General features: G+C 51.0%; 1 protein-coding gene, 1 long non-coding RNA gene and 1 pseudogene across 9 annotated transcripts; all 3 read right to left on the bottom strand.

Moving 5' to 3' along the window:
* Window positions 1–18,040: 18,040 nt before the first annotated feature.
* Window positions 18,041–18,935, bottom strand: LOC134759359 (olfactory receptor 7E24-like; annotated as a pseudogene).
* A 14-nt stretch (window positions 18,936–18,949) lies between these two features.
* On the bottom strand, window positions 18,950–25,122 carry LOC100459525 (uncharacterized). Its single transcript, XR_010140637.1, has 5 exons — window positions 24,863–25,122; window positions 23,931–24,275; window positions 21,667–21,743; window positions 20,901–20,948; window positions 18,950–19,216 (listed from the first exon to the last, which is right to left on the bottom strand). It is a non-coding gene; the product is annotated as an uncharacterized LOC100459525 (long non-coding RNA).
* Window positions 25,123–36,360: 11,238 nt separating this feature from the next.
* On the bottom strand, window positions 36,361–102,376 carry OCM (oncomodulin). Of its 8 annotated transcripts, XM_063725620.1 has the most exons (8): window positions 96,294–98,559; window positions 95,341–95,413; window positions 79,784–79,893; window positions 79,004–79,098; window positions 65,425–65,496; window positions 40,092–40,189; window positions 38,725–38,834; window positions 36,672–37,459 (listed from the first exon to the last, which is right to left on the bottom strand). In XM_063725620.1, exons 4-8 carry the CDS (start codon window positions 79,037–79,039, stop codon window positions 37,386–37,388), a joined length of 390 nt encoding a protein of 129 aa, XP_063581690.1. In that variant the 5' UTR covers window positions 79,040–79,098; window positions 79,784–79,893; window positions 95,341–95,413; window positions 96,294–98,559; the 3' UTR covers window positions 36,672–37,385. The 8 variants fall into 8 exon arrangements, with proteins under 8 accessions (XP_002817719.1, XP_054401610.1, XP_063581690.1 ...); XM_002817673.4 differs by lacking the exons at window positions 36,672–37,459; window positions 79,784–79,893; window positions 95,341–95,413; window positions 96,294–98,559 and adding exons at window positions 36,361–36,658; window positions 41,745–41,812; window positions 70,165–70,308 and having other exon boundaries at window positions 40,092–40,224; XM_063725621.1 differs by lacking the exons at window positions 95,341–95,413; window positions 96,294–98,559 and adding an exon at window positions 86,261–86,304.
* Between the last annotated feature and the right edge of the window lie 7,489 nt (window positions 102,377–109,865).

The following is a 109,865-nucleotide window of genomic DNA, read 5'->3' as shown; positions in this document are numbered from 1 at the left end:
CTGCGAGGGGGCTCCTGGGAGCCAGGGGGGGACTAGGGGGCTGGCTCCCACTCCCCGCCTCGCGGGGGGTGCCTCACCCCCCTGCGAGGGGGCTCCTGGGAGCCAGGGGGGGACTAGGGGGCTGGCTCCCACTCCCCGCCTCGCGGGGGGTGCCTCACCCCCCTGCGAGGGGGCTCCTGGGAGCCAGGGGGGGACTAGGGGGCTGGCTCCCACTCCCCGCCTCGCGGGGGGTGCCTCACCCCCCTGCGAGGGGGCTCCTGGGAGCCAGGGGGGGACTAGGGGGCTGGCTCCCACTCCCCGCCTCGCGGGGGGTGCCTCACCCCCCTGCGAGGGGGCTCCTGGGAGCCAGGGGGGGACTAGGGGGCTGGCTCCCACTCCCCGCCTCGCGGGGGGTGCCTCACCCCCCTGCGAGGGGGCTCCTGGGAGCCAGGGGGGGACTAGGGGGCTGGCTCCCACTCCCCGCCTCGCGGGGGGTGCCTCACCCCCCTGCGAGGGGGCTCCTGGGAGCCAGGGGGGACTAGGGGGCTGGCTCCCACTCCCCGCCTCGCGGGGGGTGCCTCACCCCCCTGCGAGGGGGCTCCTGGGAGCCAGGGGGGGACTAGGGGGCTGGCTCCCACTCCCCGCCTCGCGGGGGGTGCCTCACCCCCCTGCGAGGGGGCTCCTGGGAGCCAGGGGGGGACTAGGGGGCTGGCTCCCACTCCCCGCCTCGCGGGGGGTGCCTCACCCCCCTGCGAGGGGGCTCCTGGGAGCCAGGGGGGGACTAGGGGGCTGGCTCCCACTCCCCGCCTCGCGGGGGGTGCCTCACCCCCCTGCGAGGGGGCTCCTGGGAGCCAGGGGGGGACTAGGGGGCTGGCTCCCACTCCCCGCCTCGCGGGGGGTGCCTCACCCCCCTGCGAGGGGGCTCCTGGGAGCCAGGGGGGGACTAGGGGGCTGGCTCCCACTCCCCGCCTCGCGGGGGGTGCCTCACCCCCCTGCGAGGGGGCTCCTGGGAGCCAGGGGGGGACTAGGGGGCTGGCTCCCACTCCCCGCCTCGCGGGGGGTGCCTCACCCCCCTGCGAGGGGGCTCCTGGGAGCCAGGGGGGGACTAGGGGGCTGGCTCCCACTCCCCGCCTCGCGGGGGGTGCCTCACCCCCCTGCGAGGGGGCTCCTGGGAGCCAGGGGGGGACTAGGGGGCTGGCTCCCACTCCCCGCCTCGCGGGGGGTGCCTCACCCCCCTGCGAGGGGGCTCCTGGGAGCCAGGGGGGGACTAGGGGGCTGGCTCCCACTCCCCGCCTCGCGGGGGGTGCCTCACCCCCCTGCGAGGGGGCTCCTGGGAGCCAGGGGGGGACTAGGGGGCTGGCTCCCACTCCCCGCCTCGCGGGGGGTGCCTCACCCCCCTGCGAGGGGGCTCCTGGGAGCCAGGGGGGGACTAGGGGGCTGGCTCCCACTCCCCGCCTCGCGGGGGGTGCCTCACCCCCCTGCGAGGGGGCTCCTGGGAGCCAGGGGGGGACTAGGGGGCTGGCTCCCACTCCCCGCCTCGCGGGGGGTGCCTCACCCCCCTGCGAGGGGGCTCCTGGGAGCCAGGGGGGGACTAGGGGGCTGGCTCCCACTCCCCGCCTCGCGGGGGGTGCCTCACCCCCCTGCGAGGGGGCTCCTGGGAGCCAGGGGGGGACTAGGGGGCTGGCTCCCACTCCCCGCCTCGCGGGGGGTGCCTCACCCCCCTGCGAGGGGGCTCCTGGGAGCCAGGGGGGGACTAGGGGGCTGGCTCCCACTCCCCGCCTCGCGGGGGGTGCCTCACCCCCCTGCGAGGGGGCTCCTGGGAGCCAGGGGGGGACTAGGGGGCTGGCTCCCACTCCCCGCCTCGCGGGGGGTGCCTCACCCCCCTGCGAGGGGGCTCCTGGGAGCCAGGGGGGGACTAGGGGGCTGGCTCCCACTCCCCGCCTCGCGGGGGGTGCCTCACCCCCCTGCGAGGGGGCTCCTGGGAGCCAGGGGGGGACTAGGGGGCTGGCTCCCACTCCCCGCCTCGCGGGGGGTGCCTCACCCCCCTGCGAGGGGGCTCCTGGGAGCCAGGGGGGACTAGGGGGCTGGCTCCCACTCCCCGCCCTCGCGGGGGGTGCCTCACCCCCCTGCGAGGGGGCTCCTGGGAGCCAGGGGGGGACTAGGGGGCTGGCTCCCACTCCCCGCCTCGCGGGGGGTGCCTCACCCCCCTGCGAGGGGGCTCCTGGGAGCCAGGGGGGGACTAGGGGGCTGGCTCCCACTCCCCGCCTCGCGGGGGGTGCCTCACCCCCCTGCGAGGGGGCTCCTGGGAGCCAGGGGGGGACTAGGGGGCTGGCTCCCACTCCCCGCCTCGCGGGGGGTGCCTCACCCCCCTGCGAGGGGGCTCCTGGGAGCCAGGGGGGGACTAGGGGGCTGGCTCCCACTCCCCGCCTCGCGGGGGGTGCCTCACCCCCCTGCGAGGGGGCTCCTGGGAGCCAGGGGGGGACTAGGGGGCTGGCTCCCACTCCCCGCCTCGCGGGGGGTGCCTCACCCCCCTGCGAGGGGGCTCCTGGGAGCCAGGGGGGGACTAGGGGGCTGGCTCCCACTCCCCGCCTCGCGGGGGGTGCCTCACCCCCCTGCGAGGGGGCTCCTGGGAGCCAGGGGGGGACTAGGGGGCTGGCTCCCACTCCCCGCCTCGCGGGGGGTGCCTCACCCCCCTGCGAGGGGGCTCCTGGGAGCCAGGGGGGGACTAGGGGGCTGGCTCCCACTCCCCGCCTCGCGGGGGGTGCCTCACCCCCCTGCGAGGGGGCTCCTGGGAGCCAGGGGGGGACTAGGGGGCTGGCTCCCACTCCCCGCCTCGCGGGGGGTGCCTCACCCCCCTGCGAGGGGGCTCCTGGGAGCCAGGGGGGGACTAGGGGGCTGGCTCCCACTCCCCGCCTCGCGGGGGGTGCCTCACCCCCCTGCGAGGGGGCTCCTGGGAGCCAGGGGGGGACTAGGGGGCTGGCTCCCACTCCCCGCCTCGCGGGGGGTGCCTCACCCCCCTGCGAGGGGGCTCCTGGGAGCCAGGGGGGGACTAGGGGGCTGGCTCCCACTCCCCGCCTCGCGGGGGGTGCCTCACCCCCCTGCGAGGGGGCTCCTGGGAGCCAGGGGGGGACTAGGGGGCTGGCTCCCACTCCCCGCCTCGCGGGGGGTGCCTCACCCCCCTGCGAGGGGGCTCCTGGGAGCCAGGGGGCTGGCTCCCACTCCCCGCCTCGGCGGGGGGTGCCTCACCCCCTGCGAGGGGGCTCCTGGGAGCCAGGGGGGACTAGGGGGCTGGCCCCACTCCGCCCTCGCGGGGGTGCCTCACCCCCCTGCGAGGGGGCTCCTGGGAGCCAGGGGGGACTAGGGGGCTGGCCCCACCCCCGCCCCTCGCGGGGGGTGCCTCACCCCCTGCGAGGGGGCCCCTGGGAGCCAGGGGGGACTAGGGGGCTGGCTCCCACCTCGCCCCCGCGGGGGTGCCTCACCCCCCTGCGAGGGGGCTCCTGGGAGCCAGGGGGGACTAGGGGGCTGGCCCCACCCCGCCCTCGCGGGGGTGCCTCACCCCCTGCGAGGGGGCTCCTGGGAGCCAGGGGGACTAGGGGGCTGGCTCCCACTCCCCGCCTCGCGGGGGTGCCTCACCCCCCTGCGAGGGGGCTCCTGGGAGCCAGGGGGGACTAGGGGCTGGCCCCACCCCGCCCCTCGCGGGGGGTGCCCCCCCCCTGCGAGGGGGCTCCTGGGAGCCAGGGGGACTAGGGGGCTGGCCCCACTCCCCGCCCTCGCGGGGGTGCCCCCCCCCCCTGCGAGGGGGCTCCCTGGGAGCCAGGGGGACTAGGGGCCTGGCCCCCACCCCCGCCTCGCGGGGGTGCCTCACCCCCTGCGAGGGGCTCCTGGGAGCCAGGGGGGACTAGGGGCTGGCCCCACCCCCGCTCGCGGGGGTGCCTCACCCCCTGCGAGGGGGCTCCTGGGAGCCAGGGGACTAGGCTGGCCCCCCCCCCGCCTCGCGGGGGGTGCCTCACCCCCTGCGAGGGGGCTCCTGGGAGCCAGGGGGGACTAGGGGGCTGGGCCCACACCCCCGCCTCGCGGGGGTGCCCCACCCCCTGCGAGGGGGCTCCTGGGAGCCAGGGGGGACTAGGGGGCTGGCCCCACCCCGCCCGCGGGGGGTGCCCCACCCCCTGCGAGGGGGCTCCTGGGAGCCAGGGGGGACTAGGGGGCTGGCTCCCACTCCCCGCCTCGCGGGGGGTGCCTCACCCCCTGCGAGGGGCTCGGGAGCCAGGGGGGACTAGCTGGCTCCCACTCCCCGCCCGGGGGGTGCCTCACCCCCTGCGAGGGGGCTCCGGGAGCCAGGGGGGACTAGGGGGCTGGCCCCACCCTCCGCCCCCGCGGGGGTGCCCCCCACCCCCTGCGAGGGGGCTCCTGGGAGCCAGGGGGGACTAGGGGGCTGGCTCCCACTCCCCGCCCCCGCGGGGGGTGCCTCACCCCCTGCGAGGGGGCTCCTGGGAGCCAGGGGGGACTAGGGGGCTGGCCCCACTCCCCGCCTCGCGGGGGGTGCCTCACCCCCTGCGAGGGGCTCCTGGGAGCCAGGGGGGACTAGGGGGCTGGCCCCCACCCCCGCCCCCGCGGGGGGGGTGCCTCCCCCTGCGAGGGGCTCCTGGGAGCCAGGGGACTAGGGGGCTGGCCCCACCCCCGCCCGCGGGGGTGCCCCACCCCCTGCGAGGGGCTCCTGGGAGCCAGGGGGGACTAGGGGCTGGCCCCCACCCCCGCCCCTCGCGGGGGGTGCCTCACCCCCTGCGAGGGGGCCCTGGGAGCCAGGGGACTAGGGCTGGCCCCACCCCCGCCCCCGCGGGGTGCCTCACCCCTGCGAGGGGCTCCTGGGAGCCAGGGGGGATTAGGGGCTGGCCCCACTCCCCGCCTCGCGGGGGTGCCCCCACCCCCTGCAGGGGGCTCCTGGGAGCCAGGGGGGACTAGGGGCTGCCCCACTCCCCGCCCCGCGGGGGGTGCCTCACCCCCTGCGAGGGGGCTCCTGGGAGCCAGGGGGGACTAGGGGCTGGCTCCCACTCCCCGCCCCGCGGGGGTGCCCTCACCCCCTGCGAGGGGGCTCCTGGGAGCCAGGGGACTAGGGGCTGGCTCCCACTCCCCGCTCGGCGGGGGTGCCTCACCCCTGCGAGGGGGCTCCTGGGAGCCAGGGGGACTAGGGGGCTGGCTCCCACTCCCCGCCCTCGCGGGGGTGCCTCACCCCCTGCGAGGGCTCCTGGGAGCCAGGGGGGACTAGGGGGCTGGCCCCACCCCCCCCCCTCGCGGGGGGTGCCTCACCCCCTGCGAGGGGGCTCCTGGGAGCCAGGGGGGACTAGGGGGCTGGCCCCACCGCCCCGCGGGGGGTGCCTCACCCCCTGCGAGGGGCTCCTGGGAGCCAGGGGGACTAGGGCTGGTCACCCCCGCCCCTCGCGGGGGGTGCCCCCCACCCCCTGCGAGGGGGCTCCTGGGAGCCAGGGGGACTAGGGGCTGGCCCCCACCCCGCCTCGCGGGGTGCCTCACCCCTGCGAGGGGGCCCTGGGAGCCAGGGGGGACTAGGGGGCTGGCTCCTCCCCGCCCTCGCGGGGGGTGCCTCACCCCCTGCGAGGGGCTCCTGGGAGCCAGGGGACTAGGGGCTGGCCCCACCCCCGCCCCTCGCGGGGGGTGCCTCACCCCCTGCGAGGGGCTCCTGGGAGCCAGGGGGGACTAGGGGGCTGGCTCCCCCCCGCCCGCGGGGGTGCCCTCACCCCCTGCGAGGGGGCTCCTGGGAGCCAGGGGGGACCAGGGCTGGCTCCCACCCCCGCCCCTCGCGGGGGTGCCTCACCCCCTGCGAGGGGGCTCCTGGGAGCCAGGGGGGCTGGCCCCACCCCGCCCGCGGGGGGTGCCTCACCCCCTGCGAGGGGGCTCCCTGGGAGCCAGGGGGGACTAGGGGGCTGGCCCCCACTCCCCGCCCCGCGGGGGTGCCTCACCCCCTGCGAGGGGGCTCCTGGGAGCCAGGGGACTAGGGGCTGGCTCCCACCCCGCCTCGCGGGGTGCCTCACCCCCTGCGAGGGGCTCCTGGGAGCCAGGGGACTAGCTGGCCCCCACCCCGCTCGCGGGTGCCTCACCCCCTGCGAGGGGGCTCCTGGGAGCCAGGGGGGACAGGCTGGCCCCACCCCCGCCCCGGCGGGGGGTGCCTCACCCCCCTGCGAGGGGCTCCTGGGAGCCAGGGGGGACTAGGGGGCTGGCCTCCTCCCCGCCCTCGCGGGGTGCCCCACCCCTGCGAGGGGGCCTGGGAGCCAGGGGGGACTAGGGGGCTGGCCCCACCCCCCGCCGCGGGGGTGCCTCACCCCCTGCGAGGGGGCTGGGAGCCAGGGGGGACTAGGGGCCGGCCCCCACCCCCGCCCCTCGGGGGTGCCCTCACCCCCTGCGAGGGGGCCCCTGGGAGCCAGGGGGGACTAGGGGGCTGGCCCCACCCCGCCTCGCGGGGGGTGCCCCCACCCCCTGCGAGGGGGCTCCTGGGAGCCAGGGGGACTAGGGGGCTGGCTCCCACCCCCCCGCCTCGCGGGGGTGCCCCTCACCCCCTGCGAGGGGGCTCCTGGGAGCCAGGGGGACTAGGGGGCGGGCCCCCACCCCGCCTCGCGGGGGTGCCTCACCCCCCGCGAGGGGCTCCTGGGAGCCAGGGGACTAGGGGGCTGGCCCCACCCCCCGCCCCCGCGGGGTGCCCCCCACCCCCTGCGAGGGGGCCCTGGGAGCCAGGGGGGACTAGGGGCTGGCCCCACTCCCCGCCCTCGCGGGGGTGCCTCACCCCCTGCGAGGGGGCTCCTGGGAGCCAGGGGGACTAGGCTGGCTCCCACCCCCGCCCCCGCGGGGTGCCTCACCCCCCTGCGAGGGGGCTCCTGGGAGCCAGGGGGACTAGGGGGCGGCCCCACCCCGCCCCTCGGGGGGTGCCTCACCCCCTGCGAGGGGGCTCCTGGGAGCCAGGGGGACTAGGGGGCCGGCTCCCCACTCCCCGCCTCGCGGGGGTGCCTCACCCCCTGCGAGGGGGCTCCTGGGAGCCAGGGGGGACTAGGGGGCTGGCTCACCCCCGCCCTCGCGGGTGCCTCACCCCCTGCGAGGGGGCTCCTGGGAGCCAGGGGGGACTAGGGGCTGGCTCCCACCCCGCCCTCGCGGGTGCCTCACCCCCTGCGAGGGGGCTCCTGGGAGCCAGGGGGACTAGGGGGCTGGCTCCCACCCCGCCCCTCGCGGGGGTGCCTCACCCCCTGCAGGGGCTCCTGGGAGCCAGGGGGGACTAGGGGCTGGCCCACCCCCGCCTCGCGGGGTGCCTCACCCCCTGCGAGGGGGCTCCTGGGAGCCAGGGGGACTAGGGGCTGGCTCCCACTCCCCGCCCTCGCGGGGGGTGCCTCACCCCCTGCGAGGGGGCTCCTGGGAGCCAGGGGGGACTAGGGCTGGCTCCCACCCCCGCGCCTCGCGGGGGGTGCCCCACCCCCTGCGAGGGGGCCTGGGAGCCAGGGGGGACTAGGGGCTGGCCCCACCCCCCCTCGCGGGGGTGCCTCACCCCCTGCGAGGGGGCTCCTGGGAGCCAGGGGGACTAGGGGCTGGCCTCCCACGCCCTCGCGGGGGTGCCTCACCCCCTGCGAGGGGGCTCCTGGGAGCCAGGGGGACCAGGGGGCTGGCTCCCACCCCGCCTCGCGGGGGTGCCTCACCCCCCTGCGAGGGGCTCCTGGGAGCCAGGGGGACTAGGGGGCTGGCCTCCCTCCCCGCCCCTCGCGGGGGGTGCCTCCCCCCCCTGCGAGGGGGCTCCTGGGAGCCAGGGGGACTAGGGCCGGGCTCCCACCCCCGCTCGCGGGGGGTGCCCCCACCCCCTGCGAGGGGCTCCTGGGAGCCAGGGGGACTAGGGGCTGGCCCCCACCCCGCCCTCGCGGGGGGTGCCCACCCCCTGCGAGGGGGCTCCTGGGAGCCAGGGGGGACTAGGGGCCGGGCTCCCACCCCGCCCCCGGGGGTGCCCCACCCCCTGCGAGGGGGCTCCTGGGAGCCAGGGGGGACTAGGGGCTGGCCCCCACCCCGCCTCGCGGGGGTGCCTCACCCCCTGCGAGGGGGCCCTGGGAGCCAGGGGGGACTAGGCTGGCCCCACTCCCCGCCCCCGCGGGTGCCCCACCCCCTGCGAGGGGCTCCGGGAGCCAGGGGGGACTAGGGGCTGGCCCCCACTCCCCGCCGCGCGGGGTGCCTCACCCCCTGCGAGGGGGCTCCTGGGAGCCAGGGGGGACTAGGGCTGGCCCCACCTCCGCCCGCGGGGTGCCTCACCCCCTGCGAGGGGGCTCCCGGGAGCCAGGGGGGACTAGGGGGCTGGCTCCCACCCCGCCTCGCGGGGGGTGCCCACCCCCTGCGAGGGGGCTCCTGGGAGCCAGGGGGGACTAGGGGCTGGCCCCCACTCCCCGCCCCCGCGGGGGGTGCCTCACCCCCTGCGAGGGGGCTCCTGGGAGCCAGGGGACTAGGGGCTCCCACCCCGCCCCTCGCGGGGTGCCCCCCCCCTGCGAGGGGGCTCCTGGGAGCCAGGGGGGACTAGGGGGCTGGCTCCCACCCCGCCCTCGCGGGGGTGCCTCACCCCCTGCGAGGGGGCTCCTGGGAGCCAGGGGGGACTAGGGGCTGGCTCCCACTCCCCGCCTCGCGGTGCCTCACCCCCTGCGAGGGGGCTCCCTGGGAGCCAGGGGGGACTAGGCTGGCCCCACCCCCGCCCCTCGCGGGGTGCCTCACCCCCCTGCGAGGGGGCTCCTGGGAGCCAGGGGGGACTAGGGGGCCGGCCCCACTCCCCGCCCCTCGCGGGGGGTGCCTCACCCCCTGCGAGGGGGCTCCTGGGAGCCAGGGGGGACTAGGGGGCCGGCCCCCACCCCCGCCTCGCGGGGTGCCTCACCCCCTGCGAGGGGGCTCCCTGGGAGCCAGGGGACTAGGGGGCTGGCCCCACTCCCCGCCCCCGCGGGGGGTGCCTCCACCCCCTGCGAGGGGGCTCCTGGGAGCCAGGGGGGACAGGGGGCTGGCTCCCACTCCCCGCCTCGCGGGGTGCCCTCACCCCCTGCGAGGGGGCTCCTGGGAGCCAGGGGGACTAGGGGCTGGCTCCCACCCCGCCTCGCGGGGGTGCCCCCCACCCCCTGCGAGGGGCTCCCTGGGAGCCAGGGGGGACTAGGGGGCTGGCTCCCACTCCCCGCCCCCGCGGGGGGTGCCCCCCACCCCCTGCGAGGGGGCTCCTGGGAGCCAGGGGGGACTAGGGGCTGGCTCCCACCCCCGCCTCGCGGGGGTGCCTCACCCCCTGCGAGGGGGCTCCTGGGAGCCAGGGGGGACTAGGGGGCTGGCTCCCACCCGGCCGCGCGGGGTGCCCCACCCCCTGCGAGGGGGCTCCTGGGAGCCAGGGGGGACTAGGGGCTGGCCCCACCCCGCCTCGCGGGGTGCCTCACCCCTGCGAGGGGGCTCCTGGGAGCCAGGGGGGACCAGGGGCTGGCTCCCACTCCCCGCCCCTCGCGGGGTGCCCCCCACCCCCTGCGAGGGGGCTCCTGGGAGCCAGGGGGACTAGGGGGCTGGCTCCCACCCCCGCCCCTCGCGGGGGTGCCTCACCCCCTGCGAGGGGGCTCCTGGGAGCCAGGGGGGACTAGGGGCTGGCTCCCACCCCGCCCCCGCGGGGGTGCCTCACCCCCCTGCGAGGGGGCTCCTGGGAGCCAGGGGGGACTAGGGCTGGCCCCACTCCCCGCCCTCGCGGGGGTGCCTCACCCCCTGCGAGGGGGCTCCTGGGAGCCAGGGGGGACTAGGGGTTGGCTCCCACTCCCCGCTCGCGGCGGGGTGCCCCCACCCCCTGCGAGGGGGCTCCTGGGAGCCAGGGGGGACTAGGGCTGGGCCCCACCCCGCCCTCGCGGGTGCCTCACCCCTGCGAGGGGCTCCTGGGAGCCAGGGGGGACCAGGGGCTGGCTCCCACTCCCCGCGCGGGGGTGCCTCACCCCCTGCGAGGGGGCTCCTGGGAGCCAGGGGGACTAGGGGCTGGGCCCCACCCCCGCCGCGGGTGCCTCACCCCCTAGGGCTCCTGGGAGCCAGGGGGACTAGGGGGCTGGCCCCACCCTCGCCTCGCGGGGGTGCCTCACCCTGCGAGGGGGCTCCTGGGAGCCAGGGGGGACTAGCGGCTCCCCACTCGCCTCGCGGGGTGCCTCACCCCCTGCGAGGGGGCTCCTGGGAGCCAGGGGGACTAGGGGGCTGGCTCACCCCGCCCCCGCGGGGGGTGCCCCCCCCCTGCGAGGGGGCTCCTGGGAGCCAGGGGGGACTAGGCTGGCCCCCACTCCCCGCCTCGCGGGGGGTGCCTCACCCCCTGCGAGGGGGCTCCTGGGAGCCAGGGGGGACTAGGGGCTGGCCCCACCCCGCCTCCGGGGGTGCCTCACCCCCCTGCGAGGGGGCTCCTGGGAGCCAGGGGGGACCAGGGGCTGGCTCCCACGCCTCGCGGGGGGTGCCTCACCCCCTGCGAGGGGGCCCTGGGAGCCAGGGGGGACTAGGGCTGGCCCACTCCCCGCCCTCGCGGGGGGTGCCTCACCCCCTGCGAGGGCTCCTGGGAGCCAGGGGGGACTAGGGGGCTGGCCCCCACCCCCGCCGCGGGGGTGCCCCCACCCCCTGCGAGGGGGCTCCTGGGAGCCAGGGGACTAGGGGGCGGCCCCCACTCCCCGCCCTCGCGGGGGGTGCCTCACCCCCTGCGAGGGGGCTCCTGGGAGCCAGGGGGGACTAGGGGGCTGGCCCCCACTCCCCGCCTCGGGGGTGCCTCACCCCCTGCGAGGGGCTCCTGGGAGCCAGGGGGACTAGGGCTGGCCCCACTCCCCCCCTCGCGGGGGTGCCCCCACCCCCTGCGAGGGGGCTCCTGGGAGCCAGGGGGGACTAGGGGGCTGGGCCCCACCCCGCCGCGGGGGTGCCCCCCCCCCCTGCGAGGGGGCTCCTGGGAGCCAGGGGGGACTAGGCCGGCCCCACCCCCGCCCGGGTGCCCCACCCCCGAGGGGGCTCCTGGGAGCCAGGGGGGACTAGGGCCGGCCCTCACCCGCCTGCGGGGGGGCCCCCTGGGGGGCTCCCAGGGGGGGACTATGGGCCCCACCCCCGCCTCGCGGGGGGTGCCCACCCCCTGCGAGGGGCTCCTGGGAGCCAGGGGGACTAGGGGCTGGCCCCCACCCCGCCCCGGGGTGCCTCACCCCCTGCGAGGGGGCTCCGGGAGCCAGGGGGGACTAGGGGCCGGGCCCCACCCTCGCGGGGTGCCCTCACCCCCTGCGAGGGGGCTCCTGGGAGCCGGGGACTAGGGCCGGGCCCCACCCCCGCCCTCGCGGGGGTGCCTCACCCCCTGCGAGGGGGCTCCTGGGAGCCAGGGGACTAGGGGCTGGCCCCACCGCCCGCGGGTGCCTCACCCCCCGAGGGGGCTCTGGGAGCCAGGGGGGACTAGGGGCTGGCTCCCACCGCTCGCGGGGGTGCCCCACCCCCTGCGAGGGGGCTCCTGGGAGCCAGGGGGACTAGGGGGCTGGCCTCACCCCGCCCCGCGGGGCGCCCTCACCCCCTGCGAGGGGGCTCCTGGGAGCCAGGGGGGACTAGGGGGCTGGCCCCACTCCCCGCCCTCGCGGGTGCCTCACCCCCTGCGAGGGGGCTCCTGGGAGCCAGGGGGGACTAGGGGCTGGCCCCACCCCGCCCCTCGGGGGGTGCCTCACCCCCTGCGAGGGGGCTCCTGGGAGCCAGGGGGGACCAGGGGGCTGGCCCCCACCCCGCCCCCGCGGGGGTGCCCACCCCCGAGGGGGCTCCTGGGAGCCGGGGACTAGCGGCCCCACCCCGCCCGCGGGGGTGCCTCACCCCCTGCGAGGGGGCTCCTGGGAGCCAGGGGGGACTAGGGGGCTGGCCCCCACCCCCGCCCTCGCGGGTGCCTCACCCCCTGCGAGGGGCTCCTGGGAGCCAGGGGGACTAGGGGGCTGGCCCCCACCCGCCTCGCGGGGGTGCCTCACCCCTGCGAGGGGCTCCTGGGAGCCTGGGGGACTAGGGGGCCGGCCCCACCCCCGCCCGCGGGGGGTGCCCCACCCCCCTGCGAGGGGGCTCCTGGGAGCCTGGGGGGACTAGGGGGCTGGCTCCCACTCCCCGCCCTCGCGGGGGGTGCCTCCCACCCCCTGCGAGGGGGCTCCTGGGAGCCTGGGGGGGACTAGGGCTGGCTCCCACCCCGCCCTCGCGGGGGTGCCTCACCCCCCTGCGAGGGGGCTCCCTGGGAGCCTGGGGGGACTAGGGGGCTGGCTCCCACTCCCCGCCCTCGCGGGGGGTGCCTCACCCCCCTGCGAGGGGGCTCCTGGGAGCCTGGGGGGGACTAGGGGGCTGGCTCCCACTCCCCGCCTCGCGGGGGGTGCCCCACCCCCTGCGAGGGGGCTCCCTGGGAGCCTGGGGGGGACTAGGGGGCTGGCTCCCACTCCCCGCCTCGCGGGGGGTGCCTCACCCCCTGCGAGGGGGCTCCTGGGAGCCTGGGGGGGACTAGGGGGCTGGCTCCCACTCCCCGCCTCCGCGGGGGGTGCCCCCACCCCCTGCGAGGGGGCTCCTGGGAGCCTGGGGGGACTAGGGGGCTGGCTCCCACTCCCCGCCTCGCGGGGGGTGCCTCACCCCCCTGCGAGGGGGCTCCTGGGAGCCTGGGGGGGACTAGGGGGCTGGCTCCCACTCCCCGCCTCGCGGGGGGTGCCTCACCCCCCTGCGAGGGGGCTCCTGGGAGCCTGGGGGGGACTAGGGGGCTGGCTCCCACTCCCCGCCTCGCGGGGGGTGCCTCACCCCCCTGCGAGGGGGCTCCTGGGAGCCTGGGGGACTAGGGGGCTGGCTCCCACCCCGCCTCGCGGGGGGTGCCTCACCCCCTGCGAGGGGGCTCCTGGGAGCCTGGGGGGGACTAGGGGGCTGGCTCCCACTCCCCGCCTCGCGGGGGGTGCCTCACCCCCCTGCGAGGGGGCTCCTGGGAGCCTGGGGGGGACTAGGGGGCTGGCTCCCACTCCCCGCCTCGCGGGGGGTGCCTCACCCCCCTGCGAGGGGGCTCCTGGGAGCCTGGGGGGGACTAGGGGGCTGGCTCCCACTCCCCGCCTCGCGGGGGGTGCCTCACCCCCCTGCGAGGGGGCTCCTGGGAGCCCGGGGGGGACTAGGGGGCTGGCTCCCACTCCCCGCCTCGCGGGGGGTGCCTCACCCCCCTGCGAGGGGGCTCCTGGGAGCCTGGGGGGGACTAGGGGGCTGGCTCCCACTCCCCGCCTCGCGGGGGGTGCCTCACCCCCCTGCGAGGGGGCTCCTGGGAGCCTGGGGGGGACTAGGGGGCTGGCTCCCACTCCCCGCCTCGCGGGGGGTGCCTCACCCCCCTGCGAGGGGGCTCCTGGGAGCCTGGGGGGGACTAGGGGGCTGGCTCCCACTCCCCGCCTCGCGGGGGGTGCCTCACCCCCCTGCGAGGGGGCTCCTGGGAGCCTGGGGGGGACTAGGGGGCTGGCTCCCACTCCCCGCCTCGCGGGGGGTGCCTCACCCCCCTGCGAGGGGGCTCCTGGGAGCCTGGGGGGGACTAGGGGGCTGGCTCCCACTCCCCGCCTCGCGGGGGGTGCCTCACCCCCCTGCGAGGGGGCTCCTGGGAGCCTGGGGGGGACTAGGGGGCTGGCTCCCACTCCCCGCCTCGCGGGGGGTGCCTCACCCCCCTGCGAGGGGGCTCCTGGGAGCCTGGGGGGGACTAGGGGGCTGGCTCCCACTCCCCGCCTCGCGGGGGGTGCCTCACCCCCCTGCGAGGGGGCTCCTGGGAGCCTGGGGGGGACTAGGGGGCTGGCTCCCACTCCCCGCCTCGCGGGGGGTGCCTCACCCCCCTGCGAGGGGGCTCCTGGGAGCCTGGGGGGGACTAGGGGGCTGGCTCCCACTCCCCGCCTCGCGGGGGGTGCCTCACCCCCCTGCGAGGGGGCTCCTGGGAGCCTGGGGGGGACTAGGGGGCTGGCTCCCACTCCCCGCCTCGCGGGGGGTGCCTCACCCCCCTGCGAGGGGGCTCCTGGGAGCCTGGGGGGGACTAGGGGGCTGGCTCCCACTCCCCGCCTCGCGGGGGGTGCCTCACCCCCCTGCGAGGGGGCTCCTGGGAGCCTGGGGGGGACTAGGGGGCTGGCTCCCACTCCCCGCCTCGCGGGGGGTGCCTCACCCCCCTGCGAGGGGGCTCCTGGGAGCCTGGGGGGGACTAGGGGGCTGGCTCCCACTCCCCGCCTCGCGGGGGGTGCCTCACCCCCCTGCGAGGGGGCTCCTGGGAGCCTGGGGGGGACTAGGGGGCTGGCTCCCACTCCCCAATCGGGGTGTTATTGCTCCACGCTTCGCAGGGTGTTCCCTCGCCCCCCTACGATGTGAATCGTAGTATCCGGGGGGGGAGATCGTTGATATTACTCCTCTCATCGCCGGCGTGTATTAATCCATTACTCTTAAACGGTGTTCTCTTCTGCCACTCGTTTGACCCCCTGGCACATTATTTTCCGTATTGTGGAAGATGCCACTATTAAAGTCACTGTTGGTATACACCTTGCGATGTTCCTAATATTGTAGAGGAATGTTAATCCTGATGTCACAGGACTCTATACACTCTTGTTTTATTCCCAATATCCTAGCGGGCCTAAAGAAGAATGTCAAAATGTGTGTACACCTTGGGTTGTTTTTGTTAGTCTCCTAATGAGAAGTTACTTCTATTGTCACATGAGGTATGTTCCCTTTGATATGATTCGTAATATGCTAGTGGGATCTCACTCCTTGTGTCACACGGTTTCTCCACCTTGTCAATTTCCTCGTATTATCCTTAGAAGATGTCACTCCTCATATCACAGGGAATGTACACTCTGTGATAATATCGTCATATTCCAGGGAAGTGTTGATTTTAATGTCACAGAGGGTGTACACCTTGTCAAATTTTTCGTTATAGTTTTGTGGGATGTTATTGCTAATGTCACACAGGGTGTACCCACAGTGGTGTTACGTTTAATATTCTCTAGAAATATTACTCGTAAGTCACAGGTCCTGTGCACCCTTTTATATTCTTCGTAATATTCTAGGAAAACGTGACTACTAATGTCACAGGGCGTGTAGACCCTGTCATAAAATTCGTAATATCCTTGCGGGAAGTCACTACTAATTTCACAATGAGTGTACACCCTTTGATATTACTCGTATTGTCCTTAGGAGATGTTACTCCTCATGTCCCCGTGCAGTTAGACTCTCTGATATTCTTCATTATATCCTCGGGGGATGTTACTTCTAATGTCACATGGGGTGTATACCGTGTGCGTCAACTGCCTTTGATATTATTCCTAATATACTAGGGGGCTGTGACTTTGAATGTCACAAAGAGTGTACAAAATGTCACAGGTTGTGTATGCCTTATTATTCCCGATATCCAGAAGGATGTTACTCCTAAGGTCACAGGGGGTGCACAAACTTCGATAATATTTGTAGTCCTATAGGGAGATATCACTGTAAATCTCAGTGGGTGTACACTATGTGTAGACTCGCTGTGATATTATTTGTAGTATCTCAGAGATATTACAGTTATAGCTTTTTGTGTTATATTAGAGTTATATCTAAGACAGTTCAAATAATACCACAGTGGGTGTACCTCACGTGGGTACACTCTGTGATATTATTTGTAATATCCATGGTAAACATTACATCTAATATCACAGAGAGTGTTCTCCCTTTGATATTTCTCATACTCTCATAGGGAGATACTGCTTTTAATGTCGCAGTGGGGGTACACCCTGCGTGTACGTTCTGTGATGTACCTTACATCACAGGGAGATCTCTCTCCGAATATCACAGTGTGTGTACACCTTGTGATATTCTTCATAATATCCTAGAAGGATGTTACTCCTAACAAGACAGAGGGTGTACACCCAGTGATATTCTTCCTACTATCCTAGGGAGATGTTACTCCTAATGTCACACGGGGTGTACGCCCTTGATATTAGTCCTAATATTCTAGGGGGATGTTACTTTTAAAGTCACAGGGGGCGTTTGTAATATCCTAAGGTTGTTCGTAATATCCTAAGAAGATGTTAATGTCACATGGGTTGTACACCCTGTGATATTACTCGGAATATCTTATGGGGATGCTACTCCTAACGTCACAGGCTGTGTACACCCTGTGATATTATTCGGAATATCCACAGAGATGTTACTTTTCATGTCACAGATAGGGTTCACCCTTTGATATTTTTGATCATATCTTAGGGAGATATGACTTCAAATATCACACTGGGTGTACACCCACTGTGATGTTATTCGCAGTACCCTAGGGAGATATCTTTTAATATCACCGTACACGTACATACTATTTGTGTATGCCTACTGGGATATTATTCCCAATATCCTAAAAATAAATAGGACTCCTAATATCACAGTTGGTGTACACACTCTGATATGATTCCTAATCTTCCAGTGGGATGTTACTCTTCAGGTCCCAGGGGGTTAATACCTTGGGACAGTATTCCTCATATTCCAGAGCAGTGATACTCCTAAAGTCACAGGGTGTGTACCCTCTGTGATATTATTCCTCCTATTCAAGGGGACGTTACTCCTAATGTCACAGGGGTGTGTATCCTCTTTGATATTATTCCTCCTATTCAAGGGGACATTACTCCCAATGTCACAGGGATGTACACCCTGTGATATTATTCATAGTATACCACAGGGATGTTAGTACTGTCACAATGCGTGTACACCTCGGGATATTATTCGTAATATCCTAATGTCACAGGAGGTGTGTCCCCTGTGATATCATTCCTAATATCCTAGACGGATATTGCTCCTAACATCACAGGGTGTATACACCTTGTCATATCATTCATAATGTCCTAAAACTACATTATTCCTCTTCTCACAGGGGGTGTTCACCCTGTGATATTATTCGTAATAGTTTTGTGGGCTGTTACTCCTGATGTCACACGGGGTGTACAGAGTCACACAGTGATACGACCTGTAATATTCTATAGAAATGTTACTCGTAAATCACAGGGGCTGCACCTCCTGTGATATTATTCGTCATATTCTAGGGGAATGTCACTACTGTTGTCACAGGGGGTGTACACCTTGTGATATTACTCATCATATCCTAGCGGGATGTTACTACCTATGTCACAATGCGTGTACACCCTGTGATATGATTTACAATATCCTAAAGAGATGTTACTACTAAGGTCACAATGCATCTACACCCTCTGATATTATTCGTTCTATCCTCGGGGGATGTTACTCCTGTCACACGGGGTGTACTCCCTGTGATATTCTTCATAATATCCTAGGGGGATGTTACTTTTAATGTCACCGGGGGTGTAGATCATGCATGTTCAACGACTTTGATACTATTCCTAATATCCTAGGGGCATGTCCCGCCTAATGTCACATGGGATGTTCACCATGTGTGTACACCTGCTGTGATATTATTCGTAATATCCTAGGGGAATGTTACTCCTGATGGCACAGGCAGTGTACACCATGTGTGTACACTGTGCCATTACTTGTAATATCCTAGGAGGATGTTTCTTTTAATGTCACAGAAGGTGTACAAAATGTCACACAAGGTGTTCACCTTGTGACATTATCTGTAATAGCCTGGAAGGATGTTACTCCTAATAGGTCACAGGGGTGCATACACTTTGATATTATTTGTAATCTCATAGAGAGATATGACTTCAAATATCACAGTGGATGTACACACGTAGTATATACCCTGTGATATGATTCATAACACCCTAGGGAGATACAACTCCTGATATCACAGTGCGCGTACCCCATGTGTGTACACCCTTGATATTAGTCGTAATATCCAGGGTAAAGATTACTCGTAACATTACACAGTGTGCACACCCTGTGATATTTTTCATATTATAGGGAGATATTCCTTCTAAGATCACAGTGGGTGTACCCCATGTGTGTATATCCCGTGACAGTATTTTTTGTATCCTAGGGAGGTATTACTCCTAATATCACAGTGGGTGTTCACCCTGGGATATCATTCTTATTTGAACTTGCTGCCTTTTTTAAACCCACACTACAAAAGAATAGAACAGATAAGATATTGAGATTAGACTGTCCTGCCGTACGGCCGCCGCAGGACACCTTTAATATCCGTTTCTCAGGCTGTAGATGAAAGGGTTCAGCATGGCGGTGACCACCGTGTACGTCACTGAGGCCACTGCACCCTTTCTGGGGGAAGATGACACATCTGAACTGAGGTACCCTCCAACGCCTGTTCCATAAGCTCAGCAAACAACTGACAGGTGAGACCCACAGGTGGAGAGGGCTTTATACTTCCCACCTGACGACGAAACCCCAGAATTGAGGAAACAATTTTAGAGTAAGAGAAAAGGGTCCCCGAGATGGGAAGAAAAGCAAACATGGCGGCAGGGAAATACATGATGATGCTATTGGTGAAGGCATCACAACATGCAAGATGGGGGAGTTGAGAAGGATCACAGAAGAAATTCGGAATTTCCACATCCTTGAAGCAGGTCATTAGCAAGGCAATCAAGTGGTGCACCTGGGAGTCTAAAAGACTGAGAAGAAAAAAAAAGACAACAAAACTAGGAAGCCACAGAAACACGGGTTCATGATGGCTGAATGATATAGAGGGTGACAGATGGCTACAAACCGGTCATAGGCCATCACACTCAGGAGCATGTCTCTCTTCCGTGCCTCCAAAAATGGCAAAGAGACATCTGAGTCAGGCAGCCTGCAGAGATGACTCTGCTGTGAGATTGGATGTCCACAATCATCTTCGGGGCCGTGGTGGAGGTGAAACCGATGTCAGGCAAGGACAGGTTGGAGAGAAAGAAGTACATGGGGGTGTGGAGGTGGGAGTCAGCGCTGATGGCCAGGATGATGAGCAGGTTCCCCAGCACTGTGACCAGGCACGTGAACAGAAACAGCCCAGTGAGGACCAGCTGCAGTTCGGGATCCCCTGAGAGTTCTAGGAGGAGGAATAGAGAGACATCTGTTAGATTCTGTGGGTCTGCATAGTTTGGACATCTTTTGCCTAGAAAAGGGGGTTGAAAAATCACAAACAAGTAAACCAACACCCGGCATTGTGTCTGCATTTTGAATAGAAGCAATTCACAAGTCATGTTTTCAGATTTCAGAGCAATCCACACTCAGCAATATTTTGCAGTTCTGACAGACTTCATTGTCCTCTAATGCTTTCATCTTTGATTTCTGTGTTATTCATTTCTTCCTGTACACACCTGCCTTAGAGATACTAGATTCAAGAATTTCCAAGAACAAGATCATCATACATAACAAATTCATAACTGCTAGAAAATACAGCCTATCTTTTCCGAAGAAAACTATGTAATAATACCATTCTCTTCACTTGAAGAAAAAGGTTATCCTAATTAAAGGAAATTAAGAACTCAAATATTTTATTCTACTAGATGGATACAAATTCCCTTGATTTAGAACATTTATAAACACTGTATAACAGCTGAGACCATGTCATCTGGAAATGAAAGTTGATAGTGATTTCATCGTTATGTTTTCTGACTTTTCTCCTTCAAGAGAGTAATTGCTTCCTCAAATCGGTGGGTCTGGTTTTAAAATTCATGTAAGCTATTACTCCTGTCCTTAGCTTAGGTGGACTTAGAGTTTTCATCAGAAAGATTGGCCGGACGCAGTGGCTCACACCTGTAATCCCAGCACTTTGGGAGGCCGAGGAGGGCGGATCACGGGGTCAGGAGATGAAGACCATCCTGGCCAACATGGTGAAACCCCGCCTCTACTAAAAATACAAAAACTTCACCTGGTATGGTGGTGCGTGCCTGTAGTCCCAGCTGCTCAGGAGGCTGAGGCAGGAGAATGGCTTGAACCTGGGAGGCAGAGACTATGGTGGGCCGAGATCACACCACTGCACTCCAGCCTGGGGAACAGGAGCAAAACTGTCTCAAAAAACAAAAAACAAGAGGGATCAAGTAAGTCAAAGTCACACCTATGACAGCCAATTTTTGTGAACCAAGGAAGTGTCAATTCAAGAATTAACATAGATTTTTACTTTTGCTCTCTCCTCTATGCCAGGCAAGATATAGGCTCTGGGGAATTATTAATTCAGCTTATTAAATCTCCCAGTTCTTTTCAATACAGAGAATATTTACATGAGAAAAGTTAAAAATATAAGTTACAAAAAATACCGTTAAGTGATGCTGTCTCATTTATGAAACCACCTAATTGCTCTAGGTATCTTTCAAAAATTTCAATTTACCCTGAAGTTTCCATTTACATACACAATATCACCCACATTTTTGTTATTTTTCAGTTTTCTCTCAATGAATGGAATCACCAAAATTTTTATTTTATTTTTTTGAGATGGAATCTCACTCTGTCACCCAGGGTAGAGTGCAGTGGCACAATCACAGTTCACTGCAACCTCCACCTCCAAGGCTCAAGCGATCCTCCCACCTCAGCCTCCCAGGTAGCTGGCACTACAGGCATGCACCATGATACCTGGCTTTTATAAAAATTTTTTGTAGAGATGGGGTCTTGCTATATTGCACAGACTGGTCCTGAACTCCTGGGCTCAAGCAATCCTCCCACCTTAGCCTCCCAGAATGCTGAAATTACAGGTGTGATCCACTGTGCCCTGCCTCACTATAATTTTTAAATCATAAAATTATCTGAATTCTGTACGTTCCTTGAGCACATGGACACTTTTTCATCAATGGGGACACATTCCTACTATAAGGCTGAGAAAAGAGAAGGGAGTTCAATACTTACTGAATAAATGTAGGCATAAACCTCACTACCTGTTTCAAAGGCCTCATTATTTTCTTCTCTAAGACAAATACAGAGTCACTTTGCAGTCATTTACAGATTTCTCTTTAAACAACCATGGAGCCTAGAAACAGGGGTAACTGGTTGGACTCTCAGTTCAAAAAGAATGCCATGCTTACCTTGTACATGCTGTAGCACTGCTGTGGCAGCGAACTATAAACCTTGTCCTGCAAACACGAAAACACAGCACACATCTGAATTCAAGGGAAAAACAATGTCTATTGGACAGATGGCAAAGGTACACTGACTCTTGGCCAAACACTATAATGTTTATAAACTTGGTCCCACCATAGTTGTGTGCTGAAAAAAGTGTTTACTTTTTTTTTTTTTTTTTTTTTTTGAGAGGGGAGTCTTGCTCTGTTGTCCAGGCTGGAGTGCAGTGGTGGAATCTTGGCTCACTGCAACATTTGCTTCCCTGGTTCAAGAGATTCTCCTGCATCAGCCTCCCGAGTAGCTGGGATGACAGGTGTGCGCCACCATCCCTGGCCAGTTGTTATAGTTTTAGTAGAGACAGGGTTCCGCCATATTGGCCAGGCTGGTCTTGAACCCCTGACCTCAAGTGATCTGCCCACCTCAGCATCCCAAAGTACTAGGATTACAGGTATGAGCCACTGTTCCCAGCCAGAAGTGTTTAAATTCCAATTTGTGAATCAGTAAGCCTTAGTATGGGAGGGCTTTCAATATAGATGAAGAGTAGAAGCTATTAGTGAGATAGGGTGCATATACATTTTTATAAGATTGTGCTAATGTAAATGATAAACATAAACCTTCGCTATATACCCCGAGAAACTTCCACAAAAGCCACCTAGTTTAAATCTGACCAAGGCATTCAACATACTCATCAATACATTTTAAAAACTAAATAAACAAACAATGACACATTACCAACAACTCCTCCTCTTGATATTCAATAACTGGTTTCCATCTTTACTCTGTTTTTCAATTATAGGATTCCGAACAACCTACAACGTTTGATAAACTCAAATTATACAATGAATTCATTAGACCATGTTTTTTATTTTGCCTTAGTTTAAAAACTTTGAACATGTTACAGCACCAGAAACACAGCTTCTTAAAGCAGCCCCAAGAACGAATAAAGCAAATAGGAAGAACTTGATTTTAAAATTGCAACCAATTTTATTTTAATTTTACTTGGATGCAACAGCCAGAGAACTTTCCTAAATTCTGAATAGTAAAGATCACCCATAACTTCACCATACAATTTCAGAAAGATACACTGTGTATGTAAATACCATGACCGTCCAGAAATTTCCTTCTGGTTCATTAAAGAACTGTCTGTTCTTCTGTGTATGTAAAGATTTTGCAGGTTTTGATGGGCTAAAGGTCCTACGAAGGTTAAAAAAATATCTTTGGGACAATTCTCCAGTAGAAGTTTTAAGAATTCACTGAACTCTAAAAGGCACACTTAGAGGTATTACCTTGTAAACTGTACATATAGCTTCACACAATCCGACATTTCTAATCTTTTTTTTTTTTTTTTTGGAGACGGAGTCTCACTCTGTTGCCCAGGCTGGAGTACAGTGGTGCGATCTCTGCTCACTGCAACCTCCGCGTCCCGGGTTCACGCCATTCTCCTGCCTCAGCCTCCCGAGTAGCTGGGACTACAGGCACCCACCACCACGCCCGGCTACTTTGTTTGTATTTTTAATAGAGACCGGATTTTACTGTGTTAGCCAGGATGGTCTCGATCTCCTGACCTCGTGATCCGCCCACCTCAGCCTCCCAAAGTGCTGGGATTACAGGCTTAAGCCACCGCGCCCGGCCTCTTCTTCTTTTCTACCTCATTTGGATGATAAAATAAAATCTTATTTTCCTCCTGAAACATGAGGAAACAGAAGCACATCATGAATAGAAACATTTCATCTTAGCTATCGAAAACGCTAAGTTCAGTGTCGACCTCTTGTGGCGCACATGCTAATGACAAAACAAAAGAAAAATCGGTTTTAGAAAAACAGGAATTGTAATCCTGGCACTTTGAGAGGCCGAGAAGGGAGGATCACCTGAGCTCAGGAGTTCAAGACCAGCCTGGGCAACACCGTGAGACCTCGTCTCTATTTAAAAGAAGAAGAAGAACAGGAATTATCTCATCATTGTGCAAATACTGCCCACCAGTCAGAAAGGCAACTTCGATAGTCAATAAGTCACATCTGAAGTAGCACCAAGTAATTTTTATGAAAACTCAAGTCTCCAGATTTCTTTCCTAGTGCTAATTTGTAATACACTAATGCTTGTAAGAAATAAAGGTGTGCACATCTGCAGACACATAGCTCCCTGAAAATTAAATCCAGCGAGTTCCCAGGCATTTGAACTGGCAAGGTTTTTTTCTTTTTCTGGAGATGGGGGGTCTCTGTCGCCCAGGCTGTAGTGCAGCGGCCCAATTACAGCTCACCTGCAACCTCAATCACAAGCGATCCTCTGGCCTCAGCCTCCTGAGTAGATGGAAATACAGGTGCGTGCCACCACGCCTGGCTCATTTTTCGATTTTTTTTTTTTTTTTTTTTGGTAGAGTTGGGTGTCTTGCTATGTTGCCCAGGCTGGTCTGGAACTCCTGGCCCCAAGTAATCCTCCCATCTCCGCCTCCTAAAGTGCTGGGATTACAGGCGCGAGTCAGGGCGCCCAGCCTGGACAGTCTTTAAAAGAACTCTGACTTGCTGATAACGAAACACAGCTCCAGACATCCTTTGAGAAAGTCGCCGTCCCCACCTCAGAAAAACAACACACACACACCCTTCCCGGAATTAATTTATTTCCTCATTTGGGTGAAAACTTTTACAGGGTCCTCCAGGCTTGCATCATTTGAAGGCTAGCGTCTGCCACTCTGCTTCCACGCTTCTAGTTGGGGACTACCCACTTAACAAAGGCAAGTTCAATTTTAATTTCCCAGAACTGACACAAAGCAAAGCGCAAAGAGCCTGAACCTGGGGTGTGGAGTGATATAGACGCGACGGGGCTTTATTCCATAGACAGGCATCGACCCATGACCTGAAGCGGTCCCCGCCGCAGCCCCCGGCCCGGGCTCGCACCTGGCACAACGCAGGCTAGGTCAGTGCCGCTCGAGGTGGGCAGAACCACAGGGCCGCCTCCCCGGGGGGCACCGACACCGCCCGCCCGCCGCCCCCTCCGCATACCTCTCCTTCCCGCGGCCCGAAGCGCGGGCTCTAGATGAAGAAACTCAGCAGCGCCCGCGGGAACTTCTTTTCCTGGGCCGCCCAGGGCCCGCTCCCGGCCCCGGCCGCCGCTGCAGCCATCCCGGCCCGGTCCCCACCTCGGGAGCCTCCCACGACCTACCCAGAGACAACAGCCACCTGCTACAACACCGCCCTTCCGCCTCCGTCGCCACCGCCCCGGAAGCGCTCGCCGTCGACCAGGAAGAAGAACCCGCCTCACAGCGTCCTCTTCTGGCACCCCCGGGTGACCTTGTTGTCTGTTTCCTGGCCGAGTTTGTTTTGCTGGCTCGCGGAGTTCTCTCCTAGCTACAGTCGAGAGTTGCGCGTTTCAGGAAAAACTGAGCGGGGCACTGTTTTGTTTTTGTTTGTTTTTTTTTGATAGGGTCTCAATTTGTCATCCAGGCTGGAGTGTAGCGGCGGGATCTCAGCTCACTGCAGCCTCAACCTCTGGGACTCAAGCGATCCCCCTGCCTCAGCCTCCCAAGTAGCTAGGATTACAGGCGCGCGCCAAGGCCAGTTTTATTTTTTGTAGAGATTGGGTCTGTGTTGCCCAGGCTGCTCTCGAACTCCTGGCTTCACATGGTCTCCCACTTCGACCTCCCTAAGTGCTCCGATTACAGGCGTGAGACACCACCGCCCAACCTGTTTTTTTGGTGATATTGTTTTTAATTTAGAGACAGGATCTCGCTTTGTTACCCAGGTTGGAGTGCAGTGGTGCCATCATAGCTCACTGCAGCCTCAAATCCCGGGCTCAAGGGATCTTCCCACCTCAGCCTTAGGAGTAGCTGAGACCACAGGCATGCACCACCATGCCCAGATAATTAAAAAATAGATAGATAGATAGATAGATAGATAGATAGACAGATAGATAGATAGGAGAGACAGGGTCTCACTTTGTTACCGTCTGGTCTCGAACTCTTGTCATCAAGGGATCCTTCTGCCTCTGTTACTGGATGGAAGGTCTTGACCGTGGATTGCCCAGGTTCTTGGCGTGTTGAACAAAGAATTGAACAAAATGCACAAAGTAACAAAAGATCAAAGCAATGAAAACAAACAAAAGAAAAAACCGGAATAAGGAAGAGACGGATTTATTGAAGCGAAAGTACAATTCACACAGCAGGAGCGGGATAGAGCAAACGGCTCAATAGCCCCCATTACGATTTTCATTAAGCTGGAAGAATTAGGTAACGCCCCTAGGTGCCCTTAGAGGCCTCTGATTGGTTACACCCTCTGAAGGATTGGCCTGTGACCAATCAGAGGCTGAAGTGGAGACGCGCACCCCACCCCCCCCACCCCCGCCGTCAATCAGAGGCTGTCACCCTCCCCTCCCCCCGCGCCCCCTGCCGTCAATCAGCCTCTGACTGACAAAATGAACACGAGGTCTCTATGCTGCCTAATCTTGCCTAGAAGTGGCTGCACCTGCTGTTCTTTTGTTTATGCCTTAACCCTTGGTTCCCCTCATTCCCTATTCTGCCTCACCTGGCCTCCCTAAGTGCTGGGATTACGGATTTGAGCCACCCACACCTGGCCCATTGTTTTGTTTTTAGTTTATTTAAAAAGTATTTTATTCTAAGACAGCACTTTGCTCTGTTGCCCAGACCAGAGTGCAGTGGCCAGATCATACCTCACTGCAGCCTGGAACTCCTGGGCTCAAGTGATCCTCCCACCTCAGCCTCGCGAATAGCTGGGACCACAGGTGCATGCCACCATGGCTGGCTAATTTTTAAATTTTTCATAGAGCTGGGGTCTCACTAAGTTAACCCAGGCTGGTCTCGAACTCCTGGGCTCAAGTGATCCACTTGCCTTGGGCTCTCCAATTGCTGGGATTATAGGCATAAGCCCCTGTGCCATGGCAGTTTTTTTTGTAGAAGGAACTGTAAAGACACAAAGGAAGCCTCATTTAGAAAGAAACAAGGCTGGGCACGGTGGCTCATGCCTGTAGTCCCAGCACTTTGGGAGGCCAAGGTGGGTGAATCACTTGAGGCCCGGAGTTCGAGACCAGAGTTGGAGACCAGCGCCGTCTCTACTAAAATACAAAAAACTAGCCAGGTGTGGTGGCACATGCCTGTGGTTCCAGCTACTTGGGAGGCTTGAGGCAGGAGAATTACTTGAACCCAGTAGGTGGAGGTTGCAGTGAGCCAAGATTGCACCACTACACTCCAGCCTGGGCAACAGAGCAAGACCCTGTCTCGAAAAAAAAAAAAGAAAGAAAGAAAGAAAGAAAGAAAGAAAAGAAACACATTTCTGTTTGGCCCATGAACATCATCTACAGAGTCCTTGTTTGAGAGACCTCAAGTGACCATTGGATCACCCACACCTACAAAGCTTGCCCCTTCCCCCCGTTCCTTCAGCACAGGTCTGGAGGCAGATGGGGCACTGTGTGTGCCACGGGAGCAATATCAGAGGTGGCAGACTCCCCAGAGTGGCTGTTCCTGGACCTTGTCGCCTGGGATTCCCTTGCCTTTGAGTTGTGTGGGTTGTGGCATAGTTGGGATGGCTCATTACAGTTATTTCTTATTTGTATTCACGCCTTGGCAGCATATGGTTTGATCAAACTCAAGAAGACTTTGGTTTAGATTGCTTCATCTGTCACATATTAAGTTTGGAAGCAGAACCACTTCCCTTATCCAGCCTGGCAGAATAGACCACATTTAGGGAAGTGATGAGTTGGAATGTGGACTTGAGACAGATCTGGGTACATATCCACTTTTGCCATTCACCGACTGCACCAATCTCCTTGCATCAAAGAAGAGATAGAGACTCGCTTGTCTCTATCTTTTATTTGGAAAACAGCTAATAGTAAATTCCTGAAGTGAGAATTTCACTTGAAGAATTAAATGGGGGGACTATGAATGTGCATCAAGTGCCAGCACCTAATCATTATTTCATAAACGATTGCTACTGTTCCTTGCTATTGACTTTCCCAATTAGCTTGCTCTAGTGCATGAAATTATTCCATGAGAAATACATGTTTTGGCTGGGTGTGGTGGTTCATGCCTGTAATCCCAGCATTTTGGGAGGCCGAGGCTAGCAGATCACTTGAGGTCAGGAGTTTGAGGCCCAACATGGTGAAACACGTCTCCACTAAAAAATAAAAATAAAAAAATAGCCGTGCGTGGTGGTAGGTGCCTGTAGTCCCAGCTACTCAGGAGGCCGAGGCAGGATAATTGCTTGAACCAGGGAGGTGGAGGTTGCAGTGAGCTGAGATTGCACCACTGCACTCCCACAGGGGGACAGAGTGAGACTCTGCCTCAAAAAATAAATAAATAAATAAAAATAAAGTAAAAGGTGCTATATAAGTGAGTGAGATTAATATTTTATAGTATGAGTCACAGCTTCTCCCAGGATACCTCTGTGTCCTTGTACATGTTTGCCTCTCCCTTCCTCCCACATACAATTCATTGCAGGAGGCATCGAAAGAGGGAGATGACAAAAAGCAAAATGAAACATCCAGAGATCAAAGAAAAGAACATGCTTTTACGGTTTCAAAGTTAAGGATGCAAGAATGCTTAGACATCAATGCATCTGCCTCTCCAAACACAGTCCTTGGGTGTGCACGGGTACGAGGCAGGAGTGGTAGTGATGACAGACACCCACATAGGTTTGGAGGCCTCAGAGGAGAGGGTGTGTGTGTCTTTCTCCCTGGGGAAGCTGGGGGAGGTGGTGAGCTTTGCAGAGTTCCCCTCTGGGTCCACCATGGTTCAGTAACAGTAGAGTAACCACGTAACAGGAGTATCTGGACGAGAAATCCTTATTGGTTCAGGAAGAAGCTGAATGATTTACTTGTGCACAGAAGGAATTCAGAGAAAGCCAGTGCTGAGAAGCCTCAAGGTCAAGACCAGGAGGAGGTAGCAGTGGCCCCTCAAGACCACCAGAGTAGAGAGGATTGAGGATGACTCTGTGTTCACTATTCGGACTGAGAATACTCCAGTCCCATGTGGGGCCTTGACTCTCTCCCCCAGCCTATGGTAAGAAGGGAGACGAGGCTGCTTAATTACCTGACATAATTAAGATTCTGACTCCCAGCACAATGGGAATTCAAATCAAGTTCAGTTACAGAAATAGAAGTTAGATGTTTTGCACAAAGATCTTTTGTAGAAAGTCACAGTTCTGGCCAGGCACAGTGGCTCACGTCTGTAATCCCAGCCTTTTTGAGGCCAAGGCGGGCACATCACTTGAGGTCAGGAGATTGAGACCAGCCTGGCAACATGGTGAAACCCCGTCTCTACTAAAAATACAAAACTTATCTGGGCGTGGTGGCACGCACCTGTAGTCCAAGCTACTCAGGAGGCTGAGGTGGGAGGATCACCTGAGCCTGGGGAGGTCAAGGCTGCAGTGAGCCATGATCGCTCCCCTGTATGCCAGCCTGGACAACAGAGCAAGACCCTGTCTCAAAAACAAGATAATTTAAGGTGAATAGATTTATATTCATTGTAGAGCCCCTAGGAAAACAATGTCAAAATCTATCCCCACCCCCGCCAAAAAAAGGTGACTTTTTGAAACCCGTGAAAACATATGCAAATGAAGAGTCTTTCCAGTGAATAAATTAACAGGCCAGGTGGAAACCATCCTGGTGATTCCAATTTCATCTGTCTTCTTAAGTGTTTGCAAAGTAACCGCATACCTTCACATGAGCAGAAGAGACAGAAGATAGGTTTTTGCTTGCAATTGGATTCCAGAGTGCTCATTATATAAAATTAAACTGTAGTCCTGGCACAGAATTAACTACGTAGCTTGTAAACCTGTACAAATAGACAAGTATTTCCTATCTTCACTGTTTTGCTATGTTTTGCTTATGAGCTAGAAAGAACTACTTTGTAAATACTGCTACTAAGTCTTTACTAAGTACTACTACTTAGTAATAGCTACTTACAAAATACTAAAGCATTTACTGAGTATCAGTACTTAGCAAATGACTACATACAGAATACTAAAACATTTACTGAATAGCCGTACTTAGCAAATGACTACTTACAAAATATGCAAGTATTTACTGTGTAGCAGTACTTAGCAAATGACTACCTACAGAATACTAAAACATTTACTGAATAGCCGTACTTAGCAAACGACTACTTACAAAATATGAAAGTATTTACTGTGTAGCAGTACTTAGCAAATGACTACTTACAAAATACTAATGTATTTACTGAGTTGCAGTACTTAGCAAATAACTATTACAAAATACTAATTAATTAGATTTTGTGCAATGATATAGTAGTGCTAAATATTAAAATACTTAGTATTTACAAATTACTAAAGTATTTACTAATTAGTGGTACTTACAAGATAGTATTTACAAAATCTTATAAATACTTCATAATGTACAGATGCTGAAGCAAAATACTAGATAATGTTTGAAGTATTTTAATAAATCTTATTAGTCTCAACAACTAAACATTCACAAAGCTGGTTTTTAAATTTTTGTTTTTTTATGCTAATCTCTGTATTGTTCCAATTTTAGTATACGTGCTGCCAAAGCAAACACACAAAGCTGGTTTTAAGATCATGTTCTGGCCAGGCGCGGTGGCTCACGCCTGTAATCCCAGCACTTTGGGAGGCCGAGGTGGGTGGATCACCTGAGGTCAGGGGTTCAAGACCAGTCTGGCCAACATGGTGAAAACCCCGTCTCTACTAAAAATACAAAAATTACCCAGGTATGGTGGCAGGCACCTGTAATCCTAGCTATTTGGAAGGCTGAGGCAGCAGAATTGCCAACCCGGGAGGCGGAGGTTGCAGTGAGCCGAGATCGTGCCACCACGCTCCAGCCTGGTGACAGAGTGAGACTCTGTCTCAATAAATAAATACATAAATAAATCATGTTCTACCAAAATATGAACTACTCTCCCAAACTATAAGCCAAAATTACAATTAAGTAAAAATAGCCAAAATGAAAGCCCACACTTCCAGTCCTGTTTTATAAGCAATTAGGGAAAATAACAGGATGCCTGGTTTTTCAACTCTGTAACCTACATTGCAATCTATACCTTCATTTCTTTCTTTCTTTCTTTTTTTTTTGAAATAGGGTCTTGGTCTATCATCCAGACTGGAGTGCAGTGTTGTAATCACAGCTCACTGCAGCCTCCAATTCCGTGGGTCAAGGCATCCTCCCGAATAGCTGGGACAATAGCCACACCACCACACCCAGCTAACTTTTAAATTTTGAGACGGGATCTTGCTATGTTGCCCCAGCTAGTCTCAAACTCCTGGGCTCAAGTGATCTTTGAAACTTGGCCTTCTGAAGTGTTGGGATTACAGGTGTGAGGCACCGCACCTGGCCATAGACTTTCATTTAAAAGTCAATATATGGCCGGGCATGGTGGCTCATACCTGTAATCCCAGCACTTTGGGAGGCCAAGGTGGGCAGATCACCTGAGGTCGGGAGTTCGAGACCAGCCTAACCAACATGGTGAAACCCTGTCTCTACTAAAAATACAAAATTAGCCAGGCGTAGTGGCGCATGCCTGTAATCCCAGCTACTCGGGAGGCTGAGGCAGGAGAATCGCTTGAACTGGGGAGGCGGCGGTTGCGGTGAGCCGAGATTGCACCATTGCACTCTGGCCTGGGCAACAAGAGCAAAACTCTGTCTCAACAATAACAAAGTCAACATACATCATTTTGGTGCTGAGAACAAGCTCTCTTGAGGTAGACCTGTGGTCATCTACAAATTAGGTAAAAATTGAGAAGGCAAGCGTGAAGATAAAGTTGGTTATATGTTTGTCAATCCCTTTTCTGGATTGTTGTAATTTTCTCTAGAGTTTTGATTTCATTTTGGGTATGTTATATTTAATATTTTCCTTCAGTACATGAAAATATATACAAATGAGTCAAACAATGAATAGAAATTTGGGGAACAGAATAGCATGCCAAGCTTTCATTAATTTGAGTGTGGGACACACTCTAGGCATGAAAGATTTTTTTGAAATCAGAATTTATTACTACTTTGGGCCAGGTGCGGTGGCTCATGCCTGTAATCCCAGCACTTTGGGAGGCTGAGGCGGGTGGATCACCTGAGGTTGGGAGTTTGAGACCAGCCCGGCCAACATGGTGAAACCCCATCTCAAGTAACAATACAAAAATTACCTGGGCATGGTGGTGGGCATTTATAATCCCAGCTACTTGGGAAACTGAGGTGGGAAGATCACTTGAACCCGGGAGGTAGAGGTTGCAGTGAGCCAAGATCACACCACTGCACTCCAGCCTGGGGGCAACAGAGTGAGACTTTGCCTCAAAAAAAAAAAAAAAAAAAAGAATTTATTACTACTTCAGTTTAGTGATAATAATTGGGCAAACTCTGCATCTCTTTTCATTTTATTTATTTTATTTTATTAATTTATTTTTGAGACAGGGTCTCGCTCTGTCACCCAGATTGGAGTGTAGTGGCATGATCATGGCTCACTGTGGCCCCAAATTCCAGGCTCAAGGGATCCTCCCACCTCAGCCTCCTGAGTAGCTGAGACCACAGGTGCATGCTACCACACCCAGCTGATTTTTAAGTTTTTTTGTAGAGACACGGTCTCCCTATGTTGTCCAGACTGGTCTTTTTAAAATTTTGATTTTAATTTTTTTTTTTCATTTTCTCTATTTACCATGCTGCACTTTATTTTATTTCTTTTTATTTATTTATTTATTATTTTTTTAGATGGAATCTCTCTCTCTCACCCAGGCTGGAGTGCAGTGTTGTGATCTCGGCTCGCTGCAACCACCACCTCCTGGGTTCAAGTGATTCTCCTGCCTCAGCCTCCCAAGTAACTGGAATTACAGGAGTCTGCCACCACGCCTGGCTAATTTTTGTACTTTCAGTAGAGATGGGGTTTCACCATGTTGGCCACGGTGGTCTCGAGCTCCTGACCTCAGGTGATCTGCTCGCCTCGGCCTCCCAAAGTGCTGGGATTGCAGGCGTGAGCCCCCGCACCTGGCCCAGCTGCATGTTTATAAAGGCTCCAGTCTTCTCTCACTGTTCTGTAATCCTCCCAGCTGGCGATAACTAGTATTAAAATTTTACTGCATCTCCTTTCATTCTTTTTATTGTGAGATACATGTTGAATAGGAAATTTGTATGAAATTTATGTAATGACTAAACTCAGGTAACTTAGAAAAATTATTTTCAAATTATACTTCCCATCAAAGACTTGGAAACGCTATTTTTTTTTTTTTTTTTTTTTTACAAAATGTAAACTTAGAAAAATAACAACTAAATCAAAAAGTGCTAATTAATGAATATGCTCAAATGTGCAAAGAGGCCAGCCATGGTGGTTCATGCCTGTGATCCCTGCACTTTGGGAGGCTCATGTGGGAGGATCACTTGAGGCTAGGAGTTCCAGACCACCCCTGGCAACATAACAAGACCCTGTCTCTACAAAACATACAAAAATTAGCTGGGTGCAGTGGTGACCACCTTTAGTCCCAGCTACTTGAGAGGCTAAGGCAGGAGAATCACTTGAGCTCAGGAGTTGGAGGCTGCAGTGAGCTGTGATTGCATCACCACACTCCAGCCTGGGCAACATAGCAAGACCCCATCTCTAAAAAAATTTTTTTCTAATCCCCAGAGAGTTTTACTTGTATGCACAGGTGGAATAAATCCCCCCCAACCCCACCAGAGCATACCCAGAATCCAAATAACATAATTAAACTTCGGTATGAGTAAAGACAAGATTATTAGGTTTCATGCAAGTGTACCACCTGGCACTTCTTGGGTGGTAAATAGAGCTAGTGCTTCATTATTGCTGCTTATTGTCTGTTGACAGAGACTCTGAAATGATGTCCCTAAGATCGGGTTGGAAGAATGAAAAAGTAGTGTACTGTTATTTGAAATGGACAAAAATAATTGTCCATTTGAATTGTAGTTTTCAAACAGTAGAATGAACATAATTTATGAATAACCAACTAAAATTCTACCTATAGAAAATCCAGCCAGGTGCAGTGTTCGTGCCTGTAATCCCAGCACTTTGGGAGGCCAAGGCGGGTGGATCACTTGAGGCCAGGAGTTTGAGACCAACCTGGCCAAGATGGCAAAACCCCGTGTCTACAAAAAATACAAAAATTATGGGCATGGTGGTGCACACCTGTAATCTCGGCTCTCAGGAAGCTGAGGCAAAAGATTCCTTGAACCTGGGAGGTGGAGGTTGCATGAGCTGAGATTGCGCCACTGCACTCTAGTCTGGGCAACAGAGCGAGACTCTGACTCAAAAAAAGAAAAAAAAAAAAAAGAATAAAATTTCTGGCTATTTATCCCTTTGTATACATCTAAGCATTTTCCCTAAGACAGTCAGACCTAATAGTCTTGACCTAATCCAATCCTAATAGTCTTGTCTTTACTCACACCAGTTTTTAATTGTGTTGTTTGGATTTGGGGAATGCTCTTGGGATGTTTAATTCCACCTATAAATATGAGTAAACCTCTTTGGGGATGAATTTATTTTTGTAGAGAAGGGGTCTTGCTATGTAATACTTAATGACACAATGTCCTCTGGTGGCTCCATATAACCCCTTTAGTCATTTTTCCTATTCAGGTGCCCTCCTGATTGACAGAAAAGAAATAAGAGAAATTAGGCTGGGCATATGGCTCATGCCTGTAATCCCAGCACTTTCAGAGGCCGAGGTGGGAGGAGTGCTTGAGGCCAGGAGTTCAAGACCATCCTGGCCAACATAGTGAGACCCCCCCCCACCATCTCTATTAAAAAAAAAAAGAGAGAGAGAGAGAGAGAAATCCATGCTCTTAACCTAGATTAGGGTGAGGTTGTCTTGGCAGCTCCAGTGGGTAATGGAGTTCTTGGCCCATGAAAAACTCACAACTGTGATTTAAAAAGCGTTATCATCCACGTTGTTTCTTTGAGGTGTCTATGGTGGTCAGAAGCCCCATGGAATGACAGAATCACCTGTTTAGAACTGTTGATGAGAATCCTTAGCTGGGGACAGTCAGTGGAGTGAAAAGAAAATAGCAGATCAGAATACCAGTGTATGGTGTGGCGGTGAAGGCAAAATGTGGATTGTTTTAAGAATCAAGGCTCAGCCAGGTGTGGTGGCTCACACCTGTAATCCCAGCACTTTGGGAGGCCTAGGTGGGCAGATCACCTGAGGCCAGGAGTTCGAGATCCAGCCTGGCCACCATGGTGAAACCCCGTCTCTACTGAAAATACAAAACTTAGCTAGGTGTGGTGGTGCATACCTGTAATCCTAGCTACTCAGGAGTCTGAGGCAGCAGAATTGCTTGAACCTGGGAGGCAGAGGTTGCAGCGAGCTGCTGCACTCCAGCCTGGGTGACAGAATGAGACTCCGTCTCAAAAAACAAAAACAAAAAAAGTCACTATGCTGAGAGTGATACTGTTGAAAAAAAAAAAAAGTTTGTGCCTGTCCCCCTAAGTCATCTTTAGGCCCCCTACTAGTATGCGCCCCATACTTTGAGGAACTGTGTTTAACATGACCCTCCAGAAAACAGAGGCTCAAAAGCCACTAAGCTGGGTAGTGTGCCAGAAGCAATCTGGAAGAGCCCCAACGCCTCTTGTGAGCTGGAGGGTTTAGTAAAAAGTGTGAGCTTTTACACAAGCTCTCCAGAAAATGCCTCAATTGTTCCCAGGAGTCCTCAACTCACAGGGTTAGCCCCAAAGAAGAGCTTTAATGTGCCACCTGGAAATCAGCCTGGTGAGAATTTCCTGGCTTAAGACTGCCCAGCCCTAATGACAGCCCTGTAACAGAACCCCGGAGGCTAATAGCCTCAAACCGAAGGCAAGTCTAGGTGTACTGGGTTCAGGTGAATTGCCTTAGAGCCAGGAAACCAGTGGCTGAGAAAGAGAAGGGGTAGTTGTCAGAGGATTGGGTGAGAGCAGGTGAGCCTGTCTGAGAGCTTGTTTCTCTCTCTCTCTTTTTTTTTTTTTTTTTTGAGAGCTTGTTTCTCAAAGAAGAAGATGGCCGGGTATAGTTGCTAAGATTGGGTTGGAATCCTTTGGGAGGCCTAGGCGGGTGGATCACCTGAGATCAGGAGTTCGAGACCAGGCTGGCCAACATGGTGAAACCCTGTCTTTAAAAATACAAAATTAGCTGCACGTGATGGCGGGCACCTGCAATCCCAGCTACTCAGGAGGCTGAGGCAAGAGAATCACTTGAACCCAGAAGGCAGAGGTTGCAGTGAGCTGAGATCAGGCCACTGCACTCCAGCCTGGGTGACAGAGTGAGACTGTCTCCAGAAAAAGAAGAAGAAAAAGGACTTGAAAATGGATCTGTGGTGGCTCACACCTGCAATCCCAGCACTTCGGGAGGCTGAAGAGGGAGGATGGCTTGAGACCAGCAGTTCCAAACCAGCCTGGGCAATAGAGCGAGACCCTCCCCCACCATCTCTAATAAATAAACAATAAAAAGTAAGGCCTGGTGCAGTGGCTCACGCCTGTTATCCCAACACTTTAGGAGGCTGAGGTGGGAGGATCGCTTGTGCCCAGGAGTTCAGATCAGCCTAAACAACATAGGGAAACCTCACCTCCACCAAAAATACAAAAGTTAGCCGGGTGTGGTGGTACATGCCTATAGTCCCAGCTACTCAGGAAGCTGAGGAGGGAGGATGGTTTGAGTCCAGGAGGCAGAGGTTGCAGTGAGCTGAGATCGTGCCACTGCACTCCAGCCTGGGCGACAGAGCCAGAGCTTGTCTCAAAATAAATAAATAATAAAGAGGAAATGGGTCCGTTTGTACTAACCTGGAATCGCAGGTCTCTCCTGAGCTTTACAGACCGCTACAGACACATATTCTGTTTTGTCTTGTACCTTTTGCTTTTAATTAAATGCAAAGTGGCTTTCTAACACATGGCAGAAAACACACCGGTAAGAGTGATTGGTTGGGCGCAGTGGCTCACGCCTGTAATCCCAGCACTTTGGGAGGCCAAGGTGGGCGGATCACTTGAGGTCAGGGGTTTGAGACCAGCCTGGCCAACATGGTGAAACCCCATCTCTACTAAAAATACAAAATTAGCTGGGCGTGGTGGTGTGCACCTGTAATCCCAGCTACTTGGGAGGCTGAGGTGGGACAATAGCTTGAACTCGGAAGGCAGAGGTTGCAGTGAGCCAAGACTGAGCCACTGCACTCCAGCCTGGGTGACAGAGTGAGACTCTGTCTCAAAAAAAAAAAAAAAAAAAAAAAGAGTGATTTTATGCTGGCTAAAATCCCTTCCTATTAATTTCAGTGTCAGAAGATTTGCTGAGAAAATCCTAGCTTGACAATGGCATTTATTTGTGACTTTAAAGAAACAACCAAAAACACCCTCCAAAACCTGATTTCCTTGTTGGCTCGAGCATAACACCAGTGTGGCCCGCTCCAAGCTTGATGGGACCAGAAATCCTACAAAAAGCCCTTGGTCCCAGCTTGCTTGAGTGTCGTGCTGAGGAAAAAACACGCCCACACATGAGCAGATGATGAGAAGCCTGTCTTTATTGGGTGATTTTTAGAGGCATTGCGTGTTGGGGGAAGGGGGGCTTACAGAAGTTGTCAGGGCATATTCCCACCACCAAGAAAGTCATGAGTGACTCTCTCGTGACCTCGCTAAAACAATGAGCAAACTGCAGAAGGTTTTCAGGGAAAATTTACAAATTAGATAGGGGTAGGATGTGGGGTTCCCCATTCCCAGGGCTTTGGAATCCTTCCAGGTGATTATCCCTTTCTCTTTTCTCCAGAGACTCGGGCTTTTAAGAATGCACCATTTCCTGGAATTCTAGAACAGAAGAGGTGAGAACAGGGTCAGTGGAGGTGGCTTGGTTCTTTACAGACATGCCGTGGCCAATGAGAATCCCAAAGCAGGAAGGAAGTGAAGAAAATTGTCAGATGATGGGCATGGCCCCCTTGGAGGGCACAAAAGAAAGAAAAATCTGCCAGGCACAGTGGTTCACACCTGTAATCCCAGCACTTTGGGAGGCCGAGGCGGGTGGATCATGAGGTCATGAGATCGAAACCATCCTGGCCAAAATGGTGAAACCCCTGTCTGTACCAAAACTACAAAACTTAGCTGGGCGTGGTGGTGTGCACCTGTAGTCCCAGCTACTTGGGAGGCTGAGGCAGGAGAATCACTTAAACCTGGGAGGCGGAGGTTGCAGTGAGCCGAAATCACGCCATTGCACTCCAGCCTGGGCGAGAGAGCCAGACTCCATCTCAAAAAAAGAAAAAGAAAGAAAGAAAAACCCGGGTATCAATGACTATATCTCGAGGGAGTCCACAGGGTTCCATTTCTCTGAATAATCTTATTTAACAAACATCTTCAGCTTTGCAATAGAGGAATTAGAACTTTGAATTAGAACTTGTCAAGCCCATCATTTCTCCCTGACAATGCATGAATTCAGTGTAATTACCTGTGACCATCTGTGAACATTTAACTTTTTGTCTGGTCAATTTCAGACAGGAAGGGGAGGTTTTCTTTCTCTATTCCGTAGCTGGGTATTGCATTTTTAGGATATATTTGATAGGGTGGGACTTTGAACTGACTTTCCTCCATTGAACCAAACTCCAAAAGTTTCTGTTACTAAAAGAAGGATAATAGTAATAATAACAAGGTATGGATGTTACAGATTGATATAAAAAACTGGGGACTTGCTTTATATTTATTGGTAAGCTTTATTTATTTGGAAATCTTTCGTGGTTATGTTTATCTTCTTTTTTTCTTTTGAGATACAGTTTCACTCTTGTTGCCCAGGCTGGAGTGCAATGGTGCCATCTTGGCTCACTGCAACCTCTGCCTCCCAGGGTCAAGCGATTCTCCTGCCTCAGCTTCCCGAGTAGCTGGGATTACAGGTGCCCACCACCATGCCCAGCTAATTTTTTATATTTTCAATAGAGATGGGGTTTCACCATGTTGGTCAGTCTAGTCTTGAACTCCTGACTCCAGGGGATCTGCCCACCTTGGCCTCCGAAAGTGCTGGGATTATAGGCCTGAGCCACCACGCCCAGCCAGTGGTTATGTTTAAATAAGGCAATCCCCCCTTACCTAGTCTGTTTTTATGAGCTATCTATCTGCATTAACTCCCATGTAGTAAGCGATAGTGGTATAACTTTGAACAGGTGTTTTTTTTTTTTTTAATAAGCATCTAATGTAGCAGTTTTAAATTTCAAATTAGCACCACCAGAAGGACCACCACACGTTCTGCTGAGTTGGCAGGCACAAAGTAGCTAAAAAGCACGCTAGCAACATGACAAAATCAAGTGAAAGTAGTCCTTCAGCTGTGCTAGTGTATTCTAAAGCTCAAACCTAGGATTCTGCCTACGGAAGACTCAATAAATGAGGCTGGCTTATTTGTTCTCTGTTTAATATTATCCCCTTGGCAGGCTAATGTCCAATAAAATATATTTGTCTAAACCCTTGAAGACAAAGAGGCCTTCCTACGCATGCCAATGGACCCTGGTCTGAGGATGTAAATCTTTCCCTTATTCTGAGGGGTTCAAACCCCACTGGTGGAAATTCCTTGTGCTATATGCAGGTGCATTACAGTATCTTGCAAATAATTGGCTAGGTGGCTAGCTAGTCCCCTAGTCAGGTGAAGGATATTTTGCAGCTCATAGACAATGACCAGTGTGACCAGCTTCTATAGTACCTACCGAGCATTATGCCAGGGTTTTTGCACACATCATTTGCATCCTTACTTTAGTCCCATTTTACAGATGAGAAGACTGAGGCTCGGTAAGTTTAAGAAAGGGAGATTTTAAGTCACATTGGTTTGATCTCACAGCCTAAGCCCTTACGGATGCTCCCTGAGCTAGAGTGTTTTATGCTACGTACACGTGTGGACATACCCTCTGCTCCAATTTTTCCATCTCCATCATTATCCGCCGCAGCCATCAGGGACTTGGTTTCTGACTCGGTCAGTTCTCTGGCACCACTCTCAAACTTCTGGAGGAAAAACCTACAGGATAATAAAGATCCATAGGGATTTTCTGAAAGATCATGCATCTCTGTGTTTATACTTTTGTTTTTCCTTTAAGCAAATCATCTGTTTCCAGCACCTGCAATAATTAGCCAAGGTCTTAGCAAGCAGAGGTTTCCTTAAGCTGTAGAAACCAATGGTGGGAACTTCATTTTTAAGGTTTTGTTTATTTGTTTATTTTTGAGACAGGGTCTTGCTCTGTCACCCAGGCTGGAATGCAGTGATACCAACATGGCTCACTGCAGCCTCAACTTCCTGGGCTCAATCAATCCTCCTGCCTCAACCTCCCCAGTAGCTGGGACTACAGGTGCACCCCAACATGCCCCACTAACATTTGCATTTTTTTTTTTTGTAGAGACAAGGTTTTGTCATGTTGCCCAGACTGGTCTTGAACTCCTGGGCTCGCTCAAGCAATCCACCCACTTCAGCCTCCCAAAGAGCTGGGATTGTAGGTGTGAGCCACAGTGCCTGGCCCATTTTTAAGTTTTTAGTGTTTTCAATTTTTATTTATTTATTTATTTATTTGAGACAGAGTCTCTCTCTCTCACCCAGGCTGGAATGCAGCTGCACAATCTGGGCGCACTGCAACCTCTGCCTCCTGATTTCAAGCAATTCTTGTGCTTCAGTCTTCTGAGTAGCTGGAATTACAGGCGTGAGCCACCACGCTTAGCCAAGTTTTTATTTTTTAAAGTCCATTTGCCAAAGGAAATCCCTTACACAAAAGAATCTTTGCAGCTGGGCGCGGTGGCTCACACCTGTAATCCCAGCACTTTTGGAGGCCAAGGCAGGAGGATCACTTGAAGCCAGGAGTTTGAGACCAGCCTGGGCAACATGGTGAAACCCCATCTCTACTCAAAATATGAAAATTAGCTGGATGTGGTGGCATGCACCTGTAATCCCAGCAACTTGGGAGACTGAGGCATGAGAATCACTTGAACTTGGAAGGCGGAGGCTGCAGGGAGCTGAGATCACCTCACTGCACTCCAGCCTGGGTGACAGAGTGAGACCCGGTCTCAAAAAAAAAAAATTTTTGCACCTGCAGTCTTCACTGCCCACGTTGAGGGCTTTGCATGGGTAGATGTGTCAACTGACTCATGTCCTTTGTTTTAATGATGCTTGGCCGAATGACCAACACCAAAGCTGGCCATTGAAGAAATACTGAGCAACCTGGCCCGCACTGCACCCCAGGCCCACCCAGCAGTGCCAGGTACCAGACAGACTCAGGACAAAGCTTACTTAAGCTCTTCTTCATCCAGGTACCCGCTCTGGTCATTGTCTATGAACCGGAAAACATCCTTCACCTGACTGGCTGACATCTTGGAGAGGCCTGACGTCTGGAAGAATTTTTGGGGTTCAAAAGTGTCTGGGTCTGAAGAACAGAGAATGGGTTATTCTGACACTCATTGGATCACATTCTATGTTGGGGCCAAGGTACTGAAAACACAGATGATTAAAAACACTTCAACAATATCCCTGAGCTGAGGGGATGCTCAACTGGTCCGAGATTTTGGGACAGCCAAGACTTGATGGCTCTGTGATGGCATCCCATGTCCCCTCTGCCCCGGTCTTCCCTCCTCCACTTGGTTTTGTCCATTTTCCTTTTCCCTCCCCCTCCCCCTGGCCCACTTTACAGGCTGTGTAGCCGAGCCCCCAACATCCCTGGTCTAATTGGTAGGGGGACATGCAATCACTGGATTTCAACAGGCTAAATGGCCTTTGGCGATTTCTTTCTTTTTCTTTTTTTTGAGACAGAGTCTCACTCTGTCGCCAGGCTGGAGTGCAGTGTGTGATCTTGGCTCACTGCAACCTCTGCCTCCCGGGTTCAACTGATTATCCTGCCTCAGCCTCCCGAGTAGCTGGTATTACAGGCATGCACCCCCATGCCCAGCTCATTTTTGTATTTTTAATAGAGACAGGGTTTTGCCATGCTGGCCAGGTTGGTCTTGAACTCCTGACCTCAAGTGATGCACCGGCCTCGGCCTCCCAAAATGCCGGGATTACAGGCGTGAGCACCACACCTGGCCCTTCAGTGATTTCTTGCTTTCATGTTTAGTAGGTTTCTTTTGTCTTACAGAAGTGTAATCATGTGCTCAGATCCCAGATCTCTATAATTTTAGTTATCTAATAAATAGTAGTTTTCTTCTCTGATTCCATGAATTTTCCAGCCAAGCTCTTATTTATTTATTTATGTATTAATTTATTTAGAGACAGAGTCTCACTGTGTCATCCAGGCTGGAGTGCAGTGTAGCAATCATAGCTCACACCACAGCCTCAACCTCCTGGGCTTGAGTGATCCTCCTACCTCAGTCTCCCGAGTAGCTAGGACCACAGGCACATGCCACCATGCCCCGCTATTTTTTATTTTTATTGTTGTGTTGTAGAGATGGAGTCTTGCTATGTTGCCCAGGCTGGTCTCAAACTCCTGGGCTCAAACAGGCCTCTCACCTTGGCCTCCAAAAAGTGTTGGGATTACAGATGTGATCCACCATGCCTGGTCTACATTTTTTTTTTTTTTTTTTTTGTAGACAGAGTCTTGCTCTGTTGCCCAGGCTGGAGTGCAGTGGTGTGATCTCAGCTCACTGCAACCTCTGCCTCCCAGGTTCAAGCAATTCTCTGCCTCAGCCTCCCGAGTAGCTGGGATTACAGGCGCCCACCACCATGCCCGACTAATTTTTTTGTATTTTTAGTAGAGATGGGGTTTCACCATCTTGGCCAGGCTGGTCTCGAACTCCTGACCTCGTGATCCACCCGCCTCGGCCTCCCAAAGTGCTGGGATTACAGGTGTGAGCCACTGCGTCTGGCCGCCTGTCCTACATTTTGATTTTGTGTTGCCTCGCTGGAGGTGCAAAGCTGTGAGGAAATCCCATCCCCGCCCCACGTCCCCTCTACCTCGGCATTCCTGGAGCGCTGCTGCAATGTCGTCAGCACTGAGCACGTCCGTGATGCTCATTTTCTACCTACTCACACAGAATAAACAAGAGGCGATAAGCCACAAACAGGAATGCACACATCCAGGGGAAACACATCTTCCCAGGCCCACTGAAACTGTATGTGTGTCTAGATTTTTTTTTTTTTAATTAAGATGGAGTCTCACTCTGTTGCCCAGGCTGGAGTGCAATGGCGTGATCTTGGCTCACCGCAATCCCCACCTCCTGGGCTCAAGTGATTCTCCTGCCTCAGCCTTCCGAGTAGCTGGGATTACAGGTGCACACTACCACACCTGGCTAATTTTTGTGTTTTTAATAGAGACGGGGTTTTGCCATGTTGGCCAGGCTGGTCTCGAGCTCCTGACCTCAGGTGAGCTGCCTGCCTTGGCCTCACAAAGTGCTGGGATGACAGACGCAAGCCACTGAGCCAGGCCTCTCTAGAATTTTTAAAATGTGATAAGCATGGTTTTGTATTAAGTGACGGGACAGAATATCCAAATTAAAACCAGATACTGAAAAGACCCCAGCCCTTTTTGTCTCAGAGCCTTCTTTTGAATATATGCCAAAAATGAAAAAAAAATGACCCAAAGAAGGATTCAATTGTTTTCTTACAAAAATTATACTGACATAATCAGTCATTTGCATAGGCAGCCATAAACCATGTTAGAAATGCACTGGCATTTTCCTACAGCAGCTCGAGAGATGCAATGTTGCAAATTCCATGTGGGAAAGGATACAGTTTGGGCTGCTTGCAGACATTCTGTGGAAGAAGGCATGCTACCTGTCCTGAAAGGTGGGAAGCAGATGGATGAAAAGCCCATCTCCCAGAGATGAAAATCCTTCCAGGTGTCAGAGCCACGGCAAAAGAGGAGTCTAAGCACCTGAGCCTAATGTGAATGCATGCAGTGAAGAAGAGTCTGGGGTCTGATGGGTCCACCAGTTACTCACCGTTTTAGGTTTCCCCCCAGGAAGAATCAGGAAAAAGAGTTGAAGGAGCAAAACAACAGATGTGCTTTTGCTACCTTACTGACCTACCTTATATAGGCTAGAAAAAGTGATAGTTACAACCTCTTAGATTTCCTTTTCAAGGATCAAGTGGATGTAGCTCAAATGTCTTGTCTTACTCATGAAACCTCTTTTTTTTTTCTATTTATATCTCAAGGGAATGTGGGTGGGAATAGCCAATTGTTAAAAAAAAAAAAAAAAAAAAAAAAAAAAAACCTCAACAAACCTTAACTAAGGTTTCAATTCTGCAAACGAACCCTGTTGGCAAAGTGTGGAGAAGGTTCTAGATGCCTGGTAAGGTGGAGATGGTGGCCTGAACTAAGAAAAACACATACAGGGTGCTCTGTAAGCTGAAAAGGCTCCCCAGATGTTAGCAGGTACCGCTGGAGGCAGGCCTGTTTTCAGCTTTGGGAACTATGGGTGTGTAAGGCTGACCTCAATCTGGAGTTGACAGACTCAAAGCCATTGTCACCAAGTGCACACACAGGACTCGTCCGGCACAGGAGACAGGGCTAAGTGACGTGATTTGCCTACAAAACTCTTGACTTTGACATTTGCCAGCTATACTGTAAATTGTACACACTCAAAGGGCAAAAAGGAGGAAATCAAACCAGCATTCCCAACCCCCAAAACTAACATGTTCAGAAACAAATATTCTGAGGCTGAGGCCAGGACTAGACAACTCAAGGTTTTGTTTCTGTTGTGACAGGGTCTTGCTCTGTTGCCCCGGCTGGAGTGCAGTGGCACCATCTCAGCTCACTGTAGCCTTGACCTCCCAGGCTCAAGTGATCCTCCCACTTCAGTCTCCCGAGTAGCTGGTACTACAGGCACACACCACCATGCCTGGCTAATTTTTTAAATATACATAGTTTTTGGAGAGACAGGGTTTTGCCATGTTGCCTAGGCTGGTCTCAAACTCCTGGGCTCAAGTAATTCTCCCACCTCAGCCTCCCAAAGTGCTGGGATTACAGGAGTGAACCACCACGCCCAGCCTTTTTTTTTTTTTTTTTTTTTTTTTAATTTTCAGCAAACATTTATTGAGCCTTTATATGGTCAGCACTGTGTTTCTTTTTAATTATTGTGGTAAAACCACATTCCATAAAATATATAATCTTAACCATTTTTTTGGTTTGTTTTTTTGTTTTTTTTTGTTGTTGTTTTTTGAGATGGAGTCTCAATTCTGTCGCCCAGGCTGGAGATCAGTGACACCATCTTGGCTCACTGCAAGCTCCACCACCTGGGTTCACACCATTCTCTTGCCTCAGCCTCCTGAGTAGCTGGGACTCCAGGCACCTGCCACCATGCCTGGCTAATTTTTTGTATTTTTTAGTACAGACAGGGTTTCACCGTGTTAGCCAGGATGGTCTCGATCTCCTGACCTCATGATCCGCCCACCTCGGCCTCGCAAAGTGCTGGGATTACAGGCGTGAGCCACCCTGCCTGGCCAATCTTAACCATTTTTAAGTGTATGTATAGTACAATAGTGTTAACTCTTGGCGCATTATTGAACGAGAGACCTCTATAATTTATTCAGCTGGAAAAACGGAAACTCTGTATCCATTGAGCTGCCACAACTGCCCTGTTCCCCAACTTACTCCCGAGTAAGATAACACATTCAGTGAACATGTTTTCTGAATCAATGAGGCGCTTAAGATGATAACTTGAATTCCATTATGTGCAATCTGAGCATCAAATATTGATTCAGGCCGGGCGCTGTGGCTTACGCCTGTAATCCCAGCACTTTGGGAGGCTGAGGTGGGCAGATCACCTTAGGTCAGGAGTTCGAGACCAGTCTGGCCAACACGGTGAAATGCTGTCTCTACTAAAAATACAAAAAAATTATCCGGGCATGGTGGTGGGTGTCTGTAATCCCAGCTACTTGGGAGGCTGGGGCAGGAGAATCGCTTGAACCCAGGACGTGGAGGTTGCAGTGAGCCGAGATTGTGCCACTACATTCCAGCCTGGGTGACAGAGCGAGACTCCGTCTCAAAAAATATATATATATATGTATATATATATATATATTCACACAGAGATATTGTATATTTGTGTGTGTATATTGTATATTGTGTATATTGTATCACACAGAGATATTGTATAATTCCACTAATATGAGGTACCTAGAATATTCAAATTGACAGAGACAGACAGAATGGTGGTTAGCAGGGCTGGGGGGAGGGTTAATGGGAGTGAGAGTTTAATGGGGACAGAGTTTCAGATTGGGAAGATGAGAAAGTTCTGGAGATGGATGGTGGTGATGGTTGCACAATGTGAATGTATTTAATGCCACTGAACTTCAAAAGGGTTAAGATGGGTCAGGTGCGGTGGCGCACGTCTGCAATCCCAGTGCTTTGGAAGGCTGAGGCGGGAGAATTGCTTGAAGCCAGGAGTTTGAGACCAGCCTGGGTTACAAAGAACTACCCCTCTCTACAAAAAATTTTAAAAATTAGCCAGACATGGTTGCGTGCACCTATGGTTCCAGCTACTTGGGAGGCTGAGGTGGGAGGATCACTTAAGCCCAGGAGTTTGAGGCTGCAGTGAGCTGTGATCACACCACTGCACTCCAGCCTGGTTAACAGAGTGAGACCCTGTCTCTCCAAGAAAAAAAAAAGAAAATGATTAAGATGGTAAATTTCATATTATGTATTTTATGTTGCATATCATGTTATGCATCTGACATATGTTGCATATGCATAATGATATGTTGTTTATATTTACATATTTATGTAATGTAATGCTTATGTATATCATGTATATGTATATATTACCAATTTTTAAACGTTGAATCAGTCGTCTTCATTATTTTGGCCATCAACTCCTAATTGCTCCCAGGAAAGAATAGGAGGAAGATGTGGAAGTAGATCGTTTTTTTTTTTTGAGACAAAGTCTCGCTCTGTCACCCAGGCTGGAATGTAGTGGTGCGATCTCGGCTCACTGCAACCTCCACCTCCCAGGTTCAAGAGATTCTTCTGCCTCAGCCTCCCGAGTAGCTGGGATTACAAGTGCCCGCCACCATGCCCAGCTAATTTTTTTTTATTATTTTTAGTAGAGACCGGGTTCCACTGTGTTGGCCAGGCTGGCCTCCAACTCCTGACCTCAAGTAATCCGCCCCCCTCAGCCTCCCAAAGTGCTGTGATTACAGGTGTGAGCCGCTGCGCCCAGCCTGGCTGCCACTGTGGGGACAAAACTCTTGAATGTATGGGAGACCCTCCTTCCATCATGTATGATGGGCTAGTTAAGAGCACCGTGGACCCACTTCCATGTTCTCTCAACAGACATCACTTCCTAAACATCTCTCAACTTCATCTTCTCTTCACGGACTACCGTCACTACCCCAGCCCAAGCCACCAGCATCTCTTTTGGGAATGGAAACAACTATGGTGGCCTCTTAACCTTTCTCCACTCGGGGTCACCTCCAACCTAGCCAGGTGGGTTTTGAAAAAACCCAAGCATGGCTGGACTGGGTGGCTCATGCCTGTAATCCCAACATTCTGGGAGGCCGAGGCAGGAGCATTGCTTGAGCCCAGAAGTTTGAGACCAGCCTGGGTCACGTAGCAAGACCCCATCTCTACAAAAAATGAAAATAACTAAATAATTATCCAAGCTCCTGGGCTTGAGCGGTCCTCCTGCCTCAATCTCCTGAGTAGCTGGGACTACAGGCATGTGCCACCACCCCAGGCTAATTTTTAAATTAAATTAAATTAAAAAAAATTTTTTTTGAGACAGAGTTTTGCTCTTGTTGCCCAGTCTGGAGTGCAATGGCAAGATCTAGGCTCACTGCGACCTCTACCTCCCAGATTCAAGCGATTCTACTGCTTCATCCTCCCAAGTAGCTGGGATTACAGGTGTGCGCCACCACGTCCTGCAAATTTTTTGTAGTTTTAGTAGAGACAGGGTTTTACCATGTTGGCCAAGCTGGTCTTGAACTCCTGACCTCAAGTGGTTCACCCGCCTCAGCCTCCCAAAATACTGGAATTACAGGTATGAGCCACTGCGCCGGGGCTTAATTTTTTAATTTAAGTTTTGTAGATTCAGGGTCTGGCTCTGTCATGCAGGCTGGAGTGCAATGATGTGATTGTGATTCACTGCAGCCTTGACCTCCTGGGCTCAAGCCATCCTCCCTTCTTGGCCTCCCAAAGTGCTGGTATTACAGGTGTGAGCCACCGCGCCCAGCCCCATCGTCCATTTTTATCTTCGGTCTTTCATTGGCACATTCCTTGTCACAGTGTAACTATTCAATGAACACATTTGTGCATTGAATGAACTGGCTCTCTGAATCTGAGTTTCTGCATCCAACTGTCTCCATGTGGTGACGTGGGGGATGGGGTGGGATCCAGAGTTACCGGAGTGTTTATTTATAAATGAGATACTTCTCTAAGAGTGGATTTCCTTTCGCACTCAGGGACTGAGCAATAATTGGTTAAATAAGTTTACACATGGGGGTTTGGGACAAGCTCCTTCGTAAGAGGAAGTGACTGCTGTTTACAAAGACCATAAAGTGTCTTAGGGCTGCGTGAAAAGGACAGCTTGTGTGTTTCCCAATGGAATGAATGAATAACAAGAATGGGGGATCCCCAGGAGCACACAGCCCCCATCTACAAGAGCTGACCTCTCCTGGGTTTACAGTTTTGATTACCCATGGGGCAGGGCAAAATGCATCCCTTGTGACCTACGATGGGTGTGGAAATGGCACAAGTCCCCTAATTACCGCTGGCCCCGTAATCTGTGGGCTCCAGTACACAGTGAAAATGCAAGTCCTGCTGGGCGCAGTGGCTAGTGTCTGTAGTTCCGGCTACTCGGGAGGCTGAGGCAGGAGGATTGCTTGAGCCTGGGAGCTCTGGGCTGCAGTGCGCTCTGCCGATTGGGTGTCTCCACTAAGTTTGACATCAATATGGTGACCACCTGGGTGCAGGGGACCATCAGGTTGCCTAAGGAGGGGTGAACCAGCCCAGGTTGGAAACGGAGCAAGTCAAAACTCCTGTGCTGATCAGTAGTGGGATTTTGCCTGTGAATAGCCACTGCACTCCAGCTGGGCAACATAGTAAGACCCCATCCCTAAAAAAAAAAAAAAAAAAGAAAAAGAAAGAAAGAAAAAAGGAAATGCAAGTCCTCTTGTTCAAAGAATTTCGATATGGGGGCCTCAGCGGATTAAATCAAGTGTGCAGGCTTTCTAAGTGCAGGACCCTGAAGACTATAGGTCTCACACCCTTGAAGCCTGCCCTGCTCACAAGAGGTTTGTACAACATTGCCCAGTTCACCAATATGATGTCGTGTCATTTAACCATGGCAACAACTCTGTGAAATATTATTATCCCCATGACGAAAAAGGGAGAGATATCCCAGGTCAGGCAGGGTGCAGTGGCTCAAGCCTATAATCTCAGCACTTTGGGAGGTTTGCCTGAAGCCAGGAGTTTAAGGCCAGCCTAGGCAACAGAGTGAGACCCCTATCTCTTTAATTTTTTTTTTTTTGAGACAAGGTCTCACTCTGTCACCCAGGCTTGAGTGCAGTGGTTCAATCATGGCTCACTGCAGCCTCTGCCTCCTGGGCTCAAGTGATCCTCCTACCTCAGCCTCCCAAGTAGCTGTGACTATAGGCACACGCCACCACACCCAGCTAATTTATTTTATTTTTTGTAGAGATGGGGGGGTCTCACTATGTTGCCCAGGCTGGTCTCAAATGCCTGGGCTCAAGCCATCCTCCCGCTTTGGCCTCCCAAACTGCTGGGATTACAGGTGTGAGCCACTGCGCCCGGCTTTCTGGGCATTTTAATTTGTGGATCACCATGCCTGTTATCCCAGCTACTGGAGAGGAGGCTGAGGTGGGAGAATCGCTCAAACCCAGAAGGTGGAGTTTGCGGTGAGCTGAGATTGTGCCATTGCACTCCAGCCTGGGCAACAAGAGCGAAATTCGGTCTTTAAAAAAAAAAAGATACTCACCAATTAGCGTGATATTGACAAGAATTTCATGTGGTAGTTGTGATAGTTAATTTTATATGTCAATTTGAGTGGGCCATGGGGTCCCCAGATTAAACACTGGCTAAGACTGCCTACTTACGTTAACATGTGTTAAGCCTCTGTGCTGATATATCAAGCACTTCTGTACCCAGCAAAGCAGCAAACATTTTCCACAGGATACCTCACTGCTCAGAACTTTAAGGCAGGTATTGATGCCTCCATTTTACAGATGAAGATAAACTAAATTTCAGAGATTAGATGGCCAGAATGTACCAGCCCTCAGATGCGTGCTGAAATCTCTGGTTCCCTGCTTTTCCTACACGGCCTGGACTAATGACTTATTTTGTAAGACACAGAGCACAGAACCCCAGTGAGAAGAAATTATTATTAATAAGGGCTTGTTCTGGCCCCAGACAATGGACAGGCTGCTATGAGAATGCATAAAGAATTCTGCAAAGGCTGAGGGCAGTGGCTCATGCCTGTAATCCTGGCACTTTGGGAGGCTGAGGCAGGGAGGCTCGCTTGAGCCCAGGGGTTCGAGACCAGCTTGGGCAACATAGTGGGACTCTGTCTCTACAAAAAATTTAAAAATTAGCCAGGCGGGGTGGTACGAGCCTGTGGTCCCAGCTATTCAGGAGCCTGAGGTGGGACGATGGATGGCTTGAGCCCGGGAGATCAAGGCTGCAGTGAGCCGTGATCATGCCACTGCACCCCAGCCTGGGTGACAGAGCGAGACCCTGTCTCCAAAAATAAAATATAAAATAAAATAAAATAAAATAAAAAAGGATTCTGCAAATGTCAGCCTACTCCTCTGCCCAAAATATATAATAACAAAGAAAACAAAGCAAAGATGTCACAGCTATGGTTTTGTTGCTATGAGAATACTCTCGTCAAGGCTGGAGGATGGCGCAAACGTGCTGTACTTATCCGCTTGTCAGTCTCACTTGCAATTGACACACGTGGCGCGTGGGCCTCTGTGCTCTGGTTCCAGGTCAGCCAATGTCAGGGGCGGGAGCGAGGGTACGAATGCGTCGAGAAGGAAGGATGGACCCGGCAAGTTGAGTGCTTCCGAGAGGTTAGGATGAGGCCGCCAGGGCGAGCACATGCGGATGATGGGTGGGGCGGTGAGTTGCTGCTGGGTAGTGCGGAAGAAGCTGTTCTGGGGTAATGCAGGTGGGAGGGGACTGGAGAAGGGTGCAGGTGGGAATGACATCATAGGGGAGGATACAGTGCTGCAGGAAATATATTTTTAAATTTTTAAAGTTTCTTTCTTTCTTAGATGGAATCTATGTTGCCCAGGCTGGAGTGCAGTGGTGCCATCTCGGCTCGCTGCAACCTCCACCTCCCGGGTTCAAGTGATTCTTCTGTCTCCCCCTCCTGAGTAGCTGGGACTACAGGTGCACATCACCATGCCCAGGTAATTTTTGTATTTTCAGTAGAGACAGGGTTTCACCATGTTGGTCAGGCTGGTTTCGAACTCCTGACCTCAAGTGATCCACCTGCCTCGGCTTCCCAAAGTGCTGGGATTACAGCCATGAGCCACCATGCCCAGCCAGAGCTGCAGGAAGTATTTTAAGACTCCAGCTGCCAATGGCTTTGGGGAAGGGGTAGGTTCACAGGTGGGTCTAGGAGGGCCTGTTCCCTCGTGGGGAACATTCATGCTTCCTGAGTTCCTTTCTTTTCTCTTTTCTTCCTGCAGCTTTCTGTCAGTACCGTATTCAGAATGCCAATGGTATGAAGTCAGCCCAGCTATTTAGAACTTTGGACTCAGTTGTTTTTGTTTTGTTTTGTTTGTTTGTTTTTGAGACAGAGTCTCACTCTGTTGCCCAGGCTGCAATACAATGGCGTGATCTCGTCTCACTGCAACCTCTGCCTCCCGGGTACAAGCAATTCTCCAGTCTCAGCCTCCCAAGTTGCTGGGATTACAGGTGCACACCACTATGCCTGGCTAATTTTTGTATTTTTAGTAGAGACAGGGTTTCACCGTGCTAGCCAGGCTGGTTTCGAACTCCTGACCTCAGGTGATCCACCTGACTTGGCCTCCCAAAGTGCTGGGATTATAGAAGTCAGCCACTGTGCCCGGCCTGGACTCAGTAGCTCTTGGCATGAGTATTGGTCTAACTGTCTGGGTAGCCCAGAACCCTTATGGGTGTCAGACTTCACATTCCCAGTGCCTTCTGACCCTCAAAGGAAGACAGAAGCTACATCATTTCTTATCCAAATGCTGCAGGAGAGGACAATTCCTTAAAATTATCTGAGAGACTATTGGCTATGTCTTTTTTCCCCCTCACTCTAAGACACTTGCTCTAAATTACTCAGTGAAATTGATGGCAAAAGCCCTTTAGTTCATTAACGAATAGACCTTTGGCTGGCTGTGTCTTCATGAGCTTACTAGAGCATAGTTGGGGGAAGAAAAGGCTGAAATAAAGATGGGAGTGGCCGGGCGTGGTGGCTCACACCTGTAATCCCAGCACTTTGGGAGGCCGAGGTGGGAGACCATTTGAGGCCAGGAGTTCAAGACCAGCCTGAGCAACATAGTGAGACCCCATCTCTACAAAAATTAAAAAGTTCGCCTGGGTGTGGTGGTGCATGCCTGTGACTCCAGCTACTCAAGAGGTTGAGGGAGGAGGATTGCTTGAGCCCAGGTGGTTGAGGTTGTAGTGAGCTGTGATCTTGCCACTACATTCCAGCCTGAGTAGGCCCTGTCTCCAAAAAAACAAAACAAAACCACAACAATAACAAAACAAGGTGAAGCGAGAGATGAAAAATACACTGGATGGGATTAGCAAATTAGACGCTGAGGAAAAAAAGAGTAATGAGTTTGAAAACATAGCAATGGAAAAGAGGCTGGGTGCAGTGGCTCACTCCTGTAATCCCAGGACTTGGGGAGGCTGAGGCGGGTGGATCACTTGAGCTCAGGAGTTTGAGACCAGCCTGGACAACATAGTGGAACCCCATCTCTACAAAAAAATTTTTAAAAGTAGCCAGGTGTGGTGGTCCCAGCTACCAGGGAGGATCATCTGGGCCCAGGAGGTCAAGGCTGCAGTGAGCCAAGATTGTGCCACTGCACTCCAGCCTGGGCAACATAGCAAGACTCTGTCTTAATAAAAACCCCCTAAAACAGAACCAAGCCCCTCCCAAACACCCCCACATCGCAATAGAAAAGATACAAGCTGAAACACAGAGAGAAACAATTCTGGAAGAAATAAAACCAGACATCAGTGAGCTATTGGACAACTTCAAGTGGCCTAATATACATGTAATTGGAGTCTCAGAGCAAAGGAGAAAGAGGAGGGAACAGAAAAATATTTGAAGAAATAATGGCAGAAAATTTTCCACATTGGATAAAAGTAGGCTCAAGAAGCTCAATAAACCTCCAGAAAAAATAAGAGGAGGAAAAAGGAGGAGAAGGAGGAAGAGCCAACACATATAAAGGGCGTGTTATTATAAAATTGTTTAAAACCAGTGATAAAGAGAAGATGAAGTTCATAAAGGCAGCCAGAAAAAAGAGACACAATATGTTCAGAGGAACAAAGATAAGATTGAAATCAGACTTCTCTCCTATTTTTTTTGAGATGGGGTCTTGCTATGTTGCCCAGGCTTGTCTTGAACTCTTGAGCCCTGAGTAGCTGGGATTACAGGTGCACACCACTGTGCCCAGTGACATCAGACTTCTGATCAGAAACAATACAGGCCAGAAGGCAGAGGAGAAATTTTTTTAAAGAACTGCAAGAAAAACGAACAAACAAACAATTGTGGATGGACACAAAGATTTTGTTTCTCTTCGCAATTGGAAATCACCTCAATGTCCAATGTGTGGGGATTTGTTAATTGATGGGTCATAAAAAATAAAAGGATAGTCTACAAGTGTATTTAATGATATGGAAAAATATCCACCACATATTGTAAAGTGAAACAAGTACTATGCTAAATGTATTTTGTAAATTGGAAAATATATATTTATAGACACAGGATGGCGGTTATAGGGACTGGACCTTACACAATTGTGGGAGCGGGTTACATGGTAACCAGTGCCAACCTCCACCCTCTACAGATATGTCTTCTTGCTCACAATAAACTGGAACTAGGCAGGGAGGGGAATTTTAGGAAATGCAGTCCCCATTTTGCTAAATTGACACAATACAAATCCACCATGTATCAGTAAAAGGCTACAGAGAAATTCACCCAAATGGTTTTAGCAGTTATTACTGGGAGTTGAGTGAGTTTAAATTCTCAGTACACAGGTCACGTGTGAGAGGAACAAACACCACATTTGGTTTTTTAATATAATAAGTCAACCTAATTTACACTCCAATCCCTCCCATCCTATCAAGGAGGTAGGAAATTCACCTTCCTTCCTTCCCTCCCTCCCTCTCTTCCTTCCTTCCTTCTCTCCTTCCTTTTCTTCCCTCCCTCCCTCCCTTCCTTCTTCCCTCCCTCCCTTCCTTCTTCCCTCCCTCCCTTCCTTCTTCCCTCCCTCCCTTCCTTCTTCCCTCCCTCCCTTCCTTCTTCCCTCCCTCCCTTCCTTCTTCCCTTCCTTCCTTCCTCCCTCCCTTTCTTCCTCCTTCCTTCCTTCCTCCCTCCCTCCCCCCCTCCTTCCTTCTGTCCTTCATCTCACTCTGTTGCCCAGGCTGGAGTGCAGTGGCACAATCATAGCTCACTGTCACCTTGAACTCCTGGGCTCAAGGCTCCTTCTCACCTCACCCTCTCAAGTACCTGGGACTACAGGCACACACCACCACACCCAGCTAATTAAATTTTTTTTTGTAGAGATGGGGGTCTTGCTATGTTGCCCAGGCTGGTGTTCAGCTCCTAGCCTCAAATAATCCTCCTTCTACAGCCTCCCCAAACACTAGGATTGCAGGCACGAGCCACTGCACCTGGCAGAAAAATACTGGACTTTTGTACAAATACCTATGCTATTCACGAATAGCCTTTAAACTGCCCTGAAATTATGGGACTGAAATGATTAAAATCTTTATCCAAATGAAGACAACTCTATTATTATCAAGAGTGTGGCATATTTGACCTACATCTAGATGTGTATATGCATTTTCTTTTCCAGAAATGAATAAAAGAACAAAAGATTTCAGTATTGTTGTTACCTATGTATTAAACACATAGTTAAACTCACTGTCTCTAAATGCACAGGGTATGTGTTGCCCAAGCCCAGAACAGTTCTCTGGGACTTCTAGGTCGCAGCTGAGCATGTTTTATTTCCTGAATTTAGTGTTCTCCCATCACTAGAGGTGATTCATGTTTATTAATTAGGTTGGTGCAAAAGTTATTGTGGTTTTTGCATTATTGCAACTATAATATAATTTTGCAATTATAACTTTTGCACCAGCCTAATAAAAAAACACCTTGGCTGACAAGCTATGGGAATGGTATGGCCACCACAAATGACCTTCACGGTGTTCTACAAAGCAGTGGCTTCCAGTTCAGAAGGGGTTTGCTGCCCTCTGTCTAATGAGTTGGGGTTCTCTTTTCTCCTCCACGTTCTAGGGTTTTGATGCCTCTTAGCATCACCATCTCTCATTTGGGGAGCAATTATGAATCGTTAGTAAAAGCTCAACCTTTTTAAGAAGCAAAACCAGCAAGAAAATTCAGCATGTCCCGGTTTTCTAGACGGCATCCTCAAAGACCACACCCAGGCGCTTAATAATTTAGCCTTTTGGGCAAAGTTCTCATTAGAATAGATCAAAAACATGAATAATGCAGGCATTTGCAAATCACACTACTCGTCGGCCCTGACACTGGCCAGGAAACACCTGAAGCAGTTGCAGAGGGGCTCAGGGTGACTAGATCGGGTGACTGGGTCATGATGACACCAAATTTGGTTAATGGGAATCCCAGGTCATATCCAATGGTATCAAACTACAGCCGCTGCCCGCTGTCTTCTGCAGGTCTTTTAAGTCAAATGTCTCATGCCAGTCAAAATTCCTGCCAGGAAATCAGACTCTATTTCCCTAGTTCTTTTTTTTTTTCTTTTTTTTTTTTTGAGAGGGAGTTTCGCTCTTGTTGCCCAGGCCAGAATGCAATGGCACGATGTCGGCTCACTGCAACCTACACCTCCCAGGTTCAAGTGATTCTCCTACCTCAGCCTCTCAAGTAGCTGGGATTACAGGTATGCGCTACCACGCCCAGCTAATTTTGTATTTTTAGTAGAGACGGGGTTTCTCCATGTTGGTCAGGCATGAGCCACCATGCCCAGCCTATTTCCCTAGTTCATTTTTCCTTTTTTTTTTTTTTTTTTTTTGAGACAAGTTCTCCCCCTGTCACCCAGGCTGGAGTGCAGTGGTGCGATCACAGCTCACTGAAGCCTCAACCTCCTGGGCTCAAATGATCCCTCCACCCTAGCATCCCTGCCAGCAGCTGGGACCACAGGCACGCACCACCATGCCTGGCTAATGCTTTATTTTTTGTAGAGACGGGATCTCATCATGTTGCCCAGGCTTGTCTCTAACTCATGGGCTCAAGCGACCCTCCTGCCTCGGCCTCCCAAAGTGCCTGGATTTCAGGCATGAGCCACAGCACCTGGCCCCCTCTTTTCCCCCTTGTTCTCCAGGTCATTCTTGCATTCCTGATCTCCTTCTCAAACCCCAACATGTCTTCATCCTCAGCAGATGACCTTGCCTTCTCCTTAACTGAGAAAATAGTAATGACTGGAGGAGAGTGTCCCCAGGTTCCCTAGACATCGGCCTTCTCCCAGCCTCTGCATCCACTCACTCTGCCTTCCTGCCTTAGCTATAAAATGAACCACCAGGCTGGGTGCGGTGGCTCACGCCTGTAATTCCAGCACTTTGGGAGGCCGAGGCAGGCGGATCATGAGGTCAGGAGTTTGAGACCAGCCTGGCCAACATGGTGAAACCCCGCCTCTACTAAAAATACAAAAAATTAGCTGGGTGTGGTGGTGAGCACCTGTAATCCCAGCTACTCGGAAGGCTGATGCAGGAGAATCGCTTGAACCCAAGAGGTTGCAGTGAGCTGAGATCATGCCATTGCACTCCAGCCTGGGTGACAGTGCGAGACCCCGTCTCGAGAAAAAAAAAAAAAAAATGAACCATCCACATCCTATCTAAAGCCAGCCTCTCCACCATCTAAACTGGATTCCATTCCTGCCACCCTCTCAAGCACATCACTCCACATACTCCCCCTTCCCTCTCCTGTGCCATCAGTTTCTCTCTCCCTAATAGATCTTTCCCATTAACATAATATTAACCGAAAAAGGGACTGAGGCATGAGTCCCCATTGACTGAGGTTGATGCAGCAGTTTGAGGACACGCCCGGGAGGAACATCAGCCACAGTAGCATCTGTGACCTGTGAGTTTCCAAAGAGGGTTTGGGAACTTCACTATTTAAAGGGGAAAGAGCAAGCAGGAGGGATAAAGGAAGGGAGGGTAGGCAGAGAGGCAAGTGGTCCCATTCTCTCAAGGCTCTGATTAGCGATCAATAAATCTACATTTTACATGTCAATGAGGCATTCGTCTCCAGCTCAGGAAATCTACATTTTACATAAGGTAAAGTAAACGTGAAAAAAGGAGTAAAAAGTCAATGATGCATTCATCTTGAGCTCAGTAAATCTACATTTTACATAAGATAAACGTGAAGAGTAGAGGAGTCCATGATGCATTCATCTTGGGCTCGGTAAATCTACATTTTACATAGGATAAATATGTGAAGAGTAGAGGAGTCCATGGTGCATTCATCTGAAGCCCAGAAAATCTATATTTTACATAAGATAAAGTAAAGGTGAAAAGGAGTAGAGTCCATGATGCGTTCATCTCAAACCCAGTGAATCTACATTTTACATAAGATTAACATGTGAAAAGGAGTAGAGTCCATGATGCATTCATCTTGAGCTCGGTAAATCTACATTTTACATAGGATAAACATGGGAAAAGAGGAGTCCATGATGCATTCATCTTGAGCTCAGTAAATCTACATTTTACACAAAATAAACTTGAAAGGAAGGAGTAAAGAGTCTGTGATGCATTCATCTCAAACCCAGTGAATCTACATTTTACATAAGATTAACGTGTGAAAAAGAGTAAAGAGTACATGATGCATTCATCTTGAGCTCGGTAAATCTACATTTTACATAAGATAAAGTAAACATGTGCAAAGAGGTAGTAGGGGAAAGGGGCCATGCTGCATTTATCTCAGGGTAGGTGGAAGGATGATTTATGGTCTTGTCCTTGTCCTATCCACGTGAAAATAAGCTGGTAATCGACATTGTCAGGGTGAGATTTAACACAACTTGCTTTTAGGGCTAGGTTATAGAGGGAGATGTATCCTGAAAGAATTAGGGGCTCACTTTGTGAGCAACTTGTGAGGGAGCCATCTGGGGAGATATGCAACTTTCTATCATGGTGGGTACCTGGCTTATGCATGAGGCTAGAACATGGGGTTATGAAAATATAGCTCTCTGTGGCCAGGTGCAGTGGCTCACACCTATAATCCCAGCACTTTGGGAGGCTGAGGTGGGTGGATCATGAGGTCAGGAGATCGAGACCATCCTGGCTAACATGGTGAAACCCCATCTCTACTAAAAATACAAAAAATTAGCCGGGCGTGGTGGCGGGTGCCTGCAGTCCCAGCTACTCGGGGGGCTGAGGCAGGAGAATGGCATGAACCCGGGAGGCAGAGCTTGCAGTGAGCTGAGATTGTGCCACTGCACTCCAGCCTGGGCGACAGAGCATGACTCCGTCTCAAAAACAACAACAAAAAAAAAAGAAAGAAAGAAAGAAAGAAAATATTGCTCTCCATTTGGGAACAAAAGGGAAGGCAGTATTGCATGACTCAGTTTCCAAGCTTGACTTTCTCTTTGGCATAGTGAGTCTGGGGTCCTGAGACTTTATCTTCTTTCACAATACAAACATGCTGGTGTATGGATCCTATCTTTAAAATGAACTTTCAATATGGATGGCAAACGACCACATGAAAAGATGCTTAACATTATTCATCATTAGAGAATGCAGATTAAAGCCACCGTGAGGGCCCAGTGGCACACGCCTGTAGTTCCACCCACTCAGGAGGCTGAGGCAGGAGGATCACTTGAGCTCAGGAGTTTGAGGCTGTAGTGTGCAATGTTCCTGCCTGTGAATAGCCACTGTACTCTAGCCTGGGCAACATAGCAAGACCCTGTCTCTAAAAATTTTTTTTTAATTAAAAAAACAGGCCGAGTATGGTGGCTGATGCTTGCAATTTCAATGCTTTGGGAGGCCAAGGCGGGAGGATCACTTGAGCCCAGGGGTTTGAGACCAGCCTGGGCAACATAGCGAGACCCTGTCTCTAACAAAAACAACAAATTATAAATAAATAAATAAATAAAACCACAATGAGATGCCAATACACATTAATGAAAATGTCCAAAATGAGGAGGGCTGACCCATGCCAAGCACTGGTGAGGGAGGAACTGGAACCCTCCTTCCCTGCTAAACTCACTTTCCTCTGAATAAGAAATGCATTACCCAAGTACTGAGCAACTCTCTTGGCTCTCCTTCCACTCTTCAACATGTTTTCCTTCCTGAATGTAAATTTCTTTTGGAAAACACAGTGGAAGTGTCTATCACATGACCCAGCTGGTTCTGTTCCAACTTCCTCCCCAAGAACTGGGATTCTTTTTTTTTTTTAAGACAGAGTTTCGTTCTTGTTGCCCAGGCTGGAGTGCAATGGTGCGATCTCAGCTCACCACAACCTCCGCCTCCTGGGTTCAAGCCATTCTCCTGCCTCAGCCTCCCGAGTAGCTGGGATTACAGGCACGCGGCACCAAGCCCAGCTAATCTTGTATTTTCAGTAGAGACGGGGTTTTACCCTGTTGGTCAGGCTGGTCTCGAACTCCTGACCTCAGGTGATCCGCCCACCTCGGCCTCCCAAAGTGCTGGGATTACAGGTGTGAGCCACCGCGCTCGGCCAGAACTGGGATTCTTAAAGCACACCTCCCTCCCATCCTGCTAAAAACCAGCAACAACTATAACCACCACCGCCTGTGGCACCCACATTTGGTATCAGTTTTAGTGAGCCACCTCCAGGCTACCACATTTGAGGACTTCTTGCCAAGAAGTTGTCCAGCAGTTTTCACCCAAAACCTGTTCTTGCTGCTTTTGCTCTCTGGCCAACTCTGTGGTCACTAAATCAATGTTTCAGTTTTTGAGCAGGAACAACAACAACAACAAATACACACACACACACACACACACACACACACACACACACATATATATATAGAGAGAGAGAGCCCCAAACTGCTTAGGCACGTGTGAAATGCTATAGCAGAAAAGAAATAAAATGCTATAGGATGCTGATTTTTTCATGAACAAGAAATGTGAGCGGCTCCGTCTCAACTTACGGATGAGCTGGAGGCAACATTTAATGAAGACTTAAGTGAGTTAATTAAGGAGAAATTGCAACTAAACCCCACATAATGAAAGAGCCGGCATCTCTCGCTCCAGGGTCCTGAATTTTTATCTGTCTGCACTTGTCCATGATGTGGGTTCTCTTTGTGTGGGGGTCTCCTTGTATTGGGCAGACATCCCCATGAGATTCAGAACCCAGGAAAAACCATCCCATAAAAAAACACTGGCCGGGCCCGGTGGCTCACGCCTGTAATCCCAGCACTTTGAGAGACCAAGGCAGGTGGATCACTAAGGTCAGGAGTTCAAGACCAGCCTGGCCAACATGGTAAAACCCCGTATCTAGTAAAAATACAAAAATTATAGGCAGGCACCTGTAATCCCAGCTACTCGCGAGGCTGAGGCAGGAGAATTGCTTGAACTTGGGAGATGGAGGTTGCAGTGAGCTGAGATCACGCCGTTGCACTCCAGCCTGGACAAGAATGAAACTGTCTCAAACAAAACAAAACAAAACAAAAAAACAAAACAAACAACAAAAAAAAACAAAAAGAAAACCATCAAGGAAGAGATGTTGTTGCCCAAAAGCTTCAATGAGCCGGGCGCGGTGGCTCACGCCTGTAATCCCAGCACTTTGGGAGGCCGAGGTGGGCAGATCACGAGGTCAGGAGATTGAGAACATCCTGGCTAACAAGGTGAAACCCTGTCTCTACTAAAAATACAAACAACAACAAAAAAAAATTAGCCGGTGTGGTGGCGAGCTCTTGTAGTCCCAGCTGCTGGGGAGGCTGAGGCAGGAGAATGGCGTGAACCCAGGAGGCAGAGCTTGCAGTGAGCCGAGATCATGCCACTGCTCTCCAGCCTGGGTGACAGAGCAAGACTCTGTCTCAAAAAAAGAAAAGCTTCAATGACCCAGGACAGATGTCAGAGTTGAATTCAGAGGATTGTTCCAAACCCTCAAGAACTCTCATGTTGGCCAGGTGCAGTGGCTCACGATTGGAATCCCAGCACTTTGGGAGGCTGAGGCAGGAGGATTGCTGCAGGCCAGGAGTTTGAGACCAGCCTGAGCAGCAGAGGAGACCCCACGTCTACAAAAATGTAAAAAGTTAGCTAGGCATGGTAGCGCATGCCTGCAGTTTCAGCTACTTGGGAGGCCGAGGTGGGAGGATTGCTTGAGCCCAGGAATTCATGACTGCAGTGAGATAAAATTGTGCCACTGCACTCCAGCCTGGGTGACAGAGCGAGAACCTGTCTCTAAAAAATAATAATTTAAAAAACCCTCATGTTCTTATCTAGATATGACCTCGAATGGATAGAAAGAAGCTCAGGAGACAGGAGATCCCATTCTATCTTGGGCTTTTCTAGCTGTCTGCCCTTGGGAAATTAACTTAATCTCTCAGAACATCAGTTTTCTTATTTTTATTTTATTTATTTTTTGAGAGACAGAGAGTCTCTCTCTCTGCCCCAGGCTGAAGTGCAGTGGTGCAATCTTGGCTCACTGCAACCTCCACCTTCTGGGTTCAAGCAATTCTCATGCCTCAGACACCCGAGTAGGTGGGATTACAGGTGCATACCACCATGCCCAGCTAATTTTTGTATTTTTAGTAGTGATGGGGTTACACCATCACTACATTTCACCTGGCCATCGTTGGCCAGGCTGGTCTTGAACTGCTGACCTCAAGTGATCCACCCACCTTGGCCTCTCCAAGTGCTGGGATTACAGATGTGCGCCACCATGCCCAGCCTGATGAGAGCAAATTCTTTTTACCAACCCTCCAATCGACCACTTCCCGGTGCTGGGGCTCTGACACCTTGCTCACCTCGAGTGATCCACCTGCCTCAGACTCAGGAAGTGCTGAGATTACAGGTGTGAGCCACCATGCCTAGCGAGTTTTCTTTTTTTTCTCTTTTGAGATGTAGTTTCGCTATTGTTGCCCAGGCTGGAGTGCAGTGGTGCAATCTCAGCTCACTGCAACCTCCGCCCCCCGGGTTCAAGCGATTCTCCTACCTCAGCCTCCTGAGTAGCTGGGATTACAGGCATGTACCACCCCGTCCAGCTAATTTTTGTATTCTTAGTAGAGACAGGGTTTCACCATGTTGGTCAGGCTGGTCTCAAACTCCTGACCTGGTGATTCGCCCACCTCAGCCTCCCAAAGTGCTGGGATTAGAGGTGTGAGCCATCATACTTACCCTTAACATGCTCATATTTTCATTTACCTTCTTGAACATATCAAATAGTTGTAGTAGCTGTTTTAATCTCTTTATTAATTCTATCTTTGTCATTTCATTGGTTTTCCTCCTCTTCCTGGGGTATAATCCTTGCTTCCTGGCATATATGGTGATTGTTATTTTTTAGAGACAGGATCTTCCTGTGTTGCCCAGGCTGGAGCGCAGTGGTGCCACCATAGCTCACTGCAGCCTCAACCTCCTGGGCTTCAGCGATCCTCCCACCTCAGCCTCTCAACTGGCTGGGCTTACAGGTGTGCACCACCACACCTGGCTAATTTTTTAGTTTTACTTTTGTAGAGATGAGGTCTCGCTATGTTGCCCAGTCTGGTCTTGAATTCCCGGCCTCAAGCAATTCTCCTGCCTCAGCCTCACAAAGTGCTGGGATTATAAGTGTGAGCCAACATTTCCTGCCATGCCTGGTAATTTTTTACTGGACACCAGGTATTGTGAATTTTACCTGGCTGGGTGCTGAATATTCTTGTTTAAAAAATATATTCTTGAGACATGGTTAAGTGACTTGGAAATAGCGTAATCTTTTTTTTTTTTTTTTTTTGAGAGGGAGTCTCAATCTGTCACCCAGGCTGGACTGCAGTGACACAATCTCGACTCACTGCAACCTCTGTCTCCTGGGTTCAAGCAATGCACCCACCTCAGCCTCCCAAGTAGCTGGGACTACAGGTGCACACAACCACACCCGGATAATTTTTCTATTTTTAGTAGAGACGGGGGTTTCACCATGTTGGCCAGGCTGGTCTTGAACTCCTGACCTCAGGTGATCCACCCACCTCGCCCTCCCAAAGTGCTGGGATTCCAGGCGTGAGCCTCCGTGCCCAGATGCGTGGTCCTTTTGAGACTTGCAGAACTAGAGCAACCCTTAGTCTAGGGCCAATTCTGCTGCACCACGAAGGCAATGCCGCTCTGAACACTCGACTCAATGCCCCATGTATTATGAGGTTTTTCACTTTGCCTGCTGGGAACATGAACGGTTCCCAGCTTTTTGTGGACTTTGGAATTATTCTGCCTGTTTCTATTGTGTGATTCCTTCCCCTGGTCTTGCTCGGGTAATTTCCTCCATGCGTGAGCTGATCCCACTCAGCTTCAGAGTCAAGAGGTTTCCTTTGCAAAGCTGCAGAGTTTTTTGTTGTTTTTTTTTTTTCCATATCTCTTCCGTGGGATTCCATCCTGCAAATTCCAGCTGCTTTGGCCTGCTCAAACTTTTTTTTTTTTTTTTTAAGATGGAGTCTCGCTTTATGGCCCAGGCTGGAGGGCAGTGGCACGATCTTGGCTCACTGCAACCTCCACCTTCCAGGTTCAAGTGATTCTCGTGCTTCAGCTGCCCGAGTAGCTGGGATCACAAGCATGCACCATCACGCCCAGCTAAATTTTTTGTATTTTTAGTAGAGACAGGGTTTCACCATGTTGGCCAGGCTGGTCTCGAACTCCTGACCTCAGGTGATCCACCCACCTCGGCCTCCCAAAGTGCTGGGATTACAGGTGTGACCCACCACACCTGGCCAGGCCTGCTCATACTTTCAGCTCTGTCTCCTGCACTCAGGGAGACCGCTGGGCTCTGACCGGCTGCCCTCCTCCCACGGCAGCTGGAAACACTTTGCCTCATTGGTTTCTCCCCTAACAGAGATCACGGTCTTTAGTGCCGCCTATTGACCGGTGTCTAAAAACTGCCTTTGCGTATGTATTGTATGGTTTTGTAGGTATTTAAGGCAAGAGGGTTAATCCATCTTGGCCTTAAGTTGGGGAAGTCTCCACAATTTTTACAACATTTTGGGAGGCTGAGGGGGGAAGACTGCTTGAGGCCAGGAGTTCAAGACCAGCTTGGGCAACACAGCAAGACCCCCATCTCTACAAGAAAATAAAAATACTGAAAGTAGCCGAGCATGACAATGTGCGCCTATAGTCTCAGCTACTCCGGAGGCTGAGGTGGGAGGATTGCTTGAGCCCAGGAGATCAAGGCTGCAGTGAGCCATGTTCGCACCGCTGCACTCCAGCCTGGGTGACAGAGTGAGACCTTGTCTCAAGAAAAAAATAAAACATTTTAAGTTCCTGGAAGGGTGAGTTAAAGGCTATATAAAGAATTAAAGCTTTTTTAAAATCACATTCCCAAATTATTGGTCAAAAGAGAGCAGTTGGCCAGGTGTGGTAGCTCATACCTGTTATCCCAGCACTTTGGGAGGCTGAAGCGGGCAGATCACCTGAAGTCAGGAGTTTGAGACCAGCCTGGCCGACGTGGCAAAACCCCATCTCTACTAAAAATACAAAAATTAGCCAGGCTTTGTGGTGAGCACCTGTAATCCCAGCGACTCGGGAGGCTGAAGCAGGAGAATCACGTGAACTGGGGAGGCAGAGGTTGCAGTGAGCCGAGATGGTGCCTCTGCACTCCAGCCTGGGTGACAGAGCAAGACTCCATCTCAAAAAAAAAAAAAATAATAATAATTAAAGCTTTTAGTGGCTCACACCTATAATCCCAGTACTTTGGGAGGCTGAGGTGGGCAGATGGCTTGAGCTCAGTTCAAGACCAGCCTGGGCAATGTGGTAAAACCCCATCTCTACAAAAATTATAAAAATTAGCCAGCCATGCTGGCTCACACCTGTAGTCCCAGCTACTCAGCAGGCCGAGGTGGGAGGATCGCTTGAGCCTGGAAGGTTGAGGCTGCATTGAGCCCTGATTTTGCCACTGTATTCCAGCCTATACAACAGAGCAAGACCCTTCTCAAAAACGAAAACAAGCTGCTGTTTCCTGTGTTTTTACAGTTGTAGGAATTTAAGGCAAGAAGGGTTATCCATCTCGGCCATGAGAAGGGGAGATCTCCACAATTTCTGTAAATATTTTAAGTTCCTGGAAGGGGAATTGTGGGTTAGAGCCTATATAAAGTATTAGGGTTTTTGATAATAAGAAAATATGGGCTAAGCATCGTGGCTGTAATCCCAGCACTTTGGGAGGCCAAGGTGGGTGCATCACTTGAGGTCAGGAGTTCGAGACCAGCCTGGCCAACGTGGTGAAACCCCATCTCTACTAAAAATACAAAAAAAATTAGCCAGGCATGGTGGCGGGTGCCTGTAATCCCAGCTACTCAGGAGACTGAGGCAGGAGAATCGCTTGAACCCAGGAGGAGGAGGTTACAATGAGCCGAGATCATGCCATTGCACTCCAGCCTGGACAGCAAGAGCAAAACTCCATCTCAAAAAAAAAAAAAAGTGCATATATGTGTGCACACAACAGAATACAGAATATTTATTTCCAGAGGAACCCTGACTTCTCCAGGCTCCTCGGTCTGTCCTTTGTGGGCATGAATTACGCAGCTGCCTATAGATGTCACCAAAGGAAGGCAAGTCAGAGGGAATAAAAATCCCAGAGTGAGAACTGCAGCACCGCAGCAGAGGCCAGAGCATGAGTGGAAAGGCCCCGTGTCAAACACAGAAGAGGGTTTTGTTTTAAATCACGACATCTAATGGTTCACACCTGCAATCCCAGCATTTTGGGAGTCTGAGGTGGGAAGATGGCTTGAGCCCAGGTGTTAGAGACCAGCCGAGGCAACATAGCGAGACCCTGTCTCTACCAAAAATAAAAAACAAAAAAAAATAGTTGGGCGTGGTGGCATGCATCTGTGGTTCAGCTACTCGGGAGGCTGAGGCAGGAGGATCGCTTGATCCCAGGAGTTTGAGGCTGCAGTGAGCTGTGATCACACCACTGCACTCCAGCCTGGGTAACAGAGTGAGACCTTGTCTCAAGTAAAACATAAAATAACATAAATAAAATTAAATTAAAATAAAATTAAAATAAATAAAATGAAATAACAAAATAATATCAGTCCACAGAACCCAAATCTTCATCCAAGATAGAGTGACAGCCTTACTAAAACAAATATGATCATCAGCAACCAAATTAAACATGGTCCAAGGGAAGAGTGAATGAGGAAAGATTTGGTTATGCTCAGGCATTTGAACCAGTTTAACCGAGGTCAAATTTTTTCAGATTTTTCTTTTCAAAAGCTGGTTCTGGAGCGGAGTTCAGGAGTATGTTCTTCATAAAGAGGCTCTTTGTGGGTCAGCCCTGGTGTGTGGGATTTCATTAATCTCACCAACCTCATTATCCAACATGCTGAATATGCAGCATCGATCAACGAATGAGATCCTCGGTCTCATGAAGTCAGCTTTCTGGGGAAGGAGAAAAGAAACACAAATAAACAAGGAAATAAACGCCCGAGGTGGAAACAAGATGGCGTGAGGGTCAGGTTCCTTGAACTCACGTTCTTTTTTTCTTTTTTCTTTTCTTTTTCTGACACGGAATTTCACTCTGTCGCCCAGGCTGGAGTGCAATGGCATGACGTCGGCTCACTGCAACCTCCGCCCCCCAGGTTCAAGTGATTCTCCTGCCTCAGCTTCCTGGGATTACAGGCACCTGCCACCATGCCTGGCTAATTTTTGTATTTTTACTAGAGATGGAGTTTTACCATGTTGGCCAGGCTGGCCTCAAACTCCTGACCTCAAGTGACCCAACCGCCTTGGCCTCCCCAAGTGCTGAGATTACAGGCGTGAGCCACCACACTCAGCCGAGCTCACGTTCTTGAGTCACCCTTTGTCCTTTATAGAGAAGCAGTTTGGAGATTTCGTCCTATGTGTCTGAGGCCAGGTGCTATGGCTCATGCTTGTAATCCCAGTAATCCCAGCACTTTGGGAGGCTGAGACGGGAGCATTGCTTGAGCCCAAGAGTTCGAGACCAGCCTGGACAACATAGTGAGGCTCTATCTCTTCAAAAAATAAAAAATTAGCCAGGTGTGGTGGTGCATGCCTGTGATCCCAGCTACTCAGGAGGCTGAGGCAGGAGGATCACTTGAGCCCAGGAGGTCGAGGCTGCAGTGAGCCATGATTGCATCACTGCACTCAGCCTGGGCAACAGAGCAAGACATTGTCTCAAAAAAAAAAAGTGTGTGAATCTCTTTTTGGCAAAGCAATCTGACATGTTTCTTGTTTCAGAGACTCAGCTTATTTTCAACCTAAAAGCCAACTAACTCTCACAGGGGAATACTGTACGTCGTGATTACTGCAGTGTGTGTTTGTGTGTTAAAGACTGCTTTGTCATGCAGACTACAGCTCCAGCCTCACCTCACTGTAATTTACTGTGGATATTTTGCATTATGTAGGCAGCACCTTGTACCTGACAGAAGAGTTGTAGGGGGAGGGGGGCATCCAGTCCCAACTCAGGTGTGCTATAAATGGGCTGACCTCAGATGAACCTTGTTATATTGCTGAGCCCAGGTTTTCTCAACTATAACCATAATAATAAGACTTTGCCTCTAAGTTTAACATGGGGAATAATGACCGTATGAAAATATAGACTCAGCCTGGGCAACATCGTGTGACACCTGTCTCTGCCACAAATTTAAAAATTAGCCAGGCGCAGTAGCTCGCGCCTGTAATCCCACTGCTTTGGGAGGTAGAGGCAGGAGGAATGCTTGAGGCAAGGGGTTTAAGACCAGCCTGGGTAACATAGCGAGACCCCATCGCTACGAAAAAGTTAAAAAATTAGTGAGGCATGATAGCGTGCGCCCGTAGTCCCAGCTACTTGGGAGGCTAAGGCAGGAGGATAGCTGGAGCCCCGGAAGTTCAAGGCTGCAGTGAGCTATAATCGCACCACTGCACTCCAGCCTGGGTGACAGAGCAAGACTGTTGCCTCTGCCGGTGTCGAGACACCCTTGTAGTCTGCTGTCTACTCCATGTAGGATATAGTTACATTGATAATCTTCATTGTTTTACAGATGGGGAAACTGAGGCTTGAATGAGTTACCCAAAGTTAGCAAATGGTAGAGCTGAGACTTGAAGCAAGCTGACTCTAGCATGTTTATCTTAACTCCCTGGAGACAAGGAGCTCAGAACCCAGTGGCCTGGCTGCCTGCAGGAGCGAGGAATGGGAAAAAAAGTTATAACCTGGCTCACTGTCTCCAGTGGCAAGAAAGAGACAGAAATGGATATTTCAAGATGTTGTTGTTATTATTATTATTGAGGCAGCGTCTCACTCTGTCTCCCAGGCTGGAGTGCCGTGGCGCAATCTTGGCTCACCACAACCTCCACTTCCCAGGCTCAATCGATCCTCCCACCTCAGCCTCCCAAGTTGCTGGGACTGCAGGCACGTGCCACCACATCCGGCTAATTTTTTTGTAGAGACAGGGTTTCACCATGTTGCCCAGGCTGGTCTCGAACTCCTGAGCTCAAGTGATCTGCCTGTCGGCCTCCCAGAGTGCTGGGATTACAGGCATGAACCACCGCGCCCAGCCAAGACATTATTCCTTTGTAAAGTGAACACAGTTGCTCTTAGCACATGGTTCTCAATTGGGGGTGTGTGTGTGTGTGTGTGTGTGTGTGTGTGTGTGTGTGTGTGTGTGTGTGTGTGTGTGTGTGTGTGAAGTTCTCTCTGGAAAAGTTTTCTCTGGGAGAAAATTCTAGATTTCACTGTTTTACATTTCAAAGTTGCCAGTTTGTTAAAAAATCAGGCTGAGAAGGAACACGTTAGGACAAAAATGTGAAAGACTGTCATTAAAGCAAGAAGACCAAGGATGGAATTTTACAGACTTTGCAGAGAATTCTTGGATCAACCCATGGACGTGGTGGCTGATTTTAACAGGAGCTGCAAAGAGTCTAATCCCTTTCATCACAAATGCATCTGGGGCCAGAGCCCGATTTCCTGCTGCCCTTGGGGGACTTTTTAACCATTTTTTTCTCCAAGCTTAGAGTATACATCAAATCCCAGGTCCACACGGACCCCCACTCTGGGCTGGAAGGGCCTGACCTCTCCCAGGAGAGTGGGGGTGGAAGAGAAGCTGGGAAATACAAGGTCATTTGATGGATGTGACACTGGGCACAGGTTGACCATCAAGCCAGGGAGGAGGCCTTTATGCCCAAAAGCCCCTGAGCCTGTTCCAGGGATGGGGTGAACCACTCCTGTACCCACCCAGGCTTGCCTAGGTGTCTTGTGTGCCAAGGAAGCTTCAGGGAAGAGAGAGAGAGGACAGAGAGAGGTTGGATGTCTAAGAGTTGTTCAGTAAAGTGAACAAAAAGCAAATGTTCCAGTCTGGGAAAGTAAAATCACATGAAAGAGGAAAGCGGATTGTCACAGGTCAAGGCCCGGGCTAGGGAAGGGAAAAACTACACGCTCAAAATCCTGGTCAATGCGTGTCCACCTTAATCGGAGAGAAGCACCTTCCTCCACCATGGGGCCAGGGCAGGGCCAGAGCCCCAACTGGGAGTGGATCCTACACTTGCTTTTTTTTTTTTTTTTAATTGTGGTAAAATATGCATAACATAAAATTTGCCATTTTCGCTATTTTTGAGGGTACAGTTCAGTGGCATTTATTACATCAAAAATATTGTGCAACCCGGCTGGGCATGGTGGCTCACGCCTGTAACACCAGCACTTTGGGAGGCCAAGGCGGGCAGGAGGTCAGGAGTTCAAGATCAGCCTGGCCAACGTGGCAAAACCCTGTCTCTACTAAAAATACAAAAATTAGCTGGACATGGTGGTGTGCACCTATAATCCCAGCTACTCAGGAGGCTGAAGCAGGAGAATTTCTTGAACCCGGGAGGCGGAGGTTGCAGTGAGCTGAGATTGCACCACTGCACTCCACTTTGGGCGACAGAGCGAGACTCCATCGCAAAAAAACAAAAAAACAAAAAAAAAAGAGAAAAACAAAATATTGTGCAACCATCACCAGCATACACCTCCAGCACTTTTCCATCTTCCCAAACTGAAACTGTCCCCATTAACCCTCACTCTCCATCCCCCTTACCCCCAGGCTCTGATAACCAACATTTTACTTTTTTTCTGTCTCTTATCAGTTTGACTATTCTAGGTACCTTATATAAGTGGAATCATGCTGTTTGCTTTTTTTTTAAACGGAGTTTGCTCTTGTTGCCCAAGCCAGAGTGCAGTGGTGCAATCTCGGCTCACTGCGACCTCTGCCTCCCAGGTTCAAGCGACTCTCCTGCCTCAGCCTCCCGAGTAGCTGGGACTACAGGCGCCTGCTACCACGCCCAGCTTTTTGTATTTGTAGTAGAGATGGGGTTTCACATGCTGGGCAGGCTAGTCTCGAACTCTTGACCTCAGGTGATTCACCCTCCTCAGCCTCCCAGAGTGCTGGGATTACAGCCACTGCACCCAGCCTGATTGTTCAGTTTCTCAACTGGAACATGAGTAGGGTAAGTTCAAATTCTAACTTAGATGAGATGCAGGCCAGTGCATATGGACTCCTCCAGGTAAACTCTTGCCCTACCCAGAGCCCAAGGAGAGACAGACAAGCTTTCTGTCTCCAGTCTGCTGTCTCCCTGGATGTATAGCCTGTGGAAAGTTCTGCACTTCTGAGTTATTTCAGGGCCAGTTCTGTCTTGCGCAGCCCCCAAGTTCTTGTTTCTTACCCTTCTATACCATTTAACATTCAAGCTTCCAAGTAAACAAAAACCCATAGAACAGCTACACCATCAACTCACAGACTTTATTTCTATTTTTCAGTACCTCCTACATAGCTGGCACCTGGAAACTTATTTTTCTGAGAGCTGAATTATGTATCTAAAAGGATATCAGCAGTTGTGGTCCGTCATGTCCAGTTGTTTTCAGTGGAAGGGTTTTCACTTCATTTTTATTGAGACAGGGTCTCACTCTGTCGCTCAGGCTGGTGTGCAGTGGCATGAACATGGCTCATTGCAGCCTCAAACTCCTGGGCTCAAGGGATTCTCCCACCTCAGCCTCCCAAGTACCTGCTCCTACAGGCACATGCCACCACGCCTAGCTTATATATATATATATATATATATTTGGTACAGACAGGGTCTCACCATGTTGCCCAGGCTGGTCTTGAACTCCTGGGCTCAAGTGACCTGTCCACCTTGACTTTCCCAAGTGCTGAGATCACAGGCATGAGCCACTGCCCCGGTGATTTTCACTTTAGACAGTCCACCGTATTGCCAGAAAATGGAGTCCTAATATAGAAATATAACTTGTTTTGAGACAGAGTCTTGCTCTGTCGTCCAGGCTGGAATGCAGTGGCACGATCTCAGTTCACTGCAACCTCTGCCTCCCGGGCTCAAGCAATTCTCTTGCCTGAGCCTCCCAAGTAGCTGGGATTACTGGGATTACAGGCATGCACCAGCACACTCAGCTAATTTTTGTATTTTTCATAGTGATGGGGTTTCACCATGTTGGCCAGGCTGGTCTCAAACTCCTGACCTAAGGTGATCCGCCCACCTCAGCCTCCCAAAGTGTTGGGTTTACAGGTGTGAGTGACCGAGCCCAGCCAGAAATATAAACTAGTTGATTGTGAGTTATCAGATGTCATGAAATTGTTAGCTTCCAGGTTCAGGGGCTCTGTAATACGTGATGACAAACAGAAGAAATGGTATGTGGTGCTGCAGTGGGCCTCGCTGGTTTAATAATATTCATCTTATTCCAGTTCTATATCACAAATACAGAAGGGTATAATTTAGCACAGAAAGTCTCCATAGATCTTCTATATATTATGGTATGTATGTCTACAGATTCACAATCATGTTCTTTTCACCAGTGCAACTCAAAAATAAAAATCACCTGCCTGTAGCACACTCGGAATACACCCCTGCGTCCCTCTGGGATGTTCTCATGCTTTTTAGATCTGTTTGTTGTAATGATTTCATTTCTTCCCATAGCCTGGGCAACAAGAGTGAAACTCCATCTCAAAAGAAAAAAACACTTCATTTCCACAGTTGTCTTTGTAATTAAGTACATCCTGGCTGAAGTGGCTCACGCCTGTAATCCCAGCACTTTGGGAGGCCGAGGTGGGCAGATCATGAGATCAGGAGTTCGAGACCAGCCTGACCAACATGGTGAAACCCCATCTCTACTAAAAACACAAAAAATTGGCCAGGCACGCTGGCGGGCACCTGTAATCCCACCTACTCGGGAGGCTGAGGCAGGAGAATCGCATGAACCTGGGAGGCGGAGGTTGCAGTGAGTCGAGATTGCGCCACTGCACTCCAGCCTGGGTGACAGAACAAGGACTCTGTCTCAAAAAAAAAAAAAAAAGTATATCTATGAAAATAGATCACTCTAGCATACCATTACCCTTCCATCGTTAGTTTTAACAGACCATGCTTTTTTGTTGTTTTTGAGACTGCGTCTCACTCTGTCACCCAGGCTGCAGTGCAGTGGTGCGATCTCCGCCTCCTGGGTTCAAGCGATTCTCCTGCCTCAGCCTCCCGAGTAGCTGGAATTAAAGGCGCCTGCCTATTTTCTACTTTTAGTAGAGTCGAGCTTTCACCGTGTTGGCCAGGCTGGTCTTGAACTCCTGACCTCAGGTGATCCACCCGCCTCGGCGTCCCAAAGCGGTGGGATTACAGGCGTGAGCCACCGCGCCCAGCTGACCATGCCTTCCTTAAGCCACGAAAGTGGCCGAATTTCATCCCGATACGGGACCTCTGTCTAGGGTGGCGTGGTAGTTTTGGTTGAGGGCTGTTTCCCTGGCGATGTCCCTCCTCGAGGTTCGGCGACCTCGTGATGTGACTTTGTGATGATCCTACGGTCTCTTCACCCGTGCAGCTTCTCCCTCGTGTGGACCCGGTGGTGGCGGATGAGGTTCGCCTTCTGGGTGAAGGTCTTCCCACAGTCGGAGATCTCCTACGGTTTCTTCCCCACGTGAGTCCGCCTGTGCGTCAGGAGGCAGCAGTTCTGGGAGAAGTTTTCCCGCACTCCGCGCATCTGTAGGGCTTCTCCCTCGTGTGAGTCCTCTGATGCAGGATGAGGTGTGACTTCTGGAAAAAGGCCTTTCTGCAGTCGCTGCAGCCGTGCGGCTTCTACCCGGTGTGGATCCTGGAGTGGATGATGAGGCAGGATTTCCGGGAGAAGGACCACCCGCATTCCCTGCAGCCGTGCGGCTTCTCCCCCATGTGGATCCTGGAGTGGATGATGAGGCAGGATTTCCGGGAGAAGGACCACCCGCACTCCCTGCAGCCGTAGGGCTTCTCCCCCGTGTGGATCCTGGAGTGGATGATGAGGCAGGATTTCCGGGAGAAGGACCACCCGCACTCCCTGCAGCCGTAGGGCTTCTCCCCCGTGTGGGAGCGAAGGTGCTCGATGAGGCGCGACTTGTGGGAGAAGGTTTTCTCACACTCCCAACACTTGTAAGGCTTCGCTCCGCCGTGAACTGTGCCCAGGACATAGAGGCGTGTCTTCCGCAAGATCGTTTTACCGCTTCTGCTGTCTCTAGCGGGTTTCTCCTTTGTGTGAGTTCCCTGTTTGTCCGGGCAAGCCTTCTCCCTGAAACTCCCCCGTTCACTGCACGCAGAGGATTTCTCCCCCGCGTGGACCCCGTGATGTACCGAGGTCCGATCTGCAAGACAAGGCTTTCCCACACTTCGTGCATTCGTGGGGTTTCTCACTACTGGCTCCCTGAGCTGCAGGAAATCCCTCGTCACAGCTTAGAGCACTTCTACACTGGTGACGTCCGCGCGGATTTGCTCCTGAAGGTGGAGTTTCAAGTTTCCAATAGAGGAACAAGTTTCCATGGCAGTCGCACTCAAATCTCCTCCTCGCCAGGTAAGCGTTAGGAGTGAAGTCCAGGTTACACATCAAACTCTTTCTGCACAAGTCACATGTGTGGACCTGCTGTTTTGATGGAACCAGGTTTGGGCTCTGATGGAGACTTTTTCCTAGTTCATTACATTCATGAAGCTCATTTCGGGTCCAGTCTTTCTTGTCTAGGACCGTATTGCTCAAACGTTGGTCTTGGTGTTGCTGTTGGCTATCGGGCTGGGTGACAACTTGCCAAACTTCTTCTAGAAAAAATAACAAACTTGTGGGGTTTGTTTTTTGTTTTGTTTTGTTTTTTTTAAGACGGAGTCTCACACTGTTGCCCAAGCTGGAGTGTACTGGTGTGATCTTGGCTCACTCCAACTTCTGCCTCCCAGGTTCAAGTGATTCTCCTGCCTCAGCTTCCTGAGTAGCTGGGATTACAGGTGCCAGCCACCGTGCCCAGCTAATTTTTGTATTTTTAGTAGAGACAAGGTTTCACCATGTTGGCCAGGCTGGTCTTGAACTCCTGACCTCAGGTGATCTGCTGGCCTCGGCCTCCGAAAGTGCAGGGATTACAGGCGTAAGCCACTGCGCCTAGCCATAAATTTGTTAATCTTGGAGTACCGTATCACAAAACTATTGCGGAAAAGCTCGAAGAGAGGATTCATTTTGTGGTTTTAAGCCTAATTGCCTGTAATCCCAGCTACTCAGGAGGCTGAGGTGGGAAGGTCGCTTGAGCCTGGGAGGTTGAAGCTGTACTGAGCCATGATCACACCACTGCACTCCAGCCTGGGTGATGGAGTGAAACTCTGTCCCAAAAAGTAGTAAAACCAAGTGCCCGGTCCCTTTCTTGAGGCCTAGGTTACACAGACGCCTTCACTATCCACCCTTCCTATGTTCTCCTGGACCTATGCTCCCTTTCATTCTGTATACCAACTGGATTTTCTCAAAGCATGAGGTCCTTTTTGTTGTTGAGATGGAGTCTCACTCTTTCACCAGGCTGGAGTGCAGTGGCACAATCTCGGCTCACTGCAACCTCAGCCTCCTGGGTTCAAGCAATTCTCCTGCCTCAGCCTCTCGAGTAGCTGGGATTACAGGCACCCACCACCATGCCCGGCTAATTTTTTGTATTTTTAGTAGAGACAGGGTTTCACCATGTTGGTCAGGCTGGTCTCGAACTCCTGGCCTCAGGTGATCCGCCTGCCTCGACATTCCGAAGTGCTGGGATTACAGGTGTGAGCCACTGCACCCAGCCATGAGGTCTTTATTGTTAAAGGAATTATCTTAGAGCTAGCGGCATTTTCTGCAGTGACTTTATTCTCACATGGACCTATGGATCTTTATGATGTCCAACAGAAGAATACTAGAGTACACACAAGCCATCCTGGCCTCAGATTCCCTGCTGTCTCCTGATGCCTGTATTACCACTTTGTTGTTTTTGTTTTGGTGACAGGGTCTCTGTCACCTAGGCTGGAGCATGGTAGTGCAATCATGGCTCACTGCGGCCTCAAATTCCCCGGCTCCAGTGATCCTCCCACCTCAGCCTCCCAAGTAGCTGGGACTACAGGTGCATGCCACCATGTCCAGCTAGTTTTTAAAATTGTTTTTGTAGATATGGGGGTCTCACTATGTTGCCCAGGCTTGTCTTGAGGTTCTGGCCTCAGGCGATCCTCCTGCCTTGGCCTCCCAATCAGCTGGGATTATAAAAATTAGCCAGACATGGTGGCTCATGCCTAGTTTCTTTTTTTGTAGAGATGGAGTTTTGCTATGTTGCCCAGGCTAGTCCCGAACTCCTGGCCTCAAGCAATTCTTTTGCCTCAGCCTCTCCAAATGCTAAGATTACAGGCATGAGCCACCACACCTGGTGTATCTTTATTTACATTTTAAACCAAAGACGCTACCTGCTGCCTCACCTCTGAGGCTCATGTCCGACTCAAGGGTGTCAGTCCTCTGTTTAGAAGTTCCTGGCTGGGCGTGGTGTCTCACGCCTGTAATCCCAGCACTTCTGGGAGGCCGAGGCAGGCGGATCACCTGAGGTCGGGAGTTTGAGACCAGCCTGACCAACATGGAGAAACCCTGTCTCTACTAAAAGTACAAAATTAGCTAAGCGTGGTGGCACATGCCTATAATTCCAGCTACTTGGGAGGCTGAGACAGGAGAATCACTTGAACCCAGGAGGCAGAGGTTGCAGTGAGCCAAGATCATGCCATTGTGTACTCCAGCCTGGGCAACAAGAGCGAAACTCTGTCTCAAAATAATAAAAGGAAAAAAGAAAAAAAAAAAAAAAGTTCCTGGCTGGGTGCAGTGGCTCACACCTGTAATCCCAGCACCTTGGGAGGCCAAGGTGGGCAGATCACCCGGGGTCAGGAGTCTGAGACCAGCCTGGTCAACATGGTGAAACCCTGACTCTACTAAAAATAGAAAAATTAGCCAGGCACAATGGCGCGTGCCTGTAATCCCAGCTACTTGGGACACTAAGGCAGGAGGACTGTTTGATCCTAAGAGGCAGAGGTTGCAGTGAGCCAAGACTGTGCCACTGCACTCCAGCCTGGGCGACAGAGAAAGGCTCGCTCTCAAAAAAAAAAAAAAAAAAAAAAGTTCCTGGCCAGGTGCAGTGACTCACACCTGTAATCCCAGCACTTTGGGAGGCCAAGGCAGGTGGATCACCTGAGGTCAGGAGTTCAAGACCAGCCTGACCAACATGGAGAAACCCCATCTCTACTAAAAATACAAAAAATTAGCCAGGCGTGGTGGCACATGCCTGTAATCCCAGCTACTAGGGAGGCTGAGGCAGGAGAATCGCTTGAACCTGCAAGGCAGAGGTTGCGGTGAGCCGAGATCGTGCCATTGCACTCCAGCCTGGGCAACAACAGTGAAACTCTGTCTCAAAAAAAAAAGAAAAAAGTTCCTGAGCTGAACTGCTGAATTTCTGAGAGGTAAAGACCACCTGTTCATCTCCCCCGTCAGATTTCTAGGGTGAGATCCAGCCAGGGGTATTTTTAAAGTTCCCCACGTGATTTTGGTGTGAATCATCAATTAATTAGCAGCGTCCTGAACAAATGCATGACAAAGAATCCTTGTCCTGATCCAAAGAGGCATTCAAGGAGTGTCCCCGCCCCAGGCTTCTCAAAGCAACACAGACAAATGAAATAACAGCTCTTCTCCCCATGGGGTTATACTGAGTACAGCCCATTTGGCAGAATGGAGCCATATTACATGGTTTGGAAAGAAGAATTTAAAAGTCATATAAAAGGTAATATACTAGGCTGGATAGTAGAGTAACCAGATGCATGAAGTAGACAAAATTGACATTAACCTCTAAGATCGGCCAGGCACAGTGACTCACACTTGTAATCCCAGCACTTTAAGAGGCCGGGATGGGAGGATCGCTTGAGCCCAGGAGTTCAACACACTCCTGGGCAACATCGTGAGACATCTCTACAAAAAAACCTTGAAGATGAGCCAAGTTGCTTTATTTATTTATTTTTTTAAGAGACAGGGTCTCGCCCAGGCTGGAGTGCAGTGGTGTGATCATAGCTCACTGCAACCTCAACCTCCTGGACTCAAGCGATCCTCCAGCCTCAGTCTCCCAAAGTGCTGGGACTACAGGTGACAGCTGCCATGCCTGGAGGATTTAATTACTTCTGATTCCATTACTGGTGCGAGCTGATCTTCGATTTTTGTTTTTTTGAGATGGGGTCAAGCTCTGTTGCCCAGGCTGGAGGAACCACAGCTCACTGTAGCCTCAACCTCCTGGGCTCAAGTGATCCTCTCCCCTCAGCACCCTGGTTAGATGAGACTACAGGCACGTGCCACCACACCCGGCTAATTTTCATATTTTTAGTAGAAGTGGGGTTTCACCCTGTTGGCTAGACTGGTCTCAAACTCCTAAACCTCATGTGATCTGCCTGCCTCAGCCTCTCAAAGTGCTGGGATTACAGGCATGAGTCACCATGCCTGGCCCCTGAATGAGCATTTAATAGAAAAGATGGTGCCAGCTCCAAATAACCCAGCTCCTTTGTTTTCTACAGCAGAAACTTGGTGATCAGCATGAATCAATGCCACACAAAGGTGAGCTGGGAGGGAGACAGCAGTGATTTAAAGTCATCAAGTTGGCCAGGTGCAGTGGCTCACGCCTGTAATCCCAGCACTTTAGGAGGCTGAGGTGGGCAGATCAAGAGGTCAGGAGATCGAGACCATCCTGGCCAACATAGTGAAATTACATCTCTACTAAAAATACAAAAATTAGCCAGGTGTGGTGGTGCGCGCCTGTAGTCCCAGCTACTCAGGAGGCGGAGGTTGCAGTGAGCCGAGATCACGCCACTACACTCCAGTGTGGGCGACACTGGATTATTTATTCAACAATAAATAAATAAAGTCATTAAGTACACTAAAGGACAGGAATGGCTTTCACCAGTTTGTGGGTGTGAAGAAGAGGAAGGGAACTAAATTATACGTGTAGAAAATATGTTTTTGAGGCATTTCACAGTGAAAGAAAATGATGAAAAGAAGAACAAATGGCACAAAATAACAGCTACTTTAACATAGGGCAGATCAATGAATCTCTGGACACAGGAGAAAGCCTGTTTTATAACCACAGGGAAAATACTGAAGATTCTACAGGAAGACTTAGCAATCGAGGTTTTAGTGGGGACAGCAGAGCAGAATCAAAGGACAAATGAAAATAGACGGTCAGGCAAATGGCTCATGCCTGTAGTCCCAGCTACTTGGGAGGCTAAGGCAGGAGGATCGCTTGAGCCCAGGAGTTCGAGACCATCCTGGACAACATAGGGAGACCCCATCTCTACAAAAATGAAAAAAAAATGAGCTCAGTGTGATGGCATGTGCCTGAAGTAGCAGCTACTCAGGAGGCTGAAGTAAGAGGATTGCTTGAGCCCAGGAGTTGGAGGCTGCAGTGAGCTATGATCACTCCATTGCACTCCAGTCTGGGTGAAAAAGCAAGACCCTCTCTCAAAACAAGAAAAAAGAGGGCCAAGCGTGGTGGCTTACGCCTGTAATCCCAGCACCTTGGGAGGCAGAGGTGGGAGGGTAATCTGAGGTCAGAGGTTCAAGACCAGCCTGGCCAGCCAACATAGCAAAACCCCATCTCTACTAAAAAAAAAAAAAAAAAAAAAAATTTAGCCAAGCATGGTGGTGGTATGTGCTTGTAATCCCAGCTACTCAGGAGGCTAAAGCAGGAGAATCGCTTGAACCTGGGAGGCGGAGGTTGCAGTGAGCCAAGATCGTACCACTGTACTCCAGCCTGGGCAACAGCCAGACTGTCAAGAAAAAAAATAGACTATGCCTTTCTCTAAAATCCAGGGACAGGAAAGGAATCGTGTAGTGATGTGTGCAGGTGGCAGGATCACTGAGGCATCTCAAGGTTTAAGGCCAAATGTCCACAGCTGCTTGCAAAGATCCCAGGCTTTTTTTTTTTTTTTTTTTGAGATGAGTCTCGCTCTGTCACCAGGCTGGAGCACAGTGGTGCAATCTCGGCTCACTGCAACCTCTGCTTCCCGGGTTCAAGCGATTCTCCTGCCTCAGCCTCCCAAGTAGCTGGAACTACAGGTGCGTGCCACCACACTCGGCTAATTTTTAGTAGAGACGGGGTTTCACTGTGTTAGCCAGGATGGTCTTGATCTCCTGACCTCATGATCCGCCCACCTTGGCCTCCCAAAGTGCTGGGATTACAGGCATGAGCAACCGCACCCAGCCAAGATCCCAAGCTTTTAAGAACGGTTGCCTGAAACAAGAGGACATCCGGCCAGGCACCATGGCTCATGCCTGTAATCCCAGCACTTTGGGAGGCCAAGGCGGGTGGATCACCTGAGGTCAGGAGTTTGAAACCAGCCTGACCAACATGGTGAATGAAACCCGATCTCCACCAAAAATACAAAATTAGCCAGGCATGGTGGCAGGCGCCTGTAATCCCTGCTACTCAGGAGGCTGAGGCAGGAGAATGGCTTGAACCTGGGAGGCAGAGGTTGCAGTGAGCTGAGATTGCGCCACTGCACTCCAGCCTGGGCGACTAAGACTCCATCTCAAAAAACAAAACAAGAGAACATCCATGGGTTCTGCTTTGCAGACTTCCAGGAGCCTCATCCCCCGGCCCCCTGCAGGCCACCCGCTCACCTGGAAGCTCCACATCCTTATCTCTTCCTCCTCCATCCACGGCTCCTTCCCCTGCTCCAAACTGGAGATCACAGCTGGTTTGCTGACTTGTCACCCTGTCCGGGAGAAACAGTTAAAGGATTTGTGTTGAGCCAGCTGGGCCTTCCAAGCAAGCAGACAGTTCAGCCTGCAAAACCAAAGGTGGACGTCTCAGCCACAGAGAGCTGTTTCTCTTGGCAGGTAACTTCACAAGGACTCCAAGTGGGATTGAGACTATTTGACCACTGAAACCCAAGGCCAAGCACTTTTATTTTTGACACAGGGTCTTGCTCTGTTGCCCAGGCTGGAGTGCAATGGCACAAGCACAGCTCACTGCAGCCTCAACCTCCTGCACTCAAGTGATCCTCCTGTCTCAGCCTCCCAAGTACTTGGGACTACAGGCATGCATAACCACCCTCAATTAATTTTTAAATTTTTTTGTAGAGATGGGATTTTGCTATGTTACCCAGGCTAGTCTTGAACTCGGGTCTCAAGTGATCCTTCCATTTGAGACTCACAAGTAGCTGGGACTGCAGGCACATGCCACCATACCTGGCTAATTTTTTATTTTTAATTTGTATAGATCGGGTCTTGCACCTGTGGCTCAAGCAATCCTCCCACCTCAGCCTCCTGAAGTGCTGGGATCACAGGCATGAGCCACCATGCCCAGCCTAGCACTTTTAGTGTGTGAGCAGTTTCCCAGTTTTATACAACTAAGAAAGAGTTCATGTAACCCGAGGACCACAGGGAAGTCTTCCTTACCCACAGAGAGCAGGTGGCTGTACTTCTCCAGCATCACATCCTGGTACACGGTCCTCTGCTCCAGGTCCAGCTGCTGCCACTCTTTCCGGGTGAAGCCCACAGCCACGTCCCTGGAACAGCACATGGCTGATTGACGTGGAGTGGTTGGCACTGGGTACCATGGCAAAGGTGTAGAGATTGATCTTACCCGCTTCCAAGGTCAGCTTTCCCCATGTTAGGTTATACAGGAAGCTGAGCACGCCCCTAACTTTGTACTACACTTTGTGGAAGAGAAAAAAAAAATCATTAGAAAAAAAATCTCGGCCGGGTGCAGTGGCTCATGCCTGTAATCCCAGCACTTTGGGAGGCTGAGACGGGTGGATCGCTTGAGGTTAGGAGTTTGAGACCAGCCTGGCCAACATGGTGAAACCCCGTCTCTATAAAAAATATATTAGCTGGGCATGCTGGTGGGTGCCTATAATCCCAGCTACTAGGGAGGCTCAGGAAGGAGAATCGCTTTAACACAGGACGCGGCGGTTGCAGTGAGCCAAGATCCCGCCCTTGCACTCCAGGCTGTACAACAGAGCGAGACTCCACCTCAAAAATAAATAAATAAATCTCACTACTGGATCTCCATTCATTCTTTCAATGATCAAGCATCTTTCAAGGACCTGGCACGCTGCTGGTGTTCTACCAGGTGCTTGGGGTCGAGGGCTGAACACAAAATTGTTCCTGTTCTAAAGGTACTTAGAAGTGTTGCCACCAGATGAACACATGAAGACAGCTGTACCGTAAGATTACACTGTAGGCGGTGGTAGACATGTAGTTATATACAGAATGGGCATGAGGAAGGTAGCAGCCAGATCCAGTGTACTGTCAAGTGAAGCTTCCTAGGAGGTCACAGGCGAGCGGAATCACCAAAGATAAACAGAGTGATCTGATGTCTGAAGAATATTCCTAGCAAGAGGCCTGGCATGGGCAAAGGAGGCACAGAAAAGCCTCGTAGGAACTACAAAGAGAATGAAAATGCAGGGTGTAAGGTGTGTGCGGGAGAGGGAGACAGCGTACCAGCCATGGGTAGAAGTGACTTTTTTTTTCCCTGTAGGAAATGCAGACTCCCACCTCACAGTATTTAAGGAGGGGAACTACAGATGATCTGATGTGGAAAAAAGGTGGGAGCCGCCGGAAGGGAGGATAGCAAGAGCTAAATTAACGCACAATTCTAATCCTCAATGTAAGCTAGTGCTCAAAATTAAAACAGCAAGAGAAATGTAGAGAAGGGGTTCCAGAGATGCAGAACAGGGCTTGGCCTCCTTCACCCCTCCCATCCCCTCTCTCCGTGAATGAAAGACTCCCATTTAAACATCTTCAATTTATACCTATTAGAAGAAAATATGAGGGGGTGTGTATATATATAATATATATAACATATAGATATTATCTATTATATTTATATATTATATATAGATATATATATAGAAAGAGACAGAGATTTTCTATTTTGGAGAGGGTATTCCACTCTTGTCACCAAGGCTGGAGTGCAATGGTGCGATCTTGGCTCACCGCAACCTCTGCCTCCTGGGTTCAAGCGATTCTCTTGCCTCAGCCTCCTGAGTAGCTGGGATTACAGGCATGTGCCACCACATCTGGCTAATTTTGTATTTTTAGTAGAGACAGGGTTTCTCCATGTTGGTCAGGCTGGTCTCGAACTCCTGACCTCAGGTGATCCACCTGTCTCAGCCTCCCAAAGTGCTGGGATTACAGGTGTGAGCCACTGCCCCTGGCCTTGGATCTTCTCTTTTTGAGACAGGGTCTCTCTCTGTCCAGGCTGGAGTGCAGTGGTGTGATCATGGCTCGCTGCAGCCTCTACCTCCTGGGTTTAAGTGATCCTCTCGCCTCAGCCTCCTGAGTAGCTGGGATTACAGGCATATGCCAGCTAATTTTATTTAAATTTTTTGTAGAGTTGGGGTCTCACTATGTTGTTTAATGAAAGTTTAAATAATTTGAAGGAGATCAGACAGGGTGGCTCACATCTGTAATCCCAGCACTTTGGGAAGCCGAGGCAGGTGGATCACTTCAGGGCAAGAGTTCAAGACCAGCCTGGCCAACATGGTAAAACCCCATCTCTACTAAAAATACAAAAAAAAAAAAATTAGCTGGGCATGGTGCCAGGCACCTGTAATCCCAGCTACTCGGGAGGCAGGAGGAACACTTGAACCCAGGAGGCGGAGCTTCCAGTGAGCCGAGATCGCACCACTGCACTCCAGCCTGGGTGACAGAGCGAGAGTCTGTCTCAAAAAAAAAAAAAAAAAAAAAGCATGTGAGGGTTGGGGGGCTTTCATCACTGTGGCAGAGGTCAAGGAGGGATGCTAGGTAGAAAGGGCTGCAGTGGGCCCCCCGGACACAGGCTGCTGGGGTGGTGAGGGATGTTCATAGGCAAATGGGTGACCCAAAGTGTCTCCGATGGTGAGAGAAGCGCGTGCAGAGGAGAGGCAGGAAGCAGGGCACAGCCCAGGGGCAGCAGCAGGGACCGGGAGCTATGTGGGAGTGGGGAGAGGCAATCCACAAAGAAGCCCAGAACCCCGATCACCCTACGGAGCCTGGGTTCTCTTCCAGACCACACTCTGATCTCTAGAAAACTTATGACCAAGGGCTAAAGGCTGCTGAAGCCAGTGACTTTTGTTTTTGAGATAGGGTCTCACTGCGTTGCCCAGGCTGGAGTGCAGTGTGCAATATCAGCTGACTGCAACCTCCGCCTCCTGAGTTCAAGTGATTCTCCTGCCTCAGCCACCCGAGTAGCTGGGATTGCAGGCACACACCCAGCTAATTTATGTATTTTTAGTAGAGACGGGGTTTCACCATGAGGCCAGGCTGGTCTCGAACTCCTGACCTCAGGTGGTGCACCTACCTCAGCCTCCCAAAGTGCTGGGATTACAGGCGTGAGCTATCACGCCTGGAGTCTATGTAGTGTATGTATATGTATATACATTTTATATATATATATAGTCAATGTAGTTTACATACATGTCTAGTATATATATAGACAATGTCTATGTAGTTTTTATACATACACAATGTCTACATGGTTAATACATATGTCTTTATAATTTCTATGTAATTTATTCATATCTAATTTCTATATAAACATATAATTTCCATATAAATATATAATTTCTATGGATATGCCTCTCATGGGTTTATTCATGATATAACATATGAAAAGCACAGAGACCACAGAAGTGCTGGACAGACAGCGTTTAACCTGGTCATTGTCATCTTTAGTACACAGACTGCCCTAACAGGGAGTCATTCCCAGTGGGACTCGGCTTCCTGCAAAACAGTGGCTTCTGGCCGGGTGCAGTGGCTCACGCCTGTAATCCCAGCACTTTGGGAGGCCGAGGCGGGTGGATCACGAGGTCAGGAGATCGAGACCATCCTGGCTAACACGGTGAAACCCCATCTCTACTAAAAATACAAAAAAGTTAGCCGGGCGTGGTGGCGGGCGCCTGTACTCCCAGGTTTTCAGGAGGCTGAGGCAGGAGCATGGCGTGAACCCGGGAGGTAGAGGCTGCAGTGAGTTGAGATCGCGCCACTGCACTCCAGCCTGAGTGACAGAGCAAGACTCAGGCTCAAAAAAAAAAAAAAAACCAACAGTGGCTTCCAAGAAAGACAACAAGCGAAACCTCCAGCTTCACAGACAGGGCGGGTGTGGCTCGCCACCTTGTTCTAGCCTCTCCTACTGCTCTGAGACATTTCTGGTGTGAAACACCCAGACATCCCTGGCTTCACAAAGCACAAAGAAACCCAGGCTCTGTGAACGTTTTCCTTCCTGGAGTGGACAGTGGTAATGTTCACGAGGCCTCATCTTCCTCTGGGACCAGCCCCTTCCTGCCCCTGTGCACAGCTGCCTGGACAGAGGGCCTAATACACCTGAGCTAGGTTGGACCCATGGAATCCTCCCTGAAGAGCTTTCAAAATTGGATCAATGAAGGGAGATTCAGTCCCTCACTGCGGCAGAACTTGCAGCTGTGAGGAGAGGAGCTGGGGCTACGCTATTTCTGGCCACACAGACAAGGTCAGCGTGAGAAGAAAGTCACAGAAGCGCCGGGTGCGGTGGCTCATGCCTGTTAATCCCAGCACTTTGGGAGGCTGAGGCAGGCAGATCACAAGGTCAGGAGATCGAGACCATCCTGGCTAACACGGTGAAACCCTGTCTCTACTAAATACAAAAAATTAGCCGGGTGCGGTGGCGGGCGCCTGTAGTCCCAGCTACTCGGGAGGCTGAGGGAGGAGAATGGCGTGAACCCGGGAGGCGGAGCTTGCGGTGAGCTGAGATCGCGCCACTGTACTCCAGCCTGCGCGACAGAGCGAGACTCCGTCTCAAAAAAAGAAAAAAAAAAAGTCACAGAAGCAGAGACCAGGGAACAAAGATTCCTGGCGATACCTGGTTTGCCGGATGCCTCTGGAACCCGACTGCACACCTGCTCTTCCCAGGGCTCGCATGCTGCCTTATAGATTTTTTTTTTTTTTTGAGACAGGCTCTCCCTCTGTTGCCCAGGCTGGAGTCCAAAGGCACGATCACAGCTCATTGCAGCCTCGACCTCTTAGGCTCAAGTGATCCTCCCACCTTAGCCTCCCCTGCAGCTGGGAGTACAGGCATGTGCCACCACGCCTGGCTAATTTTTGTATTTTTTGTAGAGACGGGGTCTTGCCACATTACCCAGGCTGGTCTTGAACTCCTGGCCTCAAGCAATCCTCCTGCCTCAGCTTCCCAAAGTTCTAGAATTACTTTTTTTTTTTAATCCTAACCTACTTCTAGTTGGATTTCTGGCTCTTCCAACTTCAAGGATTAGAACTTCTAACCAGTGCACTCCACACTCACACATTCCTAGAACCTGGAGTGAAGAGCGGAAGAAGGAGAATGCTTCCAGGCTGATGGAGAACACTGATGTCACTCACTTGCAGAGAGAGCTAACAGCCAAGTGGGTGGATCACCTGAGGTCAGGAGTTCGAGACCAGCCTGGCTAATATGATGAAACTCCATCTCTAAAAATACAAAAATTAGTCAGGCGTGGTGGTGCATGCCTATATTCCCAGCTACTCGGGAGGCTGAGGCAGGGGAATCACTTGAACCCGGGAGGTGGAAGTTGCAGTGAGCCAAGATCGTGCCACTGCACTCCAGCCTGCACGAAAGAGTCAGGCTCCATCTCAAAAAGAATTGTTTTTAATTGAAAAATAAAAACCATTATGGCAAGCAATTTCAGACGAGATCAGGCACGTTCAGGGTGGTGTGGCGGTAGACATGGCAGGCCGTTTCAAGAACACGCAGTTCATTCATTCGTTCCTCTAGATAATGCAGTGTTACATCCAGGTCACTTGGCGCCACACAAGGCTGTCTCTGTAGACCTGAGTGTTCTGCATCCCCAAATAACCAGAATCACAGATGGCTGCTTTGGCATAATATCTGTTGTTGGTACAGAGAGGAAGAAAAGTCACAAGAGATTTCCTGTTGTGTTTCTTTCCAGGTGGTTGTTATTGAGGAACGGGCCTGCTACATCTTGCATACAAAGATCAAATATATCTTTAAATGCCCGAAAGAGTTGTATTTCCCCTGAGAAGTAAACACGGTTGTCCAAAACAGACAACACAAGTCATATATTAGATGGAATCTGCCTGCCTTTTTTAAGTGATGGGAATGTCAGATATAAATTTACAAGGCATTGGGCTGGGCGCAGTGGCTCACACCTGTAATCCCAGCACTTTGGGAGGCTGAGGTGGGCGGATCACTTGCAGCCAGGAGTTTGAGACCAGCCTGGCCAACATGGTGAAACCTCATCTTTACTAAAAATACAAAAATTAGCTGGGTGTGGTAGCAGGTGCCTGTAAGGAGGCTGAGGCAGAAGAATTGCTTGAACCCAGGAGGCAGAGGTTGCAGTGAGCCAAGATTATGCCACTATACTCCAGCCTGGATGATGGAGCCAGACTCCATCTCAAAAAAAAATTTACAAGGCATCTCACAACTGCAGCAGCCTCTACAGTCTCTCCACCCTGTCCTTCCCACAGCCGTGATCTTCCGTTCTCTTCCTGTTTTCACTGATTCTGACTTCTGTTTGCATTTTATCAGATTTTTTTTTTTTTTTTTGAGACAGAGTCTCACTCTGTCACCCAGGCTGAAGTGCAGTGGTGTGATCTCAGCTCACTGCAATCTGCACCTCCCAGGTTCAAGCGGTTCTCCTGCCTCAGCCTCCCAAGTAGCTGGGATTACAGGCACCCACCACCACACCCATCTAATTTTGAATGTTTAGGAGACAAGGTTTCACCACGTTGGCCAGGCTGGACTCGAACTCCTGACGTCAGGTGATCCGCCCGCTTTGGCTTCCCACAGTGCTGGGATTACCAGTGTGAGCCAACATGCCCAGCCTTTATTAGACAGCACGTTCTTATGAGCATCTGAAATCCCTGCTGAAAAAGTGCAGTAGAAAGAAATGCCACACTCACCTGGGCCATGGTTCTTCCTTGCTGTTGTGGGAAAGCAGGTATCTGTGAAGGCAGACATCGGGGTGGGGAGAGAGGATGTGAGAGGCCACACTTGCCCGTGGGCTCCCAATCAACTGCTGAGATCACCCCCCACCCCACCCTTCTCGGGCACAGGTGGGAGAAAACCTTCTCTGAAGGATCCCCATTATCAGAGCAAAGCCCTCACCTTGGAAATGTCATAGGGACTCAATCTTGTGAGGCCTGACTTGGATTTTTGTTTTGTTTTTTGAGATGGGGTTTCACTCTGTCGCCCAGGCTGGAATGCAGCGATGCAATCACAACTCAATGCAGCCTTGGACTCCCAGGTTCCAATGATTCTCCGACCTCAGCCGCCCGAGAAGCTGGGACTATAGGTGTGTCACAGGCCCAGCTAATTTTTAAATTTTTTGGTAGAGACAGGGGTCTCACTGTATTGCACAGGCTGGTCTCGAACTCCTGGGTTCAAGCAATCTGCCCACCTCAGCATCCCAAAACCTTGGGATTACAGGGGTGAACCACCACAACTGACTGGAGTTTTTCTTAATGAGTATGGGTATCTGTGTCTCAGTAATCAATGTGCAATTTACTACAACCCCCACCCATTACCCAAAAATGTAATTATTAGAAATCTATTCTGAAGAAACAGGCCAGATGCAGAGGCTCACGCCTGTCATCACCACACTTTGGGAGGCCAAGGCAGGTACATCACTTGCGGTCAGGAGTTCAAGACCAGATTGGCCAATATGGTGAAACCCCATCTCTACTAAAATACAAAAATCAGCCAGGTGTGGTGGCACGTGCCTGTAATCCCAGCTACTCAAGAGGCTGAGGCAGGAGAATCTCTTGAACTTGGGAGGCAGAGGTTGCCGGGAGCCAAGATTGTGCCATACCACTGCACTCCAGCCTGGGCAACAAAGCGAGCTTGCATCCCCTCCAAAAAATTATAAGAAAACTTTTTTTGGGGGATGGGGTCTTGCTCTGTTGCCCAGGCTGGAGTGCAGTGGTACGGCACAATCTCGGCTTCCTGCGACCTGACCCTGTAATCCCAGCTACTTGGGAGGCTGAGGCAGGAGAATCGCTTGAGCCTCTGAGGTGGAGGTGGCAGTGAGCTGAGATTGCGCCACTATACTCCAGCCTGGGCAACAAAGTGAGACTCCGTCTAAAAACCCAAAACATATATATATATATATATATATATATATATATATATATATATATACACACAGATGCTTTTTGTAGAGTCAGGGTCCCGCTATGTTGCTCAGGCTGGTCTCGAACTCCTGGCCTCAAGTGATCCTCCCGCCTTGGCCTTCCAAAGTGCTGGGATTACAAGCATGCATCACTGTGCCCGGCCTGTTTCTTGTTTGTACACATCGACTACAAACTACAGCACATGTAATACGTTTGTAAACATACATCTATAAAGAAAAAATTCTGGGCCAGGCACAGTGGCTCAAACCTGTAATCCCAGCACTTTGGGAGGCCACGGCGAGTGGATCACTTGAGGTCAGGAGTTCAAGACCAGCCTGGCTAACATGGCAAAACCGTCTCTACTAAAAATACAAAAATTAGCCAGGTGTGGTGTTGCATGCCTGTAATCCCAGCTACACAGGAGACTGAAGCAGGATAATTGCTTGAACTCAGCGGGTGGAGGCTGCAGTGAGCCCAGATCACACCACTGCACTCCAGCCTGGGTAACAGAGCAAGATTCCATCTCAAAAAAAACAAACATAAAAATAAATTGATTAATACAAATGCTCCCTGGGTGCTCACGAGAAAGATCGGGGCTGGGCAGAAGACCAGAGAGACTTCCTTGGGAGTGAAGGTCTGGAGGAGGGATGTGGCTGCCATGGAGGGAAACATGCGAAGCCCCCTCCAGAATTTTCTCTTCTGAGGAACAAAAACCTCAAGCTGCCAGAGGAATGGCAGTCAACCCTGTTGCCCCCAGAAAACAGGCAAGACCTTGTGCCTTCCTCCTTGAACCAGGGACAGGAATATGTCCTGGGCTCAGGCTTAAAGATCTCCTGACACAAGGGGAGGGACAGGATCACTGTGACTCAGAGACCCAGGACCCACCCTGGACTGAGAAGACAAAGAGAACCCCTCCACCCACAGGCCTGGAGATACAAGCAGCAGCTGTCAACATGAGGAGGGGATCAAGAGCGGAAGGCCCCATTCGCAGCACAAAGCGATGCTACAGAATTGTGAAGCTAGTGGTCCGCTGCAGTAACCATGGTGACCAGCCCACCGCCCACTCAACTCCTGGCTGGACACGGCTCAACCACCCTCCAGCGCTCCCTGCTCCTTACACAGTAACAGCTCAGCAGAACTGGCTCATGTCCTCGTCTCTGCTGTCCTACGCAAGTCTAGCCTTCAAGACTAGCCAGAGACGGAAACGGAAAAAACAACCCACTGAAAAGCAGCAAAGCAACCAACAGATGTTAACTCCATTTCAGGTCAGCATCAGCAAGTGTATGTCACGGAGATGCGCTGCAAACGAATACAAAATCCAAAACCAAAAAGACAAAAGGAAGAGAAACCAATACATCCTCCATCAAAGATTTTTTTCTTTTTTTGAGACAGTGTCACCCAGGCTGCAGTGCAGTGGCGTGATCTCAGCTCACTGCAACCTCCACCTCCTGGGTTCAAGTGATTCTCCTGCCTCAGCCTCCCAAGTAGCTGGGATTACAGGCACGTGCCACCACGCCCAGCTAATTTTTGTATTTTCAGTAGAGATGGGGTTTCGCCATGTTGGCCAGGCTGGTCTTGAACTCCTGACCTCAGGTGATCTTGCTGCCTCGGCCTCCCAAAGTGCTGGGATTGCAGGCGTGAGCCCCCATGCCTGGCCATGTTCCTCCCTTCTTTTTAAATTTCTGCTCATTCTCTTTTACCTTTGGGGGTTTGCGCTTTTTTTCTTTTTTAAATATCTTTTTCGAGAAGACACAGACTGGACAATGGGGGTGGATGCTCCCTATTCTTTTTTCTATGGAAGCCACCTGAGCTAAATGTCATTAAGTTTCACTCCTTGTATTTTAACATATGTATTAGGACTAGCCGGGTGCAGTGGCTCACTTCTGTAATCCCAGCACTTTGGGAATCTGAGGTGGGCAGATCATGAGGTCAGGAGATCGAGACCATCCTAACATGGTGAAACCTCGTCTGTACTAAAAATACAAAAAAAAAAAAAAAAAAATTAGCCGGGCTTGGTGGTGGGCACCTGCAATCCCAGCCACGCGGGAGGCTGAGGCAGGAGAATGGCGAGAACTCGGGAGGCAGAGCTTGCAGTGAGCTGAGATCACGCCACTGCACTCCAGCCTGGGCGACACAGCGAGACTCCGTCTCAAAAAAAAAAAAAAAAAAAAAAAGTATTAGGACTTTAATAATACGTTAAAAAGAAAAAACTAAAATCAATTCTTGGAAAGGTTTGATTAAATCTAATAAAATAAGTGGTTTGTATTTAAGATTAATAAAATTGACCAGAAGCCAGGCACAATTGAGTAAGAGAAGGCAAAGATAAACCATTTGTGCACATGGAAAAGACAATTTCAGATACGGTCGAGGTTTATAATTGTAAGGTTACTATAAATAATTTCTATAAATTCAAAATTAAATGGGATACTTTTCTAGAAAATATAAATTACTAAAATTGACTGACAAACAGAAAACCAGAATAAACCACTCAACATTAAATGAAATGGATTCATCCTAAAAAATACAGCCATTGGGGAAACACCAGGAATTTTACCACATTCCACTCAAGATTTTTGCAGTGTTCATAAGACAAAGTGAATTTATATATAAAATATATGAAAAAAATGCTAAAAATAAATGAGAAAGACAACCCCAAAAGAAATATGGGCAAAGGTGATAAACATACAAAGCAATCTTATACACTGTTTATGGCTACACTCCTGTCTAGTAAATAAACAAAAACATAGATATACAGCAATTTTGGCCAGACACAGTGGCTCATGCCTGTAATCCCTGCACTTTGGGAGGCCAGGGTGGGTGGATCACTTGAGGCCAGGAATTCGAGATCAGCATGGCCAACATGGGGAAACCCTGTCTCTACTAAAAATACAAAAATTAGCCAGGTGTGGTGCTGGGCGCTTGTAATACCAGCTACTTGGAACGCTGAGGCGTGAGAATCACTTGAATCCAGGAGGCAGAAGTTGCAGTGAGCCGGGATTGCACTGCTGCACTCCAGCCTGGGTGACAGAGTGAAACTCCATCTCAAAAAAATAAAAAATAAAAAAGTCAAGCATCAAAACCAATCCTGAATACTAAAAGAAAAATACATACATTCCATAGATCCCACTGACTCAAAAAATAAAATTAGAAAAAGAATGCAAAAAAATATTTAAACCACTAAATATGAAATGAATCCATACTCAAAATTATTCCCAAAGAAATACCAAGCCTATATGTTTTTTAGGAATTTTATCAAACTCTCTTCAAGACTTTTGCAATGTGTATAAGTGGTTTATTTGGGTTTTGTATATGTCAGTCAATTTTAGCAATTTACAATTTTCTACAAATGTGTCTTAATTTCAGATTTATGCCATTAAATGATTTATAGTAACATCTCACTTTTTATAAACATCTACTGGCCAGGTGCGGTGGCTCACGCCTGTAATCCCAGCACTTTGGGAGGCCAAGGCGGGTAGATCACCTCAGGTCAAGAGTTCAAAACCAGCCTGGTCAACATGGTAAAACCTTGTCTCTACTAAAACTACAAAAAAATAAAAAAAATTAGCTGGACATGGTGGCACGTGCCTGTAGTCCCAGCTACTCGGGGATGCTGAGGCAGGAGAATCGCTTCAACCCAGGAGGTGGAGATTGCAGTGAGCCAAGATCATGCCACTGCACTCCAGCCTGGGCGACAGAGGGAGACTCCATCTCAAAAAAAAAAAAAAAAAAAAAAAGAGGCCAGTCACGGTGGCTCACGCCTGTAATCCCAGCACTTTGGAAGGCTGAGGCGGGCGGATTGCCTGAGGTCAGGAGTTCGAGACCAGACTGGCCAACATAGTGAAACCCCATCTCTACTAAAAATACAAAAAAATTAGCCGGGCATGGTGGCGTGCGCCTGCAATCCCAGCTACTCCAGAGGCTGAGGCAGGGGAATTGCTTGAACCAGGGAGATGGAGGTTGCGGTGGAGCCAAGATCGCGCCACTGCACTCCAGCCTGGGCAACAGAGCAAGACCCCGTCTCAAAAAAAAAAAAAAAAAAAACTACTGTATCTGAAATCATCTCTTCCATTCTAAAATAGCCGATTTCTATTCTCCCTCGATCAGTGCAGACTGAAGTTTGTCTAAATTTATTAGTTTTAAATATAAACCAAATTTTTGTTTGTTTTTAACAAATCCTTTCCAATAAGTGATTTTAGCTTTTTAACTTTTTACTTGAGTGACTTGAGACTCAAAGGAAAGTCTCAAGAATAGTACAAAGAATTTCCAAATACCCTTCTCATCTAGATCTCCCAAACATTAACATTTTACCACGTTTGTGCAGGCGGCTGGAGGGACTTCAGGGCTGATGAAAAAGGTCCCACCACAAGGTGGCAGGGTACACACGACAGCACCTGGGCGAGGCTTCGTGCAGGCAGGAAGCCCCTCACACTAGAGGCCAGCCCAGGGCTGGGGCATGGGGGCCATTACCCAGAAGGAGAGGGGGCAGGGACAGCTCCTGGGTATCTCTGAGAGCCTTAGGGTCTTTTTTTTTTTTTTTTTTTTTTTGATATGGAATCTCGCTCTGTCACCCAGTCTGGAATGCAGTGGCACGATCTCCAACCTCCGCCTCCCGGGTTCAAGCGATTCACCTGCCTCAGTCTCCCGAGTAGCTGGGATTACAGGCCCCTGCCATCATGCCTAGCTAATTTTTGAATTTTTGTAGAGACAGGGTTTCCCCATGTTGGCCAGGCTGGTCTTGAACTCCTGACCTCAGGTGATCCGCCTGCCTCAGCCTCCCAATATGCTGGGGTTAAAGGCATGAGCCACCGCGCCCAGCTAGCCTTGGGGTCTTGATAGCCACATGGTCTTATACATGGCCGGCAGATGTTGGGTGCAGTTTCCCAGGTATGCACAGCAAGAGATCTCTAAATGACTACAAATCTGCATGCACTTGGGCTATGATTCAAACAACTGGGGCCAGGCATGGTGGCTCACACCTGTAATCCCAGCACTCAGGGAGACCAAAGCGAGAGGATCCCTTGAGCCCAGGAGTTCAAGGCCAGCCTGAGCAACATAGCGAGACTCCTGTCTCTATTAGAAAATAAAACAGGCCAGGCGTGGTGGCTCACGCCTGTAATCCCAGCACTTTGGGAGGCCAAGGTGGATGGATCACCTGAGATTAGGAGTTCAAGACCACCCTGGCCAACATAGTGAAACCCTGTCTCTACTGAAACTACAAAAATTAGCCAGGTGTGGTGGTGGGTGCCTGTAATACCAGCTACTGGGGAGGCTGAGGCAGGAGAATCACTTGAACCTGGGAGGCAGAGGTCGCAGTGAGCCGAGATCACACCACTGCACTCCAGCCTGGGCAACAGAGCAAGACTGTCTCAAAAAAAAAAAAAAAATTATTCAATTTAGGTTTAATGTCTCATTATTAGATTCAGATGATACACTTGTGGCAGAAATTTTTTTGTTTTAACCTGCTCTATTATTTTAAGTGGGAAAACACTTTATTCCATAAAACAGAGTAAATGTTCCTCTCTTCTTTTTAATTTCTCCTCATATGCTTTTACCTTTGGGGGTTTGTGCTTGTTTTTTCTTTTTTCGAGACAGAGTCTTGCTCTGTTGCCCAGGCTGGAGTGCAGTGGCACAATCTCGGCTCACTGCCAGCTCCGCCTCCCGGGTTCACGTCATTCTCCTGCCTCAGCCGCCCGAGTAGCTGAGACTACAGGTGCCCGCCACCACACCCAGCTAATTTTTTGTATTTTTAGTAGAGACAGGGTCTCACCATGTTAGCCAGGATGGTCTCGATCTCCTGACCTCGTGATCCACCTGCCTCAGCCTCCCAAATTGCTGGGATTATAGGCGTGAGCCACCACGCCCAGCCCCTATTCTTTTTTATATGCTAACCACCTGAGCTGAATGTCATTAAGTTTCATTCTTTTTATTTAATACATATATTAGGACTACAATAAGTTAAAAACAAAAAAAAACTTAAATCAATTCTTGGAAAGGTTTTATTAAAACTAATAAAATAATTGGTTTGTATTTAAGATTAATAAAATTGACCATATTCCAGGCACAATTGAGCAAGAGAAGGCATGAAAAAGACAATTTCAGATACGGTCGAGGTTTGATTTTTTTTTTTTTTTGAGATAGGGTCTCAACTCTGTCGCCCAGACAAGAGTGCAGCGGCGTGATCTCGGCTCACTGCAACCTCCACCTCCCAGGCTCAAGCGATCCTCTTGCCTCAGCCTCTTGAGTAGCTGGGATTACAGACATGCGCCACTACTGCCCAGCTAATTTTTTTTTGTTATTTTTAGTAGACACGGGGTTTCACCATGTTGGCCAGGCTGGTATCCAACTCCTGACCTCAAATGATCCACCTGCCTTGGCCTCCCAAAGTGCTGGGATTACAGGCGTGAGCCACAGCGCCTGGCCATGGTCGAGGTTTGTAAGATTACTCTAAATAATGGCCATAAATTCAAAATTAAATGGGACACTTTCCTAGAAAATATAAATTACTAAAATTGACTGGCAAACAGAAAACCAGAATAAACCACTCAACATTAAGTGGACCCATCCTAAAAAATACAGCCATTGGGGAAACACCAGGAATTCATCCCATTCTACTCAAGATTTTTGCAATATCCTTAACTCAAAGTGAATTTATATCTAAAATATATGAAAAAAATGCTAAAAATAAGAAAAAGACAACCCCGAAGGAAATACAGGCAAAGGTGATGAACATACAAAGCAATCTTACACTGTTTATGGCTACACTCCTGTCTAGTAAGTAAACAAAAACGTAGATATATATCAACTTTGGCCAGGTGCGGTGGCTCACGCCTGTGATCCCAGCACTCTAGGAAGCCAAGGTGGGTGGATCACTTGAGGTCAGGTGTTTAACACCAGCCTTCCCAACATGGGGAAACCCGTCTCTACCAAAAATACAAAAATTAGCCAGGTGTAGTGGTGGGCGCCTGTGATCCCACCTACTCGGGAGACAGAGGTTGCAGTGAGCCCAGATCGGGCCACTGCACTCCAGCCTGGGCGACAAGAGACTCAACCCCCCAAAATAAAAGATATGTAGCAATTTTAAGTTTAATCTCAGTGAGGGAGAGTACTAAGGGTCGTCAACAGTATTTAGGAGGTTTTAGTTCTGTAGAAAATCGGAACCCAGCATACTTTTTTTTTTCCACATCCATTCGGCTCAGAATGAAGTAAACTTTTGACATCTGCTCAATTTGGATCATGAGTACAAAGGCTCCATTTTCTTTTACTTTGCTATGTATTTAGATCTCTTCCAATATTAGTAATCAAAAATAGCAAAAAAGAATTATGGACATGTCATAGGAAAAACTCCTTCAGTCCAGGCAAGGTGGCTCATGCTTGTAATCCGAGCACTTTGGGAGGCCGAGGCGGGCGGATCACGAGGTCAGGAATTCGAGACCAGCCTGACCAACAAGGTGAAACCGTCTCTACTAAAAGTACAAAAATCAGCCGGGCATGGTGGCGCCCGCCTGTAATCCCAGCTACTTAGGAGGCTGAGGCAGGAGAATCGCTTGAACCGGGGAGTTGGAGGTTGCAGTGCACTGAGATCGTGCCACTGCACTCCAGCCTGGGCAACAGAGTGAGACTCAGTCTCAAAAAAAAAAAAAAAGAAAAGAAAAACGTCTTTCAGTAAGACCCAAGCGCAAGTCGTGATAGAAAAACCACCACCACCACAAAAACATTTGGTCTTAACAAGATTTAAAACCATAGTACCAGTTTCATTCTTTCCCCAACTCTTGAGTTTCATCTTAAAAAAAAAAAAAAAAGAAAAAGAAAACATCAAAGACAGACATCCTCCGCTAACTCCATCACATCACACCACCCCAAGTGTTGCTTACCTTTCTTCACCAAGGGCTGGAAAAGAACAGTCTACACGCAAATGGCGCAGTCGCCTCCTTCTCCGCCACCCGTCTGCAAAAGAGGTGCTCGCACTGTACTGCCTTCATCTGGCGTCTCCCGTCTGCCTACTCAATTTTCTCACACCCTCAGTCCAACCCTCATGACTCTACTTCCTGCAGGGATACTTTGACCAACACCCAAATATGATCATGCCTCTGCCTTGAAGTACTGCATTTGCAGCTGGAGCAAGAGGGAGACCCCAGCCTTGGACCCTGCCGGTCAGCTCCCCACCCCGCCCCCAGCCTCACGGCCCCGGGCACCTCCCCTGTGCCGAGTCCTCAGTACCACCCATCATTACCCCTTAGGGATGCTCCTCCCTGGTCCTCAAAGACCCTATTGCCCTTTCATCTGCAACATCATATTTTTCTTTAAGTCTGACCTGAAGTCACTCCTTCCCCAGTTGAAACTGATCCTCCCTCCCCTGGGTGTCCATGCATTCTGATAGTTGGGGTAACTAACAGGGCGCCTACCCCTGCATCGCCCCCACGTTAACGTGACCAACACCTCTGTAGGACTGCATCCAACAAGGGACCCCAGCTCTGTGCTCCCCCAAATCGGACTCAGGCACTCAGTAGATGTTTTGAATGAGCCCAGACGCCTGAAATAACCCCTCCACATCCTGCCTTCGTTTCCCTCCTAGCTCAGTGCCCACCACTGGCTGCGATCTGGGGTCTGCATGAGCCAGGTAGAAGAGGAAGAAGAGGTTTACCCTCTGCAAGAGACGGGAACTTTCCCCAACAGCCCCCCTCCTCCTTCTAGAGACCCAAGCACCGCAGTGCAGTGGAGTTCAGGGGCCTGGATGGGCAGAGAAGCTCCAGGGGAAGGGACGGCAACAAACCCACTCGTGGGGAAGAGCGGGATCCCCTGGGCAGAGAACAAGCCCCCGGCTCACCTGCGTCCAGGTGGTCACAGCGGCAGGTGCCCTGCGGGAGCTTCCAGAGGACGGTGGGGTCCGAGGAGGCAGAGCTGCGGGGAGGGGCAGTGAGATAAGGGGCCAGCCGCTGCTCGGGACCCACTACCTGCAGCGTCCCCTAGCCCAACTCGGCAGCACCAGACAACCCGCGGAGACGTCTGGAGGAGCCGCCCCCAGGACCCCAGTGCAGTGCCGGCTCTGCAGCAAGTGAGTGCCGGCCACGCTCGTGCTCAGCACACCCCCGGAGCCAGTGCGCCGCCCCTCCAACGCGTGTCTGAGGTATCAGTCGCCGTGGGAACAGTCTGGGGTCCGGAAGTGCCCGCATTGCAGTCCTGCACCTCAAAACACTGCGTAAATGAAGCCCTCCGGGACTACAACTCCCAGAACCCCCCACGACGCCATGCTTCCGGTTAGGCCACCCTGCACTTCCAGCCACAGCCGCGGCTGCAGTCACGTGGGAGGTGGCCATGGGCTGGCAGGGTGTGGCACCGTGCCTCTGGTTGACACAGAGCTGGGGGTGAATGACACCATGCCCAGCCGGCTTTTCCTTTTGTTTCTACAAAAAGATTTTCTCTCTTTGTAAAAGGTTTTGTTCCTGGTTTCCTGGATCAGGTTTGGACATCAGGAATTGGAGTCCTTTGCACATTCAACTACATAGATTTCTAGCTTGTCGTAGACTCTACCTGTGGTTTCTACCGTGTGGTTCTGGAGAGAATTATGAACAGTAGGCCAGGCGCGGTGGCTCATGCCTCTAATCCCAGCATTTTGGGAGGCTGAGGCGGGCAGATCATGAGGTCAGGAGTTCGAGACCATCCTGGCTAACACGGTGAAGCCCTAGCTCTACTAAAAATACAAAAAATTAGCTCGGTGTGGTGGTGTACGCCTGTAATCCCAGTTACTCAGGAGGCTGAGGCAGGAGAATGGCGTGAACCCAGCAGGCGAAGGTTGCAGTGAGCCGAGATCGCACCATTGCACTCCAGCCCTGAGCGAGTGTGTGACTCCATCTCAAAAAAACAAAACAAAACCAAAACAAACAGTAGAAATCATCTCTATAAAAATGATACATTTACAAATCTTGTGGGTGTAGACTCTTTTTAGAATAATCCTTTTGGGGACGGGTACGGTGGCTCATGCCTGTAAACCCAGCACTTTGGGAGGCCGAGGCAGGCGGATCACCTGAGGTCAGGAGTTCAAGACCACCCTGGCCAACATGATGAAACCTCGTCTCTACTAAAAATACAAAAATTAGCCAGGCATGGCGGTACATGCCTGTAATCCGAGCTATTTGGGGGGCTGAGGCAGAAGAACTCCTTGAAGCCGGGAGGCAAAGGTTGCAACGAGATGAGATTGCACCACTGCACTCCAGCCTGGGTGACAAAGCAAGACTCTGTCTCAGAAAAAAAAAAAGAAAATTATAATCCCCAGTGTTGGAGGTGGGTCTGGTGGGAGGCGATTGGATCATGGCGGTAGGTTTCCCCTTTCGTGCTGTACTCATGATAGTGACTTATCATGAGAGCTGGTTGTTTAAAAGTGTGTAGCACTTCCCGTCTTTCTCTCTCTTCCTCCTGCCGTGGCCATGTAAGACATTCCTGTTTCCCCTTTGCCTTCTGCCATGATTGTCAGTTTCCTGAGGCCTCCCCAGCCACGCTTCCTGTACAGGCTGTGGAACTGTGAGTCAATTAGACCTCTTTTCTTTATAAATTACCCAGTCTCAGGTAGTTCTTTATAGCAGTATGAAAATGAATTAATACAAAGGGGTTGTGTCCTGGAACCAATCCCCTCCAAATATGAAGGGCTGACTTTATTTTATAGTGGTACAAAGGCTAGTACAGTGGCTCCCACCTGTAATCCCAGCACTTTGGGAGGCCAAGGTAGGAGGATCGCTTGAACCTGGGAAGTTGAGTCTGCAGTGAGCCATGATCACGCCACTGCACTCCAACCTGACCAACAGAGTGAGACCCTGTCTCAAAAAAACAGTAATAATAGGCTGGGGGAGGGGGCTCATGCCTGTAATCCCAGCACTTTGAGAGGCCAAGGCGGGCAGATCACAAGGTCAGGAGTTCAAGACCAGCCTGGCCAACATGGTGAAACCCTGTCTCTACTAAAATACAAAAATTAGCTGGGTGTGGTGGCAGGCATCTGTAATCCCAGCTACTAGGGAAGCTGAGGCAGGAGAATTGCTTGAACCCAGGAGGCAGAGGTTGCAGTGAGCATAGACGGCGCCACTGCCCTCTAGCATGGGCAACAAATCGAGACTCCCTCTCAAAAAAAAAAAAAAAAGAAAGAAAGAAAAGAAAAAGTAATACTAAATGGTTGAAAATGTTTTTCTTCCCAATAAATTCATGGTTGCTATGAAACAGTAACAAAAGAAATTAAATTCCTAGATCTATTTTTAGAGAGTTTTCCAACAATTTGTTTCTTTTATATTGATTAGTGTCACTAGAGATTTGTCTATCACTTGTTCATTTTTCCAAACATAAAATGTTTGTTTATTAATTTTATTTTTTCCTCTCTTCCCTAGTGAGAAAATAAAACTCTTACAGCTATCATCTTCTAATATTAAGATAACATGAAAACTCCTATAAAATGAATGGGAAGGGGAACATTCCAATTCTAATTACAAAATGAGAGCTAAAAATATATGCAACTATATTATTTAGGACACGGATAAAACTGCTGTAATAGAGTTCCCAAAATAAAAGTGCTCTAAAAATTACTGACAAAGCCAAACGTGGTGGCTCATATCTGTAATCCCAGCATTTTGGAAGGCTGAGGTGGGTGGATCACTTGAGGCCAGGAGTTCGAGACCAGCCTGGGCAACATGGTGAAACCCTGTCTCTACTAAAAAATACAAAAATGGCCTGTAGTGGTGGCTCATGACTGTAATCCCAGCACTTTGGGAGGCCAAGGCAAGGCAGGTGGATCCTGAGGTCAAGAGATCAAGACCATCCTGGCCAACATGGTGAAATCCCGTCTCTACTAAAAATGCAAAAATTAGCTGGGTGTGGTGGTGGGCACCTGTAGTCCCAGCTACTCAGGAGGCTGAGGCAGGAGAATCGCTTGAACCCAGGAGGCAGAGGTTGCAGTGAGCCAAGATCATGTCACTGCACTCCAGACTGGCAACAGAGCAAGATTCTGTCTCAAAAAAAAAAAAAAAAAAAAAAAAATTTTGCCAGGTGTGGTAGTGCACACCTGTAGTCCTAGCTACTTGGGAGGCTACAGCAGGAGGATTGCTTGAACCCAGAAGGTAGAAGTTGCAGAGAGCCAAGATCATGCCACTAATCCCCAGCCTGGGCAACAGAGTGAGACTATCTCAAAAAAATAAAAAAGAAATCACCAATGATGATTTCTCATCAAAAAAATCCATGTGGCTCCAAAGGAGTCAGAAAACTAGACTCCTAAATGAGTGCTCTAGCTGGGCTTGGTGGTTCACACCTGTAATCCCAGCACTTTGGGAGGCTACGGTGGGAGGATCGATTGAGCACAGTTCAAGACCAGCCTGGGCAACATGGCAAGACATCATCTCTAAACAACTTTTTCTTTCTCATGCCTGTAATCCCAGCACTTTGGGAGGCCGAGACAGGCAGCTCACGAGGTCACGAGATTGAGACCATCCTGGCTAACATGGTGAAACCGCGTCTCTAATAAAAATACAAAAACTTAGCCGGGCTTGGTGGCGGGCGCCTGTAGTCCCAGCTACTCGGGAGGCTGAGACAGAAGAATGGCGTAAACCTGGGAGGCAGAGCTTGCAGTGAGCCGAGATCGTGCCCCTGCACTCCAGCCTGGGCGACAGAGTGAGATTCCCTATCAAAAATTTTTTTAAATTAGCCGGGCATGCTGGCATGCACCTGTATTCCCAGCTCCTCGGGAGGCTGAGATGGGAGGATTGCTTGAGCCTAGGAGGTCAAAGCACTACAATGAACCATGATCGTGTCACTGAGCTCCAGTCTGGGCAACAGAGCAAGACAGTGTCTCAAAAAAAAAAACAAAACTGCTCTACCATCCCTAGAGCAGGTATGGCTCAAGATGGCCAGGTCTGTATTTCAGCCAGCAGTAAGAGGGGAAAAGGAAGGGGATAGAATGCCCCCCACCCCAACTTTTTTTTTTTTTTTCGAGATGGAGTCTCGCTCTGTTGCCCAGTCTAGACTGCAGTGGTGGGATCTCGACTCACTGCAACCTCTGCCTCCTGGGTTCAAGCAATTCTCCTGTCTCAGCCTCCCGAGCAGCTGGGATTACAAGCACCCGCCACGATGCCTGGCTGATTTTTGTATTTTTAGCAGAAACAGGGTTTCACCATGTTGGCCAGGCTGGACTCGAACTCCTGACCTCAAGTGATCTGCCCCCCCTTAGCTTTACAAAGTGCTAGGATTACAGACATGAGCCACCATACCCAGCCCGAATGCCCTTTAAGAGCTTGATTCAGAAAAGGCACAAGTCACTTCTGCTCATATCCCATTGAACAGATCTCAGTTATGTGGCCACCTCCATCTACACAGAAGGCTGGAAAATGGAGTCTCCATTCTGGGAGGGCAACGTTCCCTAGCTAAAAATTGAAGGCTCTATTGCATCAGAAGGAGAGAACAGACACTGAGAAATAACCAGCGGTCTCCACCACAGGGAGAAGATAGGATGCAGGGAACGCTGGGGGAACAAGTGAAACAGACGAGTGATATTAACCAGGAGTTCCCTCCCACCTGAGTTAAACTATGCATAGTGTTGAAGTTAATGTTTTCATTTTCTCCATTTCACCAGAGGATAAACCTTTGCTGTTCTAGGGATGGGAAAAGAAATAATAAGCAGCAATAGCTGCCTGGATATGCTGCATAGGGCTGGAGACAAGGGACTCTAATTGCCCTGCTTATTGGCTGGGCACAGTGGCTCATACCTATAATCCCAACACTTTGGGAGGCCGAGGCGGACCTCACTTGAGGTCAAGAGTTCAAAAACCAGCCTGGCCAACATGGTGAAACCCTGTCTCTACCAAAAACAAAGAAAAATAAGCCAAGTGTGGTGGCGGACACCTGTAGCCCCACCTACTCGGGAGGCCAACACAGGAGAATTGCTTGAACCTGGGAGGCAGAGGTTGCGCAGTGAGCCAAGATTGTGCCACTGCACTGCAGCCTGGGTGACAGAGCAAGACTCCACCTCAAAAAAAATAAATAATAAATAAATAAATAATAAAAATACAAAAGTTAGCTGGGCGTGGTGGTACATGCCTGTTGTCCCAGCTACTGGGGAGGCTGAGGCAGGAGAATTGCTTGAACCCAGTAGGCAGAGGTTGGAGTGAGTAAAGATCGCACCACTGCAGTCCACAGAGTGAGACTCTGTCTCAAAAAAAAAATATATATATATATATACACACATATATATATATAACCCTGCTTATAGATGTTCATTTTTTCCATTTACTTGAAAAGCAGAATAAACATATATTGTAACAAATCAATGTAAACATAAAGTATCATCCTGCTACTATCAATCATATAAAATCATACTAAGACATCCACATGTAACATGATTATTAATATCATTGTTCCCACCTACTGGGGAGGCTGAGGCAGGAGAATCACTTGAACCTGGGAGGCGGAGGCTGCAGTAAGCTGAGATTGTGCCACTGCACTCCAGCCTGGGTGACAGAGCGAGACTCCGTCTCAAAAACAAACAAAAACACCCTGAGGTAATGATCACCAATGACTTCTGACATCTTTTTGAAAAAAAAAAAAAAAAAAAAAAGAAAACCAGACATCTTGTCCATCTACATGGCTATACACGACATCACCCATGAGTAATCCTGGAAAAAAAAAAGAATTTGAGTCTAAGCCTCTTGATCTAATTAACAAATTACAGGACATACAAGGCAGCAGAAAAATGTGTCAAATCATACCACAATGAGACAATCTGCAAAATCCAGGCTGTAAGAAATTCTACACTTTTTTCTACAAATAAAATGCAAAGAGAGAGAGGGAGGGAAGAAAGGAAAAGAGGGAGAAGGAATCTATGGATCACAAGAGAATGAAGGAAAATATCACTAGTGATGTATGGATCCTATTAGCTAAACAAGAGCTCACTGAACTTTCCAATTCATGTGCTTCCTCTTGTTAACCGCACTGGCTCATTCTGGGTCTTCTGTGCCATCCTGTTTCCAGGTCTCCGCTGGGAAAAAACAGCAACAGGAAAAATGGCATTTTATCAGGGGCATGTACTGGGAAGATGCTTAACATTGTCTCCACGGTTTGATATTTTATATATATTATATATAATGAATATATATATTTATAATATAAAATATATATTTCTATGCAAAATATAAAAATATGGATATATAAAATATAAATATAAAATAGGCCAGGCGTAGTGTCTCACGCCTGTAATCTCAGCACTTTGGGAGGCCAAGGTGGGTGGATCACCTGACATCAGGAGTTCGAGACAAGCCTGGCCAACATGGTGAAACCCCATCTCTACTAAAAATACAAAAATTACCTGGGTGTGGTGGCAGGTGCCTATAATCCCAGCTACTCTGGAGGCTGAGGCAGGAGAATCACTTGACCCGGGAGGCGGAGGCTGCAGCAAGCTGAGATCATGCCATTGCACTCTAGCCTGGGTAACAGAGTAAGACTTTGTCTCAAAAAAAAAAAAAAAGTATTATATAAAATATAAAATGTTATTTATATGTAATATATTGCATAAATATATTTTATATGTAATATAAATGTTTATATATATTGGCTCATTGCAACCTCTGCCTCCCAGGTTGTAGCGATTCTCCTGCCTCAGCCTCCCAAGTAGCTGGGACTACAGGCGCACACCACCACACCCAGCAGATTTTTGTATTTATATAAAAATATATAAATACAAAACTATTTATATATAAACTACAAAATATATTTTATATATCGTTTGTATATTTTATCTAATATGGTTTGTATTATATACTATGTATAATACTGTGTATTATATAAAATGTTTTATATTATAAAGATCTTTATATCATATAGTTCATATTATATACAGTTTATATCATAATGTGTAACAGATAATATTTTTTTTTTGAGACAGAGTCTCTCTCTGTTGCCCAGGCTGGAGTACAGTGGCGTGATCTCGGCTCACTGCAAGCTCCGCCTCCCGGGTTCACGCCATTCTCCTGCCTCAGCCTCCCGAGTAGCTGGGACTACAGGCACCCGCCACCAAGCCCGGCTAATTTTTTGTATTTTTAGTAGACAGGGTTTCACCGTGTTAGCCAGGATGGTCTCGAGCTGACCTCCTGATCCACCTGCCTCAGCCTCCCAAAGTGCTGGGATTACAGGCATAAGCCACTGTGCCCAGCCACCCTTTTTTTTTTTTGAGACAGTCTTGCTCTGTCACCCAGACTGGAGTAAAGTGGGGCAATCTGGGCTCACTGCAGCCTCTGCCTCCCACATTCAAGTGATCTCCCCACCTCAGCCTCCCAAGTAGCTAGGATTACAGACATGTGTCACCATGCCCGGCTAATTTTGTTTTTTTTTTTTTTGAAACAAAGTTTCGCTCTGTCGCCCAGGCTGGAGTGCAGTGGCGCGATCTTGGCTCATTGCAACCTCTGCCTCCCAGGTTCTAGCGATTCTCCTGCCTCAGCCTCCCAAGTAGCTGGGACTACAGGTGCACATCACCACGCCTAGCTAATTTTTGTATTTTTAGTAGAGCTGAGGTTTCACCATGTTGGCCAGGATGGTCTCGATCTCTTGACCTGGTGATCTGCCTGCCTTAGCCTCCCAAAGTGCTGGGATTACAGGGGTGAGCCACCATGCCTGGCCATTTTTTTGTATTTTTAGTAGAGACGGGGTTTCACCATATTGGCCACGCTGGTCTTGAACTGCTGACCTCGAGTGATCTGTGTACCTCAGCCTCCCAAAGTGCTGGGATTACAGGCGTGAGCTGTCACACTGGGCCTATAACACATTTTATATATTACATATAAATAATACATTTTTATATTCCAATGTTTTCCTTTTCACTTTTCAGAGGCAGGGTCTCACTGTTGCTCAGGCTGGAGTGCAGTGGCGCAGTTAAAGCTCACTGCAGCCTCAACTTTCTGGACTCAAGAGATCCTCCCACCTCAGCCTACCAAGTATCTGGGAGTACTGGCACACACCACCATGCCTGGCTAATTTTTGTATCTTTTGTAGAGACAAGGTTTCACTCTGTTGCCCAGGCTGGTGTTGCACTCCAGGCTTCAAGCGATCCTCCTGCCTCAGACTCCCAAAGTGCTAGGACTGCAGGTGTAAGCCACCAAGATGAATTTCTTCATTCCTCCAAAACTAGAAGCCATGGAGGCTCCTGACTGCCTGGTGGCTGCCAATGTTTTTTCAACAACCCCCTGCCTTTTTTTTTTTTTTTTTTTTTTTTTAAGGCAGCCTCCTGTCTCCTCTGCCGAGCACCTGTTTCACCTTTGTATACATGACACCTCCAGTGAGCTTTGTCCCCTCATGGTAGCCCTGAGAGCAACTAACCTTGTTCTGCACCTGGGGAAACTGTAGCCCAGATTGTTTAGCCAATGTTCAGTAAGTTAGTGGCCAGGTAGTGTATTCGTCCGTTCTCGCACTGCTATAAAGAAATACCCATAGGCAAGGCATGGTGGCTCAGGCCTCTAATCCCAGCACTTTGGGAGGCCGAGGCAGATGGATCACGAGGTCAGGAGATAGAATCCATCCTGGCTAACACGGTGAAACCCCGTCTGTACTAAAAATACAAAAAATTAGCCGGGTGTGGTGGTGGGCGCCTGTAGTCCCAGCTACTCAGGAGGCTGAGGCAGGAGAATGGCATGAACCCGGGAGGCGGAGCTTGCAGCCAGCTGAGATTGAGCCACTGCCCTCCAGCCTGGGTGACAGAGCGAGACTCCGTCTCAAAAAGAAAGAAAAGAAATACACAGTGGCTCACGGCTATAATCCCAGCACTTTGGGAGGGCAAGTCAGGCAGATCACTTGAGGTAAGGAATTCAAGACCAGCCTGGCTAACATGGTGAAACCCCATCTCTACTACAAATACAAAAATTAGCCAGGCATGGTGGCAGGTACCTGTAATCCCAGCTACTCTGGAGGCTGAGGCAGGAGAATCACTTGAACCCAGGAGGCAGAGGTTGCAGTGAACTGAGATCACACCACTGCATTCCAGCCTGGGCGACAGTGAGACTTGGACTCAAAAAAAAAAAAAAAAAAGAATAAATAAACAAACCCAAGACTTGGTAATTTATGAAGGAAAGAGGTTTAATTGACTCACAGTTCCACATTGCTGGGAAGACCTCAGGAAAATTACTGTCATGGCAAAAGGCAAAGGAGAAGCAGACACCTTCTCAGGAGGCAGGATGGAGTGAGTGCAAGCAGGGGAAATGCCAGTGCTTATAAAACTATCAGACACCTCAAGACTCATTCACTATCAGGAGAGCAGAATGGGGGAAACTGCCCCCATGATCCGATTACCTCCACCTGTCCCGCTCTTCACACGTGGGGATTATGGGATTACAATTCAAGATGAGATTCTGGGCTGGGACCCAAACCCTAACCATACCAGGTAGGGACTAGAAATCTGCTTCCCAACCTCCTACTCCAATGCTATGCTCTCTGGACACTGTGTCCCAGTCCTGGAAGGAAAGAGGACAAGAAACTCAGATGGCCTGGACTGAGGGCAAAGGAGGGTGAGGCTGGCACTGACATCCTCAGAGGCTCCTGCAGGGTCGTGTATATGAAACCCAAGCCCAAGCTTCATGCCCTGCCCCCAAAAAGCAGGGAACGCACATTGTAGCAAATGCTAAGCCAGCTCTCTAGCATGTGAAACAGTCTTGTCCAGAGACAGGAGAGGGCTGCTCTCCTGTGTTTCTTCAAGGCTTTCTCCCTGCCTAGTCTGAAGGATTGCTTTCTCTTTTCTCCATTTAGGATTTTTGGACTGCGGTTGACCTCGGGTAACTGAAACTGTTAATAAGAGGGGAGACTACTGTAATTCAAAACTCCACTCTTGGTGGGGCGCTGTGGCTCAGGCCTGCAATCCCAGCACTTTGGGAGGCTGAGGTGGGAGGATCATTTGAGGCCAGGAGTTCCAGACCAGCCTGTGCAACATAGCGACATCCCATCTCTACAAAAAATTTAAAGATTAGCCAGGCATGGTGATGTATGCCTGTTGTCCCAGCTACTTGGGAGGCTGAGGTGGGAGGATTGCTTGAACAAACCTCCTCCAAACCATGAGTTCAAGACTGCAGTCAGCTGTGATTGCACCACTGCACTCCAGCCTGTGTAACAGAGCGAGACTCTATCTTAAAATAATAAGTAAATAGGCCGGGCATGGTGGCTCACGCCTGTAATCCTAGCACTTTGGGAGGCTGAGGCGGGAGGATCATCACACTCCCACTTCTATCCTCATCTTCCCTCCCTCACCTCCCTTCTCATCCTAAAAGAGCTGGAGGATTGCTTTTATTGATGAAATGCACATTGTATGCGAACACACAGAACCTAAGTGTGCAGTTTGATGGGTTTAGAAACCCATGTAACTGAAACCCAATCAGGATACGGCAGTGCCCATGCTCTCAGAAAGTTCCTTCATGTCCCTTTTCACTCAATCCCCTTCCCCTTGGACTGCAAATAGGAAAGGTTCTGATACTTCCCAGAGCACTCAAACTTTCTGGGTCTCTCTGCCAGCCAGCGGTTCTGGGCAAGCCATCTACGCATCAGACCATCGGGCTCCTGCGAAACAGCAGTCACTGGCCACTTCCTTGAAGACACAAGTAATCATGGTGTCCACTCTGCTGGCTGTCACCATGCGGTCACCCACGTCCAGCAGCAAGTATATTTTTTAAAAAACTTCCTCTGGCCGGGCACGATGGCTCACACCCATAATCCCAGCACTTTGGGAGGCTGAGGCAGGTGGATCACCTGAGGTAAGGAGTGCGAGCACTGGAGCACTGGCCAACATGGTGAAAATAAAAAAAAAATTAGCTGGGCATGGTGGCACATGCCTGTAATCCCAGCTACTTGGGAGACTGAGGCAGGAGAATCGCTTGAACCCGGGAGCCAGAGGTTGCAGTGAGCTGAGATGGCGCCAATGTACTCCAGTCTGGACAACAGAGTGAGACTCCATCTCAGGAAAAAAAAAGAAAGAAAGAAAAGAAATGGCAAACTTCCTCTAAAACTTTCCACACAAGGCTTATTTTTCCTTGTCTGTCTGCACCCAAGACCTCATGCTCAGTTTATCCATGGCTAAAATCTGCGGCAAAGCCAGCCCTGATCAAGAGGGTGAGGATGCCTGTAATTACCTTAGCAACAGAACATGCTGTGCATTTGAATCACATCATCTCATCCCCATAGCAACACAGAACCGCAGAATCACGGTGCTCTGGAGCCAAGTGGCAACAGCACTGAGTCCAACCTCTCGGATTAAACAAAACCCAACAGAAACAAACAAAGTCGTTGACCATTCAGATTGATTTCATAGCCTTGTACCTATTTTTTTGTCATTTGGAAATACAATGGAACTTTGATACCAATAAGATAGCAGGGAACATCCACTTGGGCTGCTGGGTTTTTGGCTGATTTAATCAGAGGCTTTGTCCTACGTTATTAGGAACAAAAAAGAATATTTTGATTGATGCAGGAAGAGCAAGTCAGCCAGGGATGAATGTAGAGATGGTGATATCAGATACCACAGAGCTGTGGCAAGAATTCCTCATTTATTAAACACGTCTTCATGGGATTACATCCTTCTCTGCCTCTGAGGGCGGCGTGCAAAGAACCACCTTCTCTTTTATCAGCTGGGGACTGTAAAAGGGAAATATTTGCCGGGCGCGGTGGCTCACGCCTGTAATCCCAACACTTTTGAGAGGCCGAGATGAGTGGATCACGAGGTCAGGAGATCGAGACAATCCTGACTAATGCAGTGAAACCCCGTCTCCACTAAAAATACAAAAAAATAGCCGGGCTGCTGTAGTCCCAGCTACTCAGGAGGCTGAGGCAGAAGAATGGCATGACCCCGGGAGGTGGAGCTTGCAGTGAGCTGAGAATATGCCACTGCCACTGCACTCCAGCCTGGGCGACAGAGCAAGACTCTGTCTCAAAAAAAAAAAAAGAAAGGGAAATAAATATTCTCTCTGCAGTCTCCTGACACCAACTCCTGGCCTCAAGGAAGTTCTCCAGGGCAGAGGGTAACAATATGAAATGTAAACATGGGATGTAGGGAGGTTCGATACCTCATCCTGATATCGGCGCTACCTTTTGGCTATGTCTTGGTCTAACTCAAAACCATGAACTCTGGAGCAGAGGATATCTCAGTAGCCTCCTTAGGAACATGCTACAAGCTGAGATCAACAGAGCAGGGAGCATTGGAGGTTGCACTTCAAAGATGAATGGGGGCCAGGAGCGGAGGCTGATACGTGTAATCTCAGCACTTTGGGAGACCGAGGTAGGCGGATCACTTGAGGCCAGGAGTTCAAGGCCAACATGGTGAAACCCTGTCTCTACTAAAAATACAAAAAAATTAGGTGAGTGTGGTGGCACACACCTGTGGTCTCAGCTACTCAGGAGGCTGAGGCACGAGAATCGCTTGAACCTGGGAGGTGGAAGTTGCAGTAAGCCGAGATAGTGCCACTGAACTCCAGCCTGGGCAACAAAGCAAGACTCCATCTCAAAAAAATAAAAAAGATGAATGAATCCTCTCCAAGCAAGAAACGTCCTGGGGGCAGAAAAGTATCCATTTCTGCATCCTCAGCATCTAGCACAGTTTCCAGCATATAGCAGGTACTGAAAAAACTTTTTAAAAGGCCAGGCACAGTGGCTCATGCTTGTAATCCCAGCACTTTGGGAGGCCGAGGCAGGAGGATCGCTTGAGCCCAGAAGTTTGAGACCCACCTGGGGCAACATGGTGAAACCCTGTCTCTACAAAAAATTAGCCAGGCATGGTGGCACATGCCTGTACTCCCAGATACCCAGGAGGCTGAGATGGGAGGATAACCTGAGCCTGGGAGGTCGAGGCTATAGTGAGTCATAATTGAGCCACTGCACTCCAGCCTTGGCGAGTGAGACCTTGTCTCAAAAACAAAACAAAATAAAAATCTTCAAAAAATAGACTGGGGGCCAGGTGTGGTAGTTCATGCCTGTAATCGCAGCACTTTGGGAGATCGGGGCCAGCGGATCACCTGAGGTCAGGAGTTCAAGACCAGCCTGGCCAACGTGGTGAAACCTTGTCTCTACTAAGAATACAAAAAAATTAGCTGGGCATGGTGGCACGCGCCTGAAGTCCCGGCTCCTCAGGAGGCCGAGGCACAAGAACTGCTTGAACCCGGGTGGTGGAGGTTGCAGTGAGCTGAGATCTGGCCACTGCACTCCAGCTTGGGTAACAGAGTGAGACTCTACCTCAATTTAAAAAAATAAAAATAAAAAAAAAATATATATATATATATATATACACACATGCACACACACACACACATACACACACACGTACACAAATTAGCTGGGCATGGTGGCAGGCGCCTGTAATCCCAGCTACTTCGGAGCCTGAGACAGGAGAACAGCTTCAACTCGGGAGGCGGAGGTTGCA

This window comes from Pongo abelii, chromosome 6, assembly GCF_028885655.2.
Source record: "Pongo abelii isolate AG06213 chromosome 6, NHGRI_mPonAbe1-v2.0_pri, whole genome shotgun sequence".
NCBI lineage: Eukaryota > Metazoa > Chordata > Mammalia > Primates > Hominidae > Pongo > Pongo abelii.
This window is presented reverse-complemented; position numbering and strand designations above follow the sequence as displayed.

Excerpts from the sequence above, each read along its gene's own strand:
- OCM (XM_054545631.2), bottom strand. Across the intron at positions 79,099-79,783 it reads CAGCCACCTGCTCTCTGTGG|GGTGACAAGTCAGCAAACCA; the intron begins GTAAGGAAGACT and ends TCTCCCGGACAG. Across the intron at positions 73,135-79,003 it reads TAAGGATGTGGAGCTTCCAG|AAGAAGTTTGGCAAGTTGTC; the intron begins GTGAGCGGGTGG and ends TATTTTTTCTAG.